This window comes from Bufo gargarizans, chromosome 10 (genome assembly GCF_014858855.1).
Source record: "Bufo gargarizans isolate SCDJY-AF-19 chromosome 10, ASM1485885v1, whole genome shotgun sequence".
NCBI lineage: Eukaryota > Metazoa > Chordata > Amphibia > Anura > Bufonidae > Bufo > Bufo gargarizans.
In genome coordinates, this window is record NC_058089.1 from 20218048 (window position 1) to 20341370 (window position 123323).

Consider the following 123323-nt stretch of genomic DNA (forward strand, 5'->3'; position numbering starts at 1 on the left):
AGAGCTATGTTTTAGATCTGTGTCCTCGCATCTACATATCATACACACTATGTACTATAGCTTCACCACACTGAGATCTGCTCAGAAAGCTAATCTGCATATTACTGATTTAGTCACAAGCACAATATATGAATATAAAGACATCAGTAATAAGTGTTAGCTTATAAGTATGGAAAAAACATGCATCTCTGTGTGATAATACTTTAGCTTGGGGGTAAGTGCTTAGTTTTGCATATAGAGATCCCAGGTTTGAATCTTGGGAGAGCCTTTAAGGATTTTTTTCTTCATTTAAGATATTTTGTTGCATGGGCATTTTTACACCGTCCACTCCATTTGGGAGTGGCGGTTGTGACAGGGAGGGGCCGTGCCATTGGCTCTGGCATATTTACTTACATAGGTGGAGTAGTTTTTCATGACAGGTGCATGCAGCACATCCTCCTCCACCGACATAAAAAGCTGGTCTTTATAAAGAATCGTTCAACCAAGGTCAGTGTGTGCACGGGACTTGAGCCAAAAATGGCAGAATTACATTGGGTAAAATCTTGTTACCAGGGTTTTCTAGTTTTACAAATCCTGTTTTTATACCCCCATTAGGGGGCTTACACATGGAGCATATTCCACGCTGATTATTATGTGGAAAATCCACAGAGCAATCCACACAAAAATCTGCATAAACGACACTGTTGTGTGTAGGTACCTTGAGTTAATATGGTTGTTTTCTTTTTTCCTCGAATGCCACTGTAAGGGATCGTCTCTTTTCAGGGGGTCACACTCACAGATATCTCACCTAGACAACGGATTTTCATGTCCAAACTGTGCATTTATTTTGACAGTCTTCTTATAAAGGATAGTCCAGTTATACATCACTGGGTGGGGTGAGGTTCCCGCACCGCCAACACTTAAAACACAAACTCCTGCCCGTCTAGGCGCTACCTAAACACAATACGTCCCTACCTCACTCATAGAGCTCAGTTCACACATGGACAACATATGCAGCTTTCCTCAGCCAACATCAATACTGCAGCCTCCAGGCTGTGGCAACTCCAGTACCTTTTGGGGGAGTGTGGCCCAGTAGTCCTCCAGATGCTGGGCGTGCAACCCTCGTTCTCTAGGTGTAGCTAGGTGCTCCAAACATCAGGCTATTCAAAGCCTTGTGGCCCCTCAGTCCTCCTGACTGAGACCACACACAGAGCCTCTGCTTCACAAAACAGTCTCGCTCTCCTTCCTCAGACTGACCTACTCTGAGGCGCTTTATGCAAGCCTGATTACAGCAGGCCTCACCTGTGATCACCTCAGGTAGAAAGGAAAACCCGTACTGGAAGGGTGTGGACTGGGAACTCCCTCTACCAAGCCTAGCCACCAGTCCAAGTAAAATCCAGCCCAGAAAATGTATACAGAAATGTCTCAGCAAACTATGCTTTACTGAGACAACTGCCACTCTCTGGATTTTACCTGTCTCACCCATCTCAGGTACCTGAAGTGGGACAACACACCTTCCAGCACTGTTCACATTTTAATCAGCAGGATAAACCCTACCAGACAGTGGGGGAGATTTATCCAACCTGATGTAAAGGAAAACTTGCTTAGTTGCCAGTTGGGACTGGCACACGGGCCGTGTTTCCCGGACTGACCGCAGTCGTGTGAATAAGCCCTAAAGCTCTTTCGTTAGGAGGACATTTTTTGATCAGCTTAATCTGATAACCTAAAGGAGGTTTTACCATAAGAGAACTGCAGGAAGATTAGGACAGGTCTTGGATCTGAAACTCAAAGACCCATCAGTCTCATTATACCGTAGGTGGGAGACGAGGGGGAGGAGGTAGGGGGGTCTTATTTTTCATAACACTCAGTCGTTGTCTGTATGTTTCAGTGTGGGTGATGAAAAGAGAAAACAGTTCTTCCTTGACAGCCAGATGACAAAACACATCAGAGCTGCCATCTCCGTCAGCGAAATGAGCTGTCACCGTGTTCTAGGTGCCGTCTTTTCCATCACAACCCAAGCACAGTCTTAATCTCAGGAAAGTGTGCAAATTATCGTCAGCGTTTTACAAGTCGTAATATCTTTCACCCACCACAAACCTCCTCGCCTCCATGTCTTATTATCAAAAGCCTAGGGAATAGTGTAATACAAATCTCGGTTCACAGCACTGCAGCGCCAAGGACGCCGAAATATTACAGGGAGCGAGCAAGGAGAACGCAAGAGAAAAAATATACTAAGACGAGGGATAGAAAAAAAAATCTAGGAAAATTCTTGGTGTCCGCGTCGAAGCACTTGGATTGTAGGTTTTAAAATTGCCCACATGGCAGATTCATTACAGAAATTCAGGGTGAATTCACCCTGAAAAGGGTACTTTAGCACTGAAGAAGTATTAAACAGGTTTTTCTGAGATTCCGATATTGATGAGCTATCCTCAGGACAGGTGGGGGTCCAACACCCAGGACCCTCGCCGATCAGCTGTTAGAGCCATACATTGTGTAGTGGTCATAATTGTATGGCAGCTCAGCCTCATTGACTTGAATGGGACTGAGCTGCACCTAGGCCATGTGACCGATGAACGTGACATCATTGGCCTGGGAAGAGGCTGCAGTGCTCACCAGAGTGCTGTGGCCTCTTCAAACAGCTGATCAGTGGGGAGTGCCGGGAGTTGGACTTCTGCCGTTCTGATATTGTCAGCGTAATGGTATACGCTGGGAATAACAAGGGTAGAGGAAGGTATAATGGTATGTTGAGAACAACTTGAAGAAAGAGGAAAGTATGCTGGGAATTTAAAGAGCAACTATCAGCAGGATCAACTCTATTTAACCAGACACCCTGTCTGGTAGGGTTGATCCTGCTGATTAAAATGATGCTTGTCTTGTGAAAATCGGTTGTGGCGTTCCCGAGAAAAAGAGACTTTTATTCTTTACGCAGATGAGAATTCAGCGCATCGAGGGGCGTGGCAAGTGCTGGACAGCTGTGGAGCGTTAAGGTGCCAGGCCCCTCCCCTCTAGCACAGGAGCCTTTTTTTGCATAACGAATGAAAGTCTTTGTTCTCAGGAACGCCACAACCGACTTTCACAAGAGAGGTGTCATATTAATCAGCAGGATAAACACTATCAGGCAGTAGACCTGGTTTAATAGGGTCAATACTTACTCTCAGGTGCCCTTTAAAGGTAGAAGAAGGTATTCTAGCAAAAGCTTGAGGGCACACAAGGCTGGGATGGCTAATGAAAAGTGTAAATCCTATCCAGCACAGTATAGCTTGCAGGCATAAGAAATAATTAATACTTGTAAGGCCGGTGACACCAGAATCTCCACCTATTCATCCTTCTGCGCATCCTGGTTGTGTTCTCCTTAATAAATTGAACATGTAATAATGCAGTTATTTTCCAGCTTCAGTCACTGTCAGTGTGTGTGCATTTGGGAGAGCAACATTACAGCAGCCAGATGAAAGATAGAAGGAAAACAGCGCACAGCTCTGCTACATAGATAGAACCAGCTGTCTAGAGATGTGACGCTGAGAGACAGCAGATCCTGGGACTGACTGAGATTAAAAGGTTCCAGCTAACTTTCTTGTTCTCCGGGCTATGGCACGCCGGGCCGCGGTCATGTAATTGGGGGGCCTTGCAAGCAATCAGAGAACATGCGGCTCCAACTTACGATCATTAGGATGCATTTATCACACAACCTTAACGTGAACATCCAATATTGAGGATGCCCAGCAGTGCAACTCCATGAACCCAATGCCTTGTTGGTGATGGAGAGATGGGTGTTAAGATAATTTTTGAGTTAAGAAAAATTTTAAAAAAAATCTCTATTCCTTCTCGAGTTTTCCTATCCCCCTGTCTCTGTTGGCGCTGGTAATCCTTCATATGTCTCTAACCTTTTCCCCTGTAGGAAAAAAAAGATTTTCAGCCTAATGAATTGAAGCCCGGAGAGGAAGGTGCATAGGCACAGGGACAGCAAGCGCCTGTCAGCTGTATCTGCCGGGGAGATCTGAAGTCTCTATGAAGAGCGATCGTGTTCTTCAAAAGGAGAAGCTGCTAATGAGAGCGTTTCTCTGCTAGCTCAGACAGCAGCACGCAGGATTGTTCGGGATATGTTCACACAGCTAAAATCTGTCACTGATCCAGCAGCGGTTAATTCACTGATAAAATCAGCCCCAACACCTTGTAGGGCTAGCTTTGCTCAGCTGAATGCAATGATAGCTTTCACTTAGAGATCCTTTGCTTCATTCTGGAGAAAAAGTCCTTTGAATCCTTATGCAAATAAGCAGTTAAGTGCACCGAAGGCGGGGCCAAGTCACTCTGTGCACCCTTACTTCTCCTGCTTCCTCTGCCAGCTCCTCCCTCTCCTAATTGACATAACTAGGCGAGATGGCTATGTAGGAACCTGGCCCTGTCAATCAAGAAGGACAGGGGGAGCTGGCAGATGAAGCAGAAGCACTCAGTGCACTTAACTGCTCAGTCATAGATTGTAAGCTCTTGTGAGCACTGCCCTCACTCCTAGTGTATCCATAGTACATTAGCCTGTAATTTTGTGATGTCTTTTGTCTTGTAAATGGACCCATGGATGCGAAATATGGTGGCGCTTAGGGCTGCACTGAGTACTCTATTAAATCGAGTAACTCAACACCAAAAAATCCTTGATGCAAATTTTTTGCATCGAGGATTCGTTTGTGTCACGTGACCATGGAGCGCGAGTGAAGCGCTTGCCATTACTCCCGCTCCGTGGTCTCCCGCTGGGCCGAAATACGCTTGGAATACTCACCTTTCCAGCAGGGGGCCTCCGGACAGTCCACAGCACGTCCATGGTCCCGCGCTGCACTGATCTCCTGACGTACGCATGCCGTGACCCGACGCGCTGTGCGACGTCAGGCCCAGAGCAGAGCGGAACCATGGCGTGTCGGCGGCGCCCCTGCTGGAAACGTAAGTTGGTGACACCTAAGGGGCGGGGGGCGCGACTAAGGCCAGGCGCCCGGAGTGCACAGCGTCATAGTAATCAATGACGCTCTGCACTCTGGGTGTCAGGAGGAGGGCAGGCTGGGTTTTCATGGACTATTGTGCGTATGTGGTTTAACTGAAGTGTGGACCGGCCTTAGGGGAGAGATGGCACAAGGGGCCCAGAGACAATGGCACAAGGGGGAGAGATGATGGCACAAGGGGGGAGAGATGATGGCACAAGGGGGTGGGGAGAGATGATGGCACAAGGGGGTGGGGAGAGCTGATGGCACTAGGGTAGGGGAGAGCTGATGGCACTGGGGTGGGGGAGAGCTGATGGCACTGGGGGAGTGGAGCTGATGGCACTGGGGGAGTGGAGCTGAAGGCACTGGGTGAACGGAGATGATGGCAGAGGGGGGGAATGGAGCTGATGGCACTGGGGGGGAACTGATGCACTTGGGCTGATCGCACAGGGGGGGAAAGAAGGGTGTTGGTGACTGATGGCAGAGGGTCTGATGAGTTTTTATAAAGGAAAACAATCTATTAATGTATTTTTTCTTATTAGAGTACTTGATTAATCGTATAAATAATCGGTAGAATAATCGATTGCTAAAATAATTGTTAGCTGCAGCCCTAGTGGCGCTATATACAGATTATTTTTTGCATACGGCTTAAAAGTGCTTTTTCCTCCAGAATGAAGCAACAGATCACAAAGTGAAAGGCATCATTACATTCAGCTGAGCAATGCTGTCACAGACGTTCCCGGTCCCGCGACAGGTGATCAGCGAGACTGGCAACACGTGGTTTGATCTGACGCTTTCCATTTGGATCAAATGACGTCTGTGTTGTTTCTGGTGCTTGCCACACCTTTCCCAAGAAGTGGCTATTATGGTCATTTAACCATCTCTTTATTGTTGTTTCTCCCACTATGCTATGCGATTTATAGCTTCAGTTTTAGTTGTGGATAGCTGGTGTGTGGATCTCAGCTGAGTTCCTGGTGCTGCCATAGCAGCTTGAAGTTAAGTGTTTTCTTTCCCTTTTGTATTTTGTTTGGGTTATTTTGTGTGTTGCATTTCCCTGTCATTTGTATTAAGGCCTGAAGGAGACTCCTGTTCGTCCTACCTTTTAGAGGAACAGGTTGCATCAGTCCTGACATTAGTACCAGGGTCCTATAGGGTGAGTTAGGACATTAGGTATTCCGGTGTATGAACTCACCTACCTCTGGGGTCTGTTCATACTGGTATTTAGTCAGGACTTTGATTAGGGTTTTACTAGAAGGTGTCCATCTCCTTTCCCTAGTTTCCAGACCTTATTCCCTCACCCCTTTCCCTCCTATGTTCGGTGTGGTGTTTCACTCCAACACCCAAACGTGACATTATAAAACTGCCAAAACAGTCATTTGTTTTGCTCGTTTCAGTACAGCCATAGATCCTATTGCTGCACTGGCCGGACAACTGCAGGGGCTGTCTTTGGAGGTAGCTGACCTCCGCACGACCAGAGATCACAGGCTGCTCGTTCTAGTGGTGGTTACCAGGCCTGTCTCGAACCTAAAGTTGCCCTCCCGGACAGATTCTCTGGGGGAAGTGATAATTTCATTTTGTTTAGGGAGGCGTGCATATCTACGTCCACACTCATCTGGGGTTGAGATTCAGAGAGTTGGTGTGGTTATTTCGTTGCTTAAAGGGGACTTCTAATTCCCACCTAAACTTGGAGGGGTGAGAGGCGAGAACGTGTATTTGTCTTCGACTGGTAGTACCCAATTTCTCCTGACAGCCAATGCTCCTGCGGTCTTCCAGCATTTTGTGAATGACATTTTCCATCACCTGTGGGGAGGTTTGTTGTTGTGTATTTGGATAACATACTAATTTATTCTCCAGACATGGAGACTCATCAAGATTACGTTAGACAGGTGTTACAGATCCTAAGAGATAATAAATTGTACACAAAATTAGAGAAGTGTGTTTTTGCTGTACATGAGATGCAATTCTTGGGCTACCTGCTGTCATCTTCAGGTTTTCAAATGGATCCAGAGAAAGTCCGTGCTGTATTGGACTAGGATCGACCTGAAAATCTGAAGGCTCTTATGCGGTTTTTGGGGTTCACCAACTATTACGGAAAATTTATTCAGAACTATTCGACAGTGGTGAAACCCTTAACTGACATGACTAAGAAAGGGACAGATGTCTGTGTGGTCTGATTCGGCGCTGCGAGCATTTTCTGTGGTTAAGAAGTGCGTCGCTTCTGCCCCTATATTAGTGCAGCCGGATGTATCACAACCTTTTACTGTGGAAGTTGACATGTCCCAGGTGGGGGTAGGAGCAGTCTTATCGCAGGGCCAGTCACCTGGTAAATGGCACCCATGTGCCTTTTTCTCAAAAAAAAACCCCCAAAAAAAACACAACTCTGTGCCGCAGAGAAATTACGATGTGCGTAACAGAGTTGCTGGCCATTAAGTTGGCTTTTGAGGAGTGGCGTCATTGGTTGGAAGGGGCGATTCATCCTATCACGGTGTTAACAAATCACAAAAATCTGGCTTACCTGGAGTCGGCAAAACGACTGAACCCAAGGCAGGCCAGATTAAGATGGTCTTTGTTTTTCACCAGATTCGATTTCGTTGACACTTATCGTCTTGGGGTTAAGAATGTCAAGGCAGATGCCTAATCACATAGTTTTCCTGGAGGTGGTGATTTAGAAAATCAGAGTCTGATACTGTCGAAAGGGGGTGATGATATCCGCTCTATACCCTGACCTAGAGGTGAAGGTGTTAGAGGCTCAGGGAGACGCACCGGAGTCTTGCCCCTCTGGGACATTGTTTGTTCCCTCAGAATTGATTCATAAGGTGTTTGAGGAACATCACTGTACGGTTCTTACTGGACACCCTGGAAGTAGATCCACTGCCGACCTCATCTCTCGTAGATTCTGGTGGCCGGGGTTGTGTAAGAGTGTTGAGGACTATGTGTTGGCCTGTAGTATCTGTGCACGCGCTAAGGTGACACATACTTGACCTTCTGGATCTCTACTTCCGTTGCCCATACCATTCAGACCATGGACTCACTTGTCTATGGATTTTATTACTGATCTGCCTAATTCCTCTGGAAAGACAGTTATTCTGGTGGTAGTTGATCTGTTTAGTAATACGGTGCACTTTATAGCATTGCCTGGCCTACCTAATGCTAAAACACTTGCGTAAAAGTGTTTGTTGACAACATTGTGAAACTTCATGGCATTCCCTCTGACGTGGTCTCGGATCGTGGGAGTTTGTGTCCAGATTCTGGAAGGTGTTCTGTACTCTGCTGGGGGTACAACTGTCTTTCTTCTGCTTTTCATCCTCAGACAAATGGACAGACGGAGCGCACTAATCAGTCTGGAGACTGACTTAAAGGGTTTCTACCACCACATTTTGACCTAGTTAGCTGTCAGACACTAGCGATCTGCTAGTGTCTGCCGTACCTAACCATGCTATTGTAATCCCTTTCTCTGCAGCGGTTACCCTAAAAAAACAAACTTTTATTGCTATGCAAATGAGCCTCTGCTATGGGGGCGTCTTTTCAGCACCTAGACTCTAGAGCAGCCTTTCCCAACCAGCGTGCCTCCAGCTGTTGCAAAACTACAACTCCCAGCATGCCCGGACAGCTTTTGGCTGTGCGGGCATGCTGGGAGGTGTAGTTTTGCAACAGCTGGAGGCACACTGGTTGGGAAACACTGCTCTAGAGGCTCCGTCTACTCACCATGTCTGCCGCCCAGGTGTAGTTTTGCAACAGCTGGAGGCACACTGGTTGGGAAACACTGCTCTAGAGGCTCCGTCTACTCACCATGTCTGCCTCCAGCGCGCCCATCTCTAGATTGACAGCCTCCATAACGGCCGAATTCTCGGGCCTGCGCGTCTGTATTCAGCGCAGCCGCAGTGACTGTCAGACTGCTCACTGCGCCTGCGCATCTCCACTGCTTGAGGCCGGGCGTTGTCTGTTCCTGGGAGCACTCTTACGTCATTGGCGCAGTGGAGATGCCGGCACAGTGAGCGGTCCGACAGTCACTGTGCCTGCGCCGAATAAAGACGCACACGGCGCAGGCACGAGAATTCGGCCGCGATGGAGGCTGTCAATCTAGAGATGGGCTGGAGGGAGGAGCTGGGCGGCAGACATGGTGAGTAGACGGAGCCTCTATGTACTGAAAAGACGCCCCCATAGCACCTAGAGGCTCATTTGCATAGTTTTTTTTAGGGTAACCGCTGCAGAGAAAGGGATTACAATAGCATGGTTAGGTACAGCAGACACTAGCAGATCGCTAGTGTCTGACAGCTAATTAGGTCAAAATGTGGTGGTAGAAACCCTTTAAAAGGAACCTGTCACCTGGATTTTGTGAATAGAGCTGCGGACATGTGCTGCTAGATGGCCGCTAGCACATCCACAATATCCAGTCCCCATAGCTCTGTGTGCTTTTATTGTCAAAAAAAAAAAAACATTTGATAGATATGCTAATTATTCTGAGAGGTGTCCTGTCCCTGAGATGAGTCCTGCATGATGGAGCCGAGCACCACCCTGCATCCTCCGAATCTCCTCCATGCTCCCTGACGTCACAAAGCTAGAGCGCCGTAATCTCACGATGCGCGAGCTAGCGCATGTGCAGTTCGTTCCCTGAGGCTGATGCCAGCACAGGGAAGGAACACTATGCCGACAATGCGCATGCGCTAGATCACGGATCGCGAGATTACAGCTCTCTAGTTTTGTGACGTCGGGGAGCAAGGAGATTCTGAGGATGCGGGGCGGTGCTGGGCTCCTTCACGCTGGACTCATCTCAGGGACAGGACACATCTCAGGTTAATTAGCATATCTATAAAATCGACCGTAATTTGTTTCCGTGTCCGATCCGTTTTTGTTTTTTTTTGTGGATAGGATGCGGACCCATTCATTTCAATGGGTCGGCAAAAAAACGTGTGCTGTCCGCATCAGTTTGTCCATCAGTATGTCCATTCCGTTGCTCCGCAAAAAAAACAGTGCATGTCCTATTTTTTTTCTAGTATGCGGACAAGGATAGGCATTATTACAATGGAAAAACGGATCCGCAAAAAAAAAAAAAACTGATCCATTTTTTTTTAGGCGGACCGCAAAACACATACAGTCGTGTGCATGTAGCCTTATGGGGACTGGATATTGCGGATGTGAAGGCAGCGATCTAGTAGCACATGTCCGCAGCTCTATTCATAAAATCCAGGTGACAGGTTTCCTTCAAGATGTTTTGTCTCTGAGAACCACAAGCAATGGTACTCTGTTTTGTCTTTGGCAGTTTGCCATAAACAATCGTAGACAGTAGTCCACTGGTAAGTCGCCATTTTTTGGGGCATATGGGTTTCACCCGCACTTTGGCACATTTGGCTTATCACACCTTCTTTCTCCAGGTGTGGCTATTATGGTTATTTAACCATCTCTGTTCATTGTTGTTTCTCCCACAATGCTGTGCGGTTTATAGTTTTAGTTGTGGATAGCTGGTGTGTGGATCTCTGCTGAGTTCCTGATGCTGCCATAGCCACTTGAAGTTAAAGGGGTTCTGCAGTCCATTCACTTGAATGGAGCTTAGCCCCGCCCAGGCCAGTTGATACTAGTCGTGACATCACTGGGCCAGCGGTTAACAGTGAGAAGGCCGAGGTGCTGCTGCCTCCTCAAACAGCTGACCGGCAGGGGTCCCGGGTGTCGGACCCCTGCCGATCAGATGCTGATGATCTATCCATAGGATAGATCAGTTTAAACAAACGGCAGAACCCCTTTAGGTGTTTTCTTTCCCTTTAGTATTTTGTTTGGGTTATTTTGTGTGTTGCATTTCCCCGTCATTTGTATTAAGGCCTGAGGGAGACTCCTGTTCGTCCTTCCTTTGGAGGAGTAGGTTGACTCAGTCCTGACATTAGTACCAGGGTCCTATAGGGTGAGTTAGGACACTAGGTATTCCTGTGTATGAACGCACCTACTTCTGGGGTCTGTTCATACTGGTTGTTAGTGAGGACTTTGTTTAGGGTTTTACTAGAAGGTGTCCATCTCCTTTCCCTAGTTTCCAGGACTTATTCCCTAACCCCTTTCCCTCCTATGTTCGGTGTGGTGTTTCCCTCCCACACCCGAATGTGACAAATGCTACCTTACAAAAAAAGACTGTGTGTGGGTTGTGTATGAATTCTCAAGTGACAGGTTTTATTTAAAGGGGCGGCTTGCTGACACATGTGAACAAGTACCTTTAAAGTTCCATGCTACTCATGTTCATGCCCCCTTAGTTCTGCCAGGCAGTACCCTCTAGTTGCCTGTGTGAACAGGAAATCCGCTCAGAGTGCAGATTACACTAAGTGGCAGTAATTAAAGTCGGCGGCCATGTAAGATCCGATGCGCCTTAGGATATAACGAGACTTGTTTAAGGAGAGTCTGGCTTTATGGAAACTGGCAGGAGGGATCGTGTTATCTTGTAAACCTTCTGCCAAATGAAAAGCAGATAGTTGTTGTGACGAGGGTTGCAGCTGCCTGTATGTCGCCCTAATTCTGCCAGATGTCTCAGTGGAGACCAATTACCGAGACTCAACGGGCCAGCAAACAAGCCGGCATCTTGTGGGCCAAAGATGATGGGAATAGCTCCGTCAGAAGGCTGAGGCTGGAACAAGAAGCCAATTAAAACAAGGCGTCCGGTCACGTAGCGGCGGAAGGGTGACAACTGACGGGTGACTGGTGAACCGGGCGCAATACCCACAATCTATACTTAACTTCTTCGAAGCTGGTTTCAATCACACTGCAATGCAAAACTGGCGTCCCCTTCTTCACCTTACAATCCCCCCCCCAAAAATAAATAAAATCCAAACAAAGTTCTGTTGGTGTCACAGGGTTTACTGGCGCAATGCTCTGCAGATTCAACAATTGTTACATGAAAGTCATGCCCTAAAGGTCACAATGGGTTATCGGAATGATGCTTTTGCACAGCACCTCAAAAAAAAATAAAAAAAATTATTATAATAAATTCAGAAAAAAAAAAGTGTTACACAGAAGAGCAAACCTACCAACCAAGCGTTACAGACTACCGGAGAGTGGCGAGGCTCTGTAATTCATACCATGTTACAGCCGGGCGCTGGAGTGATGCTCTGCATTAATAGAAGGGACCGGTGTCGACGAGCTACTGAAGCCGCGTTCGCCAGTCCTCACTGCTATGGAATACTAGATTAATGATACAACAGGCTCTACCATGGTTTACTAGTCATGAAGCTATGATGTTGGGGCAGGAGTACTGAAAAATAAAGCCGTGGGAGAACGGTTGGCTGTAAAGTATGGGCACTGATCGGCAGGGCTGTAGCTGCCTCCACTGGAGGTGGGGATCACAGCCGAGTAAACTACCCTGATATGTGCCTTTATTTTTTTTGGGTGGGGTGTAGCACAGGCTGCATTAAAAAGAAAAAAAGGGGTGTAAAGGGGTGTTAAGGAGTGGGGGGGTGGGGGGTGGATGACCAACAGCGGCTTTCGTCATCTTAATGCAATAAACTCAGATGTTTGCTTTAAGATTTCTCATGCAAGAGCTTTTATATGAAACCCGACCCCTTCTGTAACATTCACGTTTAATACTGTCGACATCTATTTGCAGCTCAAGAGATACACGTGCCTGTCAAGAGTATGCTAATGGGTTCAAGCGCTCGCCCAGGTGCCCGATAAGTGGGGTGGGAGGGGGACAACGGCATGGCAGCTGCTGCCATATCGGGTGAGTGAACTCAAAGAGCTGCGCTACTGGCCTTTGGCAAAGAGGATGTGGGCAGACAAAATTAAAAACAAGGTGTGGGGTGGGGGACGTGGGCACACTTCATCCAATATAATCAGACACACATCGCAGACTGATAGGATACAAGAGAGGGGAAGGGAGCTGGTGTGGACCTGCACGGATACTCAGGTCCCAGGTGGCAGAAGAAAGAAAAAAAAAAAAAGCGGTTCTGAGAAGTCTAACTGCAGCAAAGTTGTGGACCTATTTGGCAACCCATAAAAATCAGCTTAGTGAAAGGGGCCGATTACGGGGGGCTTGTGACCGCGGCAAGAGAATGACTTGAATGTCTTTACTGGAAGCCTCGGAGCAGTCGGATAAGTCAGCTGATCATAGAAAGAACGGCGTGACCCATAGGCCTCGCTGCATCAAATGAGGTGCGGCGCACCCAGACACACATGCCTGGTGTGGAGGAGAGGCTGCTTACAGCCTTCCCTGTAGTGCATGCATCCCTCCTTGAACTTCAGTCAAAGCAAGGAGGGCAGTAACAGTCTCATAGCAGCTCCTCGCAGGTGACAGGGGGAGAGATTAGTGCCAAGTCCCCTGCCATGATCAATAAACCTTTGGAAAAAATAAAATAGGAACTTTATGGATTCTAACCCTTTCTGAAATTCATCTTCAAGGGAGCAAAAAGGGTACAAGATTGGCGCCCTTCCTAAAGGGGCGTTAGAGGGGTTGTCTGCTCTCTGCAAGACAAAAAAAAAAGTACAAATAAAATACTGGGGAGGAGAAGGGGCAGTGTGAGAAAGGCCAGCTGCAATTTCATACTTCTCATCCTAAACTTTGCACCCCCCCCCTCCACTCGCTGGAGGGTCAGGTCTCAAATAGGATTCCTCTCCAAGTCTATAGCACCATAGTCCACAGCTTGAGAGTCCCCACAGTCAGCAAGTTGTGGGGATCAGTCTGTCCTTACAGCAGTACCAGGTTGGCATCGCCACGTCTCTACCTCTCCACGCCCGGAAGGATGTCGCTGCTCGGAGGCTGCAAGCCAAGGTCTTCAGCATTGTTGTTTGTCAGCAGGGGCCGACTTGGCTGTTGGGGAGACAGACGCCGTTCCAGCTCTGCTACAGTTTCTCTAGAAGTGGAGGGTTGTGGGGAGCGCGGGGTTGGGGTGCGGGAAGCAGGGTTGGTGGAGGTTTGTGAGCTACGGTGGATTCGGTGGCTCACGATGATGTTATTGCCGAAACCTCCCATGGATGCCATAGTGGTGCTCTGCTCCCTCTGGACCACAGCAGTCATCCCTCCTTCTGCCATAAGTCGCTGGATTCTGCTCAGAGCGTCCTCCTGACCCTCTCCTGTCGGACATGAAGGGGCACAGTGTGAGGGAAGAGAAGGGCTGCAGCATAACAGAGAGAGAAGCATAAAAAGGGCCGGTATAAGAGGTTATATTCTGAAGACAAGATGTAACAGGTTTGGGGAAATGACTCGTCAATTATTACTAAAATGTAAGAGGATTTCATTTTACAGTGCATATTAAAGCGGACCGGTCAGCTAAAAACGCTGCCACCGATCCGCTTTAAAGGGCATCTGTCAGCAGTTTTGTACCTATGACCCTGGCTGACCCGTTACATGTGCACTTGGCAGCTGAAGGCATCTGTGTTGGTCCCATGTTCATATGTGCCCGCATTGCTGAGAAAAATGATGTTTTAATATATGTAAATGAGCCTCTAAGAGCAACGGGGGCGTTGCCATTACACCTAGAGGCTCTGGCTCTCTCTGCAACTGCCACTCCCTCTCCAGTTTGATTGATAGTGCCAGGCAGTGTAAACGTCATCACACCTGCCTGGCCCTGTCAATCAAAGAGAAGAGGATGCGGCAGTTGCAGAGAGAGCACAGCCTCTAGGTGTAATGACAACGCCCCTGTTGCTCTTAGAGGCTCATTTGCATATATTAAAACAATTTTTCTCAGCAATGCGGGCACATATGAACATGGGACCAACACAGATGTCTTCAGCTGCCAAGTGCACATGTAACGGGTCAGGCAGGGTCATAGGTACAAATCTGCTGACAGATGCCCTTTAAAGGGGTTGTCCAGGCTTTTACTCTTGATGACCTATCCTCAGGATAGGTCATCAATATCAGATTGGCGGGGGTCTGACACGACACCCAGACCCCCCGTCGATTAGCTGTATGGGCACAGGGCATGTGCCTCCTTCCCTTCTCTCTTCCTGTTCACCACCGCTTTGCCATAGACAGCAGCGGTGAGCAGGAAAAGAGAAGACAGACACTGCACACTGATATTGATGACCTATCCCAAGGATAAAAGCCTGGAGAACCCCTTTAAGAATGCAAGTCCTGGCCCCATCACGGGTCCAATGGCCTGAACTAGTAGTACAAAATGATGCTGTCAGTTCCGGTCACCAGACCACACAATAGGCCGGCGCTTGTGGCCTGCATTACGGATGTCTGAATGAGTCCTACCTGTATATCTTTAAGTTGTCAGTTCAGCCACTTCTCTGGGAAAGCTGGGTGACATTTAAAATGGCTGCAAGAAGTGTTCAACCTGCTTTCCAAGACTCCTGGCAGGCAATTCTGCCTATAGACACACACACACGTCGCTACGGCAGACTCTGAGAAAGCTGTGCGACATTCCTCATGTGACATGTCCGTTGTAACCCAACTTTCCCGGAATTAGATTAAAAAAAAAAAAAAGCTGAATACAATTTTTAAAGGGGGGCTGCCATCAGTTCTGTCATGTCTGTTTTAGCAAATATTTGCATTCCCCATAGAACAATCCTAAAGCAGTTGCTTCACAGAACTCTATGTCAGCAACATTGTTATTCCTCCTGGAAATGTATGAATCAATGAATCATTCCCATTGCCAGTGGTTGTTTTACACAGTCTTAAGGTTGCCAAATGCATTCACCTATTGTCAAGCGAACCCCCGGCGGGACTGGCCAACAACATAATGTGTATGATGATGACGGGGGGGGCGAAAGAGATGGATCGGGTGCACTGAATTTCAGCGCCAAATCCTTTTGTTCTCTCTGTCGCTAGAGATGTCTGGCAGCGCTCCCCATTGAAAACCACAAAAACGTTTGGCCGAACTGAGCGTGTATGAGGGAGTGAGAAGGGATAGCGGCTGCCCAAGCAAGCGTTAGGCCAACAGCTATTGAAGGTCTATGGGAATCTTTACCCTTTCAGCTCTGACTGGACCATATCGTACTGATTACTCTTTATTTGGGGAGGAGGGTGGGGTGGCTTGTCTTAAAGCTATCCATTCCCACCTGAGCCGGACCCGTCGGCAGACTCCAGATTTCCTTCTTCAGATTCTGCTGCAGGTGTCGCGCCCTCAGAAGTGCTGCTGGACTGCGCGGCTTGCTCATTACTGGAGCCGGCTGCAAAGGAGAGAAGAAAAATAAGAATGGCGTAAAAGCTGCACTCGGATCATACGCATTTATCCAACTCTGCCGGATTTGTGGAGTAGTGGTTAGTAAGTTTTGGCTGGTATTTAGCAGGCTCTCTCTATACCCACGGACGGCCAAGTCAACACATAGGATATTCTGAAAATGGCTACAGATCAGAGAAGAAAGTATATGGAACCAAATGTGACAGGTTATCTCGAAATATTGATGGGGGTCCAACTTGTGCCACACCTGCCAATCTGCTGTTCCCAAACTGTAAGTCCATTGGTCAAGTGAATGGGACTGCGTTGCAATACCAAGCACAGCCACTACACAATAGATGGTGCTGTGCCTGGTATACTATATGAAGAGCACCTCGGCCCCTTCAAACAGCTGATCGGCGGGGGTGTCGGGAGTCAGACCCCCTACAGATCTGATATTGACGACCTAGCCTGAGGATAGGTCATGAATATTTCAGTCCTTAACAAAGAATACAGATGTTGGGTTTTCTGCTATTTTCTTCTCAAATTCTTCACCTTCAAGACCTCTGCTTGCCATCAATGAATGGGGACATTCAGAAGCTTAAAACTGGTATTGACCTAATACCTCTCACAGCTGAATTCTTTCCAATCCAGGCAATCCTCTGTGAGCCAAGGTTGATAGATTTTCTCTCGTTTGATACAATGTATCTGTATAGATGAAGACTTCCGCTCACAGAGAATTGTCCAGACTGGATAGAACTGGAGCAAACCTTCAGCTGTGAGACATATTAGTTTAGTGTATGGGTTTTCAGTCTCTGCCGTCAATGAACAGGAACGTTCTCTACATCCTTGGATGAAATTTTATTGAAACCCACCCCCCATCCAAGGATAAGTCAGGGTTGGTAAATATGAGGGGTTATAAGGTTGTCTCATCTCGATATATGGATGCCCAACCAGAAAGGCCCCTCAATGGATCCAGCATGTCCATCATGGTCAGATATTCCTTTGAAGGACTGTCGTGTAATACTGTATGTGCCACACAAGGAGAATCTATGGGTGAACAAACTTAACCCATTGCCACAGCCTTAGCACGTGGGTGTCACAGAGGACCTAAGAGACAGACCGGAGGGTAAGGCCCCTCAGTGGTGGACCCAGCCATGTCTATCAGTCATACCTTCATCTGAATGGCTGGTGTGTAATACTGTATGTACCACCCAGGGAAAACGTATGGATGAACAACCCAAACCACTTGTCACAGCCTTAGCATGTGGGTGTCACAGAGGATTTAAGAGCCCGATCGGAAGGTAAGGCCCCTCAATGGTGGACCCAACTGTGTGCATCATGGTCAGACACTCCTTTGAATGACTGGCGTGTAATACTGTACGTGCCACACAAGGAGAATGTATGGGCAAACGACAGCCGCTGGTCACCGGGTTTTCTAGGAGCCAGACCCATGGTAATAAGGGGGGGGGGCTGTTTTCAGAGAAGGGTTTGTCGCCATGTGGCATCGCTGGTGGGTATTGGGTCTCTGGCTTTCAGGAACCATGATCTCACCTTCAGCGTTTGGTACAGCGGGCCGGGTCTCTGGTACCTCTCTTTCAGTCTGCGTCTCTGCATTCTGTAGCTGTGGGGCAGGGGTCTGCGTGCCCTGTGACGTCACAGAGGTGCTCGGATTTCGAGGCTGGAGACCAATGGCGTTCATTAGACCCATTTCTCGGTCTGATCTCCAGGAGGCACGACTGGTCCTGAGAAATGAACACAAAATGCAACTCATAAAGGGGTCATACCCATGACTCCTTTTCATACAAAAAGTCCTGGCAGAAATACAAAATAATAATGCGAGGTGTTTCTAGCATAAAAACACCCATTTTATAATTTTGGGCTTCCATGGCCTACCCCTTGGTACTGCTGCTAACCTATGTTGCTCTGGGCTGAATCAGTCTCCTTCCCCCACCTGGCATCTTACAATATAGTCCCTTCTTGCCATCCCTAGCTGTACTACGATGCTACTGCCTAGGCTCTGCTTCTTTCCTGACCAGCAGGGCAGAAAGCCACTTTAATAGGCTGTCCCGCAGTGACCAGAGGATCGCTATACAGAGGCCTAGCTGTGGGGAGAGTGGCTGAGGATGCGTGTCATTAGGTGGACGTACACACTGTGGGGAGAGTGGCTGAGGGTGCGTGTCATTAGGTGGACGTACACACTGTGGGGAGAGTGGCTGAGGATGCGTGTCATTAGGTGGACGTACACACTGTGGGGAGAGTGGCTGAGGATGCGTGTCATTAGGTGGACGTACACACTGTGAGGAGAGTGGCTGAGGATGCGTGTCATTAGGTGGACGTACACACTGGGGAGAGTGGCTAAGGATGCGTGTCATTAGGTGGACGTACACACTGTGGGGAGAGTGGCTGAGGATGCGTGTCATTAGGTGGACGTACACACTGTGGGGAGAGTGGCTGAGGATGCGTGTCATTAGGTGGACATACACACTGTGGGGAGAGTGGCTAAGGATGCGTGTCATTAGGTGGACGTACACACTGTGGGGAGAGTGGCTGAGGATGACTGTCATTAGGTGGACGTACAAACTGCTATACACTTTGAACACCAGGTGGCGCCACACTATGTAAGCAAATGTTGAACTTGTCATTAGTTAATACTAATTAAATAGCGAATATGCTTTATTTGTACAATCTATACAATAAATATAAATGGTGGGACACAACTTTTTTATATATACTAAGATCACTTTTAGATGTCATTGTCCCAGTGGACCACAAATGAAAACAGAAGCAGCTCTGCAAATATTTATGTGTCTCGTCTTCTATCTACAGCTCCCATGCCGTTCTGTCTCCACAGTCTTCTTAATTAAGAGACATTTGCTTTAATTTCCATTTTCTGCGCGAGACGACATCCAAGTCCTCACATGGGATCCTCTTACCCAGGTCTCTCAGTGGTTCGAGTAGTGTTATGCTGGAGAATAGCTTCATTCATTTGCTCCCAAAACTGGTCACATACATTGTCGAACGCCCTGAAAACATACAACAGCAAAATATTTCAGTGATTGCAAAGAAAAGTACAAAAAGTGCAACTGTAAGGCCTCTCTCAGACGGGCGTTGCAGGAACATGCGCGATTTTTCCACGCAAATGCAAAACAATGTAATGCGTTTTGCACGCGCGTGAGAAAAATCTGCATGTTTGGTACCCAAACCCGAACTTCTTCACAGAAGTTCGGGCTTGGGATCGGTGTTCTGTAGATTGTATTATTTCCCCTTATAACATGGTTATAAGGGAAAATAATAGCATTCTGAATACAGAATGCATAGTACAATAGGGCTGGAGGGGTTAAAAAAAAAAAAAAATTATTTAACGCACCTTAATCCACTTGCTCGCGCAGCCCGGCTTCTCTTCTGTGCTGCGTACAGGAACAGGACCTGTGGTGACGTCACTCTGGTCATCATATGGTCCATCACATGATCTTTTACCATGGTGATGGATCATGTGATGACCGGAGTGACGTCACCACAGGTCCTTTTCCTGCACACAGCACAGAAGACAGACAGAAGAGATGCCGGCTGCGCGAGAAAGTGGATTAAGGAGAGTTCAATTATTATTATTTTTTTAACCCCTCCAGCGCTATTGTACTATGCATTCTGTATTCAGAATGCTATTATTTTCCCCTATAACCATGTTATAAGGGAAAATAATAATGATCGGGTCTCCATCCCGATCGTCTCCTAGCAACCGTGCGTGAAAATCGCACCGCATCTGCACTTGCTTGCGATTTTCACGCAGCCCCATTCACTTCTATGGGGCCTGCGTTGCATGGAAAACGCACAATATAGAGCATGCTGCGATTTTCATGCAACGCACAAGTGATGCGTGATAGAAATGAATGGGTCCGGATTCAGTGCGGGTGCAATGCGTTCACCTCATGCAATGCACCCGCGTGGAAATCTCGCCCGTGTGAAATTATATATATATATATATATATATTATATAATATATATTATATAATATATATTATATATATATATATATATTATATAATATATATTATATATATATATATATATATATATATATATATATTTTTTTTTTTTTTTTTTAGCTAAAAAAATATAAGCAAGACATAATGCTATGGACCAGGTCATCTTGTGTACCACAAGACCTATAAAAACCATGCACAAGGGGCTGCACTACTGAAATTCTGATATTACCTATTCTGTCAGGGGAGAGACCTTGTATGGATCCAAATTACCGAACAAACAGGCTGAGGTCCCCACATAAGGAGATGCAGCATGATACGTGGTAAGTAGATAATGGTCTATTTTACAATTTGGATACATACGAGATATGAGAACCCAGCATTGCACAGAAGAGGACACATCCTCAGTAGTGCAGCCTCAGTCTAAGGTCCTGTAATTTCAACTTATCATATCTCTACATATCGTTACTGATCTTTTTTATGTACAATAAAGGATCTTAATTTTTTTGCTGGGTCAACTTTAACTGCTCGATGATCATCCACATTAACTAGTTTCACACCAGCGGATCCACTGGATCCGGCACTGCCGGATGTGGACGGAATGTCCACCGGCCCCATTAAGTATGGGGTCTGACGGACATCACATCCACATCCGGCTGGCAAGTGGAGAACCCACTGGACACAAACCGCTGCATGGTGCGGTTTGTGTCAGACCGTTCCTCTGCTTGCCCGCCGGATTGTAGCTAGCCTTACTTGGTGACCTCACTTTCATATTTTCAAGTGCAGATTTACTGATTTCCGGGCTCCTCTTCTGCCATCAAAGATGGCCTCACCGCTTCTCAGACCACCCAATGCACACTGTTATTTGGCAGTCCAAGAAACTTCCTGTTGACCTCGGATTGGCCCGCAATGCTCATTCGATGGCAGAAGAGAAGCCTGGAATCAGTGGATCTGCATCTGAAAAATGAGAAAAGGAGGTCACCATCTAAGCGTTCTGGTCACCGCTCAGCTAATTTGTATTTCCCTTTAAAACCTGCACCAGAGGGTTGCTGTCCAAGAAGACATCAGGCAAGAAGACATGACCAACACAAATATCTAAGTCTAAAACTCGGGCACCACTAAATGACTACCAGAAAGTAACCAGAAATGTAAAAAGAAGCTTTTGTTTATTGTATAAATATAAAAAAAACAAAAAAACAAACAAAGATGAAATAAAAAAAAAAAAAAAAAAAACACACAAAAACATCGGGTCAATGTACAGGTCATAAAGCTCCTCATGGCAAGGAACACAGAACTGGTAGACATCTCTACAGTCACGAGGCTGAAATAATAGACGTACACAACGTTCACCATTGCTCTGCATACCAACACTTGGCATGAACACCTTTTGGGACTTTTTTTTTGTTGCATGTTACTTATTTTGGGCTAAAATATAAATTTTTCAACTGGTCTTTTTTTTTTTTTTATTATATTTATTTATCATTTTCTCCATACGTCTCGTTGAAACAAAAAGACAAGAAAACCCCAAAGACACAGGGAATAGACATTACAAATATACACCATCATGTATTACATAATTACTAAATACATTACAATTTTTTTTTCTTATCTAGATTACTTTTACTTCACAAAAAATACAGAAAAGCAGAGAAAAGCCATTTACCCCCCACCCCCCCACCCTCTTGGTTGTCTTGGGAGTATCTACAAGGCAATTTATTTCCATGATCTCTTTTCAGAAACTTGTATTTCTTTTTTTTCCCCTTCTCTTTTCACTCCTTGTTACCCCCCGGTTTCACCTGACTGGCGTACTCATATCTCTGCACCCTCTCACATAAGTTTTTCCACTCTGCAACACTTGGCGGACTGTCCGCTCCCCACCCTCTAGCCAGCGCAAGCATTAACCCTTTTTCCCATTTCCTTTCACTTTCTTTGTCCACCCCAATTCTTCTAGTATCTCCGAGTCCCAACACTGCTATACTGATCTCCAGTGGGGCATATTCCCCCGTCGCTCTCCTAAGGTCCTGGAAAACTTGGGTCCAATACCCCTGCACAACAGGGCAATACCAAATCAGATGTACAAAATCGTCCCTCTCCTCTCTACACTTCCAGCATTTTGCCTCCCCTGTTTTATACATCTTACTCAATACCCAGAGACACAAACCTAATACCCTTTCTATCCCAAAATACATAATCTTCGAACTTCCAAAACTCTCTTAAATTCAAATTTCCCCAAATGGGAGTGAACCTTAATGAGTAATTTATACCCAATAGTTTTTTAACGTTAACCCAGACTAAGTGTATCATATTGCTAATTGGGCACTGCCTGCCCTTTATTTTTATAGCTCCAGTTTCTAAAGTGCTAATAATATTATATTGGAGACCTCCTAATTCCCCTTCCAAAAAACGACGCAGTCTATCATCCTCCATCATTAACCACTGAAGCTGGGATGCATAGTAATAACCCCGAAAGCATGGAACGGACAGGCCACCGTCTTCTTCATCTAACCATAAGTAGTTTTGTTTCAACCTGACCCTTTTTCTCCCCCAAACAAGATCGTTTATCACTCCTTCTAGTGCATAAAAAAAATGGTCCCCTATCCATACAGGGCAGGCGGAAATAACATACAAAATCTGCGGCAACAAGACCATCTTTATTATCGCCATTCGATCCGCCTGTCGAATTAACAATTTTTGCCAGGTACTTGTTTTTTCCTTAACCCTTTTTAAAAGAGGATCAATATTGAGTTCTAGATACTCCTGTATCCTCGAACTAAGTTTAATACCCAAGTATTCAAACAACTCCATGGGTTTCAAAATTTTAACGTTGATTTCCTCCTGCCCTATTTCATGGCCAATTGGGAGCAGCACCGACTTTGTCCAGTTCACCCTAAACCCAGACATTAGACCAAACTGATTTACTATTCCCATCAGGTATGATACCATTGGTATCCCCCCTTCCAAAAAAAAAAATATATCATCAGCGTAAAGGCATATTTTGTCTGATGCACCGTTTCCCCCGAACCCCCTTATTTTATCGTCTGCTCGGACCTTGCAAGCCAGCGGCTCAACAAATATGGCGAACAATAATGGGGAGAGTGGGCACCCCTGACGGGTTCCCCTCTGCACAGGTATCGATTCTGATATTACTCCATAAATTTTTACCCTAACTTTCGAATTGTTATATAGCAATTGTACCCATCTAATGAATTTTTCTCCGAAATTAAACTCATACATAATCTTCCAGAGGTATGCCCATTCCACCCTGTCAAACGCTTTATCAGAGTCCAAAGACAGGATGCCAGATCTAAGAACGGAGATGTGTACAAAGCCTTATCCGGATATTTTTTTCATGCCCCCCGTGCATAAGGATAATAATGCTAGTACAGATGAGTCTCAGAGCTGTGCTCCCCAGTCTTAATAGGTTGCGGGAACTCCTGAGATCACGTGCCGAATCCTAGCCCGGCTACATTCCACAATGTACGCGGATTGCGCATGCACGGTTAGGCAGCCTTAGGTGCGGTGAGCAGTCAGCGCCTAAAGCTAACCGACTGCACATGCAGGATTAGGAGTTGATTTAGACCAGGGACCGCAGCTCTGACCTAGTAAGAAAAAGCTCATCATCATCTCTACTAGCTTTATTATCCTCATCAACGGGGTAGGATTAAAAAAAACAAAAAAAAATAAAAAAATCCGGATAACCCATATTCTTATCAAATGAGCTGGAAGGAGTTCAGAGATAAGGGCTACAGATCGAGCTGTTAGATCAGTTCCCTGACGGATTCTCTGTAAAACAGAAAGCAAAATTGTCTGCAGATACGATGGAAGTGAAGGCTGTAGAACGAAAACTGCTGAAAATTTTTAATAAAAACCAATTTATAAAAAATTGTTTAGCCCAAAATTAGTAAAATGCAATGAGGTGTCCATAGCCTTTAAATCACATGCAAAAAAAAAGCCGAAGACGATATGCTCAGCACGTCGCTGCAGTCTCTCCACAACGGTGCCTTGTAGCGTCTGATCATGGCATTTCCGTATCGGTCTGAACAAAGCGTGTTCCCCGCAGGTTGCTAAGCAATGGCCCCGATGCCAAACAGACTTGTGATTAAAGAGTAAGATTTTTGGCAAGTCTTCGTCTCCCACATCTGATCGAGTTACAATTACGCATCGAATCCCGGCTGACTTTCATTTAGCACAATTAAGAAATGAACGGCAATATACTCAAAGTCAAAGTACTCTGCCACGTCTGTTTAAAGGGAAAGTAACCCTAGAAATGAATAAAGGGAAAACATTACTTGGCTGTCCGCAAGCGTCTTCAAGAAATCTGGTCCTTCCATTTTGAGGGAGTGACCAACCCGGGCGTTGCAGCTGTACCACAATGGATATTCATCCCCTACCCATAGGAATGTCTGATCGATGGGAGTCCCACCATCCATCAGAACAGGGTCCAAAGCCCAACATCTCACCAGGAGAAGTTTGAATGGAGCATTGGTCATGAATGCGCCTTGCTGCTCCATACAATGTCAGCCACAGTGTGGCTCTCCATTCAAACTCCTCCCCAATGTGGTTGTACAGAGATGAAGACCCCTTTATACTGACTGGTGGAGGTCCCTGACATTCATCGGACATTTGCCACCTATCCTAAGTCCTTCAAGGGATGACCCTCTTTAAGAGATAAAGGGTGGCTTAGTTTACTAGGTTTCCATAGTGGACATGCCAAAAGGAGGAAGGTTCCTGCGGCAGCAAGCTGCCTCCCAGCCCGACACAATGTCCGAATGGACAAAATGTATGGGTTCACACGTACCAGTAGAGCTATGAAGTAGGACATGCAATAGGTTTCTTGCAGACATAAGTTAACAAGGTTTTCTGGGATTATCAAATTGATGATCTATCCTCAGGATAGGTCATCAATGAGATTGGCGGGGGTCTGACTCCCAGGACCCCTGTCGATCAGCTACATGAAGAGGCCGTAGGCAGCGTTGAGCGATGCAGCCTCTCCCCAGGCCATGTGGACTAGGCGCAGCTCAGACCCATTCAAGTGAATGGGCCTGGGCTGCAAAACCAAGCATAGCCGCTATACAATGTACGGCGCTGTGCAGTCTCCTCAAAGCGCTGATTGTCCGGAAATGGTACCCCGCCGATCTCATGATGATGATCTATCCTGAGAATACGTCATCCATATGATAAACCCTTATGACCACTAATGAGAATAGGAGAGGCAGACCATGCGGCGGGTATAAGAGACTGTTTCTCCTCCTCTTAGCACAATCCCTGTTGCTGGGACCTCCAGCGATCAGCTGTAAGTTGTGGGGAGACCTGGATGCAAGTGTTCAATTTCCCTGCAGCGCCACCACAGGGGAAATGAAGTATTACACAGTGGTAACCTATATCAATGCAATGTATGTGTAATGCAGGACAGACGGTTTTCTATAACTGCTCTCCACTTTGAACACCTTGAACTGAGGACCCCCTTCTATTAACTCCGAACTCCCTAAGAGGGTGTAAGAAGATTTGTTTCGAAACTGGACAACCCCTTTAAGCTAAGCTACAGAGTGTCCAGAAGGATTTCTTTCTCTAGATGAATGGCCTCATCAGCAAGCAAGGGGCGTGAAATTGAGCTGAGGGTCATAAAAAGGGCATGGAGGGGGATTGGACGCTGGGCCCTTGTGTCTTGGGTGGCAAAGTCGGGCACCACAACAGGGTGGCCACTGCAGTAGGGACTGGCTGTCCCCAGTGATCACCGTCAGTGTAACATGTCCCTGTTCCAATGCATTCTTTGCGCCACATTACTTTTTGGTTTCCTGCGCCTGTGACTGACTTCTGAGGAAGCCACATGGGAGAACACGAGAAGGTATCTGAAAGCTTCTTGTTAATCAGAGATATTGATCAAGGAGATCAATAACCACAGGAAGCGATAAGCTAATGGTGCGCAAATGATGGAACCTGATTTAGAAGAAATCACACAAACTACATAATATTAAACTGACATACGCGGCTCATTAGCGGCCAGGCCTCGGCGGGTCTCCTGGGAGAGTCTGTGTTGATGCCCCTGGAGAGGCAGTCAATATCTGTGGCATGCGGAATCCGTGCTGATTGCTCAATGCACTGACAGAAGGGAGAAGCAAGAGATTGTGGGGATCTCCCCGCCTGAGGGCGGCAGACAACAGCAGCCATTTACAGCGCAGTCTTTTTTTTTTTATCGCGTAAGATTATTACATTTATTTGATTTATTTTAATAAACAGGTGGATGGTTTCTGGATGTAATCTTCTGAAGTCGCGCCATGTATTCTATTTCTTGTCCCAACTCTTAAGGGTGTATTGGACTGCCAGATCATCTGGCAGTGTAATACTACCTCCAAATGCGCGACGAACGAGCAAACGCTTGTTCATCGGGCAATTGTGGTTTTTAAGCATGCTTAAGAAATCACAATGGTGCCGGCGGCAGATCATGCTGTGTAATAGCGATCTGCTGCCGGCACACCACTGCCATGCATGGGGACGAGTGATGGTATAGAGGTTGCTCTTCTCCATGCCATGGAGGACATCGGTTCATGTAATAGCCGCAGTGTCCTCCACTAGCTATCTGACTATTGCCAGGAGGGAACCCTACCCTCCCGACAATCATCTGCGTCATCGGGATGTCTAATACACCCTTTAAGCTGCCTCTTTGCTTGGACTTTTTAGCACGGCAGACAGTCTCTCTTAACCCTTCTAGTCAGACCATCACTGCGGCCAGAGAAAGCCCCCCTGTAGGGACTCAATTAGGCCATCACACATTACAATGATCAATGCAATAGTTTTCTGTGGACATCTTTATCTAGGCCTATCAAAAGTACAATAGAGCTGTCATACTGTGATCCCAATTCTACACTTAGTATTATCATGAAGATTACATTTCAGATAATGTCTTATCCGTCACAGCTGAGACTTGCTGAGAGCAGCTCCATTGGCAAGACAAACTCCAGAAGCCATTCTGGATAGAAGACCAGATCTTGGCAATGGAGACATAAGGAAAATGACATACAGCAAATCTGCAGTCAGTTTTTCCCTTAAAGGGGTATTCTCACCTTAGATATTGATAGCATATTAAACACTTGATGGATGCAGGCCTCACCTATGGAGCTAGCGCCCGTCTACAGAGAATGCGCCTCTATTCAGGAGATAGGTGCAGGTCCCAGAGGTGGAGTCTGCATCTATCAGACACTTAGGTTATATCTTGTGGAAAGGTCTTAAACATACAAAATGCAAATGCCCCTTTAAGTGCCTTCTGTCCCATATTTCAATTAATGCTCAAAAAATTATTTTAAAAAAATCAATGTGTGTCTGGGGGCATCAGCCATTCTCCCCCACCTGCTGACAATCCTGAGATTGGCTGGAGAAGGAGCCCCAACCCCTTGGCATATCCCTAGACCTCAGATGGCGGTTAACCAATGCGTTCCCTGCCGGATTTATGCAGAAAGTCCTACGCAATGAGCACCCAAGATTACGTCCTGTATCCTCAAGGTTCAGCACTGGCCGATTCACATGACAGCGTTCAGCTTGGGAAACACGGTCTGTGTGTCGGCTGCATCTCTTGTCTCACTAGTCTATTACACTGTCCTCCTACCGTGTGAGTACAGTACAATAAACCTACAATCACATAAGAACTGACTGCATCATATGACGCAGTCGGTTCGGGTCAGGGGAGCCTCCGTCAGCCCGGGACATGTGGGCGACACATTGACTTTCCGTGGCCAATCACTGTTGTGTGAATCAGCCCTTAGGGGAGCTCTTAAAGTGCCTGATAGAGGGATACCGATTTGTATGGTATTTACAATGACTATCATGTCCATTAAAGGCATAGTCCGGGGTCAGTCTGCATTAAAGAACCAGCAAGTACTTACCGTACATAAAAAATATGCACTGAAACTTCCAGGCAGGGCTCTAGTCATCCGGCTGCAGTAGTGACATCCCCCAAAGTGAAGGAGAGCACACCTTGCAAGGGTGGCCACCCTCTGTTGACTGCTATGGGAGGTCTGAAAATAACAGAGCGCTCGCTCAGCCATTTACGGCAGCCCATAGCTGCCAATGTAGAGGTGGCCGTGCACTCTCCGTTCACAACTATGGGGCCTCCGAAAATGGTGGAGCATGCTCGCTATATTCAGAAGTCCCATAGAAGTGAATGGAGAACACGCTGTGTAATCTCCTTCATTTCGAGGGCCCATTCTGGAGATAGGAGTGGTACTAGAGGTGGTATCCGCACCCTTCTGACATTGATGGCATATGCTCGCGACATGCCACCAGTGTCTGAGATGAGCATAACCCATTACCAGGCATTAGTTATGTCAGAATCCATATTAAAAAAGGTAAAAATCCGGTCAAACCCATCTTCTGATCAATGATCTCGGACCAGCGCCGATTTCCAGAATGTAAGGTTTCTATAGCCAGCTTGAACCCCTTTGGCACTACTGAGAGATTACAACGCCTTAGTCTGTAATGCCTGATTTCTGGTAACAGCAGTCTCTGGGTGGTGCCAAAGGGGTGGAATAGCTTTACAGAGGACCCGCACTGTGGTTGAATCGAGATCTTTTGTTAACATAAATCAGAAAACTATGTCTTGAGTCTACGGGTCAGATACTTACTCTGGTCGACAGATCACCAGATCCCCCTTGTTGGTACCGTAAGCTAATCCCAGGCCAGGCTCAGGCAGCCAACGAGCTGAATTAATGCTGACATGTCTCCTCTGGTCCGTAGGCATGGGATACAGCACATTGAAGACACGCTAGAGGGAAAAGCAAAAGAAATATGGTCAGTACAATAAGTAGAGGGTTTTCTCTTTCGCCGGAGGGCTGATCTTGGGATTGGGGTACTTTCACACTAGCGTTAGGGGAACCCGGCAGGCAGTTCCTTTGCTGGAACTGCCTGCAGGATCCGGAAATCGGTGTGCAAACTGATACCATTAGTTTACGGATCTGGATGCGGATCCGTCTGAAAAATGCATTGAAATACCGGACATGAATAATCCACTGATTTAATTAACGGGGTTGTGTCATCTCATACATTGGGGACATATCACTAGAATATGCCACCAATGCCTGATAGGTGCGAGTCCAACCTCTGTGACCCGCATAAATCTCTAAAATGGAGCCCGCAAAGAGGAGAGTGGACTGTACATGTGCGGACACGCTCCATTCATTTCCATGGGGCAGCCGAAAAATGCCTGAGTTGGCTATTAGAAGTGAACGGAGAGGATCAGCACTTGCGCAGTGCGTTTCCCATGATTTATTTCTATAGGGCTCCCGAAAACAGCCGAGCCCATCACTCTGGTATTTTGGGCACTCCCTTGAAATTAAGGGAGGGTGGTGCGCTCTCCTCTTTGCGGCCTCCCTTTTAGAGATAGGTGTGGGTCCCACATATATCAGACACTGGGGACATATCCTAGTGATATATCTCCAATATGTGAGAAGGACCAACCTCTTTAACCACTTAACAGTTCTGCCCGAGCACAGACCGGGCAGCAGGGGGAGGGGGGCTGCTTTCGCTCCTCATATCTCCGGACTGGTAGCAGCCAGAGATATGGGCCTGGTCTTGTTTGAAACCTGGCAGTCCAGGCAGACATTCATACATAGCATTATCTCAACTTCAGCAAGAGATATCACAGTTAGAAATCAAGTCGGGAATAAACCCTGTAAAATCTGCATTTACTTTGACTTTCAGCTGCATTCACTGCCACTCCGATTTCTAACAGCAATATCTTAGGATGTAGTGAAGATAATGCTGTGATTCTGGTATTGTTTGAAAGCTCGGAATGTCAGCTTTCAAACAAAACATATCTTTACCTGCTACCAATCCAGAGATATGAGCCAGCTAAAGCAGCCCTCCCCCTGCTGCCTGAACAGAACTGTTAGGAGGTTAAAGCGAACCTTTCACCTCATTTTCACTTTATAAACTAGCAACAGTACCTTATAGATTATCTTGAGTGTGTTGTTATCCATGTTAGTGCCGCTTTCCTGCGCTGTTTATTCATAAAAATATCGTCTTATAAAGTTCAAATTTCGTGCTCCAACAGTCAAGCAACAAGTCAAGGGGGTAGCCCTTCCCTCTCCTCTGGCCGTACCTCCGCTGCCCTAACGCCGCCTCTATGCGCTGTAATTGACAGCCGGCACAGCCGCCGGGACCGTGCTTGTGAATCCTGCGCATGCGCCGTCCTCCTCCGCTTGATCCAGTCTTTCTTTCAGACACAAGCGCGATCCTGTAACAGAATCGCGCATGCGCCGTCCGCAATCCCTGCCTGTCTGCTCTCCTGTCTGCGCAGACAGGAGAGCAGACAGGCAGGGATTGCGGACGGCGCATGCGCGATTCTGTTACAGGATCGCGCTTGTGTCTGAAAGAAAGACTGGATCAAGCGGAGGAGGAGGACGGCGCATGCGCAGGATTCACAAGCGCTGTGCCGGCTGTCAATTACAGCGCATAGAGGCGGCGTTAGGGCAGGGGAGGTACGGCCAGAGGAGAGGGAAGGGCTACCCCCTTGACTTGTTGCTTGACTGTTGGAGCACGAAATTTGAACTTTATAAGACGATATTTTTATGAATAAACAGCGCAGGAAAGCGGCACTAACATGGATAGCAACACACTCAAGATAATCTATAAGGTACTGTTGCTAGTTTATAAAGTGAAAATGAGGTGAAAGGTTCGCTTTAAGCATTGTGTAATTCTTTATTTTTCCTGCGGTGGCGCTTGCTGGGAAATTAACACGTGCTGCCAGGTTCACCAGAGATGGCAGCTGATCGCTGGGGGTCCCAGGAGCGTGAACAGTTTATTGTTGGGGAACCTTGTAAGGCTATGCTCACATGGAGTATTTTGGGCAAGGAAAAAAAACCTGATGCAGAATCCATGCAGTGTTTTTTTACATGCGCTTTTGGCGAGGATTTTCATTCCTGGCCATTTTCAATAGAACGTTGGATGCAGAATCCAGGTTAAGAATGGACAAGACAAAAAAAATGGCGCTGTATGGATTAACAAGCAGATTCCTCATGGAAAGCAATGGGGAAGTTCTGCAAGAGTTTTGTGTGAGGATTTTTTGTGTGCAGAATCTGCACCAAAATCCTCTGTGTTAACCTAGCTTAACAGACAGACTGTACAATGATGAAAACGCTCAAGTTTTCTTCACTGCAGTTACTGAGTGACAACTAATATGGAGGCCGCTTCATCTCCTGGACAAACGGACGCCACGCTAATCTGACTATGCATCAATTCACTGACAGATATTTAACTGGACAGATCTTCAGAAGGCCAGAAACACGGGTCTGCAGCTCTGATCGTGGCCATTTTGGTGGTCAGCCAGTTTTCCCAACGCCAGGTCATTTTTGCGACTTGAGATAAGATGACAGAACTATATTTACTGGTGTTAGATGGAAACGCCCTTCAAACGCCATATTTCATCACAGCGAACAGGTTTCATGTGCACAGGCTAAATACGGATCTGACAATCTCTGTAAGAGCAGCGAGTGGAGAGTAACATGGCGATCCTGCGGCCACGGAAAAACCCATCTGCCAGGCGTCAGTCCACCAGCTTTATCTGTCCTAAGATGCAGAGACTGTAGGCAAGGTGGCAATGACAGATAAGCCATTAAGGCATCACAGAGATGAATTAATAGCGGCAACAGGATCCATAGTATGTGCCTTACTATCACAGTACGTCAATAAACGGCTTAAAACCAAGTGACAGCGTTACTCCTGCGCAAATCCAATATCACAACAAACCCACCAGCACCTCCCGGGCCCAGAGAAGGACCTGCCCAATTAATGAAATATGTCAGGAGAGGGGACAGCTCCTCTTTATGTGTCTGTTTTAGTAACTACTTGCACTCCCCATGTAATAACATTTCTGGAGCATCTATTTGTATGACATTATGCTGTGCCATTCCCTTATTATTCCTGCTAGAAGTTAAGAATGAATTCCTAGAGCTTTGCAATGACGGTCCAGATGGGTGTTACCAGTTGGGGGGTGTCTGACACTGGAAGCACTAACCCCAACTGGTAACACCCATCTGGACTTTTATTACAAATAATTAATAAATTCTAACAGGAATATTAGAGGGATGGCACAATAGAGTCATAAGAATAGATGCTCTAGAATTGTTATTACATGGGGAATGAAAGCAGTTACTAAACAGATATCAGCTCCTCTTTAAATGGACATGAAACAAGACCTATAACGATGCAGCATTTTCTGCATATTCTGAAACAAACAGGAAATTCTGCAGAGAACAGGGTTAAAGGAGTTCTCTGGGCTCAGGCCTGAACCCGGATGTAAGCTGTTCTTTATATTTTTTTTTACTATATAAGATTGAACCATTTCCTTACTCCGATGCTCCTCCTTGTGCGCAAGGTCTGTTGGTTTACTGCCGGTGACGTACCGGGCTTCACTTCACTATGTAAGGCGGAGACTTCTGCCTAGCAGTGAGCCCGGTGACGTCACTGGTACATATGGGTGGTCTATAGCGCTACCGGTGGCTGTTTTAGAGGCAAAGTAGCATAGTGCGCGCCTCCAAAACAGCCTCCTGCAGCGCTATACACCGCCCATTGGTGCCAGTGACGTCACTGGGCTCACTGCTAGGCAGAAGTCTCCGCCTAGCATAGTGTTGTGAAGCCCGGTACGTCACCGGCAGTAAACCAACAGACCTTGCGCACAAGGAAATGCTCCAATCATATACAGTAACAGAATAAAGAACAGCTTATATCTGGGCTCAGCCCTGAACGCAGAGAACCCATTTAACCTTTTCTAGTTCTCTTCCAGTTTCACCTTGGGAGGCGCCTGCTGCAAACAACTGTCTTACAACCAGACGCAGGACGGCACGGAGGAGCAAGGGGGACACGGCTGAGCTCCAGGGACATAGAGAGAAGATTGATTTATTAGCTAAAATATGACAACTACAAGGCTACATGTACACGAAGGTTCGTTTCAGTGTCTGTTCAGGTTTTTTTGCGGATAGGATGCGGACCCAGCCAATTCAATGGGTCCGCAAAAAAGGCAGACAACACACCGTGTGCTGTCCGCATCAGTATGTCTGTTCCGTAGCCCCGCAAAAAAACAAAAACCAAAAAAAAAAAAAAACACGAACATGTCCGTTTTAGGCATTGTTACAATACAAAAAAAATGGATGGCATACGGATGTCATCTTTTTTTCTTTTTTTTGCGAATCCGCAATTTGCAGACCGCAAAACACATACGGTCGTGTGCATGTAGCCTAAATACGATCAAAGGAAAGAAAGGTTTCGGGGGAAGTGGTGGAAGTTACCAGTGGGTGACAAACTGTCCTATGCTGAGGGTATGGTCACACGATGTGGATCGACCGCACAAAACCGAACCGAACATACCCACGGTGGCCATTGGTTGCAGTGAGTGGGAGCAGTATGGCCGTACCCCGACAAGGAATGGTAACACCAAGTTTTCAATTTATTCATCAATTTTTAGGAGGAGTGACAGAGCAACCGCACAACACAGTTATTAAAATAAATAAATACCCCAGAATTTTTTATTTTTTAAACTATAGCAGAAATGTCAGGAGAAGTGATGGGTCCTCGTTAAAAGTTGAAAAATATAACCTGCTTCAGACTATGTTGTCGCTGGGGGCAGTTTGTCACATTTGGCGAAAAGAAAAGCAGGAAACGGATCGCTATTTTAGCTGTCAGAATCATGGGAACCTATTATGGATCACATATGCCGTAAGACATATCCGGCACAGCATCATGGCGCAGATAGCCACCCTATACATTGCAAGCACTTCGGAGTAAGCGGGATACTGCAAGTAACCGGGCCCCCCCTCCCCCTCCCCATCATATACAGGCGACGCCGAGAGGTCCGTTCCCTAAGCTCCAGTTCCATGTGGATAATTTCCCCTTTCTGTCATTACAAGCTGCAGACCTCTGGCGTGTAACCTGCATGCTTCTCGTGTAGATGAGCTCCCCAGAGACCACTCAGACTCGTGTTACCAATGACGGCTCGCTCGCACACCCCTACTGCCGAGGTCGCATGTGTCATCGTTACCGGGGAAGCAGCTTTTAAAATCGCATGACATTGTTTTACAGAAAATTAACAAAATCGGATCTTGAGAAGAGATAATCAGCGGTGACGGCCTGTGCAATTAATCCGTCTCTGCGTTCTCTCCGCCCCACAACACGCACACAATCTGCCTGCAGCTACTCTTCTTCTGAGACGCTGCTAGCCCAGGCGTGCTCCTGGCCTGCAGCATCCCCTCAATTCCAGCCCAATCTTCTATCTGTGCCCTGCAGCGCCCATAGCTATTCTAGGCGACTACCCAAACAGCACCTAAAATTCCCTCTACTGCTGACAGTTAGCATACTTCCAAAAACAGGAAGTCGAAAAGCCCTTCTATTATTCCTGCCGACCACGACTGGCTGAACAGATGCTTAAATAGGACCCGTCCCCTCTCCTGACATGCCCGTTTTATTAGCTTCATGCATTCCCCATGTAATAACAATTCTGGATCACCTGTTCTTATGACTCTGTGTTGTGCCATTCCTCTATTATTTCTACTAGAAGTTATGAATGAATTGCTAGCAGTCTGCAGTAAGGGTACAGAGGGGTGGTAACCAGTTGGGGGCGTGTCCCTGCACAGACTCACTCTATCCAATCAGTGCTGCCATTGTCAGTCTGTGCAGGGACACCCCCCCAACTTGTCACCACCCCTCTGTACCCTTACTGCAGACTGCTAGCAATTCATTCACAACTTCTAGTCTGTTACCTTGTAGCTCCAGCTCCGTCATACGTACAATGGACGGAGCTATGTATAATGCCTTCCACTGAACAATGGAGCTAAGTAGTTCCAGCGCCAACTTCCAGCACTGGAGCTACTCTGATAAAGCTGATAGTCAGGAGTGTGGGGTGTCAGAACGGATATTGACGGCCTATTCTCACAAGCAGGATTACAATGACAGGTAACACCTTTATATAGATAAGACAGGATCCACCATTCACAATAGGTGATGCCACTGCTTATCAGCTCCCTCCTGGCCTCTGCACGAGTCACATGCCCACAACACTCTCCCAGAAAAGCTCATCTCCAAACTAAGGGGGTCATTTATTAATCTGAAATACACCTAATTTAGGAGTATTTCAGGCGCAGATGGCGGTGCAATGGTTAGTTGCGAAGCTAACTGACTTCGCCGCGTTCACGTCAGGTCTAAAAAAGTGGACGGGGAAGGGCCAGCAGTCCCGTATCATTCATTATTTTTAGGGGAGGCCTGCACCTCTTCATAACTCCAGCGGATCCACAGGGGCTAGTAAGACCGGCGTTTTAATAAATGTGGTCCTATGGTACATACAGCTGCCGTAAAGCATCTCTCTGCTGTTAACTGCAGTTAAGACAAGATGGCCGGACGCAAGAAGAAAATCCAGAACTTTTTGGAATATTGGATGTGGGATTTCCCGTTCTGTGAAGAATCTCTCCCAGGTGTTTGCCTTATGGTCCCAGATCTGACCTGCGACAGATTATCAGTGGGGGGGATACTTTGTACAGACAATAATCCTACCCATCGTCCTGCCGCCCAGGTCCACAGATATGGTCATATTTGTCTGATCAGCTCCCGTCACGGCCCGCCATGCACAATGCACAGAAAATAATCTGCAATGTTCAGCGGAAAACTGGACGGGAGCAGAAGACGACGAGAGCTGGAGGATTTAATGAGGATTTAGTAATTGTGATAATTCAGGGCTAAATGCCAATATGCAAATAAATCCTGGATGAAGTCTGTCGAAGGAGGATGCTGGGACCACATCAAAAAGGCAGAAAAAGCAATGCAGAACCAAACAGAGCCCACATCACAAAAACTATGGGGGTGTAAGTGTGGGTTATCCATGCATTTTACATACTGAATAACCCCCCCCCCTCCCCCCCAACAGTCATTACATTAAGACCATCTGCTTACTTACGTGTCAACAAAACAGCCCAGACCCATTGTGGCATGGCCTCCTCAAGACCTCTGAAGGTGTCCAGTGATATCTGCCACCAAGAAGACATTACCAGCAGATCCTTTAGGTTTTGTACGTTTTGCAGTGGAGTCTCCATGGATCGGACTGGTTTTCCCGACACATCCCACAAATGCTCATCGTATTGAGATCTGGGGAATTTGGAGGCCAAGTCAACACCCTGATCTCTCCATCATGTTCCTCAAACCATCCCTGAACATTTTTGGCTGTGTGGCATGGGTATTATCCTGCTGAAAGAGGCCACTGCCATTAGAAAATACCGGTGTCGTGAAGGAGGGGGTTTAGGTAAGGGGTAGGCGTCCCATCCACATGATGTCAGGACCCAAGGTTTCCCATCAGACCATCACACTGACTCTTCCACCGGCTGTTCTCCATCCCACAGTGCATCCTGGTGTCATCTCCTCCCCAGGTAAGTGACGCACCCGGCCACCCATGTGGTGTAAGAGAATATGTGATTCATCAGACGAGGCCGGGCGCCTTCTGCCATTGCTCCATGGTCCAGCTCACGCGGCCACTAGAGGTGTTTTCAGTATGGGACTCAAACTGGTCAGACACCAAGCTGCGATGCCTTGTGTGTTTGACACCTCTTCATCATAGCCAGTAGGAACGAGCTCAGCCATTTGTGTGATGGGACCAGACAGGCTAGCCATTACTCCCCATTAGCATCAATGAACCATGGACTTCTCCCTCAGACAGAGTATGGTAGGTACAAACCACTGCATCCTGTGACCCCCTCCCCAGGACCCGCCATTACGACGATGCTCTGATCCAGTCATCTAGACGTCACAATTTGGTCCTTGACAGAGTCACCGAGATCCTTCTGCTTCCAACACAACAAAATCTTATGGGCGATCGATATATGCAACTATGAAAATTTCAGAGGAAGGGGTAGCACATGAGACATGGACCCACATGGGGCGGATTATGGGTGGTTCACCACACATTGGAAGCCTCACATTAAAAGGGGTTGTCTGGTTTCAAGAAGAAACCACACGACAAAAAGGGATCTGCCTCTGTTTTCCTGGCGGAGGTCCGCTGCAGCCAACAACTGGCCTCTTTAGTGCACCACTGAGGCCAGGCACTGGCTGCAGAGGGCTTGTGTTGTCAACATAACGTCATTGCTGCAACTGGGAAAGCAAAGCCTTGCCAGGAGAACCGGAGAAGAGGCGCAGGATCTGCTAGGTAAGGAATCATATATTCCCCAGAGTTGTCCGGCTTCCGCTTGAATGTGGACAACCCCTTTAAAAGGGCATTTGTCAGCAGATTTGTCCCTATGACACTGGCTGACCTGTTACATGTGCGCTTGGCAGCTGAAGGCATCTGTGTTGGTCCCATGTTCATATGTGCCCGCACTGCTGAGAAAAATGATGTTTTATTATATGCAAATGAGCCTCTAAGAGCAACGGGGGCGTTACCATTACACCTAGAGGCTCTGCTCTCTCTGCAGGTGTGATGACGTTTACACTGCCTGGCCCTGTCAAAGTGTACAACACAATTACACACGAGTAGTGGCCAGTTTGCTTGGCGAGTGGTCTGATCCCCTAGCTATCGGATAATGACGCCATATATGAGCCCGGTCCTTCTGCGCGGCATCAGTATATGCAACCGCAATACGTCACATATCCTATCAGGAAGGACATCCTAAAAAGGCTGGCCGTCAGGCCACAGCGGCGGTACGTGCATAATTCATGTATAACGCCCATAATTATATATTGTCTCATTTTAGTGCATTACCTACAAAAGGTTGATGTTATCCGTTGGCGGGGGCGTCACTAATAGGACAACCCGACAGACGTTACCAAATATCAATACAGACAACGAAAGCAGCAAAACACAATTAAAATGGTAGAAGTGCATCTGCTCATTGCAGCTTGTCTAGACGCAAGTCAGATAATGAGGAGCCCGTTCACCGCGACCTGCCCGACAAGTCTCAAAACGCTGTCTTGTCTTTCAATGACCAGAGAATCATCAATGGATGCCAATTGGTGCACAGATGAGGATGCCAATCGATTGTATCAAACAAAGACATTTCCATCCAATTATTAGCAGTATTTCATCTAATAAGGGACTGCGATATTGCTAGGATATGTCATAGCTTCGTGGTCGACCTGCAGTGGTGGGGGGGGCAGCACTGTGGCCCCTTTGCTGTTTTTCCCCTGGCCCCCTGCTGTGTGGATCCCATTCACATGAATGTGGCAGGCAGCTGTTTCCAGTACGACCAGGAGCGATGCCGTGTATGGAAAATGTAGCTGGGGAGGCAGCACCACGTCAGTCCTGCGGCCCCTTCATTCTCAAGATTAGTGGGGTCCAAGCAGTCGGATCACCGCTGCTGATCATAGAGGATTGGCAGATCCTAGCGATAATTTACAAGCTAGGAAGACCCCTTTAAATTATCTGACATGTCAGGTGACAGGTTGGGGCGGTGGGTGCTGAATTCGACACCAATACGGTATAGAACCTATAGGTTCTGCCGCACGGCACCGCTAAAATCAATGTCCCTCAACTGTGTTCCCACCTCACGCAATATCAACGATTTTAGGTGGAACTTCCCGTCGCCTGATCACACAATATCCTCTTACCATAAAGCGGAAAGTGAATTAAAGAGGGGACCTCTCGCCTCTACGGACATGTCTGTTTTAGTAGTAATGACATTCCCATTGAAATAACAATCCTGGTGCATGGTATAACTCCTCAATTATTCCTCCTGGAAATGAATGAATAAACTGATATCTGGTTGTTATTATCCCTGTTGTCATTGGACACAGTCTGAACGGACAGTGTCGGACCAGGTAGGGGTACACCCCATTAACAAGTTCAAGAGCTGTCGAACGATCGTTCGGCCAACAGCTCTCTCTCCAGATTCCCTCATAACTCCCATAAGCAATAATTCTCAACGGAAACACACTGGGTAGATGCAAAACGCCATCTTGTTTAGTAGAACGGTACGTTATTTGCGGGGGCTGTAAAACGAGGATTACAGATGTCTCCTGCAGGAGAGGGTTTACAAGGAGACCGTTCACAAAATACTTTGGGAGATCACTGCCCCCTTCTGCAGCATGGCGGGGGTGTCAGGACTTCAGCACCCTCCTTCTGCGAGGACGGGGGGGGGGGGGCTCAGGCTTGGCGGTGGGGGAGGAGTCAAAACAAGGAAATGGATTCAGTCTGTCTCAATATAGCAAAGCGAGGGAGGCTGCAGCCGACATATTCTTGGCACGTGCTCAGATTCTGATACAAACACAAATCAGCCCCCGCATGCTAAGCTTCCACGCTGGCTGCCCTGCACGCCAATTTTTGTTCCGGCACTGCCGTCACAGTGGAGGTCTACGAGCAGCGGCTGTGCACAAACTAATGGGCTTTTAGGGCAATGTGCACACTCTGGTGGGAAGAAAGGAAGGCGGGTTACTAGATTGGAATCGGGGTGATCGGCGGCTGCATCCTCTTCTGTGCAGACATTCGGCTACAGTCCAGCACCTGTGCAGGAGAGCATGCAGCCGTAGTTGGGTATGAGTAAGCCACGTAAACTCCTCCATTTTGCTTCCCGTGGATGGGTCGGCCGCAGCCCCTTCAAGATGCTCTGAAGTACCTACCTCGTGACGTGGTAAATCCTAGGGCTGCACACTAAATACTTTTGCAAAGGCTTTGTACGGTTCAGTTCCTCTGTTATCTCTCCTGGAAACGTATCAATAACAAGGGGGTGGTGGGTGCTATTTCCTCTGTCAAAGGGGTGGGCCCCTACACGGGATGGCACAGCACAGTACCGATTGGATAATGGGAGTAGGGATCCACACTTATCTCTAGAAAGGGGCCCCTAAAGTGCGCAGCCACACTCCTATTTTCGGAAGTCCCATAGAAGTGAATGGAGGCACCACTCTAGAAATAAGTGCGGGTCTCAGAGGTGGGTGACACAACCCGTTTAAAAAGGAAGAGAAATATAAAAAGGAGGGACTTCTACTTTTCCTTCCTGCTGGATCCGCTACTGGTTTTGGTTAAAAAAAAAAAAAAAAGCTTCTAAGCTGCAGGTGTGATTACAGCATTAAAGGGATTGCATGGCAGATAAAAATAAATAAATCTGGTAAAAAAAAAAAAAAAAAAATCTGGTAAAAAAAAAAAAAAGGACAGAATGGGTAAAAAAAAAGCAATATTCACCGATCCTCTGCCACTGATGCTCTTAGTTCCCGATCCCCCATTAGCCTCTGCTCCCTTGCATCTCTGGATACACAGGCAATTCCTGCGCAGCCAATCACAGGCTGAGGCGGGTCACCACTGAGGCCAGTGATTGGGTAAAGGAGCATTTTCTGCATGTGCAAAGGGACCAGGAAGCAGAAACCAGCGAGAGACTGGAAAGCATCGGAGCAGCAGCAGCAACAGGTGATTGGTGAGCACTGCATTTTTTCTGCACCTTTTTTCTGAAATTTCGGACAACCCCTTTAAAGTGACAACAAACCTTAAAAAAAAGAATAAAGCAAATACCTTTGGTGCACACATTGTGGTGACATTGATTTAAAGCGTCTGGATTTCTCTGTCAAGAAGAACTCCAGGTAAATTAGACTGACTCAGGTAATGAGCGGTGGGTGTACCAGCTTACAGACAATCCCCGCTTCATGTCACCCTACCCCAGTGTTGGGCACTGAGGATATAAACTCACTCTCATAGAAGTCTCCCCTCCGTGGGGTTTCTGGAGTCGGAAGACTTGAGCCACCATGTGCTCTGTGGTAGGATGCAGCAGGATCCTGCGGGAGGCCAGGCCCACCATGACGTATCGGCCCATCGGGGACAAACTCACAGAGATGGCGTTGGGACCTGCATAAAGAAGAAAGGCCAGTGTGAGGATCAGAAGTCCAAGGTCATTTCACAGGCAGGATCAATGGGGGACCCCAACATACCAAAACGCTTGGTGAACAGGATCTCTCCTAGGTTGTGTGGGGCCAAGGAATAGACCGCCAAAATGCCCTCGTCCGGGAAACCTCGCTGGCTGCTCGGTATAAAGGCGGCAAGGAGCTGCCCGTCAGAAGAGATGTCACAACTGGCGTCATTGTAGATCTTGCAGTTCTGAACCAGCACGTTAGCAGTAGCTGCAGAGACATAAACGGGGGGAGCCATGAGAGATTGGGGCAAAACCGGCAACATGGAAGGTAGCAGGACAATCCCATGGGGATCACATACCATTACTGATCTCCGGCAAGTCATATTTGGTAAAGTCCCACCACTGCAATCTGTAGGTCGTGTTTGCAATATTACTGGCCACAGCGGACTGCCCATCTCCGATCACAGCACCTTTGAAAACAAAATGAAAATCGTGACAGTTCGTCACGCAGCAAAATACTGATTGCAACACGTACAAGTACACAAAATTCTTTCAGGTTTTCCCACTGAAAGAAAAATCTTGCCTTCTTTGCGGCACTTCTTGTGGAGGACCAAAGACATCTATGCATTGTACAGCCAGCCTTCAGATTTTTCCCTTTAAAAGTGCATCTGTCAGCAGTTTCGTACCTATGACACTGTCTGACCTGTTACATGTGCACTTGGCAGCTGAAGGCATCTGTGTTGGTCCCATGTTCATATGTGCCTGCATTGCTGAGAAAAATGATGTTTTAATATATGCAAATGAGCCTCTAGGAGCAACTGGGGTGCTGCTGTTGCACCTAGAGGCTCAGCTCCCTCTGCAACTGCCGTGCTCCCTGCACTATGGATTGACAGGGCCAGGGTTGATGATGTTTATACTACCTGGTCCTGTCAAAGTGCAGTGGGCTTGGCAGTTGCAGAGAGAGCAGAGCCTCTAGGTGTAATGGCAACACCCCGTTGCATCTAGAGGCTCATTTGCATACATTAAAACTTTATTTTTCTCAGCAACGCGGGCACATATGAACATGGGACCAACACAGATGCCTTCAGCTGCCAAGTGCACATGTAACAGGTCAGCCGGTGTCATAGGTACAAATCTGCTGACAGATGCACTTTAAGCCAAATTAATAAAACCCCTATATTAAAATATTTGTCCCATACGGCAAACTGTGAAACGGAAAGAAAAAAATGTCAAAATGGCTGATTTGCAATTTTTTGGTCGCTTCACCTCCCACAAAAAAATTTTTATAAAAAAAATAAAAAAATAAGTGATCAAAAAGTCATACACCCACTCAATGAAAAGTACAGATCAGCCCGAAAAAAAGATAGGAGTCTTCACATAGCTTCGGAAACGTAAGTACAAAATAGTTAAAAGAATGTGGTGAGGAAATTTTTTTATATATATATATATATATATATATATATATATATATATTTTTTTTTTTTCGTAATTTTTTTTTTTTCCAGTATTAAAAACGCAAGAAAACTATACATATGTGGTAATCGTACTGATCTGGAGAATGAAGGGAACAGGTAATTTTTACCGTACAGGGAATGCTGTAAAAACAAAACCCATATAACTTGTGGAATTGCGTTCCCCCCATTTAGTTTTTTTCCAGCTCCCCACTACATCCTATGCAATATTAAATGGTGGAAATGGAAAGGGCAACTTGTCTAGCAAAAAAACAAGCCCTTAAACGGCTATGTGAATGAAAAAAATAAAAATAAATTATGGTTCCGGAAAGGCAGGGAGTGAAAAACGAAAACGCAAAAATGAAAATCCTCTGGAGCTGAAAGGGTTAAATGCCAATTTTTGGAAAATAAAATAAAAAAGGACCACAGTCCGTTTCTCTTTACATTATTCCGTATCCAGCCATTTCAAATTTAGAAGACACTTTAGTTGTTCAAAAAAACACTAATGGCAGGGAGGCTGCAACCAAACATCTCTTAGCAACTATACAAATAGTGTGAAACAAACGAGGTAAGTGACGCGGTTGCACTCGAGCTCCCGGAATGTTTTCAGGTTGGCAATGAAAGACATAAATGCACAGCAGAATGTGGTTATGCTATCTGATACAGACGTGTATATTGATCTTGCCCATGATCTCACCGTTTTTTTTAGAGGAATTACCATATTTTTTGGACTATAAGACTCACTTTTCTCCCCATAAGCGAGGGGGGGAAATGTCAGTGCGTCTTATAGTCTGAATGGTTATTAGCATGTGGGAGGCGCGGGGAGTGGTGAGTGAATCACTGCGCTGGCTCTACTTACCGCTCCCCTGTCTACTTCCGGGCCTCGCTCTGCACCGTGTCGGGATTGCGTACAGCATCAGGACGTAACGCACGTAGGTGCACACTATCAACTGACACTGTGAAACGTCAGGTAACAGTGCAGCGTGGGCCGGAAGAAGACCGTGGAGAGGCGAGTGCCGGATCTGCAGAGTGGCAGCGCCTTCTGCACCAAGAGAGGTAAGGTCATTTTTTAAGGTTTGATCTGAGGGTGGATGGGGGTCTGATCTGAGGCTGATTGAGGTTGGGGGGTCTGATGAAATTATACATATTTTCTTATTTTCCTTAAATCCTTGGTGCATCTTATAGTCCGAAAAAAAAACCACGGTACATTCTGTGGTTCAAGGTGTTAATTTGGGCGTCCGTTCTCTCAAACAGGCAGAATTTTTGGTGATTGACCACACTATTATTGCTATTTTCCATTCACAAGCCTCCCACCTCCACCTCGCTTCTGCCCCATTGCGGCTGAAATTGGTTCTCTCAATGAAAGGCTGGGATGGTGGCCGATAGCCTTTTACGACCTCTGTAAGGCCCGTTACCTAGTTATGTACAAGACACAAAACATGTGCGGTTCCAGTTCGATAAGATCAAATGGCAACCCAATTATGCTTGGATGACAGCGGACGTTCATTCCTTATACACGGCGATCCCGCACGACCAAGCAATTCAGGCTTTGAAATGGGTTTTAAACATTTACACTCTGTACGCCGCTGATGTGAAGGGATACTTGATATTCAGTCATTTATTATATGTTGAAACATATCGGGGTCACTTATTAAGACCGGCATTTTAGACGCCGGTCTTGATACCCCTTGCGCAGGCGCTTGATGCTCCTGCCTCTACATAACTTTGGCGCATCCACCGCTGGACTAAATCTATGCTAGATAATTTTCTATCCCTAAAACAGGCAAAGAAAAAATTGGACCTGCTGACCCACCCACTTCCATGCCCCCTTTTTTTTTTTTTGACTGGCGTGAACAGGGAAAAGTTGCAGATTTGGCTGCAAATCCCCTTTGCGGCCGAATCTGTAACAGATATATGCCAAAATTCGGCATATATCTAATAATAAATGACTCCCATGATATTTTCATGTAGGATACGTTTCTCCTTCAGGTCACTGGTGCGTCCATCGAAGCTAAATTCTCCCCTTCGATCGCCATTATATATGGCATATTGGGAATATAAGCACATTTTTCTGAATCAAAAACATTTCTGCAGTGCATTGCGTGGTTTGGCCGCTACATCCACGACGTCCTCTTGATTTGGGTCGCCGATGTGGCAATGCAGTTCAATTTTTATAATAATTCTGTAAATTTGCGCTTTTATTTTACGTTCCATCCTGCAGAGATACAATTTTTGGATTTATCATTGGTCGGGGATGTATCATCAGATCTGAAACACACCGAGATGTTTCATAAGGAGACTGCAGGCAATACTATGGCAGGCTACATCCTGCCATCCGCTCCATACAATCAGGAGTGTACCTGTAGGTGAGCCCATTAGAGCCAAACGAGACTGCTCTTCTGATACTTTTCTCAGACATTCCGATAACATATATAACAGGTTATCTGCATGAGACTCTCCAGATTGGATGCTGTGCTTGTGATAAAGTATCTAGGAGCAGAAATGAATTAAAGGGGTATTCCGGTAAGTTATCCTCCATCCACAGGATCAGGGGATAACTATTAGACCTGCGGGGGTCCTACCACTGGGACACAAACTGATCACGAGACTGGGGGTCCCTTTACCCCCTGCAGTCCCATTGAAATGAACAGAGCAGCCGGTAGCACATACGCATGGGCGCTGCATTCATTTTTATGGATGTACTGGAGATAGAGTACAACACTTCCCCATCTCCGGAACTCCCATAGAAATGTATGGAACGGCTGTAAACACATGTCTGACCGTTCATTTCAGGGTGACTGCAGGGGTTGCGGGGCCCCTGTACTCGTGATCACTGGGGGTCCCAGCAGTAGGACCTCCACAATCTAATGGTTATCCTCTGTCCTGTGGATAGGGGATAACTTAAAGGGGTATTCCCATCATGGACATTGGAGCCATATCGCTATGCCCCCAATGTCCGATAGGTGCGAGTCCTAGCTCTGGTGCCCGCAACTATCCTTAGAACGGAGCCCCACAAAGTGCCGGAGGGCGCACTGCGGATTAGTGGCCGCCCTCCATTCATTTCAATGAGACTGCAGAAAAGGCTATTTCCTAAAGCATCAGACATTAACGGAGCAGTGGTCGCGCTTGCGCAGTGTGCTTCTCATTTATTTCAATGGGACTTCCGAAGTGTGTTGCTCAGCTATTTCGCCACTCACAGCAGTGCGCCCTAGTGCACCTTGTCGGCTCCGTTCTAACGACAGGTGCGTCCGGGCCCCAGAGGTGGGACTCACACCTATCAGACATTGGGGGCATATCCTAGTAGTTTGGAGTCAATCCATTTTAATGGAAAATTTGGATGTGGAATCTGCATAAAAAACAAACCACTCATCACTTTGAGCGGAGAAAAAAAAACCAAAAAAAACACGTTGTGTAAATTACCTTGTGGTTTTCCTACTGAAATCCATGGGAGATATTCTGCAAGGTTTCTCCATGTGGTTTTTAGGTGTAGAATCCACGGCAAAGAAAATAAATAAATAAAACACAGAGCAAAGTCACCCTGAGGGGATTGTCCACACTCGTGGGATTTTGACACAGGTTCCGCACCTCAATTCACGCCCGATACATGGAGAAGTGGTTTCCACGACCACGAAGCTAGGCATCGTAAAAATTCTGTACGGATTTCTCGCAACGGAAAAGCAAAGGATTAGCTGCATTGTCATCCTTGGCGTTTCAGGTCGAAATAATCGACATGAAGCTGGAAATCCATGCAGAAAATCCTTGAGCGAATCTGGGGCACCCCCCGCCGCGAATCCTCAGAGGATTTCTGATGGTAAACGGTCATTAGGGCCCAATCTGACGTCACATACAAAGAGTCTTATTTCGTTAGCTGACCAAAGCGGTCAAAAGGGATGCAAGAGACAAAAAGGGTCTGCAGAAGTCAAGTCTAAAAGCCAAAATAAAAAAACTAAACAAAAAAAAAACAAAAAACACTGCGCCGCCGCTTACTCAGGAGTTTCATGCCCTGAAAATTCTGAAAGGGAAGAGACGGGGAGACGGTGGGGTCAGTGGAACATGTACCATGCAGCCTTTCAAGACGGGGCCCCGGGGCCTGCACACTCCAGGAGCTGGTTAATGGAGAGGAAGGGGGCGATGTCAGCAGACGAGACTTCCTAATGCAGGTCCTATTAGGCCGCCTTCACACTCCACAGACGCAGAACTGTCCCCATGAGGCTGATGGCTCATTAGGGAAAACTCATTTGCAGCGGCTTCGAGCCAGACAAAAAGCTGGACGCTCAATATGGGGACGGTTAATGGAGAGAGACTCGTTTGCCGCTGCCCTTTCATTTAGGAGAGTAAACTAATTAATGTTCTAGCTTCATCTACTGAAGCGGGGAGGTCGCGGGCCGGTCAGACCATCGGCTACGGCTGGAGAGTCAATGCTTTCACAAAGGGCAAAAATGCCCGGGCGCTGGTATTTAAAGGGAAGCTGGGGGAAGACTGCAGGCGGTTTGCGCATCGGATAGATAGGTCCTATGGAGGAGGGTCGGCATCAATGTTGGCCCCCACGAGCGCTAGGCCGCATCAGCCTTGGTGGAAGCTGTATGGTCAGCCACTGACTAACAGGACACCCCCGCAGCCTCCAAAAACAGCCACTGATGTAAGGTGCTACCATTCCCGCTGACAAAGGGCTAAGGCTGTGTTCAGACATTAGAAATGTGGAAACCAATAGCAAAAACTGCATCGCTGCCGTGACATTGGAACACGGGCGTCGGTACTCATTGAACAGGGCAACACTGTGTAGGGCCACAACCCCAGTTGGCAACTTATCCTAAATTTCTAGGGGGAATAACAGAGGAAAAGACAACACGGTGTTCTAACAAAGGACGCTCTTTAAAGGGGTTATCCAGGAATTTGATATTGATGGCCTGTCCTCAGGATAGGTCACCGATATCAGATCGACGGGGGTCTGATTCCCTGCAGCCCAACCAATCAGCTGTTTGAAGAGGCCGCGGTGCTCACTGGAGCTCTGGTCAATCTCTTCACAGCGCCGTGAAGAGATTGTGGTTGTGCTTGGTATTGCAGCTCCGCTCCATTCACTTGAAGGGGACTGGACAGCGCCTAGGCCATGTGACCGATGTACGATGACATAACATGATCTAGGAAGAGGCCTAAATTCACACACACTCATTATCGCTAAACTCGTTCCATTATCTGAACTGATTATTTTAGAGGGGACTTCCAACTAAACCCATCTTCTGGCATGTCACGAGATCTGACAACCACCGATCTTCAAGACAAAGCTGCGGTCTACAGAACCCCCCGATCCCAGGGCCGCTCGTCCGATTTCCAACTTTTCCTTGCGGACCGTAGGCAGAACCATTCATTTCAATGGGTCAGCACAAAAAAAAAAAAAAAACAGAAGTTACTCCTAGTGCATTCCTTTTCCGTATGCCCGTTGCGCCAAAAAAATAAAAGTAAAAAAACAGAACCCTGTCCTATTATTGTCCGCATTACGGACAAGGCTAGGACTGTTCTATTAGGGGGCAGCTGTTCCGTTCCGCAAAATACATACGGTCCAATGCATGAGCCCCTAGGGATACATTCTCTTTTTAAAAGGGTCACTGAGTTTTCATAAAACTTTTGACGCGCTCCACCGACGGCTAGAACGAAGGAGAGAGAAGCGCTCGCAGATCGGACACTCGCTGCAGGAGACGGGCTGATCAGTGTAAACAGCTGCGCACATCAATGCGCTGAGAGGTAGAAATCTCTAAGCAGTACTAAAGGGGTTTGCATGCTCCACAGCACGCTGCTGCCTCGTCAGTTTTACAAATTGGTGGGGTCTTTAATCACAAACTTGGCACAACAAGAAAAAAAAAAAAAAAAAAAAAAAAAAATCATCATTCAGGAGGGAAAGAGGCTGCAGACCCCGTACATTACAGCAGCCTCACTGGATATCTATGCTACTGACCCCAATTGCAACGGCTCAAGAGCGACCGTTAAGTACAAGTAGCCGAGGGGTACAGAAACCGCTTTTCCTTTCTCCAGGTTTTATCTCTCATGATCTGTCTAATCAGCCGAAACTTCCGACCATCTCTTACCCGTCCGCTTTAGCCCCTCCAGTCAGAAAAGGTAATGGTCAGCTAGGGGCGATCAAGTGCCCAGATGTCAGAACTGACCGAAAAAAAAAAAAAAATAAAAAGAAAGAAACCGAAGGACAATACTAATTACCTGTGAGCTTAGGGTGCTTTCACACTAGTGTTATCCGGTGAAGGGTCTCCATACCGGAAAAAAAAAACTAATCAATTTTGTCCTAATGCATTCTGAATAGAAAGCAATCCGTTCAATCGGCATCAGGATGTCTTCTGTTCCGTCCCTAGTACGGTATTACTATTTTTTAGGCCAAAATCCCGGTACAATACCGCACTTGCCGGATCCGGCATTAATTTCCATAGAGATGTATTAAAGGGGTTCTGCACTTTCATTTAACTGATAATCTATCCTCTGGATAGATCATCAGCTTCTGATCGGCGGGGGTCCGACACCCGGGACCCCCGCCGATCAGCTGTTTGAGAAGGCAGCGGCGCTCCAGCAGCGCCACGGCCTTCACCGTTTACCGCCGGCCCACTGACGTCACGACTAGCATCAACTAGCTGTGGGCGCTCGGCTAAGCTGCATTCAAGTGAACAGAGCTTAGCCGCGCCCACGCTAGTTGATACTAGTCGTGACGTCAATGGACCTGTGGTAAACAGTGAGAAGGCTGCGGCGCTGCTGGAGCGCCGCTGCCTTCTCAAACAGCTGATCGGTATTTCGGTCCGTGCCTCCTCAATGCAAAAAAAATAATAGAACATGCTCTATCTTTTGAGGTGCGCACAGATCGCGGACCCTTTCAAGTTGAATGGCTCAGCGCAGACCACACGGACGGTGCCCGTGCATTGGGGACCGCAATCAATGCATGAGCCCTAATATACTACCAGGTAAGCAGATGAGATCTTCAAAATCTCATGGACACAGTTTGGAAATGGACCTGCAGTGTGGATTTTGCAATACGTAGGTGTCAACTGTTTGCGTGGATTATCAATGCAAAGGGCGAGACATCGGGGGCTAAATCTGCATTAAAATCCGCAAGTAACGCAGATTGTGGGGTGGAATTGCAGTGAAAGGCACCTGGAAAATCTGCACAGACTACACAGCTGTGTGCATGTACCCTGGGGGTTGGAGCCGTCTAGCGATGCCTATGGAGTAAGGCTAGGTCTACACGACGACATTTGTCGCGCGACAGAACACAACTACACTGCAACATATGTCGCGTGACAATTTTTATAATAGCAGTCTATGGTGTCGCACTGGAACATGCGACATGCTGCGACTGTCGCAGAAAAATCCATCTGCGACACCATAGACTGACATTATAAAAATTGTTGCGCGACATTGGTGCGACAAAATGTCGCCGTGTAGACCTAGCCTAAGGCATATTCCGTCTCATATACTCAGGTCGCTGCCTTCAACTTATCCCTCTTTGGGTGAAATATCACAGGGTGACAGTGACAGCGACACCGGCCACGTGGTTTGGCAAAAGGAAAAGCAGTTTTCCAGCAAAATTAAGAGGCCACGTATATAAATTTACAAACTGCAGCAGCCGTACGCCGTGGCCTCACTCTTTTGGGAATGGAAGACACGTAGGACACGTCACCAAGTGATTAGGCAAAACAGCATTCACTTGTAGCAGGAGGAGCTCATACGGGTTAAGACAATGGGACACAACTTCCGCTTGATTGATTCATAAATAGGAGCACGACATGGCGGTATAAAGTCCGACTGTTAGAAGTCTGAGGTCGAGGGTACGATAAAAAAATTATTATAATAATCAGAAACAGGTCAAGTGTTTAAATGGGGAGCGATCACCTCTCCTGATAGGTCTGTCTTAAGAAATCATTGTATTCTACATCAAATAAAATTTCTGCAGCATCTATTATTCCTGTTAGAACTTCTGAATGAATTGCCAGGAGTTTGCCATGAAGGTCCCGTTGGGTGTCACCAGTTGGGAGCGTGTCCCTGCAGAGGCTGAAACTATCCATCCAGTGCTGACAGCGTCAGACTTTGCAGGGACACAAGCTTTTGACAAGGGAATGGCACAGCTCCGTTGTTTACTCGCCTTAATAACAGGAATAATAGAGGGACCCCACAACGTATAAGTCCTAAGAATAGATGCTCCAGAATCATTGCTACATGAGGAATGCAAGGAGTTACTAAAACAGACATGTCAGGAGAGGGGAAAGGTCTTCTTGAAAGGAAACGAGCAAATTTTGCTTGCAGTAAAATCAATCATGGAACCTCCTTACGGAAGAAAGCTGGCGACCAGCCTGTGATCAAAAGCTGCGGTGGGTGCCTCGCTCTAGTGCTCATTTTCATTCAGTAGAAATATGAGTGCGACCATCATGATGTCACCACGTTAAGTCACTGGCCCTTTAAGAGTTCATATGGTGGGGGTTAGGCACCAATGCCTGTGGCTAGGACTATTTTTTCCGCCATGTATAACGGAACAAAACGGAACTGTTGTGTGTCCCCACAGACATGAATTAGGACGGAGCAAGCCTCTTAAAGGGGTTATCCCATCTTAGACAATAGGGGCATATCGCTAGGATAGGCCCCTATTGTCTGATAGGTGCGGGTCCCACACCTACAAGGAGAAAGTTGAGGAGGGCGCACTGCACATCCGCGGCCACCTCTCCCATTAATTTTCTATGGGGCTGACAGAAATAGCCGAGCCAGTGCTCGGCTATTTTCGGCGGCTCCATAGAAATGAATGGAGGGCAGCTGCGCATGCGCAGTGCGCCCTCCTCAACTTTCTCCGCTCCATTCTCCTTGTAGGTGCGGGTCCCAGAGGTGGGACCCGCACCTATCAGACAATGGGGGCATATACTAGCGATATGCCCCATTGTCTAAGATGGGATAACCCCTTTAAAGGCTTCCGTTTTGCATTCCATCCTAAAATTCTGTTACAACGGAATTCCCTTACGTCAATGTGAACCTGCCCATAGAGATCATTCAGTTATTTCTACTATAGCCATGTATCATTGGATGAATTCCATTTAAAAAGCCCACGGCCTCTAATAACTTGCAGCCACCCACAGGTGGCACCAGAGAGACCGCTTCCTTCTAGGGGAGAACTAATTTGCATATTGTTTCCCAGGGCACACCGCCTGGCTCCTACGCCAGCTGGGTCTCCCTAAGGAGAGTCAGTGCCTTCCAAGAACTCTCCGAAAGCACCGCCGTAAAGCGAGGAAGAGTCTAGTCTGTCTGGTGCCGAGCTTCCCATCCAGAACTGCACAGGTTAACACGTACACATCTGCTTCCTGACCCGGCACTGACAGCCGCCGCAGATATGACATTTCAGAGAGACTCTGCAGGCTGACGGCTCGTCCGCTGGGAGATTAGTTTCCAAATTATCTGCCGAGAACAATTCTGCGGCTGATTTAATGCTCAATCGACTATTAAATGGCAGGGAAGATCATGCGAAGCGGCCCCCTGAAGCCCTGAGACAAAAGGGAGAAAAAAAATTAAAAAAGACAGATTCCGAGATGGGGATGTGGTCGCAGGTTACAGGAGGACAGACGGGGCCCCTACATCTTGCTGCAGCCTTTATACAAGTGGTGAATGCAAGTCCTCCCAGGGACCGGGCCGCTTTAATTACACTAAGTCCCCCCCAAGTAATAGAATTCCGTAACTACGGCAACAAGAAAAAAAAAAAAGAAGGGAGCATCAAGTATTGCATGGTTTAGGACTTAGGACAGCAAAAGGAAGCGTCCTGCTCGCAACAAGGCTTTTCAAGGGTAGCATCCAGCTGCACGTCGTCATGGCAACCGGAGCGCTGGTTCTGCTCTCCCCTCGTTAGATCGAGAGGTAATTGGGTTAATTATCCCCTCACGGAAAGGTTTCCTGATGCACCCATTCAAGGGGGTCAACGGAATAACGAAGGCGGCATCTGCTGGAAATATCCTCTTTGGTTCAGAATTTCCTTAAAGAAAACACCTTTGAAATCCCGAGACGGTGCGAAGCCGGGGAGGGCGTCGGAGGGGGGGAAGGCGTGGATGGAAGATCTGCTGGGGGGGGAAACGTGGAAAAACCTGGCTAAGTCTAAAATACATTAAATATATGAATAAAAAATGCTAATCACATGGACATTAGTTATAAGGGGAGATTCCTAGAGCACCCGATCAGCCGCCACCTCCGGACCATGAAAGCAGCGCCCTCATTGGCACTAACTTGGCTACGTTTTCCCCGTCACATATCAGAGAGGAGTTTGTCTATAGACCTGGACGGACCTTTAACCATCGACTATGGGGCCTTCCAATACCTCTCCCCTTGGAGATCAGAGAAGGTGAGGGCGACAGAAGCGACAGGAAGAGGATTTTCACAATCCTGAAATAAGCTGTACCACCGGGCCAGCTCTACCGTGAGCTCTCCTGGTGTCAAAGGCACTTGGATTCCACATTTTCCCACATAGAGAATCACTGACTTAAAGGGGTTCTGCAGACACCCGGGACCCCCGCCGATCAGCTGTTTGAGTAGGCAGCGGCACTGGCAGTAGCACCGCGGCATTCTCGCCATTTACCGCAGGCCCATTGACGTCACGACTAGTATCACTGGCCTGGGCTGGGCTAAGGTCTGTTCACTTGAATGGAGCTTAGGCCAGTGATACTAGTCGTGACGTCACTGGGCCTGCGGTAAATGGCGAGAAGGCCACGGCACTACTGCCAGCGCCGCTGCCTTCTCAAACAGCTAATCGGCAGGGGTCCCGGGTGTCGGACCCCCGCCGATCAGCTGCTGATGATCTACCCAGAGGATAGATCATCAGTTTTAAAAAAATTATAAATATGCAGAACCCCTTTAAAGGAGTTCTCGATATCTAGATACTGACCCTTCTTCCCATTCAAGTGAATGGGAGCTCACTGCAGTACCCCGACACGGCCACTAACCAACGGATGGAGCCTTCTGCTTCCACCTCCATCTACTGTTGCTGATGCCCATTGGCGGGGGTGCCACCAATCTGATATTGATGGCCTATCCTGAGGAACAGTCATCAATATAAAAAAAACGGAAGACCCCTTAACAGCCCTGTATTTTCCCTTCCACCACCAATCCTAGGACTCTGATATATAATACATACACTCTTCACACTCATAGGTAATAGGGTCTTCGGGCTCGGGTAGCTCTTCTCCGGAGCTCCCTCCATCGCCACACAGCCCCTCTTCAATGGTGCCCAAGGCACCTGCCTACTTTATTCTGCCATATTAGTGCAGCCATTTTGTTCGTAGGAATAATTACTGGCTTGTTTTGTCCTAAAGCGTGGTTTACAGTGCGCAGAGGTCACAACAGGCAGTTCCAAGAACCCACCTAATCTGATCGCTAATGGTCAAGGCATCGCCAAGCACAGCTAAACTTTTGAGAGCAACAGGCCTATTATACGATGGAAGGATCCGTCCCCTGCTCCTGACATGTCCGTTTTAGTAACAACAATTCTGGTGCCTCTATTCTTATCATTATGTTGTGGCATTCCTCTATTTCTCCTGCTAGAAGTTTATGGATAGAGGTCCAGTTGGGTGTTACCAGTTTGGTGTCCCTGCACAGATGGGCCCAGGCAGAACTAATTGGATAGTGTCAGACTGTGCAGGGACACACCCCATAGCTGGAATTTCATTACAAACTGCAAGTAATTCATTCATAACTTAGAGTAAGAATAATAAAGGAGTGGCCCAACATAGAGTCATAAGATCCAGAATCGTTATTACATGGGGAATGCAAGTAGTTACTGAGACAGGTCAGGAGAGGGCACGGGTCCTTTAGAAAAAAACAAAAAAAAATTATAATAATGCTGTTCATAATAAATGCAGTACCCCTCATGGTATTTCTACTGGACCTGGTTATCCAGCTATCTGCAGACCCGTGGAGCACACCACGATAGAGTTGTGCCTATGGGACATTCAGCAAGGCGAGCACATCAGCTGGTGTTCCCTGTTATCAGCCAACATGTTCTCGACTGAAAAAACATACCGCCCTATGAGGCACTCAGGGCTTGTTTTTTTTTTATTTTAGTATTGCATATCTATTGCGAGTAGAGCTTAGATATAGATATAAAGAAGATCGAGGGGAGATTTGCGCTGCAGCAGGCTGCCCCCCTAGCTAGGGACAGAGCGGCTCCAGCCTCGACCCCTCTCGCAAACTAAGGCCTCATGCACACGACCGGGTCCATACTGCAGTCTGCAAACCACAGATCCGCCAAATACGGACACAATCCATGCGCACTCCGCATTTTTTTCACTCCCATCACTAGATAAGACCTTTCAGACAAGAATAGGACAGGTTTTATAATTTGTGGAACGGACAGCACACAGGGGACCTCCGTGTGCATTTTTTTTTTGCAGACCCATAAAAATGGGTCCATGTGCAAGAAGCAAAAAAAAATTAAAATAAAAAAGACACAGTTGTAAGGGCTACTTTCACACTAGCATTAAAGTTTTCCGGTATTGAGTTCCGTCCTAGGGGCTCTATACCAGAAAATAATCGGTCAGTTTTATCCTAATGCATTCTGAATGGAGAGCAATCCGTTCAGGATGCATCAGGATGTCTTCAGTTCAGTCACTTTTACAGTATTTGGCCCAATACTTGCCGGAATGCCAGATCTTCCATTTCCATTGAAATGTATTGATGCCGCATCCGGTATCAAGTGTTCCGGAAAAACGGATCCGGTTTTCCGGTCTGCGCATGAAAAAAAATTAAAAATATCGGATCCAGATGACAACGGAGAGACGGATCCGGTATTTCAATGCATTTGTCAAACGGATCCGCATCCCGAAACAAAAGGTATCCGTTTCCACACGGATTTCCGGACCTGGCTGGCAGTTTCGGCAACAGGACTGCCTGCCGGATTCCTCTAACGCTAGTGGGAAAGTACTCTAAAATAGTTGTGTGTAGAGATGAGCGAAGTATTGGAAAATTCTATTTGGCCTGCTTTGCAGAATTTAGCAAAAAAGAATTTGCTTCGTGACAAAGCGCATTTCTTTGTAAGTAGTGAGTGCAATGACAGGTAGCAGCGATTACGCTACTACCGTCATTGTACCCCTCAGGTGTCGCGTTCATACATGATCGCGGCATCTGATAGCAATAATATAGTGAAAAAAAATATATATATCATACTTGCCCATTTGATCGTGAAGAGCTAGCCAACGCCATCTTGATTAAAGATCTAGAGGGAAATCGAACGCGGCCCGTGATGATGTAATCACCCTGGCCAGCGTGGTGAGGTCACCACGCATGGAATTTGGTGAGAGCTCTTCAATCAAGATGATGGCAGCCGGGTCTTCGCACTCAAACAGATGAGGCATGTATGATTTATTTTATTTTTTTACACCATTTCAGGTCAAATCGATTCGTTACCACGAAGCATGAGGAAATTCGGCTTCGAGGTGAATCGAATTTTCCCTGAAATTCGGATCAAATTCCACTTTGTGCAGTTCGATTCGCTCAACACTGGTTGTGTGCATGAGCCGCGTTTCCCGTGCACAAGCGCTGGAGGACAAATTAGACAAGTATAGTTCTATTTTCAAAATCAAGGGCATCTCCGGCCTCACCCGCCAAGACTCTGTTGACCGAGGAGTGCGTGGCTAATCCTGGCTGCCCCCGCTCATGAAATATTCCAGCGTACGGAAGGTATTCAGGCAGTAGAAACCTCCTGTAAGGATAGGAAAAAGGGACAAGAATAAAGGCAAAGTCATTAAACGCGAGGAGATCAAAACACAGGGAGGGTGAAGCTTCTCGTGGAGATCAGAGAAGGCGAGGGCGACAGGAAGACGTGACGGAGACAGGCTGAGACTGTCACAACGAGTATAAAATGAGGCAGTAACATCAGGAAAGTATTACTGTACCTGGGTACAAAGCGGCCTAGGGACGGGGCTGACATCCGAGCGTTCCGGGGGGTTCTGTGCCGAGATCGGTCCCCGTTATCCCTGCGGGAAGAATAAGGACTTTATTTACATTAATAATGCGGATGGAAGTAATGTAAAGATAAGTGAAAAAACGGTAAAAGTGAAAAATACTCTCTATGCAATGCAAGGTAACGATCTGCTAATGTAAGGGAACATATCAGGCGTATTTCAGGCGCAGATTGCAGCACAATAACTAGTTGCGCCGTAATCTGGGACTTCTCCCCACTCGCGCTAGGTCTAATTAAGTGGGTGGGGAAGGGGACAAGCCGGCCGGCCCGTCCGATTTACCATTTTCTACGCCTGTTTTAGGCCAAATGCACACATCCGTGTTCCGCGGCCGAGAGCGTTCCGTGGTATGCCGGGCTGGATTCCTGTTCAGAGCAGGAGTGCACGGCGTCATTGGTTGCTATGACGCCGAGCGCTTCATGCCGCCGCTGGACTACAGTAATACACTCGTATAGTGTATTACTGTAGTCCAGCGGCGGCATGAAGTGCATGGCGTCATAGCAACCAATGACGCCGTGCACTCCTGCTCTGAACAGGAATCCAGCCCGGCATAGCACGGAACGCTCTCGGCCGCGGAACACGGATGTGTGCATTCGGCCTTAGGCCTAGAAAAAGGTCTGACTGTAGAACAGCTCAGAAGCGGTCTTACATTTAGTACTGGCTGAGGATCCGCAGAAGGTATGAAGAGGCCAGCGCCTCTACATAACTTTGGCGGAACCACCACCTGATACAGGAGTTAAGATCGGTGTCTAAAACTCCGGTCTTAATAAAATGTGCCTCACAAGGTTTCGCCTAACATATATGAAACTACAGTACATGGGCTGGAAACACATGGGTCCTTTCCTCCAACACGTGTCCAGGGGATGTAATTGACTTAGCCCTGCTCAGAATCAAGTAGCTGCAGGGAAAGCATCTATACGGACAATGCGGTTTTTACATGATAAATTTGAACAACGCATTTCGGGACACTTCATATAATCGCTAGGAGTCTGACCACTGGGAACATCAGTCAATCACAAGAAAGGGGGTCCCCGAGTCCACTAGATCAGGGATGGCCAACCTGTGGCTCTCCAGCTGTTGCAAAACTACAACTCCCAGCATGCCCAGACTGTCTACAAGTATCAGCCTACAGCAGGGCATTGTGGGAATTGTAGTTTTACAACAGCTGGAGAGCCGCAGGTTGGCCAGCCCTGCACTAGATGAATGGATCGGTGGTGCTCATGCCACACATGGATCAGTGGAGCCTCCGGCGATCATACATTTGCCACTATTCCTGTGGATAGATGGTAAAGAGGACACCCCCTTTAAAGACATGGCTGTTTTAGTAACTACTTTCATTCTCCATGTAGCAATTCTGGAGCCTCTATTCTGAGGACTCTACGCTGTGCCATTCCTTGATTATTCCTGCTAGACCTTATGAACAAATTGCAAGCAGTTTGCAATGAAGGTCCAGCTGGGTTATACCAGTTGGGGGTGTGTCCCTGCACAGTCTGACATTATCCTATCAGTGCTGCCTGTGTCAGTATGCAGAGACACCCCCCTCAACTGAACTTTCATGTCAAACTACTAGTAATTGATTCAGGACTTCTAGCAGGAATAATAGAGGAATGGCACAACAAACTAGAATAGATGCTGCAGGGGGGATGCAAGTAGTTACTAAAACAGGCATGTCAGGAGAGGTGATGGCATCTTCAAGCCGGGGGATATCTTCTATACACCCACACAATGAGGTCTCTGCTGGTCTTGCTGCTGCAGGCAAAATCTTTTCGTGGCACCAGAGCTCTGCGGGATTGGCCTGGTTGTCACACCTGAGCCACCCGATCATCCTGAGGTTACATCTCCCAGTTGCAAATTACGGTAAGAGACTGCTACCAGCTGGTGATGGTGTCATGATAATTTCCTATTAGCACCGCCATCTAACCACAGCGACGAGCCATTCTGCTCTTCACTGGCCTGGCTAGGTCGACTCAAAAGTGGCACTTAAGCAGTTAAGGATGCCCTGGAATATGCGAAAAGCTATTTCTGTGCACAAAGGATCTGCAGGTGCACAGACACAAAGATGAGGCTTCCGGCCTCGCTGTAAAGAGACGGCTGCAACTGGGAGCTGCTGAGCGAGGAGAAAGTACTTTTCCTAAATCGTGTCAGCCCCCCGCGGTCTACGTATCAAAGCTCGTCTGACAGTACCCGATGCAAGGCTCTGACAGCAGCAGGTCTCGTCTCCGTTCAGCGGGCAGAAATTCACCCACAAGACACATGTACCAGTAGCACAAGGATTCAGGGACAATATGAACACAGCTCCATTCAATGACACCATCCCTTCCCGATGATCAACTGTACCCGAGTCCGGAAACCTTGGAAAGGACGTCCCCAATTAGTGGTCCATTACAGACTGGCTGCATGGATCTTGGGAAGGACGCGATATGCAGATTCTTTTTCACATATAGCCCTGACATATGCATGCCCTCTCCCACTGCAAAAAGAATTCGACCGCACTATATACGGTATTTATTTTTTTGCAGGCCAAGCACATGCAAAATGCACCCTCTCTGCCGAGCCCATTCATAGGCTATGGACAAGTTAGGCATATACGTTGGGTGCATAACGCCCTAAGCATGGTCCTTTGAGTTGGTGGCCATCAATATTTCGCTCTGTGTCAATCACTAGAAGTGGGCATTTCTTGATTCCTGGGATCTGTGAGGGTCTCGGCTGATAGACTCAGGGTAGGCAAGTGATCAGCTGCCGGAAAGCACCATGGCTTTTGCTCAGCATGGTTGGCCACCCAAAAATGGCCAACCACATGATCTTAGGAAAGTGGAGATGACAAGTCAAAAATGTCTATGTCATTCCAGTGTCAGTGCAGTTTCAATGGTTGGACCACCGCCTTTGATATACGCATCATTGATGGGATCAATGTTTGTGTTGCAATGACCCCTTTAAATGTCCGTGCCGGCCAAAAACTGCTCCCCGACAGATCTCCACAATAACTTTCCCTACTGACCTTTCCATGACTGGAAGCACTGCACATGATCATATATGATCAGCTACAAGTTTCTTCAGGACACCTCCAGGTGCTGTCTAACAAGGAATGCCCTAGGAGTGACGACACATGCTTGGTACCAGAACAGAGAGCACCCATGGACAACCTTTGATCTGAACAGCCGCCATGTAATGCCACTGGTCTGGCGAGACGCTGCTTCCCCTAGAAGTGTAAGAGAAGTTGGGCCAATGGTGATCAGCTGATCGATGGATCATCTTTTTCATTGTGAGGCAACCCCTTTAAACAATACGAGTCAATATCGCACCTTAAAAGGGGGTGACCACCGTTTGGAAAGGGGTTTGCCAACCCCCCCTCCCCACCCCCCTCCTGGGCAGACTCTGCAAAAGTGAAGCATACTTACCTGCTTCACTTTCGCACCCAGCTGCCATACTCGGATCCTCCGCCGTCAACATCCGCTGTGACACCGCTGCAGCCAATCGTTGACCTGCTCCCCTTGTGTCATGTCAACTGGTCACGTGACACAAGAGGAGCAGTTCACTGCTGCGGTCAGGTATTGGATGCAGTGGAGTCAAAGTGGATGTTGACAGTGGGGGATTCGAGTGAGGCAGTCAAGGCCATGGAGCAAAGGAGCAAAGGAGCAGGGACCCAGTGGCGGGGAGCAGGTAAGTATGCTCCCCTTTGCAGGTGTACCCTGGAAGTGGGGTTTGCCAGAACACCCCCCCTCCCAAAAGTTGGCCAACCTGTTTAAGCCATGCCTCCTTGTGGGCCAAGTCCCGCACCCATTGCTGGAAAAGTCGAAAACCGTGGTGAACACTTAGCAAAGATGACTCAAAGCATGTATGCCATTCTTTTGGCGCAATTTCATTAGTAAATCTTCCCGCTGTAAGCTCCTGGACCAGAGAAAGGGTGGTTTGAGGTTTTTTTTCTCAGAAGATTACCAGCGCCAATCTGCACAGGGTAGGACGCGGTGCCAGGCGTACAAGGAGAAGTGATAAGTGGATGCCGTGTTTACAGCACAGATAAATAGGAGCTGAAATGCGGAGAACTGGCGGTGGATATGGAGAACAGCTCCGGGAGAAAAGAATTTGATTATTTCATGTGTCCCTATTATATCAGGATTACAGATTACACGAGGAGCGACGCCCTGCTGAGGGTGGAATATATAAATAAAAAAAGAGCCGGCAACCTCATTTATAAGAGAGCTTCCCAGGCCGCACTGAACTCCGGTTATACAGCAACCTATTTACGGGCCAGAAGTAATGGTGGCGGCTCCAGGTCATTTGGGTAAAAGGATGAGACTGAGGATGTGTGTCAGTGTGGGGCAAAAACAAGACATGGCCCTTACTCAAACTCCTCGAACTCCAGGTCTCCAGTCTCCACGGCCCCTTGTCCCTCGCTGGAGGAAGGCGCAGAGGCCGACGATCGCAGCCGGTTCTGCTGGTACCGCATGGAGCGCTGCCGGATGCTGTCCCTCCGAGACAGGTACTGAATCATCCTTTGTGCGTAATAGGCGGCTGGTGATAACCTGCAGAGGTAAGAGAAACGCCAGTCAGCACAAATACATAAAATGTCATCTACAGGCGGAAGACCTGAAAATGACCAACGTGCTGGAGCTCAGCCGTTATTAGGCCCCGTTCACACCGCAGCTTTTGAGCAGAAATTTAGTGTGGATCTTGCACCAAAAAGTCCACGGCATCCCATCCAGCTTCCGTTATTTGAAATAAGAGGCTGCACCGCCAATCATGTGGCCACGGTTTGTTAGCCGCAACCGCGCCAAAAAATGCTGCATGAACACCAGGCACCATGTGAACGGGGACTTATAAAGAGGACCTGCCCACTCTCCTGACATATCTGTTTTAGGCCTGTTTCACACTTGCGTTGTGGCTTTCCGGTTTTGAAATCCGGCAGAGGGTCTCAAAACCGGGCCAAAACGGATCAGTTTTAGTCCCCATTTATTGTCAATGTGGACAAAAGTGACCAGGATGCATTCATTTTTTTTTCTGACCAGATACAAAACCGCTGTAAGCTGCATTTTTTTTTGTCCGGTCTGTGAAACAGGTACAAACCGGATCAGGCATGAAAATCATTGTAAGGCACTATTGCCGGATCCGTTTTTTTCTTGTTAGCGAATTTAACGGATCCCCCGCCCATTAACGTACAATGAGTTTTATACTGGATCCGGTTTGTTCAGTTTAGATTTAATACAACCAGATACTGGCAGGAACCGATGCATGCAGATGTATTAAACGCAAACGACAGGTTTAATTACGTTTTTAAAATCTCCTGCCGGATCTCAGAACCGGAAATCCACAACGCAAGTGTGAAACAGGCCTTGGCTCAGTACATACTTAATTCCCCACAAATCAACAATTCTGAAGCATCTTTTCTTACAATTTTGCATTGTGTTGTTCCTTTGTTAATCCTCCTGGAAAAGCATGACTAAAACTGACAACTGGAGGACGCTATTCTCCGTGTTTATGACGCCATGTCTGACTAACCAGTACTGACAATGTCAGAGTGTAGGGACACAAACTACTGCCAAGGGGAATGGTAACACCCAATCGTTCTATTAGTCACACAATTCCAGGAGGAATAACAGAGAAACCACACAATGCAGTATGAGTTCTAAGTTATATGCTACAAAATTGACTAAATTCGTATTATTTACTAAAGCCGACATCTCGGGGGCGCAGAAACCTCCTCTCTAACAGACAGACCCTTTTGGGGATTTTTGCATGTGGGTTTTTTTTTTAGTTTTTTTTCTATTGTGCTACCAAAATTTATTTTTTAATTCTTAGCTTTTGCTTTTTTTTTTTTATTTGCAGACGGACACTAAAATAAAGCACTAAAATTTGTCCGGATGTGTAATCTATAACTCAGGTAAGGGTCGACACTGGCAGAACTGACCCAATCGCTATGCTGTGGGCGGCAGAAGGGGGTCATCTGGCAATCTCCAGGTCCAAAAGAGACAGCAGCATTGCCGCCGTCGCCTCCACGAGCACTATGTAGGCTGCAAGAGAGAATACCGAAGTGGTTGCAAACTGCCTCCGTCTTCTCCACAGGGTTGCTGATCATCTGTCAGCTGGACACCCAACAGGGTGGATGCAGTAGCTTTAAAACCGCGCAGTAAGGTTACAGCACAGGTTTACATCCTAGTATGATGCCCTATAGTTAGACTTTTATTTGGTACTTGCTATGTAGCTTCTCATTGCTCATTCCTAAATCATTACTTATGATGGATCCCCTACTTTTGTAAAGGTTTATAGGGGGTTATGTTTTGTAAGATCTGCTGTTGGCATGCAGAGGGTTATACAATTCTCTACTGTATGCCAATAGGTCCAGCTTCACCCGGCGCCATGTACCGTAACGGAGACAGAAAGCCTCACCTGGCTGGATCGGGGTAAATGGGATGCTCTCGGGATCCAGTGCCATCATAACGGGACAGAGAGATCAGGGAGGACTCCAGGAGCCGCCTAGAAGAGAAAATTCGGAGATTACTCATACATTACTATAACACTGGTCCAATGCTGGCCACGGCCTGACCCCACAGACCCCCATAGGCTCTTTCCCTGTCCTATCTAGAGCTGAGGTTCCTAGCCTTAAGGCCTCATACACACAAAACGTATTTTGTTTCTGTGTCCATTCCGTTTTTTTAAGAATAGGATGCGGACCCATTCATTTCAAGGGGTCCGCAAAAAATGCGCATCAGTATGTCCGTTCCGTAGCCCCGCAAAAGTAGCCCCGCAAAAAAAAAATAGAACATGTCCTATTCTTGTCCGTTTTAGGCATTGTTACAATGGATCTGCAAAAAAAATAAAAAAAATAAAAAAAAAATTATGGCATACGGATGGCATCTGTTTTTTTTTTTTGAGGACTGCAAAACACATACAGTCATGTAGCCTAAAGCAGAATGTGAGACAGACTAACCAGAGACATGGTGAAGCCCCACCATGTGTTTTAGTCCGTCATGCACAACAAGTAGCTGCCTCCAATCGCTAGGTAGTGTTCGGCATGACTGGATTCTTGCAGCAATGGCCGCGCTCCGCCTCTTTAGTAGCTTGCCGGATGCATCTTCTGATGCCTACAGTCCAAGGATCGCAGACAATGAGCCAGCAACTTATGCATAAGTCTGATGAAGGACCTTCTACTGGGCAGAAACGTTTCCTGGACTGATGCGATCCCTTGCAGAGATTGTGCAGACGTACTCTCCTGACATTGTGCGTGGAAAGACCTAAACGGCCCATCAGGCGGTTGGGTTCCTGGGGTAACTGTGTGATGCCCAGCAAGTATCACGCATCGGGTCCTATTCTAATCATTGAGTGCTGCGCAGTCGCTTCTCTCTGTGCTCAACGTCAGACTGGATGGGCTTGCCTGGACCAGCCCTTTAAGTACATTTAAGACTAGATTCAAGCTTCTCAACCCACGGGGTATCTGCTATACCATCAGGGTTTACTTTGCTTTTACAGGCAATTCAAGGTATTCTCGTAGCCTTGGGGGCACTTTGATGCAATGTCTTCAATCATAGGGTGCTCGGCATTTTTCATTTGACTTGAAGCATCCTTAGATCTAACTCGACAATTAAAGGGAGTCCGTCACCTCATTTTCACCAATATAACTAAGGCTACTTTCACACCAGCGTTAATATTTCCAGGTATTGAGATCCTTCATAGGGTCTCAATACCGGAAAAATAGGCTTATCAAAGATAATACAACCGGATCCGTTCATAACGGATGCAGACGGTTGTATTATCAGCAACGGAAGCGTTTTTGCTGAACCCTGCCGGATCCAGTAAAAACGCTAGTGTGAAAGTAGCCTAACAACACTGCCCCATAGACGATTGCAAACGCTTTCCAAGCATACCCGTGTGCACTGTGTGTCTGTATTCCATGTCCAGGAAAAGCACAAGGGCTCATGCACACAACCTGTATGTATTTTGCAGTCCTGGCAAAAAATATGGAACAGCTGGCCCCTAATAGAACAGTACTATCCTTGTCCGTTTTTGTGGAACGGAAATACGGAAACGGCATGCACACGGAGTAACTTCCTTTTTTTTGCGGACCCATTGAAATGAATGGTTCTGCATATGGTCCACAAACCTAAAACGGAAAGAAAATACGTTCGTGTGCACGAGCCCTTATTCTGCTGAAAAACAGCTCCCAAGTGCCCGGCTGAAAGTGAAAGTAAAAACTGCTTCTTCTGACATAGTGGATATAATGCTGTGGTTCTGGGATAATTTGAAAGGTGGTCAGGCCCATATTTTTAGCTGGTACCAATGCTAAAGCAGCCCTCCCCTCTTCAGTCTGGTTTGCTTTGGGCACTTGGGAGCTGTTTTCCAGCAGAATAAGGGTCCATTCGCACATCCGTATGTGTTTTGCGGATCCACAGACACCGGCACTATAATACAAAATGCCTAATGTTGTCCGCAATTGCGGACAAGAATAGAACATGTTCTATTTTTTTTTTAGAGACGTGTGAATGGACCCTTAAAGTTCTTTTCCTAGACATGGAAGACAAACCCAGTGCACACAGGCGTCTGCAATCTCCTGTGATACAGTGCTCTTAGATATGACAGACTGCCTTTAACACTTGGAAATCCCCCTCTGAGATACGACCAGTGGGCTCTATGTTGCTCCGATGGTCTGGTTGCCCCTCCTGACCACCAGGGCTCCTATATGCAGTAGGACGCTGCACTGGGCCATAAGTCTCTAGGTCAGGCGTGCCCAACCAGAACTGCAACTCCCAGCATGCCTGGGCAGCCTACAGCTATCAGCCTATAGCATGGCATGGGGGGAGTTCTAGTTTTGCAATAGCTGGAGGGGCCACAGGTTGGGCAGGACTGCTCTAGGCGATATGTCAGTAACTTAAAGGAGTGTTGGTCACCCTTGCAAAAGGCTGAATCATGAAAAAAATTAAAATCAAGATCAAAGAGCAAGACACGGCACTGGAATACTATACTCCAGGGATCACGTGATAATACGGCTTGCACGGATGAGATTATTAAAGGCTCACACCCATCAGGCGGCTTTGGGCCGGGGCCATGTACTGCTTGGTACTAAACAGCCTTCTAGAAGTCTTTCCTCATCTTGGTCAGTAATCAACTTGACTCTTGGTGGGCTCGCTCTGCGTCTGACCACTAGGACCCCCACCAATACCAATAATAGAGGGGATGCAGGACTGCGCCTTTCTAATTTTTCCATGCACCGGCCACTCCAGCACTGCAGGGAAGGGCCAAATTTGGTTTAAATCGACCTGTGCGCAGGAGGGTGGCTGAGGACCACTGCGCAGGGGTAAGACAGTGAAGGGCACACAGCGCTATACCACCAAACAAAGTGATGGCACTATGTAATCAATCACTTTATGAGACAGTAATGCCCCTTTAAATTCTACACTACAGTCACGCAGCCTGAAGAAGGGCGCGCAATTACCAGAAACGGTGACCCGATATAATCCAAAGTAGTTTTTCAATCAGAAAGAGACCGGTCTCATCTGTAATTTAAAGGGTCGTCCGCCCTGTGGCGTCCAAAGGTCCCGGCTTAATTTCAACATGCCCGATCCTTTGTTCTCAAGGGAGATAAGCCACCATTGGGCGTACACCCCTCCCCCCATTGAGAACATATAGGGGGGAAATCGGGAAGAACAGCTGTCTGCTGAACAAGTGTTAGAATGACAGATATCGGATGGGAATGGCCGGCTTACCCTTATACATAACGGCGGCCATGTTGGTATTCCAGTTGCTAACTAGAATAGAATTAAAGTGACAGCGTCACAATCTAGTACCTGACCGCCCGATGATGCGCCTCTCACCGCCGGATGCCTACTTCATCAGGAAATGCAGCTGCACGGCTGTGACAGCGTCACGGAAGGGGACAATTCAAGGACTTGTATTATTTCGGCTACGGTTCTACAGCAATTTCTACTCACAAGTAGATGGCGGTGGTAAAAAGTAACCCCTGGCACAACCTGCATGCTTCCATATAGAACGACGCGGTGGTGACAATCAAAAGAATTCCAAAAAAACAGTCAGAATTTTCCAGATTTGTCACCGCCCCCCCCCCACCTTCCATAGGGAAACAATGTGATCATGCAATTGCTGCAGTAAACCCGCCACCAGACATCGCCGTGAACCCCTAGGATTTTGGAATTTTTCCTAAACCGCTATGAAAGTCTTTAAAAGACGGCTCCTACAGGTAGGTCTGACAATAGGGCTCACTGCTCCGATTGAAGATGAAACGCCATTTGTTCAGCTCTCAATCCTCCATCGCTGCGGAAACTTGGAAGGTTTTTTTTTTTTGTTTTTTTTTAAGCTCTTAATTCCATTAAATGGAGAACCTTCTGCTGCAAGGAGCAGATTTTCCGCCTGGCGACAAAGCAGACGTAAGGGAGGGCCGATCTGCAAAGAGTGGAACCGCAGGAAGGCACACGGGGCGAGGAGGAGGTAATTTATTCAGGAGGCTGGAAACAGATCGGTAAATTATTTGCAGATTTCGGGGCAGTGGAAACGCAAATGATATATCACATGACCCGCGTGCCAGCATCCCAACACGGACCCGCCGTAAACGGAACGAGGGGGGAAATAAAAAAAATTACACAGGAGCGTTGGTCAGAGTAATTCTCACACCCCACAGTGCTTCCTAAAATCATAGTCTCCACGCCTCTAGAAATGGTTTAATACAGGGATATCCAGCCTGCGGCCCCCCAGCTGTTGCAAAACTACAACTCCCAGCATACCCAGATAGCTGTAGGCTGTCCAGGCATGATGGAAGCTGTAGTTTTAGCAGGTTGGGCATCTCTGATTTAATCAAAACATCACAATACAACGTAGGAAGACCTACGTACAACGCACAGGCATACAACGCATATATACGCTGTCAAAATGTTTCCCCATAAAGGGCTTCTGGCAGCAGGATCAACCCTATTAAACCAGCCATAAGGTCTGATCCTGCTGATTAAAAATATATCTCACCCCCCCCCCCCCCCCCATCAGTTGCTATATTTCGGACAAATGCTTTTTTGTTTTATTTTGCAAATTAATGCTTAAAGGGGTTGTCTCACCTTGAATGCAGGTGGCATGTCACCAATGTCAGATAGGTGCGGGCACCTATCTATAGAACGAAGCTCCCAAAGCGAAGGAGAGCACACTGAATGCGTGGCCACTGGCCACCTTTAATTATTTGCGGCGTGCTCAGCTATTTTCGCAAGTTGGGAAAGCACGTTTTTTGGGAATAGCACTTGGAAACTACTTTTTGGGAGAACCTGTACGATTAGGACACCGAAGGCCTATTTCATCATGGTCTGACACAGTCTGGTATCTTCTTGGAGGCTGGTCATCTATGAGCCTGAAGACTTTCTCCTAAGGTCTATGATCAACTGGGAACAGGATCAATCCCTAAAATCCCCTTGATAGTTTTGGTTCACAACCGACAGGTTAGGCCATGCTATAGTTGACAGTCATGGACAAAAAGTTTTGAGTCTGGCACAAATTTGGATTTTCTGCTTCGGTTTTTAAGGAGACTTGCACTCAAGATTTTTTATAAAAAGAGTGAGTCTGATGGATTGCAATTAATTGCCATGAAAATTAACGTAATCACAAAACCTCAATTTCCACTGCATTTTAGCCCTGCCAGAAAATGCTAACATGTCAGTGATCTTCTCGTTAGCTCAGGAGAAAGTGTTAAGAAGGACAAGCAGGTGATATCACTCTGTCATGCTGACCGAATTAGAAGAGCAGGCTGGTTGCTTTAAGTTATTGTCTTCTTCTGTTAACTATAGATATCTCCAAGGAAATGTGAAGTCATCATTGCTTTGCATCAAAAGGGCTCCACAGACAAGGTGTCACGGTCCCTCAGGTGACTGATGACAGGAGTTCAAGGAGACTGGCTAAGCGTGCAGGAATCTAACAGCCTCCTTGATTTCTCTTGTTTCAGTGTTAATAGGGTTAATGACCACTTCCCTTTTCTCAGCTGTTGCTCAGTGGTCATCACTTCTACCCTTTATAGTCTCACCCCACCTTTCTGACTATGCGGTTGATAGCTTCATTTGGGTTTGGCTGAGCTGGTGTGAGATCCTCTCTGGTGTTCTTGTTCTTCCATCTCTAAAGAAGTTAAGTGTTGCGTTTGTTTGTATTTGTTATATTCCCTGTTGTTGTATCTGGGCCCTGAGACAGAGACTTCCATTCGTCCATCTGGGGAGGAATGGGTTGTCTCTGGTCCTAACCTTATTCCAGGGCCTTATGGGAAATGAGGGCCTAGGTATCCTGCATATGGATATTCCTACCTTCAAGGTCTATTCATATTGATAGGTAGTTAGGGCCCGGATTAGGGTTGTTTAGAAGATGACCTGTTCCTTCCCTAGTTTCCAGGCCCAGTTACTGTTCCCCTTTCCTCCTGTGTTCAGTGTGGAGTTTTTCCCCCACACTGATCGTGACACGAGGACACTGCTGCTTGTAAGATTGCACCTAAGTCAACCATTTATCGGATCAGTCGAGAACTTCAAGGAGAGAGGTTTAATTGCTGTGAAAAAGGCTTCAGGGTGCCCAAGCAAGTGCCAATCTCCTAAAGAGGATCAGGTCACCACCAGGGCAGAGCTTGCTCAGGAATTGCAGCAGGCAGTTGTTAGTGCATCTCCACATACAGTGAAGTGAAGGCTTTAGGCCAAGAAGTGAAGCAAAGAAGCCACTTCGCTCCAAGAAAAGCATCAAGAACAGATGACATTCTGCAGCAAGTATGGGTATTGGACTGTAGAGGACTGGGGGGGGGGGGGGGGGGGGGAAGGTATTTACCCTGATGAAGCCCTGTTCAGACTGTTGGGGACATCTGGAAAAATGTCTGTAGAAGCAATGGTGAGCCCTACCATGAAGGCCTGTGTCATGCCAACAGCTTCTCATTTAGGGAGTGGGCTCACTCACAATTCCACCTAAGAACACTGCCATGAATATGGGATCAAAACATCCTCCAACCACATCTCCCAACCATCCAGGAGCAAAGTGGTGATGAGCAATGCTTTTTCCAGCATGATGGACACCATGTCACAAGGCAAAAATGAGAACTAAGTGGCCAGGTGAACAAAACATTGACATTTTGGGCTCATGCACAGGAAACTCCCCAGATCTCAAGAAGCTGATATCCAGCATGCCAGGCCAAACTGCAGAAGTCTTGAAAAAGAAGGGTCAACACTGGAAATATTGAGTTTTTGCATAAACTTGATGGATTTGTCAAGAAAAGTAAAAAAAAAAATAAAAAAAATAAAATAAAATGTAACATATACCATAGAAACAACTCTGACAAAAAGATCCAAAAACATTGAAGCAGCAAACTTTGCTGAAAACCAAAATGTGTGTCAGTTTGAAAACTTTTGGCCATGACTGAGGGATAGTTCAACAAAGCCCTCAAAGAAGGTGACGTTATAGCTGGGAGCAGACACCGAGCCTTTACCAGGGTGTGAGCGACAAGCAGAACCCTTTACTATTCCTCTGCTCTGAGGGGGGGCATCAAAAACCGAACGGGTTGAGCGGGATGAAAAGTGAGGAGACGGAGGCCATTCATTGAATTCTCTTGGAACCTCTGAAACCGAGCGGCTGATTCACAGGCGCGGGGATTTTCCTTTTTGATTTGGAGTGCTTTTGTACTTTGCCGTTTCATTAAAAAATGTTCCATTTTCTCCCAGATTGGAATTTACATATCCTATTAGGACGAACAAAGGAGTGGAAGACGCGGCACTGACGAGGCTCGTCTCCGTTCGGTGCCGCTCCCCCCCTCCGGCACTGAAAAGGACGGGTGGATGCGGGCTACCATTCTCTGGAGCGGAAGAATGGAATTGAGGACAGAGAAAGATGCTGAATTGTGTTTAACGCTACGAAAAAAAAAAAAACTTATCTGTGACAGCAGGTTTAGAGCGGCGCTGCAGGAAAACGCCAACTTGCCTCGAACCGCGTGGAGCCTGCAGCTAAGCTTCTTTTCACAGAGGACAGATAAAGAAAGAGGGGAGAGAAAGCAGAAGCAGATAAGGGAAGAGAAAGAGAGGGAAGTGGGTATGGGACGTACGCAGATGGCAGCGAGGAGAAGTCATAAAGGGGAACTCTACCTGGAGACGAGCAAATATGGATGTCCGTAAAAAGATCGTAGGGCAGCGGCAGAGACGGGATCCGCACACACCTGCTATCGATAGACTGATCTGTGCTCAGAACACTGCAGCATGAAATTTTCTCTGCGCTGCAGTCATCTCATTATCATCACAGGCAGGATTACAATAACAGATAGCAAGTGTACACAGATAACACAGGATACGCATATGTTTTATCGCACCTCTAGATGCTGCAGACTCGTGCTTTTTACATGGGACTCAACTAAACTTGGTCATGGGCTTGATAGTTACCGGGGACCTCACCGATTCTTAAAATGTAGGGGGCCCAGATTCTTTTAGAGACAGACTACTGGTCCCAACCATGTGTTGTGTCTGGTATTATACCACAGTCCTAAGAAGTTTTGGTACTCAGAAGAGAATGAACCAGTAGGACCCCTGATGGTGCATCCTAGTGGTAGGAGGTCATCACTGTCTATACTGGGAAAATCCCCCCCACTAGACTGTTTTGCTGACCCCCCCACACACAAGGCGAACATAAACATTACACCGACGTGTAATCAGCCGTTTGAGAAGGCACCGGCGCTCTTACCACGCACAGCGCCATACATAGTATAGCGGCCGCGCTGGGTATCGCACTTAGCCATGTGACCGATGAACGTGACGTCACTCAGCGCTACTGCTCTATAGAGCGCCACCCCTTGGCTGGGTGTCTGAACTGCCATCATTTCCATCTATATATCTCCTTGAATACACTATGTATATAAGAATACAACTGTGAACTACTTCAGAGATGGATCAGTGCGATCTGTATGTGCAGGATGGGAATCAAGACTCTGAACCCCATGGTCTACATCCAGGCTAGTGAAGAGTTAAAGGATAGCCTCTAAGGTATGCAGAGCCCCCCCCCCCCCCCCCCCAACCACTTCTATAAATATCCCCCCCTTCCTCGGAGAGCAGCACCTGGCAGCTCAGCGGATGCTCGGTGACGGCAGTGGCTACATCTGGATGCAGCGGGGAAGCCTCTGGCCAGGTCAGACCTGCTTCACCGATTTCCTGGAGAGTCCGCCTTCAGTACCAACTAAAAATAGGTATCAGCGCGGCCGCCCTGGATTCATAGACACTGAGCTATTCTCATTATACCAGAAAATCGGCCTGCGGTGTATTTAGAGCATTTTACAGGCTGTGGACACCTTCAGGGCAATTTTTATTTAATGATTGCATTTTACTCATTTGGGGAAAACAATTATTTTTTCAATCTTTATAAAAAAAATGTCAGCGGTTTCAGACATAGGAGTTAAAAAAAATAAAAATAAAAAATCTGCCTGTTGGCAGAGTATAATTTCTCAGTCCCATCAGCTGAAGGCTCATGTGAAGCCTGATCTCTGATCTCCTCATCTTAATCATAGCTAGCTCACTATAGCTAAACTCAACCTGACAAGAATGAGCATTTATGGAGGTCAGAGATAAGGCTTCACATGAGCCATCAGCTGACGGGTCTCAGAAGTGATACTCTGCAAACAGACTGATTTTTAAACCCTGCATCTCAAAAACTGCTGAAATGTTTTAATTAAGACCAACTTAAGGGAAGGAGGAAGATTTTTAGTCCAAAATGAGTAAAAAGCAAAATCAGAAAAAACTGCTCTGAAGGCATCTACAGCCTTTAAGCTCACCCACTGCCTGGAAGGGAAAGAAGTAAACCAGACGAGGAGTCTTTGCTCTCCCCGGAGATAAGGGACCCTGTGGGAAAAATCAAATTCGGCTTCTTTATCCCTAGAGGACAGGCACAGAGTTAAAGGGGCACTCTTATATTATAAAGTGATGACGGCTCACTCAGATATGCCAACACTTTATGATCGGTGGGCATTCAACCTATAAAACTACTATGAATGCCCAAAACGAAGGGGCTGCAGCGGTATTTGACATCAGCAGTTCACTACACAACCACGGAAGCGGACACGGAGCTACACCAGTGCTGCGTCCCCTTCATTTTCAGAGGTCGGACCCCCTACTGATCATAAAGTGGTGGCATATCCTAGCAACAGGCATCACTTTATAAGATGAGCATACTCCTCTAATTCCTATACAGGTTCCTGGGCAGCTCATGACGGCCACTACACAAGCAGCTGCTCAAGAGAAGCCGTGTGTTCAAGGACCCCTGCGGACCTTCGGAAGGATGGGGCTAGGTGAGTATAACCTGGGGCAGCGGGCAATATCCTGTCTGAGAGAAAATAAAAACGGCATTTTCCATTTTTCTTCCTGCTCGGAGGGTCGCTTTAAAGATTTTGGCTCTCGAAGACAACCTTTTCCATATGGGTTTTTTGAGATTTTAATACCGATGATCTTACCCTCTGGATAGGTCATCGGCATCTGATCTTTGAGGGTCCGACACCTGGAATCCCTTCTGACCGGCTGTTTGAGAAGGCAACGATACTCACAGCTCACCAAGCACAGCGCTGTACACTCTACAGCGGCTGTTCTTGGTATTCGCGCTCAGTCCCGTTCACTTCTATGGGGGCTGAGCTGCTCCTAGGCCACGTAACCGATGAACGCGACATCCCACGGCCTAGGAAAAGCTGCAAGAAGGCCGTGGCGCTACTGCGAGCACCGCTGCCTTCTCAAACAAATGATCGGTGGGGGTCCCGGGTGTCAGACCCCCACTGATCAGATACTGATAACCTATCCAGAGGATAGGTCATTAGTATTAAAATCAGAGCAGTGACACGGTTACCAACTCCATCCACTACACAATGGACAGAGCTGGGTAGTTCCAGCATCGGAGCCACTCTAACTGCCGATTGGTGAGGTGTCTGACCGCCACCGATCAGATATTGATGGTCTATCCGGAGGACAGGCCATTCATAGTAAAATCTTGGTCCGCCCCTTTAAGCAGATACAGAGGAAAATAATCAGGTCTTGCGTTGTCTGCTCCGACAGCCGAATGATGGATCGCTAGGATAATTTGACATTTAGAAAAGTCAGGGTTTTTAGAAAACGTATGATGAAAGCGTCAGGATGAATCGCGAATGAGAAGCAGACCTGCACAAATGTCCCTCGTGTCCCGAAAGTGATCAATGGTTGCCATGTCCAGTACTACCATTGATCGGAGCGTTACCACCGCATTTAGAGGCCTCCTACCAAATGGTTGACTGGACGGGACGGCATTTCAGCTCAGGTCAAGGATCGCTAGCTTCCCTTTCCTGAAGCTTAGGGAGAGCACGTCTTCCTCCTGGCTTCGGGGCAGTTCCCTCCAAGAGCCGAAGTGAATGGAAGCAGTGAGGCGGTGCAATTCCAGAGCTGGAGTGACTACAGAAGACGTGGTCCGGCATGCCCCCTCTACCAACCAGTCACAGCTGGTGGAGGGCTGAGGAAAATGGTGAATATTGGTGTCCGGCACACACGCATGACTGGCCAAGTACGCATGTGTATGGAAGGACCAGGAGCAAGTGCTGGCGGCCAAACAAGGGTCGGGGCGAAAGCTATCCAAGAGAGTAAAGACAACCCCTTTAAGAGAGCAGGAGGGCGGATACCTCTACACCAGGCATGCTCAACCTGCAGCCCTCCAGCTGTTGTACAACTACAACTCCCACAATGCCCTGCTGTAGGCTGTTCGGGCATGCTGGGAGTTGCAGTTTTGCAACAGCTGGAGGGCCGCAGGTTGAGCATCCCTGCTCTACACTAAGGCTGCTGTAATGGTCGACACCCGAAAAAAGTAAGTCACGCAAAAACCAACGGGTGACTTTCAATCACAACACCCCCCAAGCACCCCCCCCCCCGTTCTATGCTAGATCGAATTGACACCCGTACAGGCAGCCCAGCACCCCCTCATCACGCCAGACAGCCGCGTCTTCCCACGTGTCCGACCGCAGACATTAGTCAGTCCTCCGCTGCTCATTAAGCATGCGTTATTTGAGTCATTAACCGGAACAGAGATAATTAACCTCGCACCTCCAATCTGTCGTGTGTAAAACCTCTCATTTTCCATCTCTGTCAATGACACGGGGCTCCTCTCTCCTATATGTAACGCTCGTTGAGAGGTCCCGACTCCGGCAAGCCTGTTATTAGGAACAGCGGTGCCAGCGCCGATCGCACGCCGCTAATTGCTATATACAAATGACTCCCTTCCCCAAATCACAGCCTGCGGATCTCTATATGTCACTGCTGAAAGCCTCATCTGAAGAAACAGCTGGGCTTTAACTATATTATATATACGCGATGTGGTGATGTATAGAGCGCTGACGCATTTCAGGCCAGAGTCGTCAACGATCAGTCATAACATTAAAACCTGATACCCATGAACAGCCGTCATCTCCTGCGTGTCCCAACCCCTTTGCAGGAACTTCTCCATCTACTTGTCCTACAATAGCTCTACCCCACCCACGTCAATAAGCCTTGGCATCCATGTCTTTGCCACCAGTTCACCCATTGCCCTTCCTTGGACCACTTTTGGTAGGTACTAACCACTACATCCCAGGAACACCCCACATGATCGCCCATCGTAAATTTAGTCCTCGTCACAGTCCCTTGCCCACGTTTCCTGTTTCCAACCCATCAACTTCAAGAACTGATGGTTGCCTTGCTGCCTAAGGGTGCGGCCAAAAGTCCTTATTCTGGGCCGCCGCCGCCACCTTTCTATGGTGGCCCAGTCTAAGCTCTCCCGTGCGGAAGACAGCAGTGACGTGAGAGCCGGGCTCCTGCTGGAATGGCCCATACCGGCAGAGGCACCAATCCAGGAGTGTTTAACCCCCCATAGAAGCCACAGTCAATAGTGACTTTTCATCAAGGACCACAATGCAAGTAGCGAGCGACAGCTGCTACGTTTCTGAGATTGGGCTGCGTCCTTACCGTCAAATCACAGCTATTACATAGTCGGGCAACGGCGAGCAACCGAAAAGTTGCAAATGTTCTTGGTTGCACGATTTTCCTGAGACTTGCGGCTTTCATAGGTGTGCATTGGTGCGGCCGATCAGCGAATTATAGAACATGCCCTATTCTTGTCCGTTTTGCAGACATGAATGAGGGCTGCGAGGGCCTGAGAAGAGTGCAGGACGCACGCGGCCGGTATCAGTGTTTTGCATGCATATAATTGTGTGCATGAGGCCGAAAGAAGATTCCAGTCCATCATGCCTAGTACAGGGCTTCAGGGTTTGGTACATAACACAGGGATCCACCGGAGGCCTGCACAAGGCATAACACAGGGTTAGCTTTTCCAGGAAAGGGGTTTTGCGGGTTTTTAATATTGATGACCTATCCTCAGGATGCCTCTTTCTAGGCTGGTGACGTCACATTCATCGGTCACATGGTCTACGTGCAGCTCAGTCCCATTCAAGTAAAATGGGGTTGAGCTGCAGTACCAAGCACAACCACTATCCAATGGATGGCGCTGTTAGGGATGCAGGGATGCAGACCCCCGCACATCGGATATTGATGACTAGGGATGAACGAATTTCATATTTTGAAGTTCTTGTGCGGGTTGGTGTTGCGGTATTTACTGAATTGCGTTACCACGGACATAACGCAATTTCATGACGGAATGCCTTTAAAGGCATTCCGTTATAATAGAAGTCTATGGCCTGCATAACGGATCCCCTCCGGTTTACTTTATGCTAGAGTCCTCTCCTGCATAACGTAAACCGGAGGGATCCGTTATGCAGGCCATAGACTTCTATTATAACGGAATGCCTTTAAAGGCATTCCGTCATGAAATTGCGTTATGTCCTGTGGTAACGCAATTCAGTAAATATCCGCAACACCAACCCGCACAAGAACTTCAAAATATGAAATTCGCTCATCCCTAGTTATCAATATCAGATGTGCGGGGGTCTGCCTCCCTCACAGCGCCATCCATTGGTTTAGCGCCCCCCCCCCCCCCCCCGATTGATGATCTATCTTGAGTATGGGCCATCAAAAATGCTTTTTGCCGTTTAAGGGGTATAGGGTGCCATTCCAAAAACATAACAGACCCCACACACGAGATAGGTAGTAGTCATCATGACTTACAGATCACGCATGTTGTGAGAGTCCCTGCAGAATATAAGATACTGGAGCACTCGCATTTTATTCTATCTGCCATACACCCGGGACCAGCCGGCGAGTATACACGTCTGTACCACAGGAGCCGTTAAAGGCAATTAACCTACCCTCAGCAAGAAACCCGCAGTCTACTGGAAGCCGAGGGAACGGATATACCATAACAGCAAATTAAAAGCAAACAATCCTAGAGACCAAAACGCGAAAGGCCATATCGGGCAGCCTTTGCGCTTTGCTGGAGGACTACACATCCCATGAGGCTTTTTACATTAGCCACAGGAGAGGAAGCTCGGCGGGAGGGAAGAGACATTGCGGAGAGACCAGGCGACGAGGAGAGCGTGGCCTCTACGCTGCGGCTGAATAGTTTCTCTTTAGTCCACAAGCAGTGCAGGACTTCATCGACCGGCCAAAGTGCCCGCGAAGGTGCCAGCCTGAGAGTTAAATAAAAGAGCTCATTTGCATTGTGTAAAAGTGTAGAGCGCCTGATGAGTGAAATTAGGGCACGTGAGGGGACTGCTGAGGACTAGGATACTTCCCCTCTGAGTATTACAAGGGAACGGTAGAACAGGGAGGGTTTAAAGGGGGTTTCCCAGGGATGATCTATCCTCAGGATAGGTCATCAATATCTGATTGGTGGGGGTCCACACCGGGACCCCCCCCCACCCCCGCTAATCAGCTGAAGAGATTGCAGTGCTCCAGTGAGCGTTGCAGCCTCCCGACAGCTTACAGAGCACAGCGCCACCGCTTGTATAGTGGCAGTACTTGGTATTGCAGCTCAGGCACCTTCGCTTGAATGGGGGCTGAGCTGTGCCTAGATCAGGTGATCACCGGCCGAGGAATAGGCTACGCAGCTGATCGGCGGGAGTGTTGGAATTCGGACTGCCACCAATCAGATATTGATGACCCATTCGGAAAATAGGCCATCAATATTAAACCCCCTTAAAAAAAAAAAAAAAAAAAAAAAGGACAGGTCTGCTAAAGTGGCACTCTGTTCTGGCTCATATAGGGTGGGGTGAGTTGGGGACCCCCTTCCTAGATGCCCATAGGCCCTAATAGGACATGTAGACAGGGGCCGCCTTCATAAGAAGCAGCTATTCTCAGGCGTCCAAAAACTGGGACTTTAATCAAGAGGAAAACAACCCGTTGCATGCAGATTTGCAACCGAGTTTTCTGCCAATTTCACACTCGTCATTGCAAAGGGTGAAATCCGCTAAATAAATGGACATGCTGCGGGTGGAGGAAATTTGAAAAATGTACTTCTACTGTAATACACCACAGATTTTCCGCTACATAAGGCTTGGAGCGTTCCCCTGCAAGGGCCAAAGGGTCTCCAGACGGACCATACAGGGCTCTGCCTGCAGGGGGCAATGTACACATAAAGCCCAAATATCCTCTAATGGTGACGGCTCACGCTACAGATTAGATGCAATACCTTATGTCCTGCAGCACCACCAAGTGGAAAGAAGACGTATAGCAAGTTATTGCCTGTGTCCGACAACCCCATTATATTTCCCTGCTTAAAAATGACCTCTCTGGACATGTCAGAATGTCGCTCCTAATCCTCATTAAGCATAATAAAATCTGCGTAAAGGGGATGTCTGAGTGTTTAACACCAATGACCTATCCTCAGGATATGTCATCAGTATCTGATCGTGGGGGTCCGACACCCGGCCTAGGAGCAAGTGAAAGGGGCTGAGTATAATACCAAGCACAGCCGCCTTTACAATGGATGGTGCTGTGCAAGCTACGAGGAGACCACAGTGCTCACCAGAGTTGTAGCTTCTTCAGACCGCTGATCCCGGGCGCCTGACCCCCCCACCGATCAGACATAGTGGACATCCCTGGAAATAGGACAGATTAGGCTACGTTCACACTCGCGTTTGTTGCGGATCAGTCATGGATCTGCACAGACGGATCCGTTCAGATAATACAACCGTCTGCATCTGTTCAGAACGGATCCGTTTGTATTATTGTTAACATAGCCAAGATGGATCCGTCTTGAGCACCTATTGAAAGTCAATGGAGGACGGATCCGTTTTCTAATGTGCCAGATTGTGTCCAGTGAAAACGGATGCGTCCCCATTGACTTCCATTGTGTGCCAGGACGGATCTGTTGGGCTCAGTTTCGCCAGACTGGACACCAAAACACTGCAAGCGTTGGAGACGGAACGGAGGCAAACTGATGCATTCTGAGCGGATCCTTTTCCATTAGAATGCAAACTGATCCGTTTTGGACCGCGTGTGAGAGCCCCGAACGGATCTCAGAAACGGAAAAGCCTAAACGCCAGTGTGAAAGTAGCCTTACCTGACGGCAAACGTTGACCCGTCGTGGAGGTGGTATACAACAAGAATTTACACGTTTGGTTTTGTGATTGAAACTACTGGTATACCACAGTCAGGTTGCCCAAGAGGCATGTCCGCACCAATGGACCATGGGTGAAATGAAGACAACTTTATCATCTTACAAAGTGATTGCACATAGGATACACCGTCACTCCTGACATCTAGGAACACAACCGATCCTGAGGATGAAGGGGGGCGCTGCGTCCTCTACTCATTTTTCCCCGGACAGCAGGCTGTGGTTTACACACCGCCATGCTCAAAAGCAAATATCGTAATTTGGCTGGATTCTCATGTTCATATTCCTTGGATCTCTTATGTTCTGACTTGGGGTTTAACGGAGCTGGAACTCATGGCACCACAGGAACCTGTGGTCGGGCGGCGACACCTCTGGGGTATACAGACAAGTAATAATATTTGTTCCACACACTCCCGCAGCGTTTTTAGCCATCTTACATAGGTAGACAGTGGGTAAAGTGAATCTACCAGCTCTCCACACTTGAAAGGGGTCTTCTGGGATCCAGCGGGCCCTGCAGAGTCACCCTAATGACACAGAACACTCGTAGGAGAAAGTTTGTAATATAGTTAGCGTTCCCAAGTTGCGTGGATCGGCCTTCCGAGATAACGTGACGCTCCCCTTCTGACCTATACCGGGTTTCCAGCCCGAGTTGTGGACTGGGCCAGGACTAATCCCTGCACAAACTCCTGAATCCACCCGATATGGCCATGCGCACCGTCCACAGCCCCAGCTACGACACGACGTTGGCGGAAGCAGGACTTTCAGAAGAGGAGCGCCACATGACCGGGTTCCCGGGAGGCGATCCAGGCAACTTCAGAACATTAAGTATATTACAAACTCTCCTACACGTGTGGTCTGTGCAATTAAGATGGCTATGTGCGACATGTTGGGTCCTGGAAAACTCCTCTAAAAGGGGTTATCCCATGTGAGCATATCGCTAGTATAGACAGTCAATGTCAGATAGGAGTGGGTTCCAGAGTTAGGACCCGCACCCATCTCCAGAACGGGGCCCCTGAAGTGAAGAAGAGCACACTAAGCATTTGTGCCGTGCTCTCCATTCACCGCTACGGGAGTTCCAAAAATACCCAAGCGAGTGTATTGACTGTTTTTGGAAGTCCCATAGCAGTGAAGAGCAGACCATGCAAGCGCCACCTCTCGATTCAGCGCTATGCGATTGCGCCTAGCCAGCGCTCAGCTATTTTCAGAACGCGACGGCGCTCTGTTAACTTGGGGGCCACGTTCTAGCGATAACAGCAGGTCCCAGAGGTGGGACCCGCACCTATAAGATGATGATCCTAGCAATATGCCATCAATGTCTGAGACGGGAATAGGCCTTCAAAGGGGTCGTCTCACTTCAGTAAGTGGCATTTATCATGTAGAGAACGTTACTACCAGCAACTTACTAATGTATTATTAACCATATTGCCTCCTTTGCTGGCGTCATTCATTTTTCCATCACATTATACACTGCTCGTTTCCATGGTTACAGACCACCCTGCAATCCAGCAGCGGTGGTCGTGCTTGCACAATATAGGAAAAAGCACTAGCCTATGTGCGCTCCCATGGTCCCGGCCACCAGAGAGGATGAAGCTTTTTCATACAGTGTGCAAGCACGACCACCACTGATGGATTGCAGGGTGGTCTGTAACCATGGAAACGAGCAGTGTATAATGTGGTGGAAAAATGAATCCAGCCAGCAAAGGAGGCGATATGGTTAATAATACATTAGTAAGTTGCTGGTAGTAACATTCTCTACATGATAAATGGCACTTTATCATGTCTCCGACATTGATGGCACATTGCTAGGATTTACCATCATCATTCAATGCGCTGTTCCTTAGCTATTCCACCTGGAAATGCATAAACTCATTGACAAATGGGATTAAATTAGTTTTCCGAGATTTTAATACTGATGACCTATCCTCAGTATTAAAATCTCGGAAAGCCCTTTTAACAATTTCTCTGTCCGTTACCGTTTACAGTGGATGATTTTGTAGGGTCACACCACAAAAAAAATGGAAGCGGCAACCACGAGTGCTTACTATTCATACATTTCAGGAGGAATAACAGAGGAGCAGCACGCCGCAGAGTTGATGGTAAACGTTGTTTCATGAAGGATACAATAATTGACCAAAACAGACAAGTCCAAAGCGCTGACTGGTCCTTTTGAGTACCTGCTGTATGACACATGGTGAGCCCTGAGGAGCAGGTCTTACCTTCTAAGAGAGTCCTCCTCTGTGCCCTCCTCGTGGAGATCTTGTGGTAAGGCCTCTTGGGGTACATTCGGAGCCCGGTTAACAGTAGCAGGCTGACTGTAGACCCGTTCCCAGTGCTCGGTCTCAGGATTATAAGCTACGCCCACTGCTCTCTCTTCCGGTGTTGTCCCAGCTTCCAAACGTCCAGTGCCACCAGGTATGGTTCCTATGTCTGGTCTCTCAACCCCGGCGGTGCCAGGCTGCTCTGTGCTGCCAGCGGCCAGACCAGCCTGGAAAGTGCTTGGCGAAGGAACGGGAGGGGGTTGCCAGGGGGGCATACCCGCACTTTCTTGATACGTTGGTGGGGTCCTCTCCCAGCGCAGGGTGTCATTGTTGAACGTCAGCAGGTTGTGGCATGCACGACACCGATTCATGTGCCCTCTAGGCTGATTTGCAGCACTCTCGCCGCTGTGCGCCTGGTTTGACTGATGTGAAGGGCCCGGCTGCTCAGGCTCCAGATTGTTATTAAGCATTTCATGAGCTTGTCCCTGGGTTGCGCCCGGAGCTCCGGGTTCAAGGTCATATTGACGGTCATACTCAAGGAAGAACCGCCTCAGGTCACACTGCAAATCTGTTCGGGAGGTGGTGGGGTGTACAGGCGGCTGACTGCCAGGGTTATCCTGCTCAGTGGTGGGAAATCCTCGGCCCTCTGTGGCCGACGTATAGACAGATGAGGAGGACTCGCCTTCCTGCTGCCTGAGAACAGACAACAAGCTTACAGACGAGGCACTCGTCCGGGGAGGTGGCATGGGCTCAATCTCAGAACGGGATCCCATACTAAGCACAGTGCGAGTCCACTCAGAACCACCTATATCGGTGGTCGGCTGCTGATAGCGAGATGGCTGCCCGGTGAGTGAGCGGCGCATAGGTCCCAGGCTAAGACTGCGCAGTGTGTTACCAGCTGTGCTGCTGTGCACGCTACTGAAGGCAGAAGGTCGGCTTAGGAGTCCATGATCGTGCTGGGCAGAGGACTGGTGCTGCTGCCGTTCCAAAGAATGCTGGGGGTCGCTTTGTACTGGAGAATAGGAAGTGGAGGTAGCCCCCGAAGAAGTGGAGGGAGTACCTGGCGCTTCAGGGTGGGGGAAAAGAGAAGAAGACAACCGTGCACTAGAGCATCGGACGCAGAGGCACAGCATATTGGGGTCTTGGCAGCATGGGGTGGTGACACCAGGGGCACGGTCTCGAATACGAGTATAAATAAGCCTTTGATTGCTTTCAGTTGCTGGGGGAGGGGGTGGAGGTGGTGGCGGAGGGGAGGGGGTGGCAGAGTCTTGTACTGGAGGCTGTTCTCCAGCCTGGGTGCCTGATGAGCGCGATGACAGCATGTGCAAGAAGTTGTGGAGCAGCGGCGTACGGCGGACCGGTTGAGTCGGCAGCAGGGAGCGCTGTCGGTAGATGGGAATCTCGGCGCTATCGAGGGGGATCTCGGATTCTTCATCGCTCTGTAAGAAAATAATCAGGTCACCAAAAAGACAACACACTAGGAGTAGTGTTGAGCGAACTTGTGTTTAAAAAGTTTGGCGTCTAAAGTTCGGGTTATTGAAGAATTGCGTTATGGATCCCGCTACCATGGAACATAACGGAATTTAGAATCCATAACGTGATTCTTTAATAACACGAAGCTGAACTTTAGACGCCGAACTTAAAACACAAGTTCGCTCAACACTAACTAGGAAACTCTCCTGCATTACACAGACAACCCAGCCTTTTTTTAAAGTGATGGTCTAATCAATGTCGACAGTGTTCTATAACTTTGGCGCACAGATTTCTGGTGGCGGAGCTACAAAGAACACCCGATTGGCCGGGACATCTCTTAAAGGGGTTGTCCCACAATAAATATTCTCAACCAGTTTTCGAACCAGCACCTGGTAAAAAACTATTAAAACTTTGATACAACCAATGAGTTATTCAATAAAATGTATCTGTATTGTGCCAGTTTGTTCTTTTTCTTATTTCTATGTCCACCTCGCTGAAGTGGGTGCACATGCTCAGTTCCATCCTCCATGCAGATCTCTGGATTCAGGTCCATTCAGACGTCCGTAGAATGGGTTCGGATCTGTTCCACAATTATGCGGACCCTTTCATTTTCAATGGGGCCGGAAAAGATGCGGACACCGTGTGCTGTCCGCATTTCCAGTCTACGGCCACGAACTTTCAGTCCGCGGCTCCGCAAAAAAAATAGAGCATGTCCTATTCTTGTCCGTAGCTGCGGACAAGAATAGGAATCCTCTATTTAAGTTCCGGCGATGTTTGGCGCCAGTGTTTTGCGTTCCGCTGATAGCGGACATCTGAATGGACCCTTCTTGTGACCTTTGAAAAAGCTTGCCACGTACTACAAGATGTCCGATTTACAATAATCATGGGATAACCCCTTTAAATAGGGTGGACATCCCAGTAATGTGAATGACTACTGTGTAATGATTCAATTTCCCCTGTGGTGGCACTGCACAGAAACACAAGGTGGATTTAGATGGGCCGACTGACCGACCAGCGCTCCTTCTCGATAGTCGGCTGTTCGTTCAGTGAAGGAGACTGCGCATTTACGTGCAGCGATGTCCTTCACAGTATGAGGACGGGGGAAATCGCTACAGCAATCCCTCTTCCTTACACAGAATCATAACTTCTGAGCAATAGATCGCTGTTTAGGCCTGCATGAGCGACAGGATCACCCGATGATGAGCGTTTCGATAGTTGGCACATCCGGACGACTATTGATGTGTCTAAATGCGCCTTTACTGCTAAGTTTCCCTACAGATTACAGCTGTCTGCTGGGGGTCCCCGCAGCGGAACATTTCATCATCTGCTTATTTTCAAGGGACCCTTCAAACAAGTAAGAGCAGTCCAAACTAGACAATCGTTTTAGGCCTCATGCACACGACCGTGTTTTGTTTCCTTGTCCGTTCAGTTTTTTTTTTGCTGATAGGATGCGGACCCATTCATTTCAATGGGTCCACAAAAAATGCGGACAGCACTCCTTGTGCTGTGCGCATCAGTATGTCCGTTCCGTAGCCCCGCCCAAAAAAATAGTGCATGTCCTATTTTTTTCTAGTTTGCAGACAAGGATAGGCATTATTACAATGGATCCACCAAAAAAAAAAAAAAAAAAAAAAAAAAAAGGATCCGCAAAAAAATTCATACGGACGTCATCGTTTTTTGGGGGGTGGGACCGCAAAACACATACGGTCGTGTGCATGAGGCCTTAAAAGCCTTCCGGGGATGATAACCTAGGCAGGTGTAACCTTTCCCTTCGAGGTGGCTGGTCGTTGTGAAGCTTACCTGCTGGTTAGAGGGGTTCACAATAGCTGTAAGAAGATAATGCCCAAGGGGATCAAATCGTACCAATCTGTGGACAAAAAGGAACAGACTGTTAATGAAAACCTAAGATGGGCTGCAGTACCTTGTACGCGCTGCACAGACATCTCGTTTATTTGACACCCCCATCCCCACCGGAAGGGTCCCCTCTGCCACCCACTCATCAGCACAAATCGCTTTCAGAAAGGGTTCAATCTGAATGTGTACTAGCATGGTTGTCAGTCGGCAAGCAGAGAGCTTAAAAAAATAAAATAAAGTCTATTAGAAAGTTGGAGAACTCCAGTACATGGGTCAATGTCTTGTCCACCTTTGCATTTGTTTTAATTGCAATATAAAGAAAATGAAAAATGAAACCGTCTACGTTTAAACATTACGACCCTTTTGTGTTCACAGACCCTATGCAAAGCTATGTGTCTCCATGGTAACAGACTACACACAAACTCTGTGCAGTCTGATCCTGCAGCTTTGCCCTTACCACCTTCTGCCATCAACAACATCTCTCGTATCCGCTCCTTCCTCAACGTCAGGTCATTTAAAATTCTAGCGGATACCCAGATCCTCTCCCTCCGAGACTACTGCAGCTTCTTCCTTGGTGGCCTCCCATCTCACACTCTTGCATCTCTGCTGCCCGGTTAGGCCACCTCTACCCTCTGACAATCCCTTCACCGTCTCACCATATCCCAGCGCATTCAGAATACTAACAATGGCGTACAAGGCCGTCCATGACCCAGCTCCTCCATACATCTCAGACCTTACCTCCCCACAAGACCTCCTGCTTTGCTCTTCTCCTGCCTGCTCCTCACAAGAGAGTCTGCAAGATTTCCCTCCTCCGACATACCAACTTTCAAAAGACATCTAAAAGCCACCTCTTCAGCAAAGCCTTACACGTCACACCCCATCCCCCTTACCTTGCAGGTGGGTCCTCTCCCTCCCAGTTCCTTTTCTGCCAGTTTATGCTTATTGTACTTGTTTTGGTATTATATGATGTATGTGAACCCCTCTCCACATGTACAGCGCCCAGTAATTATTAACACTCCCTCCTATATGTCTAACCTACTAAATGTGCATTAGCAAAAGGTAGTGGAAAAACAAGAGTACGACAGCAGGCTCAGACTACACAGGGCTTGTTTGTAGTCTGTCACCATGGAAACACACAGGTCTGCATAGGAGCTGTAGGCGTATCAAAAAATATTTTTTATTCAAGATTATTTTCCAAGTTGCTTCAAATTTCAAAACCTTGAAGTAGGCCTTGAAATCTTCGGAAGATGGCACATGCGTCAAATAAAAAAAGAGAAGAGAAGGGTGCGGCGTGTTGTCGATAGTTTTATCTACACAGTCCCTTTTAGAGACCCTCGGGATATTAAAGGGAGTCTTTCACCTAATCTGAGCGTTTTAGACCGCTCAGATCAGGTTATAGACTCTTTAACCCTCATACCCGTCTCTTATGTGTCCCTCGCCCAGATAATGAAAATAATACTTTTTAAACTTATGCAAATTACCTTCTGAAGGTGCCCAGGGGCGGCGTTACTGGGCGATGTGCCCAGAAAAACACACCTCCAGCCGGCGGACGTCACGAGCGGCACCAGAGGACGGCGGGCTGGGAACTGGCCCGCACCTGCACACTGCTCTGCCCATTATGGGCAGAGGAACATCCTTTCATATTGCGCATGCGCCGGCCGGCTGTCTTTAGTTGGCCGGCGCATGCGCAATATGAAAAGCTGTTCATCTGCCCATAATGGGCAGAGCAGTACGCAGGTGCGGGCCAGTTCCCAGCCTGCCGTCCTCTGGTGCCGCTCGTGACGTCCGCCGGCTGGAGGTGTGTTTTTCTGGGCACATCGCCCAGTAACGCCGCCCCTGGGCACCTTCAGAAGGTAATTTTCATAAGTTTAAAAAGTGTTATTTTTATTATCTGGGCGAGGGACACATAAGACAAAGGTATGATCGTAATGAGGGTTAAAGAGTCTATAACCTGATCTGAGCGGTCTAAAACGCTCAGATTAGGTGAAAGGCTCCCTTTAATTCATTATACTGTAATGGTCTGTGGGACCAAAAATCCCTTTAGGGGTCCCTAACCAATATTTAAAATCATGTCTTTATTATTTTCAATTTAACATACAAACATATAGGGGGAAAAAGAAACAAACTATTAAAACTATCAGTTACAGTGAGTCACGAGACAATTTTTGTTACGCCTGGTTGCTGCATTCACAACCTAATATAGCATCTCTTTGTCTGTGGATTGCACAGAGTGTCTTTTCCATATAGAGGGGTATTAGTGTGTTCACTTGAGACTGTGAAGATCACCGGTTGGTATATTATAACCAACCTTTCTCTGGTTAATTGTGGATACTCTGCAGTTCGCCTTGTTTCGGGATCAGTAATTTAACAGTGATTGCATAGGGATTATAAAATATCCCCACTGTATGGACCCAGTGCAGAGGGTTATAAGTTATTGATAATGTTGACACTTTTGTGGTAATATCAGATGCATGCACCTTTCACTATATTCAGGTGGCTACACTGTTGCCTCTATTTATTTTCATAGAGGTCAGTGTTGTCACCACTCTGTGTCTGATCCACTGCTAGACACTTAGAGGGGTAATAATGTGTTCACTTGATTCGTGAAGATCACCGGTTGGTATATAACACCCAACCTTTCTCTGGTTAATTGTGGATGCTCTGCAGTTAGCCTTGTTTCAGGGTCAGTAATTTAACGGCGATTGCATAAGGATTGCAAAATATCCCCACTGTATAATCCCAGTGCAGGGGGTTTACAATGTTGTCACTTTTATGTAGGGCTGCAACGATTAATCGATGTAATCGATTATATTCGATAACTGGATTCGTTGTCGACGAATCCAGTTATCGAATAATCGCCGATTCGTTGCTATTCGGGCGGGCGCTGCATCTTTATTTTACCTTTTTACAATGACGCTCCTGTAACAGCCAGGCAGAGCGCACGGCGGCGTAACGTCACTCACGTGACACGCCTGCTCCGCCTCCTTCATTCATGAAGTGGGCGGAGCAGGTGCGTCACGTGATTGAGTGACGTTACGCCGCGGTCTGCGCTGCCTGGCTGTTACAGGAGCGGGAGCGTCATTGTAAAAAGGTAAAATAAAGATGCAAGCATCGGGGCCGGGGCTGTTATGGGGAGGATCTGTCTATGGCACTGCTATGGGAAGGGGGGTCTGTGTATAGCACTGCTATGGGGAGGGGGGAGGATCTGTCTATGGCACTGCTATGGGGAGGGGGGTCTGTGTATAGCACTGCTATGGAGAGGAGGGGGGGTGGTCTGTGTATGGCACTGCTATGGGAAGGGGGATCTGTGCACTGTTATGAGGAAAGGGATCTGTGCACTGTTATGCCCATAACAGTGCACATATCCCCCTCTCCATAACTGCGCCACCCACAGATCCCCCTCTCCAAAACAGCGCCACCCACAGATCCCCCTCTCCATAACTGCGCCACCCACAGATCCCCCTCTCCATAACTGCGCCACCCACAGATCCCCCTCTCCAAAACAGCGCCACCCACAGATCCCCCTCTCCATAACTGCGCCACCCACAGATCCCCCTCTCCATAACTGCGCCAACCACAGATCCCCCTCTCCATAACTACGCCACCCACAGATCCCCCTCTCCATAACTGCGCCGTCCACAGATCCCCCTCTCCATAACTGCGCCGTCCACAGATCCCCCTCTCCATAACTGCGCCGTCCACAGATCCCCCTCTCCATAACTGCGCCGTCCACAGATCCCCCTCTCCATAACTACGCCGTCCACAGATCCCCCTCTCCATAACTGCGCCGTCCACAGATCCCCCTCTCCATAACTGCGCCGTCCACAGATCCCCCTCTCCATAACTGCGCCGTCCACAGATCCCCCTCTCCATAACTGCGCCGTCCACAGATCCCCCTCTCCATAACTGCGCCGTCCACAGATCCCCCTCTCCATAACTGCGCCGTCCACAGATCCCCCTCTCCATAACTGCGCCGTCCACAGATCCCCCTCTCCATAACTGCGCCGTCCACAGATCCCCCTCTCCATAACTGCGCCGTCCACAGATCCCCCTCTCCATAACTACGCCGTCCACAGATCCCCCTCTCCATAACTGCGCCGCCCACAGATCCCCCTCCATAACTGCGCCGTCCACAGATCCCCCTCTCCATAACTACGCCGTCCACAGATCCCCCTCTCCATAACTACGCCGTCCACAGATCCCCCTCTCCATAACTACGCCGTCCACAGATCCCCCTCTCCATAACTACGCCGTCCACAGATCCCCCTCTCCATAACTGCGCCGCCCACAGATCCCCCTCTCCACAACTGCGCCGCCCACAGATCCCCCTCCATAACTGCGCCGCCCACAGATCCCCCTCTCCATAACTACGCCATCCACAGATCTCCCTCTCCATAACTACGCCGTCCACAGATCCCCCTCTCCATAACTGCGCCGTCCACAGATCCCCCATAATAGTGTCGTCCACAGATCCCCCATAATAGTGTCGTCCACAGATCCCCCATAATAGTGTCGTCCACAGATCCCCCATAATAGTGTCGTCCACAGATCCCCCATAATAGTGTCGTCCACAGATCCCCCATAATAGTGTCGTCCACAGATCCCCCATAATAGTGTCGTCCACAGATCCCCCATAATAGTGTCGTCCACAATTTGTTTTAATATGGCCTTTGAACATAATTTTTCAAGTAAGATCATATAAACCTCTCTGTTTTGTAATTTTGTCGTTTTTCCCGATTAATCGATTAATCGTAGAAATTAATCGGCAACTAATCGATTATTCAAATAATCGTTAGCTGCAGCCCTAGTTTTATGGCAATATCAGATGCATACACCTTTCAACTATGTTCAGGTGGCTACACGGTTGCCTCTATTTATTTTCATACAGGTCAGTGTTGTCACCACTCTGTGTCTGATCCACTGCTAAACACTTGCTCCGACTTGCTGTGCTGGTCTCGACACACCAGGGATCAGTGTAGCGCCACTGCCAAGTCACTAGCTCACTATACTCCTCTCTGTGCTAGTAATTAATCCACTCGAACTGTAACTGCCTAAAATCGGATCGCATTATACCACCCCTCCCGACATGTTTCGCCACATGCTGCGGCTTCGTCAGGGGATGTGGGGCATGTTGTCGATAGTGCAACAATTTAAAGGGGTTGTCTCATCTCAGACAATGTGGGTATATCAATAAGATATGCCCCCACTGTCTTATAGGTGCAGTTCCCACCGCTGGCACCCTCACCTATAACGGGAACGGAGCCCCGCAAAGTGGTGGCTGGAGGATTCTCCACATACAAGTGAATGGGAGCATACCGCGCATGAGCGGCCACCACTCCCATTCACTTCTATGGTCCAGACGGAAATAGCCGAGCCAGCGCTTGGCTATTTTCGGTGGCCCCATGGCCCTAAAGAAAATGAATGGAGGGCAGCTGTGCATGCGCAGTGCGTCCTGCACCACTTTCAGGGCTATGTTCTCGATATAGGTGCAGGTCCAACCGCTGGGACCCGCACCTATCAGACAATGGGGGTCATATCCTTGCGATATGCCCCCACACACAAAAATATTCCACGGCACTCCAGAAGAAGTAAAATGAATGTGACTTTAATTCACCAACGCAACGTTTCGGTCCACACACTGGAACCTTCCTCAAGCAGTGACTATGTGGGATGCTGTGGTATCCTATTTTTTTACCCCTGTTTTTTGGGGGGCGATGGCAACATAAGGGCTTTTCACCTGTATCCTATATACCCACACAGTGTCAGATATGGAGAGTGGTGGCAATTGGTGGGTCCATTGTCTAATTTTAGATATTGGACAACCAGTGCCACCCCAGAGACATTGGGGTCTCATTGGCAGTGTGACCTAATGTCTATGACTCCATTGGCATAGTGGATTCTTTGATACATTCATCTCTTTGCCCTGAGAGATACATATATGTATGGGATAGTAATGTGCCAGATAGTGGTGGGCCCCAAGCCTCTAATGCTGAGGGGCAACCACTGCGGTCATCGCAGGCTCCTCTCTCACACTTACTTTGTGGTTTAGCGCGGGTGGTTCTACTCTCATCTATATGTAACCAAACCATATAGTATATTTTCCGATTTGTGATTCCACGTTCCACATTTTCACCATACTAATAACTTTAGATATAGTCTATTACTGTTATGGTCCAATGAGAGGAGGTATCTATTTGAGATGGGAACAGATGGGGACTCGCAATTTAACTTTTTGACAGATCCGACACGTGACTGGACTTTGTTTTTAGTTCCTGTGTTGGATCGCCGGCTACCTGTCAGGTGATCACCAGGGGCTGGATCACATGAGCTCCGGTCACGTGATTCGGAATATGTCGATCTTTGTATGCGACCAAACTCCATGGGAGGCCATCGTTTGATGACGTCCCGAGGAGGAAGTGATGTGTGCGTTCCATTTGGGCGGAAGTTGGAAACACACATCGCGCATGCGCATTCTTGCAAAGTCCACGCCGAGATCCTCAGGTCTGCCAAGGTAATCACTACTGGTTCATGATGAAATGTGTTTTTAACCATCACGTGTCTTCTCACCTGTGCACTAATTATGGATTATCTCCACCAGAGTATGAATTGTATTTTAATGTACTTTATTTATTCACATTTATTTTTGATCATTGGACTGATTTGCATAAATTATGGCAACTGTGGATACACCTATAAACACTAGGCTATATTTAACCCCTTTGGGACACAGCCTTATTTCACCTTAAGGACGAGGCCATTTTTGGCAAATCTGGTGATATGATTTTTGGTTGCTCTATATTACACTTTTTGTGAGGCAAGGTAACAAGATCTAGCTGTTTTGGCACAGTATTTTTTGTTATTTACAACATTCATCTGACCGGTTAGAGCATGTGGTATTTTTATAGACCAGGTTGTCACGGATGCGGCGATACATAAATAAAAAAAAAGCATACATATTAGGTAAGTTTTACACAATGATTTCTTTTTTGAAACAAAAACAAAAAAAATCATGTTTTAGTGTTTCAATAGTCTGAGAGCCATAATTTTTTAAGCGATTACCTTGGGTAGGGTATGATTTTTTGGAGGATGAGATGACCGTTTTATTGGCACTATTTTGGGGTGCGTGCGACTTTTTGATCTCTTGCTATTACACTTTTTGTATGGTTTATTTAGCACAGTTTTTATTTAGGTCATGTGATATTTTTATAGAGCAAGTTATTACGGACGCTGCGATACCCAATATGTATACTCCCCCCCTATTTTTTACCAATTTTTTTAACTTTATTTGGGGGAAATGACGTTTTTGTTTATTTTTACTTGAAACAAAAAAAAAATTGGGGGGGGGGGGGGCACTTTTCCAACTTTTTTTTTTTTCACTTTATTTTTTGTCCCACTTTGGGGGTCTAATGCCTTTACAATGCATCCCAATACTTCTGTATTGGAATGCATTGGCTGTATGAGTAATACAGTTAGTATTACTCATACAGCTTCCGGCCTGTGAGATTCAGGGGGCTGGATCTCACAGGCTTGTCACTGGAAGGCAGCGCAGATGCCTAAGGAAGGCATCGCGCTGCCCTTCCATGCCATCGGGTCCCCCCTACAGCCACATGGGGACCCGATGGCACCGCTCGCTGCAACCGCAGGTAAAAGCCGCAGGTCTAAATTGACCTGCGGTTTGCGGCGATCGCCGACACGGGGACCCCCCCGCGCATTTAGCCAAGGTGCCTGCTCAATGATTTGAGCAGGCACCTTGTTCCGATCACCACCCGCCGGTGATCGGAAATACACATGACATACCGGTACATCATGTGTCCTGAAGAGGTTAAAAGTTGTATTATTTATGTTTTTACCTAATTACACTAATTATGATGTAAATTGTTCACCTTATATATATGCTGCCATACCCACTTTGTTTGTCACTGCTTGAGGAAGGTTCCAGTGTGTGGACCGAAACGTTGCGTTGGTGAATTAAAGTCACATTCATTTTACTTCTTCTGCCGTGGAATATTTTAGTTTTTCTACAATTTTTGGGAGATTGGATCCCTCCAACATCTTCTGGCACCCTATTTTACTTTGGACCTGCGGTGCTGCTTATATTATCAACATATATATATATTATTTAGCAAGAAACGGCCACAAGGATCTGATCCATGACTGTTATCCTATGTGCGCTGCTGATAACACCGGATTGTTCTAGACATGTCCTCAAGCACGGGGCCGTGAGAAACAATAGCGACGCATAATGACTGAGGTGCTTCGAACGGAGTCAAAAGAATCTTAAAGCCAGCGTGCTTTTTCGAGCTGCATCTAACACACAGCAGACAGAAGTTTGTTATCACGTCGGAGATCAAAGGCATGAAAAATCAGGCGAACAATGGCTGAAGCGGGAACAGCTGCAAATCCTGCGCTTCCCAATAAACGGGCAAGATTACACAGCGGCCTTCTTTCATAAAATGATTGAGACTAAGACACAATGAGGACATTCTGCCGACAATTATATCCTTTCCGGGCTTCCTGTAATGCATTACAATGACAGGTAACAAAAAAGCAAAGGGACGGTGAGATCCAGCACGAAACGCGCTCCTACTATACACTAACAAGCGGCTGTGACAAACAAATTCTACCTGGATCGGAGCCCATTATAAGGATGATGAATGTAAAACATGGACAATGAGGTCTCAAACATGACTCCGAGACACTGGAGGGGGTGAAGTCCTACATAAAGATAAAGAAGGTTCTTCCAATGAGGAAAGCAGAAAAGCGGTCTTGAGACATCTTGGAGAACATATGGGTTAATTTTCCGGCAATCTTATTGTGTTTGGTCTCCTACTACTGTACACACAGAGCCGTGGGGAAGGGCTCCTGCTGCTGATAATCGCCTTACAGTCAGAGACAAAACGTGTGGTCATTAGGGCCACAGAACCTATAGGAAGCAACAGTAATGAAATGATATATGGATTTATGTGGGGGGGGGGGGGAAGGAGGACATAGAAAACCGACTCCCATTAGGAGTGATATTAACGATACCTACAGTCTATCACTAGGCGGCCATACGTCAGATGAAATGGGCGATTTGAGCCGAGAAATTAGCAGGAACAAAATACATTTCACACTCACGTTTGGTACGGACCTGTCTTGTATCTGCACCGATAATGCAAACGCTTGTATCCGTTCAGAACAGATCAGTTTGCATTATTCTTTAAAAAAAAAAAAGTCAGGATCCGTCCTGACTTACATTGAAAGTCAATGGGGAACGGATCAGTTTTCAAATTGCACCATATTGTGTCAGTGAAAACGGATCCGTCCCCATTGACTTATATTGTAAGTCAGGGCGGATCCGTTTAGCTCCGCAATCGACATGCGGACACCAAAACGCTGCAAACAGCTCTGCTGGGCTGACTGCTCTCTCCCCCGATCCTCCCATAGATATGCTCGACTAAGAATGCCGACATTAGTGGTCGGTTGGCCAAACCCAACGAAATTAGCAGGTTCAGTCAACATAGATCTAAGGTGTACGGTCAGATTAAGGTGCACCTCTGTAAGTTTATCTACCCAAGACCAAAAGCATAGGGCATAATTAAGTCAAACCTCCCCAACTTCTGCTTCGAAGGGCAGAGTCGGAACACAGTCATGCTCATTACATGGTCCCATCAAAAGTATTTGACCAACATTCATCTAATGTATAAGTGGCTCAGGTCTATGAAAAAAAGATGGCCGAACACTCATTCAGCCGACAGCTATTCCTCCCGTCTCCCTCATATACAGACGTGGACAAAATTGTTGGTACCCTTTGGTCAATGAAAGAAAAAGTCACAATGGTCACAGAAATAACTTTAATCTGACAAAAGTAATAATAAATTAAAATTCTATAAATGTTAACCAATGAAAGTCAGACATTGTTTTTCAACCATGCTTCAACAGAATTATGTAAAAAAATAAACTCATGAAACAGGCATGGACAAAAATGATGGTACCCCTAACTTAATATTTTGTTGCGCAACCTTTTGAGGCAATCACTGCAATCAAACGCTTCCTGTAACTGTCAATGAGACATCTGCACCTCTCAGCAGGTATTTTGGCCCACTCCTCATGAGCAAACTGCTCCAGTTGTGTCCGGTTTGAAGGGTGCCTTTTCCAGACTGCATGTTTCAGCTCCTTCCAAAGATGCTCAATAGGATTGAGGTCAGGGCTCATAGAAGGCCACTTTAGAATAGTCCAATTTTTTCCTCTTAGCCATTCTTGGGTGTTTTTAGCGGTGTGTTTTGGGTCATTGTCCTGTTGCAAGACCCATGACCTGCGACTGAGACCAAGCTTTCTGACACTGGCTAGTACATTTCTCTCTAGAATTCCTTGATAGTCTTGAGATTTCATTGTACCCTGCACAGATTCAAGACACCCTGTGCCAGACGCAGCAAAGCAGCCCCAGAACATAACAGAGCCTCCTCCATGTTTCACAGTAGGGACAGTGTTCTTTTCTTGATATGCTTCATTTTTTCGTCTGTGAACATACAGCTGATGTGCCTTGGCAAAAACTTCGATTTTTGTCTCATCTGTCCACAGGACATTCTCCCAGAAGCTTTGTGGCTTGTCAACATGTAGTTTGGCATATTCCAGTCTTGCTTTTTTATGATTCGTTTTCAACAATGGTGTCCTCCTTGGTCGTCTCCCATGTAGTCCACTTTGGCTCAAACAACGACGGATGGTGCGATCTGACACTGATGTTCCTTGAGCATGAAGTTCACCTTGAATCTCTTTAGAAGTCTTTCTAGGCTCTTTTGTTACCATTCGGATTATCCGTCTCTTAGATTTGTCATCAATTTTCCTCCTGCGGCCACGTCCAGGGAGGTTGGCTACAGTCCCATGGATCTTAAACTTATGAATAATATGTGCAACTGTACTCACAGGAACATCTAGTTGCTTGGAGATGGTCTTATAGCCTTTACCTTTAACATGCTTGTCTATAATTTTCTTTCTGATCTCTTGAGACAGCTCTTTCCTTTGCTTCCTCTGGTCCATGTCGAGTGTGGTACACACCATATCACCAAACAACACAGTGATTACCTGGAGCCATATATATAGGCCCAATGGCTGATTACAAGGTTGTAGACACCTGTGATGCTAATTAGTGGACACACCTTGAATTAACATGTCCCTTTGGTCACATTATGTTCTGTGTTTTCTAGGGGTACCATCATTTTTGTCCATGCCTGTTTCATGAGTTTATTTTTTTACATAATTCTGTTGAAGCATGGTTGAAAAACAATGTCTGACTTTCATTGGTTAACATTTATAGAATTTTAATTTATTATTACTTTTGTCAGATTAAAGTTATTTCTGTGACCATTGTGACTTTTTCTTTCATTGACCAAAGGGTACCAACAATTTTGTCCACGTCTGTACATGTATGCTCGGTCCAGCCGCACCCGTTCTTCACGGGGAGAGTGGAGACTCCTCTGGCAGTGGCTTATCTTTCATAAACACAGATGCACTTTGTCAAAATTCAATGTGCCCGACCCTTCTTTCTCATGACATCTGCCAAGTCAGCTCGCCCCCATACACACAAGACAGGTCACCTGGTCTCGCAGTAATTGGCGGGGTTGGCGGACATTGCTCTCGTGTGTATGAGCACCTATGGGATAAGGAACTTACCGAACTCGCTCCATTTCACTGCCCGTCTTCACCACAGCAAAGGGCTCTCGCCGACTCCAGTCCCAGAAATGGATTTCATTGGCAGTGGCGATGAGCAGCAGCTGAACGGTGGGGTGAAAGGCCAAGGATGCAATAGCGTTGTTACTGTCTGTAAACCAGCTCTCACTCCCACCCTAAGAAGAAAATATCAAAGAGGAAGTTAAATACCGCACAAGACCACGCCAATCACAATGTCTGCAATGTATAATGAATGGGAACCCCACCAATCATCTCGTGATTGGTGGGGTTCCCAGTGGTCAAATAGTCTCTGTGGATGAGTTTAAATCTTAGTAAAAACCCTTTTAAAGACTTTTCCCCTGGACAACCTCTGTCCACATGATCTTAAAGGGGTTATCCAACCCCTAAAATGCCTCCTCAAATGCCCGAGCAACCCTCACACAGATTGTACTTAACTGGCCCCCCGCATCACTTCCGACGCCGAAGCCAATAGCAGGCCGTAACGGGAACAAGCCTCGCAAGCGAAGCGGGTGCCGGGGAGCCAGGTAAGTACAATCTATGTGAAGGGCCTGAGCATTTGGGGAGGCATTTTAACCCCTTTAAGAGGAGGGGGCTCTCAAGAGGACTTACACTTTAGACAGAGCTGTAGACACATCCCCGAAATGCTGTCTGGGCAGGCGCCAGAGAAGGCTGATCTGATGATGCCGCCTACCCACTGATACCCTTCCCCCAGCCTATTCCAACTTCCCTGTGCGAAGCTTTCGTATACTCACATGTAAATCCCATATGCGAACTTCACCATCAAGGCAACCGGATGCGATGAGCCCTGGAATAGTGGGGTGAAAGGTGACACACCACGGGGTGCGACGATGTCCTACCAGAGAGTGTATGCATCGCCCCGTCTTCACCTCGGTTATGTAGATGTTGTGATTGACGTGAGTGGATGCCAGCAGCGTCCTGCAGGGATAAAGTACACGTGACTGATGTGCTCCACGGGTCAGAACGTTACCTACAGACATCCAGCCGTCACCCTTTACATTTACAGATGCAGAAAGGAGATTATGCAAAGAGGAGGCTCGGAGCCACTGTACCAGCAGCACCATGAAAGCTAAAGGGCGTCTGTCAGATGATCGGCCAGCCCTGGCTAAATCAGTAGGTTTGACCACTTTCATTTAATATGTACAGGCCCTTTAAAGGGCATCTGTCAGCAGTTTTTTACCTGTGACACTGGCTGACCTGTTACATGTGCACTTGGCAGCTGAAGGCATCTGTGTTGGTCCCATGTTCATATGTGCCCGCATTGCTGGGAAACATGATGTTTTATTATATGCAAATGAGCCTCTAGGTGCAACGGGGGCGTTGCCATTACACCTAGAGGCTGGGATCTCTCTGCAACTACCGCACCCTCTGCACTTTCATTGACAGGGCCAGGCAGTAAAACATCACACCTGGCCCTGTCAAAGTGCAGAAGGCGTGGCAGTTGCAGAGAGAACAGAGCCTCTAGGAGTAATGACAACGCCCCCATTGCTCCTAGAGGCTCATTTGCATATATTAAAACATCATGTTTCTCAGCAATGCGGGCACATATGAACATGGGACCAACACAGATGCTTTCAGATGCAAAGGGCACATTTGACAGCTCAGCCAGTTTCATAGGTACAAAACTGCTGACAGATGCCCTTAATATTTAATATTGACAACAGATCCTCATCAATATCAGATCGACGGGGGTCCGACACCTGAGCCGATCAGCTGGTTGAAGAGAAGACCGCACTCCATACGAGCGCAGCCTTCCCTTTATTGTTTACCTGCTCGCCGTCGACATCGCAGCGGCGATCAGGTGTAACTAATTCACTTTTATGGGACGTCTCGTTCCTATACACATGAACTGGAACAAGCTGTCCTATTCAAGTTAATTAGACAGCTTGTAATTACACCTGCCCGCCGCTGTGATTTCGACAGCAAGCAGGTAAACAATGAAAGCATGGCTGTGCTCACACGGAGCGCAGCCTTCTCTTCAAACAGCCAATCGGCGGGGGTGCCAGGTATCGGACCCCCGCCCATCTGATATTGATGACTTATCCGGGGGATAGGTCACATAGCTACACAGTTAATACGGTTGTAAAAAGACATACGTCCATCAAGTTCAACCAAGGGATAGGGATATTGTTAAATCGATTTCACAAAAAAACAATTTTCTTTAAAAAGAGACCTGCCTGAAGAAAAGGGTCCTTAAAGAGAATGTGTCAATAAAAAATTACTTCTTTAAATCACATTTTTGAGTTTAACTTTTTTTTTTTTTACATTTTCAGTGTTTTTTTATTTTCCATCTCTATTTAAAAAATATGTATATAATCATGCAATTTTCACATTGGGCACTTGGCCCAATAAATCCTGATTTCCTGTTCTGTACAGGTAACACTTCAGTAGCTATCTCATTATCACCACAGAAAGGATTACAATGACAGTTAACACCTCTATATAGATAACAGAATCTATCATTCACATTAGGTGGTATCACAGCTTTTCAGCTCCCTTCTGACCTCTGCACAGGTCACAGAGCATGCCTCCCATATAAGTAAACGGGGGTCAGCTCCTGTCCATTGAGCTCCTGTCCATTGAATTTTTTTTAAGGCTACTTTCTGGCTCCGCCTGTGAGATCTGTTTCAGGGCTCTCACAAGCAGCCCAAAACGGATCAGTTCAGCCCCAATGCATTTTGAATGGATAAGGATCCATTCAGAATGCATTAGTTTGCCTCCGTTTAGCCTCCATTCCGCTCTGGAGGCTGCTTGCAGCGTTTTGATGTCCGCAAGTCAAAACGGATCTGTTTGCATTATCATGAACAAAAAATAAAAAAATTAAAAATTAAAAAATATATATTTCATATAGTTCATGGTAATGCAAACGGATCCGTTCTGAACGGATACAAGCGTTTGCATTATCGGTGGGAATCTGTCTGTGCAGATACAAGACTGATCCGCACCTAACGCAGGTGTGAAAGTAGCCTAATATAGTGACATGCAAAAAAAATTATAAAAATATATTTGACATAAAAACGTCATTTTCTAACGACATATGCCGTATAGAAAGAATATATCACCTATGTTTTTTTTTACCAATTACCAGATACTAGTACTAGAGATGAGCGAATTTCATGTTATGAAATTCGTTCTCGCTTCGTTTGGTAGTAAAAGCAGAATTGCGCTATGGATTCCGTTACCACGGACCATAACGCAATTCTCGGACGGGATGCCCTTGCTGAGGTGAAGAAAATCAGAAGCCTGACTAATGGAGTCTTCACTTCAAGAGGCGGATTGAATGGCATCTCCAAAACACTCTCTCAGTCTCTTAGATAAGACATGGAGGAGGTTTCCAGGCAGAGATGAATGTATTCTGCGTTTTCTTGGCAGGAGAGAAGGACGTTTCGTAGACGATGATCCCCGGCCAGCAGGCTGAGCAGCTTTATCCAGCCGCGCCTGCCAGAAAGAGCGATGGGAGAGGATAAAATTCACCTGTCTGGGCTGAATGCCAGTAGGAATGTAGAACGCGGACTGTCTGGAAGTTCCACCTTCTGTAAAATAAACAAGACAGGAGACAGTCATAAGGGTTGATCTAGAACGGTCATCGAGAGGTGTCCTTCCATATGAATCCATGGAGCGCTGAGATTATCACATCCATGGCCCTCCTCTCCTGTTACCAACAGAATTCTACTCCAACTAAAGCTGCAAACTGGAAGTCACACCCCAGCGAGAGAAGGCCTTAGGATCACAGGCCGTTACTCCAGCACCACAGCAATACCAAACTCCCGAAGAATTAAAGGAGTATTCCCATCTGGGACATTGATGGCACACTGCTAGAGTACGCCATCAATGTCAGATAAGAGCGGGGCCCAGAGGTGGGACCCACGTGTATCTCCAGAACGAGGCCCCCAAAGTGAAGGAGACGACAATGCACATGCGCCGCTCCATTTACTGCTATGGGACTGCCGGGAATGGCCCAGCCAGGACTCACCTATTTTTGGAACCCCCATATCTTTGAGTGGAGTGTGGCCGAGAATGCACCGCGTGCTCTCCCTTCACGTCAGGGGCTCCGTTTTGGAGATAGGAATGAGTACCAAAGTGATATGACCCTGCCCCAAGATCTGCTCCCCTTAATGCAGAATCTGGATGCTTCCTTTAAGGGCACATGCACACAAACATATATTCTTTCAGTGTCCGTTCCGGTTTTTTTTTGTGGACCATATACGGAACCATTTATTTTAATGGGTCCGCAAAAAAAAAAAAAACGGAAGTTACTCCGTGTGCATTCTATTTCCGTTCCGCAAAAAAATAGGACATGTCCTATTATTGTCCTGTTCTATTAGGGGCCAGCTGTTCCGTTCAGCAAAATACGGAATGCACACGGACATAATCTGTATTTTTTGCAGATCAGTTTTTTGGCAAACCGCAAAATACATACGGTTGTGTGCATGAGCCCTAAGGCTGTGTTCACATCTCATTTTTAATCCACTTTTAACTAAGGCTACTTACACACTCGCGTTTTGTGTTGATCCGTCATTGAAGGATCCGTTCAGATAATACAACCGTCTGCATCCGTTCAGAACGGATGCAGACGGATCCGTCTTGAACACCATTAAAAGTCAATGGAGGACGGATCAGTTTTCTATTGCGTCAGTGAAAACGGATCCTTCCCCATTGACTTACATTGTGTGCCAGGACGGATCCGTTTGGCTCAGTTTCATCAAACGGACGCCAAAACACTGCAAAGACTGAACTGATGCAAACTGAGCGGATCCTTTACCATTCAGAAAGCATAAGAATGCAAACTGATACGCTTTGGACCGCTTGTGAGAGCCCTGAATGGATCTCACAAACGGAAAGCCAAAACGCGAGTGTGAAAGTAGCCTTATACGTTGAGGGAAAAAAAAAATCTTGATTAAAAAATAAAAATAAAAAAAATCAATGCAAAGATGTTCCTACCCTTCCAGTAACCGGTGCCAGAATACTTCTGCTGCTAAATTACTAGTTGTCTATGACTGATGAAGAATACATTTTAATTGCTGATGCGCTGTACGAAAGTTCTAGTGAGCAGATTCTATTAAGCCCGTTTTACATTTGCGGTAAACAGATTCGGCTGGGAACAGCCTGCTGGATCAGTGAATACCGGGCGCTTAATGTGCGCTGCCAAAATACCGTCCGGCCCCATTCAGTATAATGGGGGCGAGCAGCGACCTGGCACATATGCCGAGGTGGAACAGGACAAATACTGCCGCACACAGCAGTTTTCGTCCGGCCACGTCTCGGCATATTTGCTGGGTTGCGGTTGGGTTATAGTGAATGTGGCCCTACGGTAACTTGGCAGCGCCCTGTATTCACGGATGCGGCAGGCTGTTCCCAGCCGGCCGGATCTGTTTACCGCAAATGTGAAACAGGCCTTAAATTTACAGGAAAAAGGGAGGGTAAAGAATAGCATACGTTTTTGGTCATGTGACTGCAATATATAAATCAAGGGGCGTTCCACGGCTGGGGACATCACTGGACTATTGTCGGGTTTATCAGGGGGGGGAAAAAAAAATTAGTTTCTTCATGTCAAGGCTGAGCGTTACCCCACAGACATACATTTACAGGGTCACTCACCTTGCCTTCCCATTTCATAAACCGGGTTTTGTCCTCCACCAAGCACTGTAACAGTCGCTGGGCTCCCTGCGCCTGCGTACCCCTCTCTCTGCCCGAAAGAATCCGGACCGCATTCTTTTCAGGCACAACCCTCATGGCACCGCCGGCGCCGTCACAACAGCTTCTCAGAAGAGAACGAAAGAGCTGACATCCAGATGCAGACAGACAGACTTCATGGGAGCCTAGAAATAAATACCAGAACGCAACCACTGTCAGTGGAAATATCAGGCGAGGATGAACATTGCAGTAAGGCTCTATTCACATTTACATTGGTGGCTTTAATCTAAGCCTCCATTGGGTTGTCTCACCATGATGTAAATGATGGAGGTACAGATAGTACTGCCTCCCTGTCTCTCCCTGTAAATGATGTAGATACAGATAGTACTGCCTCCCTGTCTCTCCCTGTAAATGATGGAGGTACAGATAGTACTGCCTCCCCCTGTAAATGATGGAGATACAGACAGTATTCTCTTATCACACTGTAAATGGTGTAGGTACATATACTGTAGTGCTGCCTGCCTGTAAATGATGTAGGTACAGACAGTACTGCCTCCCTCTCTTTCGTTGTAAATGATGGAGGTACAAATAGTACTGCCTCCCTGTCTTTCCCTGTAAATGATGTAGGTACAGGCAGTACTGCCTCCCTGTCTTTCCCTGTAAATGATGTAGGTACAGGCAGTACTGCCTCCCTGTCTCTCCCTGTAAATGATGTAGGTACAGGCAGTACTGCCTCCCTGTCTCTCCCTGTAAATGATGTAGGTACAGATAGTACTGCCTCCCTGTCTCTCCCTGTAAATGATGTAGGTACAGATAGTACTGCCTCCCTGTCTCTCCCTGTAAATGATGTAGGTACAGGCAGTACTGCCTCCCTGTCTCTCCCTGTAAATGATGTAGGTACAGGCAGTACTGCCTCCCTGTCTCTCCCTGTAAATGATGTAGGTACAGATAGTACTGCCTCCCTGTCTCTCGCTGTAAATGACGTAGGTACAGGCAGTACTGCCTTGGCTAGCCTTCTGTATGGGACTAAAGGCAGTGGGGACAGTTCCCTCGGCACTGGAATGGAGAGCCAGTGAATAAGTCCGTGGATTATTTTTTATGCCAAATGCTTTCATGGTCATTACTAAAATTGTTTTGGGGGGTTGATAACCCATTTAAAGGGGCATTTCAGTTCTCAATGACTTGCTGGATAATATTTTAAAAAATGGACCTACAGCAGGTGGCTGTATACAAAGGAAATCCCCTTATTCACCTTTCATATATCCCACCATTCCAGTCCTTGCTGGTCCCGCAGCAATGACATCAGATCCACTGGTTCATATGACCATTGCTCCCAGTCCCTGGTCTCAGTGGGACATGTGCTGTTGATGCACACGTGACCACTGAGGCCAGTGACTGGCAGCAGCAGTCACACGAAGGATGGATGTGATGTCATCGCTGCAGGACCAGCAGGGACTGGAGCGGCAGGATATACGAGAAGTGAATAAGGAGGTTTTCCTTTATTTTATACAGCTCCCTGCTCTGAGCCAGAAGACCCCTTTAGTAATCAACACCGTGGATCATACAAAATGAATAAGAAAATGCAAGTGCCCAAGTTCTAAAACCTTAGAAACTGGCTGATAACAGGGAATAATAGATCACATTCAGCTTTGCTGCACAGCAAGTTTCTGTCTCCTTAAGCACCGCGGTCGATTTCCTGTACTGGGCGACTGCCAGGTGCGCGTGACCCAGTCTGCAATGAAACTGAAGATGAGAAGAGGCTTGATATCTCAACACGGAACTAGACAAGTCAAATCATGAGATCCTTACAGGAAGGGAACATGTCGGCCGGGCCAGACGAGAAGATTTCCCGAATTTACACATCTCGCATGCAACCATCTTACGCTCCACCTCTGAGCACAACTTACATATTAAAAGGGCATCTGTCAGCAGTTTTGTACCTATGACACCGGCTGACCTGTTACATGTGCACTTGGCAGCTGAAGACATCCGTGTTGGTCCCGTGTTCATATGTGCCCGCATTGTTGAGAAAATTATGTTTTCATATATGCAAATGAGCTTCCAGGAGCAACGGGGGCGTTACCGTTACACCTAGAGGCACTGCTCTCTCTGCAACTGCCGCGCCCTCTGCACTTTGATTGACAGGGCCAGGCAGTGAAAAGGTCATCATGCTTGGCCCTATGCAGAGGACGCGGGAGTTGCAGAGAGAGCAGAGCCTCTAAGTGTAATGGCAACGCCCCCGTTGCTCTTAGAATCTCATTTGCATATAATAAAACATCATTTATCTCAGCAATGCGGGCACATATGAACATGGAACCAACACCGATGCCTTCAGCTGCCAAAAGCACATGTAACAGGTGAGCCAGTGTCATAGGTACAAAACTGCTGACAGATGCCCTTTAAAGTGCCTGTACATATAAAATGAAAGCGGTCAAACCTACTGATTTAGCCAGGACGGGCCGATCATCTGATGTGTATGTCAGGGAAAACAAGGATCGGGCATATTGGGATTTCAACATGCCTGACCATCTTGTTTTTGCAGAAGAGAAGCTGCAGAGGTGTCTTATTTTGGAAAACTAGAGGCTAGATTAACGCGTCCGTAATCTAAGGGCTTGTTCACACAGCAGATTCCAAACCAAAAATCGTGCGGAACGGTCAATGGGAATCCGCACCGCGGTTCATTTGGCCGTGGATGGTTTGTACGCGGTCACCACGAGACCTGACCCTTACTGGCGCAGTTTCCACACACAGGTTTTCTCCACTGAATGGGGCTAAAGCCGAAGATGGACCCAAGGGTGGTAGAAACCGAAAAGGTCGGCCACGGTCTCTTTGAAAAAACCCAGTCAATGCATTATAAACAACGGCTGGCACGTCATGGTACAATCATAGGCGGCTGATTGGCAGAGGGAAAAGCAGGACCACAGATTTCTAGAAAGGGACTGAGACCAGGTGCCACACGCCTGGAAATGCAACACCGCCTAGTTCAAGTAAATGGGGCAACCATGCCGCTTTTAGGCGCTAGGTCTGGAGTTGCATTAAGAAGCAGAAAATGAAATCAGTAGATGCCTGGTCTGCCCCCAGGGTGGCATGGCACTACTACCCTACTAATTGTGCTGCACACCCAGGGACACCAGCCTATCTTTGTACGGTTTATGTTTAGTACAGAATAAATTCTTAATAAAAAGGGAAAAGCCGCTCCATTCAGCCTCCATCCTGCCAAAAATCAACCTTTCTGTGATAAAAAGCCAATGGACCGGATAGAGTAAAGCTCTGTTGGCAGTAGCGATATGGCCGCTTCCTTCTACACACAATGGGGCGCATTTACTAACGCCATCTGATAGAGCAGAGGTCGGAAACCTTCGGCACTCCAGCTGTTGCAAAACTACAATTCTCGTAGAAATGAATGGAGCATGCTGGGAGTTGTAGTTTCACAACAGCTGGTGTTCCACAGGTTGCCTACCGCCGTGATACTTAAAGAGGCTTGCCCATCTCAAACATTGATGCCATATTGCTAGGATAGGAACGGGTTCCACCACCGGGACCTGCTCCTATCTCCAGAACGGAGCCCACAAAGTAAACAGAGAGGACGCTGCGCATGCTCCGCTATCCTCAGTTCACCACTATAGGGGGTTCGGAAAATAGATGAGCACTGGTTTGGATCATTTCCGGCATTCGTTTAGCTGTGAATGGAGAGGTGGCTGCGCTTGCGCTCTCTATTCACTGCTATGGGACATCCGAAAACAGCTGAGTCTCGCTCACTCCCATAGCGATAACTGGAGAGTGCACTGCGCATGTGCTCTCCTTCACTTTGGGGACAGCAGCGGGTTCCACCTATCTGACATGGACGGCATATCCTAGAGAAATGACATCAATGTCTGAGATGGACCAACCCTTCTAAGACCCCCACAATGGCGCATGCTGCCTAATGGATCTGGTACTGCTAGGAAGACACTTTCCATGACTGATACCAGCTCAAGGTTGGTGTAACCTGGCACCATTGTCTACCCCAATAAACCAGCGCATTTTATGAACCCACCTGATTGCACCCTAGAAACTTCAAAAAGGTTCTACCAGGGCACAAACATCTGATCTGTCGGCTGTAAATCAATAGGCAAGTCAATGGAGAAGGCATCACCATTACTGCATGTTGAGGGGGGGGGGGGGGGTCTGCCATGACCACTGGGTGGTGGGTCAAAAGTCCTGTTGTGACTTCCCGGTAAGAGGACTACCTGGGTGGGAGCTGTTACTCCCTCCTGAGCAAAGGGTAGCAATCATGTGATCATTAAGGAGAAAGGGGGTCCGGCGTTGACTACAGGAAAAAAGTCTGCTGTGACTACTGGGGACGTGGAGAGGGTCTGCTCTGACAAATGGGGGAAATAAGGGAGACGCCGCTACTGCAACTAGCAAGGGGGGCTGTATTCCGACTACTGGGGGGGGGGGGGGGGGGGTGAGTGTACAGCCTTGAAATGACATGATAGACGGGGCATCGCCAGTTTCGGCGCAGAATCAGTCCCACATCATGACATCGCTGGTTTCTAACTTGTGGCACAACCCGGTAAATCTACATAATCAGCATTTCTATAAGATATCATCACTCAATGACATAAATTAGTACGCAGAGCAGCATGGCGTCTAACCTCATTTCCTAAAACATCATCTGCAATCTGATTGGTTGCGGCCCGGTGTAACGAGGTCACATGGGGCAGACGCCAGGCTCGTTACACAATAGTCACTTCTTACACAAATGTTGACTTTTGCTCCATCGAACATAAAATAAAGTCTACGCTGATGGAGGGCGTTTATTTTGCAATTCTGTACAAATAGAAGGGCGCTGCCACGGTAAGCTCTGGTGTGAGCGGGATGCGCCATTTACTGATCTGCGACACTCCAACCAACGAGACCCCCACCAACTGCTATAACGTAGGGTCCTTGCTTCACTTGACCTTTTCTTTGCACAAAGCTGCTCCTAACCAAGCAATGAGCCGAAAAGTCCATTTGGGTCTGGAGAAATCTGACAAATACCACTGCTAAAATGTAAGACTACCTGTGCCTCCCATCGTCGAGAGGGAGGCAGCACTACCTGTGCCTCCCATCGTCGAGAGGGAGGCAGCACTACCTGTGCCTCCCATCGTCGAGAGGGAGGCAGCACTACCTGTGCCTCCCATCGTCGAGAGGGAGGCAGCACTACCTGTGCCTCCCATCGTCGAGAGGGAGGCAGCACTACCTGTGCCTCCCATCGTCGAGAGGGAGGCAGCACTACCTGTGCCTCCCATCGTCGAGAGGGAGGCAGCACTACCTGTGCCTCCCATCGTCGAGAGGGAGGCAGCACTACCTGTGCCTCCCATCGTCGAGAGGGAGGCAGCACTACCTGTGCCTCCCATCATCTACAGGAGGAGACAGGGAAACCAATGCAGAGAGGTGGCAGTCACCATACAGAGGTGTCCTCAGCCTTTGCATGATGAGGTGCACCAAACAACACATACCAGCTGCAGCCAATCACTGTCCACAGCAGTGACACAATATGCATCCGCTGTCATGGCTGCCGTTTTCTGCATCCGTTTGATGTATACGTTTAAAAAAAAAAATAAAAAAAAAAAAAATACAAAATCGAAGCCCGCCAAGTTCTTGCATTCTGCATATTTTGGTTAAAAAAAAAATAATAAATAAAAAAACTTTATTTGTATTTATTTTTTACAATGGAACTCTACACTCACCTAAAGAATTATTAGGAACACCTGTTCCATTTCTCATTAATGCGATTATCTAGTCAACCAATCACATGGCAGTTGCTTCGATGCATGTAGGGTTGTGGTCCTGGTCAAGACAATCTCCTGAACTCCAAACTGAATGTCAGAATGGGAAAGAAAGGTGGGCTACAACAGCAGAAGACCCCACCGGGTACCATTTATCTCCACTACAAATAGGAAAAAGAGGCTACAATTTGCACGAGCTCGCCAAAATTGGACTGTTGAAGACTGGAAAAATGTTGCCTGGTCTGATGAGTCTCGATTTCTGTTGAGACATTCAAATGGTAGAGTCCGAATTTGGCGTAAACAGAATGAGAACATGTATCCATCGTGCCTTGTTACCACTGTGCAGGCTGCTGGTGGTGGTGTAATGGTGTGGGGGATGTTTTCTGGGCACACTTTAGGCCCCTTAGTGCCAATTGGCCATCGTTTAAATGCCACGGGCTACCTGAGCATTGTTTCTGACCATGCCCATCCCTTCATGACCACCATGTACCCATCCTCTGATGGCTACTTCCAGCAGGATAATGCACCATGTCACAAAGCTCAAATCATTTCAAATTGGTTTCTTGAACATGACAATGAGGTCACTGTACTAAAATGGCCCCCACAGTCACCAGATCTCAACCCAATAGAGCATCTTTGGGATGTGGTGGAATGGGAGCTTCGTGCCCTGGATGTGCATCCCTCAAATCTCCATCAACTGCAAGATGCTATCCTATCAATATGGGCCAACATTTCTAAAGAATGCTATCAGCACCTTGTGGAATCAATGCCACGTAGAATTAAGTCAGTTCTGAAGGCAAAAGAGGGGCCAACACCGTATTAGTATGGTGTTCCTAATAATTCTTTAGGTGAGTGTATAGTGAACGGATGTCACTGTACAGCATCAGCCCGAGCATCCATTTAACGTATACGTTTTTTGTATGTGTTAAATGGATGGGAAAAAATGTGATGTGAACCCAGGCTTAAAAACCGCGTTATAACAGCAATTTCAAAAACCAATAAGTTTATCGGCTCTCGAGTGTCCCCAGATTCCAGACCCCATCGGCTCTCGAGTGTCCCCAGATTCCAGACCCCATCGGCTCTCGAGTGTCCCCAGATTCCAGACCCCATCGGCTCTCGAGTGTCCCCAGATTCCAGACGCCATCGGCTCTCGAGTGTCCCCAGATTCCAGACGCCATCGGCTCTCGAGTGTCCCCAGATTCCAGACCCCATCGGCTCGCGAGTGTCCCCAGATTCCAGACGCCATCGGCTCGCAAGTGTCCCCAGATTCCAGACGCCATCGGCTCGCAAGTGTCCCCAGATTCCAGACGCCATCGGCTCGCGAGTGTCCCCAGATTCCAGACGCCATCGGCTCTCGAGTGTCCCCTCTATAATTGATTCTAGATCAGAGTAATATTACGGTCTATTTGCAGACGTGTTCCCTTTTATTTGTTATTACCACCCAACACAATCTCGTTCCTCCAAAATATTTTTTTTTTAAATAAAAGAAAAAAATATAAAAATTATTAAATTCCGGCCGTCACACATACAAGAATTAACAGAGCGATGCGCCACAACTGCGGTAAAAACACGGATTTTACTCCCATTCATCAGTCTGTGACTCGCAAAATGAAATAACGGCGAATGACGGACTGGAAATCGCACATACAAGAAAGGAAACCGCAACAGTCGCCGTAACGGTTGCGTAAAACGGTCACAACGGTTACGTGAATATGGCGGTCTCTTCGCGAATACACGTGCCAGCGACACATAAACCGCCACTGACTGGACGTGTACCTGTGCCAAGAACAACATGCCATCACCCATGTACACACACACGTATGTGCACACAGCTCACACCCGGCACACACGTCCACAGCAGCACGGGGCCACAGGCAGCCACACATGTCATCCCTGCCCGGTGAAAAGCCCCGGGATTATTCACCTCTCGGGCGTTGCAGGCCTTGCTGGCTCCGGCCTGAGTGATCGCGGGGAGTCCTGGGCCTGGCAGGCTGCTTTCTGTCCCGGACCACGTTATGGGAGGAATCCTGGGGTTTCGTACGGGCGGCGGAGAGCGACAGAAAATCGTTAGCTACAGACAGATACCGTTAACAGCGACCATCCGGGACAATGGCGGCCGCCAGACCGAAGTAGCTGCCAGCCGAAAGCACCGGATACCCGAGCGAATCGATGAAGGAGCCAACTAGGATCAAACTGAGCCAATCAGAGGGCGGCGACTCCGGCGCAGGCGGGAGCAATCGAACGCCGAGAGAGATGTCAGCAGTTGCAGGCTGGTTAATGGATCACGGACTCACGGAGCAGGGCCGGGGAAGTTTTGGCTTCGCCAGCGGCTGCCGTTCTTCCACTAAAGCTTCTGAGACGTTAGACTGATTTCTCTTAGCATAAGGCCGGGGCCACAGGGTGGGGGACATTTATCAAAACTGATGTAAAGGAGAACAGGCTTAGTTGCCCATAGCAACCAATCAGATCATATCTTTCAAGGCGGAATCTGATTGGTTGCTAGGGGCAACTAAGACAGTTCTACTTTACACCGGTTTTGATCAATCTCCCCGGATGCCTTTGGTCATGGGAGGCTAAAAGCGAACGTTGCTCTCACCAAAGGTCGCCGTTGTGGGTAATTTTTGTAGGATGGGAATGTTGCTTTTAAAGAAAAACAAAAAAAAAAACAGCAAGGTTGTATTTTTGGCGACAGTTGCGGTTTTTATGTGACCACATGGACATGATACGATCATTGGATGCAATATCGGAAGGCGAAGTTCGCGTCGCACAACTGATGTTGCTGGTGCATTAAATTCGCACCACTATTTTACACGTCAGTGATTCACAGACCATTCACATATCCATTGACTTGAAAGGGGTTTTCCGAGATTTTAATATTGATGAACTATCCTCAGGATAGGTTACCAGTATCTGATTGGGGGTCCGACACCTGGGACCCCCACGATCAGCTGTTTGAGAAGGAACAGCATTCATAGTAGCGCCGCGGCCTTCTCTGTGCTTTTTCTACGTCGGTGACGATACGTGTTTATGTGTCACGCGGCCTAGGAGCAGCTCAGCCGCATAGAAGGGAATGGGACTGAGCACAATACCAAGCACAGCCGCTATACAATGTCCGGCATTGTGCTTGGTAAGTACGGAGAAGGCAGGAGCGCCACTGCCTTCTCAAGCAGCTGATCGGCAGGGGTCCCGGGTGTCGGACCCCCACGATCAGATACTGATGAACTATCCACAAGATTAAATCTATGAAAACCTTTTTAATAGGTGTATTCATATATCACCGGTTTTCCGTGGTGACACCCCCGGAAGCACGCCCCATTTTATCTGTGATCCCTCACACACATTGTAATCTACAGGTCCGTTAAAAAACACGGACACAGCACGGATGCCATCCGTGTTTGGTCTGTGGTTTTCACAGATCATTAGTAGAAGATGCTCCGGAAGCCAATTTTCAGCCTAGCAGTGTCCGTGAAACACGATCACGGATAAAACGAGGCCAGTGCGGCTTCAAATCGGATGCGATTTAGGCTTTGGAACACCCATCAGGGTACGGCCACGTGTGGCTGGGCCGCTGTATAGTTGTGCCCGGTAAAAAATTTACCAATTCATGCGGATGGAAAAAGGTAAAACGCACAGCAGATAGCTGCACAAAAATGTATTTATTTTATAGTTATTTTTATTGATTTTATCAAAGATAACAGTTATATCATGACATACATCTGATAAATGTGAAATAAGATAAACGAATAAAGCTGCACAAAAATTTACACGCTCCGGATTTATACTACATTCACACGTGAAAAAAGACGTCTGTTAAAAACAGCGGCTGTCGGTCCACGAAAACCAACAAAATAGGACACTCCAGAAATCGGCATTGCAGATAACTCCATACACTGCCATTGTTCTTAAAATGGAAGCGTCACGGCCATTAAAAAAGCGTCTGTCACGCAACAGCACGTGATCCTAAGGACAGGCCACGTCTCATAAAAGGTGGACAATCCCTTTAAATGATTTATCTTGTACATTTTACAAGCCTGACAACTTTTTTAAAAATGTTTTACCCCACAGAATTCTAGAGGGCTGTATAGTCTTTCACATAAATGAAACTCAAATTCAGAAAAATATCGTACAGTGTTCTATCAGATCCTTATTTTGAACCCTGTTGGACCGCCGAGGCCAGTGACTGGTCACGTGCAGTATACGGCTACATCGCCACAAACAGTACGCAGAGATGAGGCCTGGAGTGCTGGAAATGGCCGGGGCATTTTTTGTGCAGTTTTCTTATAAACCGAACAACCCCTTTAAAGGAGTTCTTTGGCCCCATGAAATTTTTTTTGTTGCCAAAATTTTTGTTCATTTATTATCCAAAAATACGCCTATATTAAGCGTATTTCTGGCGCAGATTGCGGCGCAAAGGTTGTTTGTCCTGCATTCTGCTCATTCCAGGTCTAAAAAAGTGGGCGAGGGGGGAGAGGGAGCCGGCAGGTCCGTCTCATTCATCATTCACCTGTTTTAGGTGTACAAAATGGTCTAAATCTTAGACAGCTAGAAAAACCGTACATTTAGAAGCAGCAGTGGAGAGGCCTGCGCTTCTACATAACTGCGATGTTTTCACCGCCAGTGCAGGGTCTTATTATGACTGGCGCCTAAAATGGCGGTCTTAAAAATGTGCCCCTTAGGGCTCGTTCACATGAACGTGCGATGCCCGTTGCGAGATTGCGGACCGCTTTGCGGATCCGCAATACATGGGCATCGTTCCGTGGCCATTCCACATCACGGATGCGGACCCATTCATTTCAATGGGTCCGCAAATCCGGAGATGCGGAACAGAAGAACGGAGTGGAACACTACGGAGTGCTTTCTGAGGTTCCGTTCCGTGCTTCCGCACTGCAAAAAGATGGACCTTGCTCTATCTTTTTGCGGAACGGAAGGATCGCGGACCCATTCAACTGAATGGGTCTGCGATCCCCATGCGCCTGCCCCACGGACGGTGCCCGTGCATTGCGGACCGCACGTTGCAGACCACAGCACGGGCTTCACACGTTCTTAGTATGCTATAAAACAGGGATCGGCAACCTTTGGCAATCCAGCTGCTGTGAAACTACAACTCCCAGCATGCACAGTTACCTGGCTGTTCTTGTAACTCCCATAGAAGTGAAGAGGATTCTGGGAGTTGTAGTCTTAGAACAGCTGGAGTGCCGGAGGCTGCTGATCCCTGCTATGAAATACCAGCCTATCCGATCCCCCGCTGCTCCCATCCCTTCGCTTCCTCCACCTGTCTCTGTATCCTGATCTCCAGCGACATTTTTGAACGGGCTGTGTGACAGCTGCTGCAGACACCACTGAGGTCACATGTCTGTCCATCACCGGAGGTCCTGATACAGAGACCGGCCAGGGGCCCAGGAAGCAGTGGCAGGGATCAGTAAGGCCTCTTTCACACGAGCGAGTTTTCTGCGCGGGTGCGATGCACGAAGAGAACGCATAGAACCCACACCCATTCATTTCAATGGGTCTGTGTACATGAGCGTTATTTTTTTCTTGCGAGAAAAACGCAGCATGTTCTGTATTCTGCGTTTTTTTTACGCAGCCCTGGCCCCATAGAAATAAATAGGGCTTCAGTGAAAAATGCATAGCATTCGGAAGCAAGTGCGGATGCAATGCATTTTTCACTGATGGTTGCTAAGAGATGTTGTTTGTAAACCTTCAGTTTTTTATCACACGTGTGAAAAACGCATCAAAACGCATTGCACCCGCGTGGAAAAAACTAAACAACTGAACGCAATCGCAGACAAAACTGACTGAACTTGCTTGCATCCGGACCTAATTCGTCACGCTCGTGTAAAAGAGGCCTAGGGGTACGTTCACATCTGCGGATGCCTGATCCGCATTACCAAACAAAAACCATTGAATGCAACGGTTGTTGTGCTGCTAAAGCCCAGCATTTTTGCCAGATCACTGCCGGACCCCATTATAGTCAATGGGGATCCAGCAGTGAACGGTAGTATCCGGCAATGGCAGATTAGGCAAAATCCAGCAAACTGTTCTCTGCCAGGACAGCCTGCCGCATACGCTCATGCCACTGTGAACCTACCCTTAGGGATTATTCATTTTGTTATTTTAGAACATTCTTACTAGCTTTTGGTAAAAATTTCTAGGGGCTCAACAACCTCTCTACACTTGTCAGTGCCTACGTCTATGTGTACCTCCTTCAGTGTAGGCTTTACTTATATTTTGTAGCTGCGTGGTCTGGGTGGTGCAGCTTTGACTCCCCCTCCCTAAATCATTCTTATTTACTGTCCTAGGTGTACCATCAGGTCCATAAATATTGGGACATTGAATGAAACGAACAAGATGTGCTTTACCTGTAGACTGTCAGCTTTAATTTGAGGGGATTTACATCCAAATCAGGTGAACGGTGCAGGAATTACAGCAGTTTGCATATGTGCCTCCCACGTGTTAAGGGACCAAAAGTAATGGGACAGAATAATCATAAATCAAACTTTTATTTTTTAATACTTGGTTGCAAATCCTTTGCAGTCAATTACAGCCTGAAGTCTGGAACGCATAGACATCACCAGACGCTGGGTTTCATCCCTGGTGATGCTCTGCCAGGCCTCTACTGCAACGGTCTTCAGTTCCTGCTTGTTCTTGGGGCATTTTCCCTTCAGTTTTGTCTTCAGCAGGTGAAATGCAGCTCAATCGGATTCAGGTCCGGTGATTGACTTGGCCATTGCATAACGTTCCACTTCTTGCCCTTAAAAAAACTCTTTGGTTGCTTTTGCAGTATGCTTTGGGTCATTGTCCATCTGCACTGTGAAGCGCCGTCCAATGAGTTCTGAAGCATTTGGCTGAATATGAGCAGATAATAAAGAATTCATCCTAGAAACATAGAATGTGTCGGCAGATAAGAACCATTTGGCCCATCTAGTCTGCCCAATATACTGAATACTATGGATAGCCCCCGGCCCTATCTTATATGAAGGATGGCCTTATGCCTATCCCATGCATGCTTAAACTCCTCCACTGTATTTGCAGCTGCCACTTCTGCAGGAAGGCTATTCCCTGCATCCACTACTCTCTCAGTAAAGTAATACTTCCTGATATTACTTTTAAACCTTTGCTCCTCTAATTTAAACCTATCTCCTCTTGTAGCAGTTTTTCTTCTTGTAAATATTCTCTCCTCTTTTACCTTGTTGATTCCCTTTATGTATTTAGCAGTTTCTATCATCTCCCCTCTGTCTCGTCTTTCTTCCAAGCTCTACATGTTAAGGTCCTTTAATCTTTCCTGGTAAGTTTTATCCTGCAATCCAGTTTATTAATCAAAATCCCTTTTAGAGACCCTCGGGATACTTATATAAATGTAACATTGGTCTATTGAGACCTAGAATCCCTGTGGGGGTCCCTAACTAATATTAAAATTGTTTCTTTATTAGTTAATTTAAAAAATAATGAATTTTAGACGAAAAAACACTCTGAAGAAAAAGTTCTTTAAAATTGTCAGTGTCTGGTATCATATGGGATTGATCCAGAGTAGTGTAAATGCGTTCACCTTTATTCAATGGGCTGTATTGATAGATATGAAATCATCCCACCTTGTGTTGTGGGATGATATTAACACTAGCAGTTGGAATGAGAGTGATTTTCTTTGGTCACATGTGATGTACTGGTTAAAGTATCGCTCCTGCTATAAATTCACTCTGACCTCTGTAATCAAGCTAGCTATCTCGCTAACAATGTTGCTGTTCTCATGTGAATGTAACGATTTGCCTCTCGCGCAGGGCTGCCTATAAATCACCAGTCATCCTCTCTCTGTGCTAGTTCCCTTCTATCTCCTGCAATCCATGTACCAGTTTAGTAGCTCATCTCTGAACTCTCTCCAAAGTATCAATATCCTTCTGGAGATATGGTCTCCAGTACTGTGCACAATACTCCAGATGAGGTCTCACTAGTGCTCTGTAGAGCGGCATGAGCGCCTCCCTCTTTCTACTGGCAATGCCTCTCCCTATACACCCCAGCATTCTGCTAGCATTTCCTGCTGCTCTATGACATGGTCTGCCTACCTTTAAGTCTTCTGAAATATTGACCCCTAAATCCCTTTCCTCAGATACTGAGGTTAGGACTGTATCACTCATTTTATATTCTGCTCTTGGGTTTTTACGCCCCAGGTGCATTATCTTGCACTTATCAACATTACATTTTAGTTGCCAGATTTTGACTATTCCTCTAGTTTTCCTAAATCCTTTTCCATTTGGTGTATCCCTCCAGGAACATCAATCCTGTTACAAATCTTTGTGTCATCAGCAAAAAGACACACCTTACCATCGAGGCCTTCTGCAATTTCGCTGATAAAGATATTAAACAATATGGATCCCAGAACAGATCCCTGAGGTACCCCACTGGTAACAGGACCATGGTCTGAATATACTCCATTGACTACAACCCTCTGTTGCCTGTCCCTCAGCCACTGCCTAATCCATTCAACAATATGGGAGTCCAAGCACAAAGACTGCAATTTATTGATAATTCTTCTATGTGGGACAGCATCAAAAGCCTTACTAAAGTCTAGATAAGCGATGTCTACTGCACCTCCTCCATCTATTATTTTAGTCACCCAATCAAAAAAAAATCTATAAGATTAGTTTGACATGATCTCCCTCAAGTAAACCCATGCTGTTTTTTATCTTTCGATCCATGGGATTTTAGATGTTCCACAATCCTCAGGGAGCAGTCACATCATCAATAAATACAAGAGAACTAGTTCCATTGGCAGTCATACATGCCCACGCCATGACACTACCACCACCATGCTTCACTGATGAGGTGGTATGCTTAGGATCCCTTTCCATACTCTTCTCTTCCCATCACTCTGGTACAAGTTGATCTTGGTCTCATCTGTCCAAAGGATGTTGTTCCAGAACTGTGAAGGCTTTTTTAGATGTCGTTTGGGAAACTCTAATCTGGCCTTCCTGTTTGAGGCTCACCAATGGTTAACATCTTGTGGTGAACCCTCTGTATTCACTCTGGTGAAGTCTTCTCTTGATTGTTGACTTTGACACACATACACCTACCTCCTGGAGAGTGTTCTTGATCTGGCCAACTGTTGTGAAGGGTGTTTTCTTCACCAGAGAAAGAATTATTCGGTCAATCCGTGGTCTTCCGGGTCTTTTGGTGTTGCTGAGCTGTTGCCAGCTCTTTGGATCTCATCTTGAGAGTTGACAGCAACAGATTCCAAATGCAAATAGTACACTTGAAATTTACTCTGGACCTTTTATCTGCTCATTGTAATTGGGATAATGAGGGAATAACACACACCTGGCCATGGAACAGCTGAGAAGCCAAGTGTCCCATTACTTTTGGTCCCTTAACAAATGGGAGGCACATATGCAAACTGTTGTAATTCCTACACCGTTCACCTGATTTGGATGTAGAATTGTGTCGATGTCCCAATATTTATGGCCCTGACTGTATATTCACACATGACAGATTTGTTGCAGACATTTCTGAAACAGTCTCTTACATTAGCAGAAATCCATGTACATACTGTAGAAAGAAAAAAAAAACTACTGCGCGGCCATAAACCGCACTGCAAAAGCACAGAAATTCATGGTAAACTGTGGGTGGTTTTTGTACACCTGGGTTATGGTAGGACAACGGGTTGTTTCAGGTGCCGCCGTGCACCAAGAATTTTATGTGTTATTGTGCACTAGATTGTTAATATTTTTTTTATATTTAGGGACCCTTTTTCTATTGAACTAATTAAAAGTTACGTTTTAATAAGGATCACCACTCCAACTTTTCTTTGTACTGTATTTGTAGGTGATCCAGTCACAGATTATCATACAGTGGTTTGTGTACAGAACCAAGGCCTGAGTCAGCTGGTTACATTGTGCCTGTGTTTAAGGGTATGTTCATACGGAGTATTTTTGGCGTGGGTTTCAACTGGCGCTGAAACCATCTCCAATTGTTGTCAATGGGAGGCCAAGCCCATGTGGTTTCTCAGACCGTGCCAAGTACATTCTTGGCGCAGAAACCTCGTAATGCTGTGGCAGTAGCCTGCTCACAGTTTAGCTGTATTACATGGAACTAAACCGAGAGCGGGAACACACCAAAAGCCACGGTAGAAACCGCAGCAGTTTCTGCCATTGTGACGGATCTCCACGCTCTACTGAATAAAGACAGAACCAGCACTTCTGAGGTGTGTTCACATATGACAATAAGTTTAAGGTCCCATTGTCCAATCCTACAATGGACCCATATGTATGCGAGGATAGGCTATCAACATCGAACTCTCAGAAAATCCCATTAAATTGGTTGTGATGAGCAGCTCCGCCACTTTTGGTTCACACCAGAGTTTTGTTCATCATGGAAACAAATCACTAGTGATGAGCGATGTGAGCTCCAGATGTTACATCCAAAGTCACTTCATTCAGAACTTCAAATTAATACTGTGCAGAGATCCGTCTCCGCACAGTATTAGAATGTATAGGCTCCGATGATCCGAAGTTAGTTATTCATAAAGTCGCTCATGACTTCGTTGAGTAACTTTGGTAATTGATTTTTAAAGTGGAAAACCACTTTGAAACCGAACTCTGCTTCGGTTCTGATGTACCAGTCGGAACCGAAGCAGAGTTCGGTTTCAAGTTTTTAAGTGGTTTTCCACATTAAAAAGCAATTACCAAAGTTACTCAACGAAGTCATGAGCGACTTTATAAATAACTAACTTCGACTCATCGGAGCCCATACATTCTGATCCTGTACGGAGACGGATCTCTGCATAGGATTAATCTGCAGTTTTGAATGAAGCATTCGCTTCGCTCATCTCTACAAATCACTATTCCTATCAATATCCACGCGTACAGATGGTGATACAGATCCTCCCAGTGTCCATAAGACCAGACAAATGCCTGATAGAACAGGAAGGGCTGTCAGAGGGACATTAACCACTTAAGGACCACAGGTTTATACCCTAGTGACCAGGCCCTTTTTTACAAATCGGCACTTCACAACTTTAACGGTTTATTGCTCGGTCATGCAACTTGGCACCCAAATGAATTTTACCTCCTTTTCTTCTCACAAATACAGCTTTCTTTTGGTGGTATTTGATTGCTGCTGAGATTTTTCGTTTTTTTTATATTAATCCAAAAAGACCGCAATTTTCTAAAAAAAAAAGTGTATTTTTATCTTTTTCTGGTAAAATTGTTCAAATATAATTACATTTCTATACAAGTTTGTGTCAGAATTTATTGTTCTACATGTCTGATAAAAAAAATCCAATAAGTGTATATTTATTGGTTTGCGCAAACGTTATAGCGTTTACAAACTATGGTACAAAAATGTGTATTTTCGCATTTTGAAGCAGCTCTGACTTTCTGAGCACCTGTCATGTTTCCTGAGGTGCTAGAATGCCAGGATAGTATAAATACCCCCCAAATGACCCCATTTTAGAAAGAAGACACCCCAAAGTATTCGCGGAGGGGCATGGTGAGTTCATGTATGATTTAATTTTTTTTCACAAGTTAGCAGAAAATGACACTTTCTGAGGAAAAAAAAAAAAAGTTTCAATTTCTGCTAACTTCTGGCAAAAAATAAATAAAAAATATCCCACGGACTCACTATGCCCCTCAGTGAATACCTTGGGGTGTCTACTTTCCGAAATGGGGTCATTTGTGGGGTGTGTTTACTGTTCTGGCATTTTGGGCGGGGCTAAATTGTGAGCAACCCTGTAAAGCCTAAAAGGTACTCGTTGGACTTTCGGCCCCTTTGCCCACCTAGGCTGCAAAAAAGTGTCACACATCTGGTATCGCCGTACTCAGAAGAAGTAGGTCAATGTGTTTTGGGGTGTATTTTTACATATACCCATGCTGGGCGAGAGAAATATCTCTGTAAATTGACAACTTATTTTATACAAAAGTTGTCAATTTACAGAGATATTTCTCACACACAGTATGGGTATATGTAAAAATACACCCCAAAACACATTGACCTACTTCTTCTGAGTACGGCAATACCATGTGTACCATTTTTGCAGCCTAGGTGCACAAAGGGGCCCAAATTCCAATGAGTACCTTTGGTATTTCACAGGGCATTTTTTACACATTTGGATTCCAAACTACTTCTCACGCTTTAGGGCCCCTAAAATGCCAGGGCAGTATAAATACCCCACAAGTGACCCCATTTTGGAAAGAAGACACCCCAAGGTATTCCGTGAGGGGCATGGCGAGTTCATAGAAGATTTTTTTTTTTTTGCACAAGTTAGCAGAAATTGTTTTATTTATTTTTTTTCCTCACAAAGTCTCCCTTTCCGCTAACTTGTGAAAAAAAGTTCAATCTTTCATGGCTTCAATATGCCCCTCAGCAAATACCTTGGGGTGTCTTCTTTCCAAAATGGGGTCATTTGTGGGGTGTTTGTACTGCCCTGGCATTTGAGGGTCTCCGCAATCAATACATGTATGGCCAGCATTAGGAGTTTCTGCTATTCTCCTTATATTGAGCATACAGGTAATGAGATTTTTTTTCGGTTCAGCCTCTGGGCTGAAAGAAAAAATGAACGGCACAGATTTCTTCATTCGCATCGATCAATGTGGATGAAAAAATCTCTGCCAAAAAAAAAAAAAAAAAAAAAAAAAAAAAAAAGGAGGGGAAAGGCGTCTGCCAGGACATAGGAGCTCCGCCCAACATCCAAACCCACTTAGCTCGTATGCCCTGGCAAACCCGATTTCTCCATTCACATCAATCGATGTGGATGAATAAATCATTGCCGGAATTTTTTATACAAAGTGTTTGCCAAAGCATATGAACACCGCCCCTCAGCTCATAAGCCTCAGCAAACGTATCTTTTTTACTGCAGAGGAGAAATCTCGTCTTGCAGCGCCGCATACACCGACTTTGTGTAATCTGACAGCAGAGCAATGCTTCTGTCTGAATGCACATCAGTGCTGCAGCTGGTTCATCGGTTGGTCCACCTGGAAGGTAAAAAAAAAAAAGAAACTTAATAAATTTATTAACATCAACTTTTATAAACTTTATATAACATTTGAAACAGAACATTAACTTTTTTGCTTACCTGTGATTTTTTTTTTAACCTTTAGCGGACAAACCTCTCCTTCCCCATGGGACAATGTGCAAAGCGCCCAGAGATGTGGTGAAGTACATTATGCACTTTGTCCCAGGTGAAAGGAGAGGTTTGTAGCAGCTCTGTGTGAAAGGGCCCTAAGACCCCTGTGTGCCGGTCCTGTGTCACGCGATCCCTACACTAATAGTGTACCTGTGTGTGGTACTTGCGGAAACAATCCCCTATGCATAGGGCAGGCTGGTCAGGACAAAAAACGGTGGTCACACCTTATTCCAGCCCTGCTACAGACAAGACATCTTTTTCTTGGGGAACGGTGAGTTGGGGTACCAGGATAGACAGACGGGAAGTGTCTGCCATGTAGCCGACTCACTACATCAGGGACTTGGGGCACGGACCCTCCTGGATACAGGAGTTCCGAAATGATCTCTTCCTGGAATTTTAGGAAGGATTGTGTTCTCCCAGCCTTACTGTAGAGAACAAAACTATTATACAGAGCCAATTGAATTAAATAAAGACACCTTCTTATACCAGCGTCTGGTGCGGCGGGACACTAAATAGGGAGCCAACATCTGGTCATTGAAGTCCACTCCTCCCATGTGAAGGTTATAGTCGTGGACAGAGAGGGGTTTCTCAATGACTCCAGTTGCCCTTTCAATTTGTAGTCGTGTCTGCGTGAATGGTGGACAGAAGGTAAACGTCCCTCTACTTCACCGCGAGCAGTTCTTGGTCACACAAGGCAGCCCTCTCCCCCCGTGCAAGTATTAACGAGCCGTTGGGGGAAGCCCCGGCGACTAGGTCGCGCGGTGCCACAGCATTGAATTCCGACTATATGCAAGTGCCGAAAGAGGGCCACGCTTGTGTTAAAATTGTCCACATATAAGTGGTACCCCTTGTGGAGTAAGGGTGACACCAAGTCCCAGACAATCTTGCCACTGCTCCCCAGGTAGTCAGGGCATCCGACCAGCTCCAGTTTTGGGTCTTTTCCCTCATAGACCCTAAAACGATATGTATAGCCTGTGGCCCTTTCACAGAGCTTATACAGTTTGACCCCATACCGGGCGCGCTTGCTGGGGATGTACTGTTTGATGCCAAGGTGCCCGGTAAAATGTACTAGGGACTCGTCTATGCAGATGTTTTGATTAGGGGTATACACATCTGCAAACCTGGATGACAAACAGTCTATGAGGGGCCGAATTTTGTGGAGCCGGTCATAGGCAGGGTGGCCCCTTGGATGACAGGTGTTATTGTCAGCGAAATGCATAAAGCGCATGATGCCCTCAAAACGTGCCCTGGACATTGCAGCAGAGAACATGGGCATGTAATGTATTGGGTCTTTAGACCAATAGGACCGCAATACATTTTTTTTAGTTAGACCCATGCTGAGGATAAGGGTCCATTCACACGTCCGTTTTTTCTTTCCTGATCTGTTCCGTTTTTTGCGGAACAGATCAGGACCAGATCTGGACCCATTCATTTTCAATGGGTCCTGGAAAAAAAATAATAATAATCGGACAGCACAATGTGTGCTGTCCGTTTCCGTTGTTCCGTTCCGCATGTCCGTTTAAATATAAAACATGTCCTATTCTTGTCCGCAAAATTCGGATCCTGGTACAATACAAAGTCAATGGATCCGCAAAAAACGGAAGACATTCGGATGTCATTCCGTATGTCATCCGTTTTTTGCGGAATCCGTTCCTGGAAACACAATTTTTTTTTTATTTTTTTTTTTCAAAGAAATCCAAACAACTTTATTTGATTATTGAACTTTATACATGTTTCCGTTTTTTGCGGATCCGCAAAAAACGGATGACATACGGAAACATTTTCAGGAACAACGGATCCGCAAAAAACGGACCGAAAATCGGGATATAGGAAAATACTGACGTGTGAATGTAGCCTAAGGCCTAAAAATATTTTAAATTCGGAAACTGACTGGTTTCCACCGGAAAGGCTGGGCATGGAAGCTTTCCGAATTGCCGGTTATATACTGTGTGGCGTAGCGGTTGGTTTCTGCCACAACAAAGTCAGAGATCCGACAGCTCAAAAAACTCAAGGGCTGATCCTAAATGAGCTGTCTCCACGCAAACTCCAGACTGGGCGGTGAAGGGGGCAATACGGGTGCGGCAGAAGCAGGGGATTGCCAATTTGGGTTTGCCAGCACCTCTGGGAGACTAAGGGTTCTACGGGCCTGTGAACGTGGTCGCTGCGATGGGGGAGTTATTGCACGTGCCACGTACCAGCTTGAACTGCCCTTCTGGTGCTCGCCACTTCACCAGGGAATACGGCAGTGCTGGTAGAAGGTCCAGGATGTGCTGCGCTGCTGGTTTATGCCGCACCATAAAAAAAATCAGCGCTAGCACCACTCTGCTGCAAATGAGGCTCATCACGCGGGGTATGCAGAACACTGACATGGGGTCGGGTACGCCTGACCATAGCAGGGACCTCAACCTCGTCATCTTCACTAGCGGTTAGAGTGCCACTGCTGTCTACAGGTTCATATTCTGAACCACTGGATTCAGCGGGTGAGGCGTCCCCATCGCTTTCATCCATCAGGGCCAGAATCCTGTAGGCCTCTTCAGCGGAATACCCCTTGTTTGACATTTTGGGCTAACTAAATTTAGGGGGTATTCCTCTGAGACTACCCGGGAAAAAGAGCAAACCTACCTAGTAAAAAGGAGTGCTTGCGAAGTAAAGCTGCGATCGCTAAGATCCAAAAAGCTCAAGTAACCTTTTGTAGCGCCGCAGCGATTTTACAGTGTTTTTGCAGTGATCAGAAAAAAATAAAAAAAAAACACTGCGTTTTTTGTAGAGCCTAAGGTGACCCTAATGTACTTATATAGATCTGATTGCGATCAGTCTTGATCACTTACAGATACTATATAGTACTAGTGCGGATTAGCGACAGCGATGACGATAATCAGCGACTAATCA

At 47.0% G+C, this 123323-nt stretch overlaps 1 protein-coding gene across 3 annotated transcripts; it reads right to left on the reverse strand.

Annotated features, from left to right (window-relative positions):
• Positions 1-11755: 11755 nt before the first annotated feature.
• On the reverse strand, positions 11756-109457 carry AMBRA1 (autophagy and beclin 1 regulator 1). Of its 3 annotated transcripts, none has more exons than XM_044269996.1 (19): positions 109248-109457; positions 101535-101755; positions 99411-99469; positions 96671-96854; positions 95901-96073; positions 84198-84264; positions 80883-82363; positions 62587-62673; positions 60546-60725; positions 56137-56217; positions 55843-55943; positions 41141-41251; positions 40861-41049; positions 40623-40777; positions 28608-28747; positions 18946-19035; positions 17564-17754; positions 15912-16022; positions 11756-13979 (listed from the first exon to the last, which is right to left on the reverse strand). In XM_044269996.1, the coding sequence occupies exons 2-19, from the start codon at positions 101667-101669 to the stop codon at positions 13627-13629; spliced, it is 3888 nt and encodes a 1295-aa protein (XP_044125931.1). In that variant the 5' UTR covers positions 101670-101755; positions 109248-109457; the 3' UTR covers positions 11756-13626. The 3 variants fall into 3 exon arrangements, with proteins under 3 accessions (XP_044125931.1, XP_044125930.1, XP_044125932.1); XM_044269995.1 differs by having other exon boundaries at positions 56137-56235; XM_044269997.1 differs by having other exon boundaries at positions 13822-14020; positions 56137-56235.
• Positions 109458-123323: the final 13866 nt, after the last annotated feature.

Bases quoted from the DNA above. Each gene is read 5' to 3' on its own strand.
- AMBRA1 (XM_044269995.1), bottom strand. From the start codon at position 101,669: ATGAGGGTTGTGCCTGAAAAGAATGCGGTCCGGATTCTTTCGGGCAGA. The intron at 82,364-84,197 runs GTAAGCTTCACA...ATTTTCTTACAG, and splicing joins TGAACCCCTCTAACCAGCAG to AGCGATGAAGAATCCGAGAT. The intron at 16,023-17,563 runs GTGAGATCATGG...TCTCCTTTGCAG, and splicing joins CGCTGTACCAAACGCTGAAG to CCGGCTCCAGTAATGAGCAA.